This window comes from Malus domestica, chromosome 16 (assembly GCF_042453785.1).
Source record: "Malus domestica chromosome 16, GDT2T_hap1".
NCBI classification, from domain to species: domain Eukaryota; kingdom Viridiplantae; phylum Streptophyta; class Magnoliopsida; order Rosales; family Rosaceae; genus Malus; species Malus domestica.
The window spans coordinates 30,638,214-30,782,392 of NC_091676.1; the positions used below are offsets into that span (position 1 = coordinate 30,638,214).

The 144,179-nt window shown below is 40.2% G+C and overlaps 6 protein-coding genes across 16 annotated transcripts in view; 3 read left to right on the forward strand and 3 right to left on the reverse strand.

The window, feature by feature from the left end:
• The first annotated feature begins 4,273 nt into the window (after nucleotides 1-4,273).
• Nucleotides 4,274-6,208, forward strand: LOC103435476 (UDP-glucuronate 4-epimerase 1). The gene has a single exon (XM_008373875.4). The coding sequence runs from the start codon at nucleotides 4,695-4,697 to the stop codon at nucleotides 5,991-5,993; it is 1,299 nt and encodes a 432-aa protein (XP_008372097.1). The 5' UTR covers nucleotides 4,274-4,694; the 3' UTR covers nucleotides 5,994-6,208.
• Nucleotides 6,209-11,168: 4,960 nt separating this feature from the next.
• Nucleotides 11,169-11,501, reverse strand: LOC103435594 (protein MODIFIER OF SNC1 11-like). The gene has a single exon (XM_008373981.1). It carries the CDS (start codon nucleotides 11,499-11,501, stop codon nucleotides 11,169-11,171), a length of 333 nt encoding a protein of 110 aa, XP_008372203.1.
• Nucleotides 11,502-58,277: 46,776 nt separating this feature from the next.
• On the forward strand, nucleotides 58,278-77,874 carry LOC103435477 (uncharacterized). Of its 5 annotated transcripts, none has more exons than XR_011576867.1 (15): nucleotides 58,299-58,573; nucleotides 58,668-58,707; nucleotides 58,892-59,086; nucleotides 59,173-59,309; nucleotides 59,408-59,557; nucleotides 60,044-60,145; nucleotides 61,161-61,325; nucleotides 61,463-61,573; nucleotides 61,979-62,076; nucleotides 62,335-62,458; nucleotides 62,597-62,686; nucleotides 68,907-68,951; nucleotides 69,066-69,300; nucleotides 69,400-69,504; nucleotides 77,409-77,593. XR_011576867.1 is itself a non-coding variant. In XM_029095772.2 (15 exons), the coding sequence occupies exons 1-15, from the start codon at nucleotides 58,529-58,531 to the stop codon at nucleotides 77,436-77,438; spliced, it is 1,554 nt and encodes a 517-aa protein (XP_028951605.1). In that variant the 5' UTR covers nucleotides 58,299-58,528; the 3' UTR covers nucleotides 77,439-77,874. The 5 variants fall into 5 exon arrangements, 4 of the variants coding, with proteins under 4 accessions (XP_008372098.2, XP_028951605.1, XP_070671043.1 ...); XM_029095772.2 differs by having other exon boundaries at nucleotides 69,184-69,300; nucleotides 77,409-77,874; XM_008373876.4 differs by having other exon boundaries at nucleotides 58,278-58,573; nucleotides 69,184-69,504; nucleotides 77,409-77,874.
• Nucleotides 77,875-82,309: 4,435 nt separating this feature from the next.
• Nucleotides 82,310-83,266, reverse strand: LOC139193113 (uncharacterized). The gene is made up of 3 exons (XM_070816077.1): nucleotides 83,077-83,266; nucleotides 82,767-82,878; nucleotides 82,310-82,640 (listed from the first exon to the last, which is right to left on the reverse strand). Exons 1-3 carry the CDS (start codon nucleotides 83,264-83,266, stop codon nucleotides 82,310-82,312), a joined length of 633 nt encoding a protein of 210 aa, XP_070672178.1.
• An 18,892-nt stretch (nucleotides 83,267-102,158) lies between these two features.
• Nucleotides 102,159-112,935, forward strand: LOC103424052 (uncharacterized). 4 transcript variants are annotated; one of them, XM_029095588.2, is made up of 6 exons: nucleotides 102,159-102,229; nucleotides 102,425-102,735; nucleotides 102,984-103,166; nucleotides 111,611-111,737; nucleotides 111,845-111,958; nucleotides 112,500-112,935. In XM_029095588.2, exons 2-6 carry the CDS (start codon nucleotides 102,511-102,513, stop codon nucleotides 112,613-112,615), a joined length of 765 nt encoding a protein of 254 aa, XP_028951421.1. In that variant the 5' UTR covers nucleotides 102,159-102,229; nucleotides 102,425-102,510; the 3' UTR covers nucleotides 112,616-112,935. The 4 variants fall into 4 exon arrangements, with proteins under 4 accessions (XP_028951421.1, XP_028951422.1, XP_028951419.1 ...); XM_029095589.2 differs by having other exon boundaries at nucleotides 102,987-103,166; XM_029095586.2 differs by having other exon boundaries at nucleotides 102,165-102,229; nucleotides 102,509-102,735.
• A 27,188-nt stretch (nucleotides 112,936-140,123) lies between these two features.
• Nucleotides 140,124-144,179, reverse strand: part of LOC103453114 (uncharacterized) — a 5,653-nt gene continuing 1,597 nt past the window's right edge. For 2 of the 4 annotated variants that reach the window (XM_017337123.3, XM_008392659.4), the window contains exons 5-15: nucleotides 144,104-144,179; nucleotides 143,811-143,880; nucleotides 143,300-143,386; nucleotides 143,147-143,212; nucleotides 142,919-143,011; nucleotides 142,583-142,639; nucleotides 142,361-142,489; nucleotides 142,174-142,264; nucleotides 141,607-141,695; nucleotides 140,984-141,177; nucleotides 140,124-140,455 (exon numbers count right to left, since the gene is read on the reverse strand). The exon at nucleotides 144,104-144,179 is cut by the window's right edge and continues 47 nt beyond it. In XM_017337123.3, coding sequence (XP_017192612.1) covers nucleotides 140,350-140,455; nucleotides 140,984-141,177; nucleotides 141,607-141,695; nucleotides 142,174-142,264; nucleotides 142,361-142,489; nucleotides 142,583-142,639; nucleotides 142,919-143,011; nucleotides 143,147-143,212; nucleotides 143,300-143,386; nucleotides 143,811-143,880; nucleotides 144,104-144,179 — 1,058 coding nt within the window. In that variant the 3' untranslated portion in view covers nucleotides 140,124-140,349. The remainder of the gene's footprint in view (nucleotides 140,456-140,983; nucleotides 141,178-141,606; nucleotides 141,696-142,173; nucleotides 142,265-142,360; nucleotides 142,490-142,582; nucleotides 142,640-142,918; nucleotides 143,012-143,146; nucleotides 143,213-143,299; nucleotides 143,387-143,810; nucleotides 143,881-144,103) is intronic. The other 2 variants (XR_011576869.1, XR_011576868.1) reach the window with 1 other exon arrangement.

The window sequence follows — 144,179 nt, forward strand, 5'->3', positions numbered from 1 at the left end:
CTAACTACTATTACCTCTACTCTCTCAACTATTTTCTTTTATTCTTTATAAAAAAAAACCATTTAATTTATTTCAAAAATTAAATATTATTTTTTGGTGTTTGAGTAATATTCTAATAACACACCCAGATTTTCACTGTCACCAAACAACCAATGGTGTGGCGCCCATGTTCTACGAATTATCAATACAACCCACTTGATTTGATTGTTTCATTCACCAATGCCACTCTCATCTTTCCTCAAAGAAACCATTTTCCTCTATAGCTGGCCTTACTTAATTAGTGGGCCATTGTGTCCTTTTGTGATTTCAGTTGTAATACAACTTAAGTTAATAAGTTTGAGTATTCAATAACCACTGGGCCTTGAGGCCCAAAACTAACTCAAGGTCTAAAACGAATTTATTCATTTGATTAGTTAACATATTAATTAATCCTAGTTAATTCCGCTATATTCTTTAATCATTACCTTACAAGGTGTGTGATCCATTAGGTTCTTTTCAATGAGGCAGTAGACAAATCAATTGTGAATTGAAACTTACTTTCAATTCTCCCTTTAGTAATTATTAATCTTCAGGGTTTTAACAAACCATGAGTAACACCTAGCAATATGTCATGGCTACCCAAGCTAAGCAGAAGAGGTTGGAGAACCTATTCTGTTTGGGATTACAATGAAATACAGTCCTTCTTTATAGCAATACTCTTGAGCATATTATTTGGTTGATAGTTTATTCATGTCTACTATCCAATGTGATTTTCTTTTCTATATGATTACCTTGAATGTGATTTAGAACGTACTTCCTAAATCTTATTCATACTCTGGTCAGAGATTCTTAATTATATGATAGGGTATTTTCCCAAATAGTTTGAAGGTTAAAGATTCCTCGATGTACATTCACATGCCTACATGATTAGTCAACTTAAACCCAACAATGTCGTCGATAGCCTTGCATTGAAGTGCCTTTAACATAGTCAAAGATCAATGACCTAATCACAAGACAATTGAAATGCCTCAAGCCAAATGACTACTTTTCATTACCCTAACTAGTGAGTTCTCATATGACATGAGTATGACAACTCTTGGTTAATCGCGTTCAATATACTCACTATCTATTGAGCAAGTACATACTTGTTTTGATGCTGTTCACACTAATGACTCAAGATCAGTTACCCTATAGGAGAAGACATGGTACGTACTGATCTATCTGGACTCTCAATGCCCAATTGGCAGACTTATGATCAGGAACGTTTAGGATATGTGTATGAAATAGAAAGGTCTTATGAATCTTTGGATTACATTCTCTTAGTTACATATCCTTGAACTTATTGTTAAAACATATAACATTTAATTAGATGGCTTTTAACAATAGTCTTTGCCCTTAGATTAAACTAAATTAATATATGAAATATCCGTAAAGTATCATCTCATGATTGACTTTAGGCTACATGAACAGACTGGGTGTATAAGTCACGTTCTAGTACTACAATCATGTGTAGTTGGCGCTAAGCACTCACATAAGGATCCTCCTTTCCTAGTGCAATCTAGGGACTTGATGACACCTACCTTGAATCCAAAGTGAACGTAACGATGCATGTGAACATACACACAAAGCTGATCTTGGTCCAGACCGTACAAATAAATGAAACATCAACATGTCACAGTTTGTACTCCCAAAATAATAATAAAATAATAAAGTGTAAGCATTTATTTTTTAGAGCTTTAATGAAAAGGGCTTGGGCTAGCAAATATTCAACCAAAAACCATCTTAAAATGTTATTTAACCAAAAGGACTCAAAGTTTAATAAAAAACTATCCAAAACTATTGTCTACCTTTTTTGTGGCATTATCCTCCTCTTCCTTGTCATCGTCCTCATCCTCATCCTCTTATTTGCACCACGAACAATTTATAGTGTTAGTATTTTATTCCAATCAGATCCAATAAGGACCTACGGTCCTGGTGATGTACGTACATGCAAGCCATTTGTAAATAGGGAAAAAAAAGAAACCAAAACATAAAACGGTTTCTGGAAACAAAAAACATAACACTTTTTCTGGAAAAAAAAAATCAGATACAATGTTTGTTTTTTCTGTGCACAAACAAACACTGTATCTGGAAAGAAAATAACCAAAATCCAGAAACAGTGACTTAGATTCCATAAACTGTCTATGTTTTAACCTTTGATTATTTCTTTTCTTTCATGCATCAGTTGATTATATTTAAGAAACATGATATTTGCTTTGAATCCAAATACAATGAATTTCACTATTTCTTTTCTAGCTTATATTTAAGAAACAGTGTGTCTATTTCATTTGGATCCAAAAACAGTGACTTAGATTCTAGAAACAGTGTTACTTAAAATCCAAAAACAGTTTATTTTTACAGTCTAGAAACAGTGACCCGTCGTTATTATTGAATAACATTCAGATCTCAAATTTATTTTCTGGAGAAACAAATGATGAACTTCATTAACGAAGAAAAATTAAAAAACAATACCTCGAATACTTTATGAATAATAATGACGATCACGTTTCAACAAAATAATACAAAATATAAATTAAATAGCATGATGATCTATATTTTTGTTTCAAAGAAAAAGAAGAAGGTCTACAAAACAATGATGAACTCCATTAACGATGAAAATCTAGAACTCAACCTAAAAAAGTTAGGGATAAAATTAACAAATCATAATTTATTATAGTTAGACAATTTTTAGTTGGACTACTTTAATATAGGCCTTGTACTAATCATTAAACAAAACTTATAACATGATTTTTGATTAAAACTAAAACTTTTCAAACCATTTTCATTAATTTTTTTTTTTTTTTCCTAATTCAAAACATGGCAAGTCAAATAATCACAAGAAATTTATAAAACTATAACATATAATATTTGAAAGCAAAGACTCATTCACTGGTACGTCTCAGGATTGTGGCCTCCTTGCCTTACTTGCCTAGGAAAATCTGTCGGATAGTTTCTCCTATTTGAGAAAAAACTATACTAACCAATACTAAGGAAAATACCGAAAACTCCCTTTGTTTGCTCAACTCGGAAGTTAAAAGTGTTTTGAGAAGTGACTCGTGCACCGCCACGGACGGTAACGCACCGCCACTGCCACCACGCGTCGGTCGAAGCTGTCATGCAATGGCACGAGCTGACACGCCAGTCACTGGACAACCAATCCTTCAAATCATAGGCGGACCATATTATACTTGCATTCCCTTGTCTATATTTTTACGGTTGCCTATATCCCAACGTCCATGCTCATGTAGAATACCTACATAAAGACAAACTAGAAGTTAGATCTCCAATGGCAGCATGCAATCCAAATTAAATATAATCAAAACAAGTTGAAAGAAATTTCAACCCGAATCAGATTAATGTGATATTATCATTCCAGATCTTTTCTTTAACGTATAATTCAGATCTAAAAAATTAGCACACAAATGAGAAATTAGATAATACTAGACATTCAAAAACCACATTTCATACTCCAAAATTTTCATTGAAGGAAATACGTTTGGTACACCATGTGTTTTTATGTAAGTAGTGATAAATTATATTTTTTAAGTTAATAAATTTTTAACATATAATTCCTACAATTTGTATAGTAACAAATGATGTATCACCTCGTGTACCGAAAAATATCTGTTAACATGGGCTTGAAGTTCGGCTTTTAAAACATTTAGGTTTGGAAATTGGACTTGAAAATAGATACCCAATATCTTTAATGTAAGACTTTTTTAGAATGGTAATAAAAATTTCCCAACTATATTGATTTGCAGATCTACTTTAAAACCTCCATAATCAAAATTATGACTTGGAGTGCGTTTTAAAAGAGTAGAACAATGATATTAAACTGAAATTCAAGTATAATCAATGCCATGGAGGACGATGAGTAGAATATTAGTCCCGCACACCAATGTGAAGTTTGCCAAACAATGTTGGCATATTTACTTCTCCTAAATCACATTGCTTCATATCACAGCAAGTCATCACATCAAATACTTCAAATTGATTACAAATTCTAAAACAATTATTGATATGTTGGTGAGCATACCTACTCTAATTTCAAAAATACCCAAAAGAAACAGAAAAATAAAATTAAAGTAGTTCATAATTGCTTAATGCCATAACTAATCCACTCCTTCTAGTTGTTCTAGTTGTAGTTGGTTAATTAAGGAAACAAACAAACAAACAAACAACATCCTCCGAATCTTCTTTACATACTATAATTAGTCCATTTACTTGCGTTTAGGACGAAAATACCCTCTTTTTTTTTGTTTTTGTTTTCTATTTCTAAAACAAATATTAGATATTATTAAATTCGAATAAAAACTTTAACTTGCGAAGCCAAAGCATTAAACAACCCTATGAGCGCGTTCACGAATCACGCGTACATGCCCTGTCATGTGTCAATGTGGGTGACCACTGTATATAACCCTCCATCGCCATCCCACTAATAGCAGGTGCCGAGATTTTAATCACCCAGAAAACAAATCTGCACTTGCATCTTTCTTCTTCGATCCTCTCCTTTACCCCCTCTCTTTCTTTCCAAATCATTAAAAAACCCCCAATTTTTCTTAAATCCAATCCCACGGAAGAAATTATTTCATTTTTTTTGGATAAACAAAGAAAAAGAGAAATTAGAGAGGAACCCAGAAAATAAAAGGCGAGAAATTTTCTCAACAATCCAAGATATGTCGTCTTCATTGGAAGATGAGTTGTTCCCCTCGACGCCCGGCAAGTTCAAAATCGAGCGGAGCCACGCCATGAACCGCCAGTTCCACCGCTGCTTCGCCTCGACAAGCACCATGTTCTTGTGGGCCCTATTTCTCATCGCCTTGACCGCGTCGTATTTGAGTTTTCAGAGCTTCATTGACTCCAGCAGCCGCTACTTCTCCGCCTCCTGGGGTGGCATCCAGTGGGAGAAGCAGGTTCGCAACTCTGCCCAGATCCACCGCTCCGGCGGCATGTCCGTCCTCATCACCGGCGCCGCCGGATTCGTCGGGAGCCACGTCTCTCTAGCCCTCAAAAAGCGCGGAGACGGCGTCGTCGGAATTGACAACTTCAACAGCTACTACGACCCGTCGTTGAAGGAAGCTCGCAGGTCGCTCCTCAAGACCCACGACATTTTCATCGTCGAGGGCGACATAAACGACAACCGCCTCCTCGACAAGTTATTCGACACGGTGGCGTTCACCCACGTGATGCACTTGGCGGCTCAAGCCGGCGTCCGGTACGCCATGGAAAACCCTCATTCCTACGTCCACAGCAATATCGCCGGCCTCGTCACACTTCTTGAAGTCTGCAAATCGGCCAATCCTCAGCCGTCCATCGTTTGGGCCTCGTCCAGCTCTGTCTACGGCTTAAACGACAACGTTCCGTTCTCCGAATTGCACCGTACGGACCAGCCGGCCAGCCTCTATGCCGCCACCAAGAAAGCCGGTGAAGAAATTACCCACACTTACAACCATATTTACGGCCTGTCAATTACCGGTTTGAGATTTTTCACCGTGTACGGACCCTGGGGACGACCCGACATGGCCTATTTTTCTTTCACCCGCAACATCCTCCAAGGAAAGCCCATCACCATTTACCGGGGCAAGAACGGGATCGACTTGGCGAGGGATTTCACATATATTGACGACATCGTGAAGGGCTGTTTGGGGTCGCTGGATACATCCGGGAAGAGTACCGGGTCGGGTGGGAAGAAGCGGGGATTGGCGCCGTACCGGATCTTTAATTTGGGGAACACATCACCGGTGACAGTGCCGACACTTGTCAACATCTTGGAGAGGCATTTGAAGACGAAGGCAAAGAAAAAGGTGGTGGACATGCCTGGAAACGGCGACGTTCCGTTCACGCACGCGAATATAAGTTCGGCCGGAAGAGAACTCGGGTACAAGCCCACAACCAATTTGCAGAGCGGGTTGAACAAGTTTGTTAGATGGTACCTTTCTTATTACGGCTACAATCGTGGCAAGCCTGTAAATTAATATTTCCTCTTCCATTTTTTTACTTTTTTAATTTTCTAGGATTTTATTTCCCCAACCACAAAAGGAAAAACCTTGGAAAAAATATCGCAAGAAAATGGAAAGAAAACAAAAAACTGAGATGCATTTGTTTTTTACTTGGGAGAGCTAGGTTTCTCCTTGGTAACTCTTTCTTTTTTATTTTTGGTTTATATTTATTACATTTATTTTTTTGTTTATATTTATTACTTTTACTTTTTGTTTATATTTATTACTTTTATTTTTTGTTTGTTTTTGTAAAGAAGAAGTTGAGGCTTGGTTTGATTGACACAATGATATTGTACTTGTTAGGTTCCAATGGCAATACTTCTTCCCTTAAGAAATTCTTAAAGTGAGACCCTTGATGGACATTGTGCCATCTTATGTTTTTGGCATGATGTTGTACAATATTAACACGAGAATTATATCAAAAACATGAAGTGACGAAGATCTCATAAAAAAAAATTAAAAGTCTCCTTTGTATGATAGGATACAGATGAGAGACTGGGAGGGCAGAGGACAGCCATGAGTGACATACGATAAGATAGTGTTTGGTCCCATCTTAGTCCATGTTCAAGATCCAGCCGTTGGATACACAGTAGATCCAGCTGTAAGTGTTTGCGTAAGTGCTTTGGTGGTAGTGTTTTCCAAGCGTTTTAGTGTCCTTTTCATGTATAATTCATCTCCGAATGTATACTCTTCTCAGAATTAAGTTAATGATGATATGAGATTAGGCAACCGAAACTACACACAAGGACTCGGAATGGTAGGACTTGTAATGCAACTTACTTATTTTTCCCACTCAGAGCAATTAGAATGTGTTTCCCCAGTCCCGCTAGGATGTTCACAAACTAAAAAAAATAGGACTTCAACTAATAGAAGAAACGGCTATCATGATGATGATCATGTTGGTTAGGTGGTGGTTGTCAATCATTGGAACTAGGAGTGTAAACTCAAACAGGCATGTTAATATATGAAAATCCAGTTTATCACTTGATGAGTGCCACACTTGCTAAGGTGCAAATTAATTTTTTTTAAAGAGCTTTATACAACAAGTAGAAGGATTCAAGAGAAAGAAGTGGCTAGGGAATATCTAGAATTCATGAAAAATGATGTACTGAGACAACCATCACCAAAGAAGTTGGATTTAATGACACGGGACAAACCACTGCCCTCAAACCAAATCTGACTGAGAGTAACATTCCTAAAACTTTCAAAATATTGTTTGTCCTTGAGTTCTTGCCACAGCACACAGGTAGCCACCACCCTCAATTTCAATTTTGTTTTCTACTAACATGTTGCTTTTAATGATTTAGGCACCCGCTCTTGAGCTTAAACCATTAACAAATCATTTCAAGTATCACCTTCCCTTCAAAGATCAAATGTATGCCCTAGCTCCTCATGAGGATTAGTTGGAGGCATCGTCTATGATGACCCGTCCCTAATTCTCTATGTAATTTTCCCCCAATCGTGTAAATTGACATTTCTACCCTTGTTGGCAAAGTGACGTGGATGTATTATTCAGTGTCCAATACCATCTTCATTTCGGCCTCTATGGGTGCAACGAGACTCGACATCTCTAAGATACATGGAATAGAAGGACAAGCACTCATCCACCAAATATGCTTCATCAATAAAACCTTCAGGACGACCCTTATTACGAATATAGCGCTTCAATGTTTGCAAATGCCTACAATTATAAAACGAAACACAAATTATTATAATTATTAATTAAAGTTATGACTAGAATTGTAAAAAAATTATAAAAATTTGTTAATTACCATTTAATTGGATACATCCATCTATATTGAACATGGCCTACAAGAGCTGCTTCATCTACCAAGTGAACTGGAAAGTGCACCATTATATAAAAAAATGCATAAGGGAATATTGTTTCAAGTTGACATAATGTCAAGGCAATTCTTGAATTCAATTGCTTGAATCCTTCCTCAGACTCCTTCTTACTACACAACTGCTTGAAAATTGAACTCAACTTTAATAATACTGTTGATGCACAAAACCGGAAGGTCTTGGAACAACGTAAATCCGACCGTGAATCTGCAAGAAAGTAAAGAACACAAGATGTATCGTGGTTCACCCCAATGTTTGGGCTACGTCCACACTGATGTTGATATTGTTTCACTCTGAATGGTGAATATACAAAAAGGCTAGAGGCAGTGTGCTCTCTAGCCTATTTTCTGTGTGTGCTCTCTAGCCTATTTTCTGTGTGTGCCCTCTTTGAGATGTTTTCTCTCTTCCCATGGCCTAAACCTTCACCTCCCCTAATGAGGAGAGTGAGGAGTCCTTTTATACATATTTGCCCCTTCATTTATTACATAATAACATTTTAGTCCCCCGAGTATTTATACGAGATCTAAATACGGAGGCCCTAAATATGGTACAAACAGTAGTCCCCCAAGTCTTCAGTCAAGAGAGTCTTTTGGCTGGAGACTTGAAATTCAGTCCATGTGTGGGCCGAAGTAACTAGATGTCGTCTAGAACTGATACTCGATATAAGGCGGTGCTCAATGTGAAATGATGCTCAATTAGGAGTAGCACACGTTGCGAGGCTGCTCGGCTTGTGGCTTATGTTGCCTTGGTTAGCTCAGCTTGTGGCATTGAAGGTGAGGGAGTACCTTTTATAGAATAAGGGTTCGTTCCTCAATACGTAAATGATGGGCTAGAGTTGATGCTCGCGGCGAGGCGGTTGCTCAGCGGGTGGTGATGCTCTCTAATGATGGTGAAAGAGTCCTTTTTATAGAATAAGAGCTCCCTTCTCAATACATAAATGATGGGCTAAGAGTCTCTCTCTAATGACGGTGAGGGTGTCCATTTTATAAAATAATGGTTCACTCCTCAATAGATGAATAATGGGTTCTCTCTAATGAAAGTGAGGGAGTCCCTTTTATAGAATAAGGGTTCGCTCCTCAATACATAAATAATGGGCTAAGTCCCCCAAGTATTTTTCATGAGGCTCAGTTGTGGAAGCCCAATATATGGTACATAGTGTAGTCCCCCAAGTCTTCAGTCAATAGAGTTTATTGGCTGGAGACTTCAAATTCAATCCATGTATGGGTCGAAGTGGCGGTTGTTCGGAGGCGGTCTTTGTATACCATGCACTGAAGCTTTGTAGGTGAAGCTTTGAAAGTGAAGCTTTGAAGCTGGAGCTTTTGTAAATGAAGCTTTGAAGTCGGAGTTTTGTAAATGAAGCTTTCGAAGCTGGAGCTTTGTAAATGAAGCTTTCGAAGCTAGAGCTCTATAAATGAAGCTTTTGAAGCTAGAGCTATGTAAATGAAGCTTTCGAAGCTAAAGCTCTATAAATGAAGCTTTCGAAGCTAGAGTTCAGTAAATGAAGCTTTCGAAGCTAATTGACAGGAGTGATACTCATGAATGTTTATGTTGATTGACATGAGTGATGCTCATGGATATTGACATGATTGATGCTTATGAATGTTGACATGAGTGATGCTCATGAATGTTTATGTATGATTGACATGAGTGATGCTCATGTATGATGGTGATTATCATGAGTGATGCTCATGTATGATTTTTTGGATGGCGGGTTATACTTTTGATCACCTGGTTGGTGATAATAACGGCAGGCTGCTGAATAATTTTGGAGTACTGGACGTACTTTTGATCACCTAGTTGGTGATAATAGCGGCAGGCTGCCGAATAATTTTGGAGTACTGGACGTACTTTTGATCACCTGGTTGATGATAAGCAAGTGGGTGTCCGGTCAGACAAGAGATCACCATGAGCACGTGGCTCATCAGTCTATAAGTTGGTGGACTTCTTTAATCAGCAACAATGTTGATTAATGGATCTAGTTGCTCAATAATTCCTGACAATAAATGACAGTATAAGTACGACCGTATAATAAATAAATCAAATAGACAAAGTTTGTCAAGGCAAAATATTGTATTATGTGCCTTTTGTGAATAAATGATTTATTTTGTTGTGTGATAAATGACATGTTGCATAAATCAACAATATATTAGGTATTGCCTAAATGTGTGTGTATATATATATAATCATGAATAAATGATTTATTCAGTTGTTTGATAAATGACATGCTGCATAAATCAACAATATATTAAGTATTGCCTAAATGTGTGTGTGTATATATATAATCATGAATAAATGATTTATTCAGTTGTTTGATAAATGACATGCTGCATAAATCAACAATATATTAGGTATTGCCTAAATGTGTGTGTGTGTGTATATATATATATATATAATCATGAATAAATGATTTATTCAGTTGTTTAATAAATGACATGCTGCATAAATCAACAATATATTAGGTATTGCCTAAATGTGTGTGTGTATATATATATAATCATGAATAAATGATTTATTCAGTTGTTTGATAAATCACATGTTGTATAAATCAATAACGTGGTAGTAATCATGTGATATCAGAAATAATAATTATATTATTTAATCATAAGTCATCATGACATAAAAATAATAAAATTATTATTTTATAATTAGTTATCATGACACAAATAAAATAATAAGATATTAAATAAACAATGATATTGAGAAAACATAATGATGAGATATTAAAGGAGAGCATCTTATCTTTTGCAGAAGTTGGTGGGTTTTCAGTGGGATAGTGGATCACCGTTGTCCAGATCCATATTCAGCGAATCTGTTCACGACTTCCCATTCGTCATCTTATACATCACCAGTGGCTGCTTTTTTTTTTTTTTTTTTAAACTTCCTTTTTTTTATTCCCAGTTGGGAGAAGGAGTAGGTTAGAGTCAGCAGAGCCTGGGTCATGTTTTGGTCCTTCAATCTTGGCACAACCGTAGCCGTCTCCATACTCATCCTTCCTCAAACAAGACAAGCAGCTCAACTGCTATGCGTATTACCAGAAGCAAGATCGAGGGGGACTTAGCCCATTATTTATGAGGTGTTTGAAAACCTGAGAGACCTCGCCTTTCTTTTTTCTTCTTCCTGAGGATCAGTTTTAGCATCTAGTTTAGCATTAGGAGCAAACCGAGCAAGACGAGCCATCTTCTTTGCATCCTCATCACCCACCACAGTAGGGCCAGGAAGCCTAAACCTCTTTGCTCTAGCCTTCCTCTTCAAGTCCTCTATTTTTTTAGATGCTTCGGATTAGTGTGATGTAGTAACAGTACCAAACCTCTAAGCGCGAAAGTTGCGCTTCTCTTTTTCTGTGAGATGCACGGATATCCCAAACCGCTCGGCACAGCGCATATTTTTCTTAATGCCGGTAGCCAGAACAGCTGCGTAACCAGTGGTAGAGTCAGTCTTAGGGTCATCAGAGTCAACCTTAGACCTGTTTTCTTTGGAGTCAACCTCGGACGACAGAGGTGGATTGGAGGGAGTGTCAGTGGATGGATTATCCGATCGATCCGTAATTTTGGCGGTGGGTGGGGCTGAGGAGGATTCTAGGGTTTTCTTTGGAGCTTCTAAGGTGGTGATGGGGTCATTGAGCTTCTGTGTGTTGGTGGCCATCAGAGAATTGGAGGTCGGGGAATTGGAATCGAAGACTGCGTAAGAAGTGCAGCAAAGAAGGTTAGAGAGAGAGAGATGAGCCAGGGCTTGACGTTTCGGTTGAGGTGGCTTGGTGGTGTCTCCTATGCATCTGTAGATTCTGGTTTCTCTGAAATCCCTGGTTGCAGATTGAGTACGATCTCGGGTTGTGCAGATTCACGGGGGATATTGTGGTGAGGTTTCACAGTGGTGAGATGAAAAAATGAAAGAGAGCCGACATAGCTTTTCGTATCGATTCCCACAGACGGCGCCAAATGTTGATGCACAAAACTGGGAGGTATTGGAACAACGTAAATCCGACCATGAATCTGCAAGAAAGTAAAGAACACAAGATGTATCGTGGTTCACCCCAATGTTTGGGTTACGTCCACACTGATGTTGATATTGTTTCACTCTGATTGGTGAATATACAAGAAGTCTAGAGGCAGTGTGCTCTTTAGCCTATGTTCTGTGTTTGCCCTCTCTGAGATGTTTTCTCTCTTCTTATGGCCTAAACCTTCACCTGCCCTAATGAGGAGAGTGAGGAATCCTTTTATAGAATAAGCGCTCCTCACTTATTACATATTTGCCCTTTCATTTATTACATAATTACATTTGAGTCCCCCGAGTATTTATACGAGGTCTAAATACGGAGGCTCTAAATATGGTACAAACAAATACCATAGTAACAGCTTTAGGCAAAACTGGACGTATTGCAAGTAGGAGAAACTACTGCATTAAAACATGGCAATTGTGACTTTTCAACCCATGTATTTTTTGTTCATTCACATGTACACATCGCGACAAATTTGATGAATATCCATCGGGGACCCGAATAGTAGACAACACTTTGCAAAATGCAGTTTTTTTTCTTCTTTTTTCAACATGAACAATGCTGGATGTCGAAATGTTCTATTTCGTTCTCTACGTGGGTGTTGACTACGTCTTATGTTCAAGACTTCAACATCTGCAAGTGCAGTCAATCCATCTTTAGACTTTTCTATATCTAGTAATGTTCCCACCATTGTGTCACATATATTCTTCTCGATATGCATAATATCAAGATTGTGTCTAATCAACAGATGCCTTCAATAAGGTAGTTCATAAAAAATAGATTTCTTCTTCTACTAACTATTACTACTTCTACGGCTTGAAGTTCTTCTTCTTCGTTGCCCAACTGAAGCAACTTTGTTTGGCTTTCCAAAAGTAAATCTCAATGTTGAAAGTTCTTCAGGACATTGTAAACCAGTCAACTGCCTTGGTGCACTACGATGCTCTCGCCGACCATTAAAAGTAGTGATTTGCCTTCGAAACCTATGATTATCTGCAAGAAAGCATTGATGCCCAAAATAACAAATCTTACGACTCGCCGACAAGTATCATGTATGCAATGTGGACAGGCTTTATAGCCATGTGTACTCCATCCTGACAACATTCCATAAACCGGAAAATCACTTATGGTCCATAAGACGGCAGCCTTCATCATAAAATTTTGGTTGAAATACGCAACATAGGTGGGAGTGCCCACTTCCCACAACTCATTCAACTCGTCAATCAATGGATGCATGTACACATCAATCTCTTTACCAGGACTGCATGGTCCTGGTATTAACAGAGACAACAACAAATTCGGTTGCTTCATACACATTCAGGGTGGCAAATTGTAAACAGAAAGCACCACAGGCCATGTGCTATGATCATGCCTCATTTTTCCCAAAAGGATTAAATCCATCACTGGCAAGCCCTAGTCGGACATTTCGAATTTTTGACACAAACTCTGGATGTAAATTATCCAAATGCTTACATGTTAGAGAATCTGAAAGATGCCTCATAAACTCATCCTTAAGACATTTAGTTGCGTGCCACCTCATATGTTTAGCTGTATGTTTCGACATAAAAAAAAAACCTTTGCAATCACACTTTTAAAGGAAAATACCACATAACCTTAGTTACGATTTTTTTTCCTCGAGCTATCATTTGCGTTGGTAATTTTATATCTGATTTATCACAAACCGAGCACACATTTAGCTCCGAAAGTGTATTTCCAATAGATCATGCAATCATTAGGACATGTATCAATCTTCACATATGTCATACCCAAGTCATTTATAAGTTTTTTTTGCCTTATAACAAGAATCAGGCAAATAATCCCCTTCAGGCAACATTCTTTTAATTAACTCGAGTAAAGTGGTGAAGATCCCGTTTGGCATTCTCACTAAACACTTGATCTGATACTGTCTTAGAACCGCTTCCAATTTCTTAAACTCCTTACAACCTGGTCACAAATCTTGATCTACTTGTTTAAGCAACCTAAAAAAAGTCTCAACCTTTTCTGGCTGCACTTCCCCAATAGGGGGTTCAGTAGACGGCCTAACACCTTCTTCTGTTAATGGTTGGACAAATACATCATTAAGAAAATCATGCATACTAGTCACCTCATCTCTTGTTTCTTCTTCTCCAATTGCCACATTTTGCTCTCCAAGCTCACCAATATCGATTACAACGTCTTTTGCAAGGACATCTAAACTTATTGAGGCCGACACCATTTGTAACCGTTTGATCCAAAAACAAATTAATTCCTGCTGCATACGCTTCAAAATTTTGAGGCATTGTCAACCAACTCTTGTCCATGTTTTTCCACTTTACGAGGCAAAATATTACGTTGATACTATGATCCAAAAACAAATGATGGGCTAGAGTTGATGCTCGCAGCGAGGCGGTTGCTCAGCGGGTGGTGATGCTCTCTAATGATGGTGAGGGAATCCTTTTTTATAGAATAAGAGCTCCATTCTCAATACATAAATGATGGGCTAAGAGTCTCTCTCTAATGACGGTGAGGGTGTCCATTTTATAAAATAATGGTTCACTCCTCAATACATGAATAATGGGTTCTCTCTAATGAAAGTGAGGGAGTCCCTTTTATAGAATAAGGGTTCGCTCCTCAATACATAAATAATGGGCTAAGTCCCCCAAGTATTTTTCATGAGGCTCAGTTGTGGAAGCCTAATATATGGTACATAGTGTAGTCCCCCAAGTCTTCAGTCAATAGAGTTTATTGGCTGGAGACTTCAAATTCAATCCATGTATGGGTCGAAGTGGCGGTTGTTCGGAGGCAGTCTTTGTATACCATGCACTGAAGCTTTGTAGGTGAAGCTTTGAAAGTGAAGCTTTGAAGCTGGAGCTTTTGTAAATGAAGCTTTGAAGTCGGAGTTTTGTAAATGAAGCTTTCGAAGCTGGAGCTTTGTAAATGAAGCTTTCGAAGCTGGAGCTCTATAAATGAAGCTTTTGAAGCTAGAGCTATGTAAATGAAGCTTTCGAAGCTAAAGCTCTATAAATGAAGCTTTCGAAGCTAGAGTTCTGTAAATGAAGCTTTCGAAGCTAATTGACAGGAGTGATGCTCATGAATGTTTATGTTGATTGACATGAGTGATGCTCATGGATATTGACATGATTGATGCTTATGAATGTTGACATGAGTGATGCTCATGAATGTTTATGTATGATTGACATGAGTGATGCTCATGTATGATGGTGATTATCATGAGTGATGCTCATGTATGATTTTTTGGAGGGCGGGTTGTACTTTTGATCACCTGGTTGGTGATAATAACGGCAGGCTGCTAAATAATTTTGGAGTATTGTACGTACTTTTGATCACCTAGTTGGTGATAATAGTGGCAGGCTGCCGAATAATTTTGGAGTACTGGACGTACTTTTGATCATCTGGTTGGTGATAAGCAAGTGGGTGTCCGGTCAGACAAGAGATCACCATGAGCACGTGGCTCATCAGTCTATAAGTTGGTAGACTTCTTTAATCAGCAACAATGTTGATTAATGGATCTAGTTGCTCAATAATTCCTGAGTGAACGACACTATTTTACTAACTTAATACCCAACAAAGCACCTTTGACAACTCTCTCAGGCGCATCCAACCTGATTGAAGGATACGGAAAGACATGTATCATGTTGTCCAATGGTACAATCTTAACCTTTAAAGAGGCCTTCTATTCTCCACTTTCGAGAAGAACGTTGCTGAGTTTTAGAGATATTCGAGATAATTAATATCATATTGAAACCACTAAAGATAATGATTCTAAATTTCTTTGTATCACTTCTTACAAATATGGCCAGAAACGTATTCACGAGAAGTTGGAATGTCTCCCAAGTGGGTTATACATTACAACCATTCACGGCATAGAAGCCCATCATGTGGACGACCCTATGCCTGAGTTCTAGAGAACTTTGTTGCTTTGGCATGACCGTTTAGGACATCTTGGACGTGACATGATGCGTCATATCCTCAAATCATCACATGGGCATCAATTACCTCCCTGCATTGGATTCCCGCCATGTAAAGCGTGTTCTTTGGGGAAGTTGATTACAAAGATTATTCACGACCCTCTTAAGTTTCTTCACAAGATTCAAAGGGACATTTGTGGACCTATCTAACCAACCTATGGACTATTTAGATACTTTATGGTGTTGGTTGATGCATCGACATGATGGTCACATGTTTGCTTATTGTTCACACACAATGTTGCATTTGCTAAACTTCTAACACAAATTATTAAGCTAAGGGCTCACCACCCTAATTATCCAATCAAGTTGATTCGATTGGATAACGCTGGAGAGTTTGCGTCACAGACCTTTGACGATTATTGCATGTTAGCAAGGGTTGAAGTGGAACATTTATGTACCTCATGTTCACACCCAAAATGGCCTAGCAGAAGCTTTCATAAAGCACCTTCAATTGCTAGCTCAGACTTTGGTTTTGCAAACCAAAATGCCTATATCTAGCTAAGGCTATGCAATATTGCAACTAGCTATGTTGGTTTGCCTGAGTCCGACCGCTACCCAACCACATTCACCGTTATACTTGGTTACTGGATATGAGCCTAACATCTCGCATTTACAGGTGTTTGGGTGCTCCATTTATGTGCCAATAATGCCGCCACTACGTACCAAAATAGGTCCTGAGAGAAAAATAGGAATCTACGTCGGTTATGATTCGCCATCAATTGTTCGCTATTTAGAACCCTTGACAGGAGATCTCTTTACTGCATGTTTTGTCGATTGTCACTTTGATGAGATAATCTTCTCATCGTTAGGGGGAAATAAGCATGATAACGTTCCTGGAGAATGTCGCGAATTGTCATGGTATGCTCCCATTATGTCTCATTTAGATCATCGCACTGCTCAATCTGAAACTGAGGTACGTCGAATTATAGATCTTCAGAGCGTTGCTCAGAGCATGCCAGATGCTTTTACTAATCTAGAAAAGGTGACAAGATCACATATACCTATTGAAAACGCACCTGCAAGGATAGATGTACCCTGCGTGCATCACCATCCCGCCTAGGAAGGTCAGACCATCCCCGAATGAAGGGAGGTTGCACCTTCCACGTGGCCCGGTACATTGGCGGCTAGCCAATCATCTACTCTGACCCTAAAGCATGGTAAACCCCTTGGTTCAAAGGATTCATAACCTTGCAACAGGAAATCGGCACCAACTAGTTACCTTAGTTTGAATCCGACCATTGCTCACTCATCCATTCCAACATATGAAGTTATTATAGATTACGGTGATGTCTTAGACAAGATAAACCGACTTCCAGAGAATCATGAGATTTTGGTCCACTACGTAGTACTGGTTGAGGTTTGGAATTGGAATGAGATGATCATCGACGATGCATTTGCGTACTCAGTAGTTACTGACATCATGCTTAGTGATGATATTGAATTACGTTTCGTTGATGAATGCCGACGTAGAACAAATTGGTCAAATTGGAAATAAGCAATCCAGGTCGAACTCGATTCGCTTGCGAAACGTAAGGTGTTTGGGCCCGTAGCTCCTACTCCTCCACATATGAAGCCTGCTGGCTACAAGTGGGTTTTTCATGAAGAAGCGTAACGAGAAGAAAGAAATAGTGCAATACAAAGCACGCCTCGTAGCACAAGGCTTTTCTTGGCGCCCTGGGATTGATTATGACGAGACGTATTCCCCTGTAATGGACGTTATAATGTTCCGCTACCTTATCAGTTTGGTAGTTTTCGAAAAACTGAATATGCAGCTTATGGACGTGGTAACCACGTATCTCTATGGGGATTTAGATTCATGAATATATATGAGAGTTCCAGAAGGACTTCCATTGATTGGTTCAAATAGTTCTAGACCATGGAACACTCTCTCAATTAGGTAGAGGAGGTCACTCTATGGATTGAAACAATCCGGGCATATGTGGTATAACTGTCTGAGTGAATATTTGACAAGTCAGGATTATGTGAACAACGAATTATGCCCATGCGTGTTCATAAAGAAGTCACATTCCGAATTTGAAATCATTGCAGTTTATGTCGATGACATGAGCCTTATTGGAACTCCTGCAAAGCTTGAGGAAATTGCTTCGCACTTAAAATCAGAATTCGGGATGAAGATCTTGGGAAAACTCGATATTGTCTCGGCCTGGAGATCGAGCATTGTTCAGATGGAATTCTAGTACATCAATTGAACTACACCCAAAAGGTGTTGTGACATTTTTATGAGGATAAAGCGAAGCCTTTGAGTACACATATGGTTGTTTAGACTCTAGATGCTAAACGAGATCATTTCTGTCCAAAGGAGGATGAGGAAGAGATTTTGAAACCCGAAGTTCCATACCTAACTGCAATTGGGGCTTTATTGTACTTGAGTCAATGCACTAAACCCGACATCTCCTTCGTTGTTAATCTTTTAGTAAGATACAGCAATGTGCCCACATGCAGGCACTGAAATGGTGTTAAAGACCTCAAGGGTACAACAGATTTAGGCTTGTTCTATACCAGCGAATCTTTGAGTGTTGTCGCTCATTTCAGTTCTCAGATTGATTCTTGGTTACGTAGATGCTAGATATCTGTCTAACCCACATAGGGCACGTTCTTAAACGGGTTATCTCTTTACCGTTGGAGACACCGTTATATCTTGGAGGTCTACTAAGCAAACGCTAATTGCGACTTCTTCGAACCATGATGAGATTCTCGCCCTGCATGAAGCATCGCTTGAGTGCTTTTGGTTGAGAGCAGTCATAGAACATATTCAAAACATTAGTGGTCTTACTTCCATCATTGACCTTCCAACAATGATCTTTGAAGACAATGCAGCATGTATCGAGCAGTTAAAGAAGGGATACATCAAGGGGGACAACACCAAGCACATAACGCAGAAGTTCTTTTACTTTCATCAGTAACAACAACATCAGAACATTGAAGTCAAGCAAATATATTCCCAGGACAACCTGGCCGATCTCTTCACCAAGTCATTACCCAAGTCTACTTTTTAGAAGCTCGTCCAAGGAATCGGTTTGCATAAATTATCTGATTTGAATCGCTTGTAGTTCTCTTATTTAGAAGTTACGTCTAACTCAGGGGGAATATCTAGAAGCATATACTCACTTGATCTTAATGTACTATTTTTCCTACGATTATGAGCATTTTTCCCACTGGGTTTTTGCTACCTAACGAGGTTTTAACGAGGCACCCATCCTGGGATGATCATACTCCGTTGAGTTCATTACCTTTGTCTTGTTTGACGTTTGCTTTAGACATTATGCACACTTCTTAATTTTCTCCTTAGTCTATGGGTTTTCTCCATACTTTGGGTTTTACCATAGTGAGGTTTTGTGAGTTTTACTACTAATGCATACTTGCTTAAATTTGAGACTCGTGTTCACCTGTTGTGTCACCGACTTCATCAATTGTTCTATCTTATCTGCTGAAGATCTGATGCGATGCTTTGTTGAGTATTTACACACTCAAGGGGGAGTGTTGCAGTTATATTTAGAATATGAATATGGTTGTGTAAATCCTAGTAAATCTAGGAATATCTCTTATATTCCTATTAGGAGTTGTAATCCTAAAAGGGTAAGGTTTTTACCTATCCTACTACTATAAATAAAGGCACAATGAGACGATACAACACACACCTCACAATTAAATCTCTCTACTCCTTAGTATAGTTCAGGCCTACAACAACTAGAACCTCCATATCCCCAATTATTAGTCCAATATTATTATTTTAATTATTACTTTATTTAGCACTATAATTATGGCTATAAAGATAAGTGCATCCACTTCATATTACAATATCAAAATTAGTTTGCTACTTCCATTGGCAATGAATTAGTTTGTTTTGAGGACCCTCCTAATTTCATTCAAGACCTCCTCGTCTAAGATATGATGTAACTGCTATGAGTTTCAATAATATATTGATGTTTCTTGAAAAAAAAATTGTGATGAAATGCTTATTTGAAATATTTATAGAATCGAAATAAGATCAATATAAATTTCATATAAGGTATTTATAGAGTTAGTTTGAGATTGTTGCGGGTTTAAAAAAGTTGCTACCGCTATTTTTAGAACTATTTTTTTAGAGATACTATTTTTAGAACTAAGCACTGACTATTTTTGAAACTGAATTCAGGTACTACACTATTTATGAAAATGAACGTTGACACTATCATTATTTCTTAAACCGAATGCTGACTGTTTTTGAAATTGAACATGGATACTACACTATTTATGAATTTGAACACATGTACTACACTATTTATGAAATTGAACACTGGTAAAGTCACTATTTCTTAAACCGAACGCGGACTATTCCTAAAATTGAACATAAATACTACATTATTTATGAAACTAAACGCTAATACAATTACTATTTCTTAAACTAAATGCTAATACAATTACTATTTCTTAAACTGAACGCTGATTATTTCTAAAACTGAACATATGTACCACACTATTTCTAAAATTAACAAAGGCATGAACGGACACCTAGCTAGCGATTCGAACACAAGTTTCCACATACTCCCTAGATCGCTTAGGTAGACTCAATATATAATTAATTACTAATTATAGTAGCATCAGCAAAACCTTGTTTATAAGTTGTCATAGCATAGACTTAATTAAGCCAACAATGTGCGATTAAAAATCTTTATTTTAGTAATACAGAGATACTCTCTTTAGCTTCAAATTAAAAAAGTTAGTGGTTACCGCCCCAGACATTTTTTTCTTGCTTACTGGCCCTGATATGATATAATTATAATTAATTAATTAAGTAGCACAATTAAACAGTTGAGCAAGATACATCTAAGCCATAAATTATAAATCCAGATGACCTTGTTATGCAATCTACTACACAGTTGAACACGGGTGCTACAAATACAGCAAAAACAATCGAACATTCAACAGAACCCACAACCGTCAACTTTCTCACCTTCTTTTCACCCAAAAAGTTACGGGTCTCGATCGACTTGGTCTCATTATTGATGGAAGCATTGATGAGAAAATGCGCATACACGAAATGCATCTTGTAGCGGTACCCCTTGGTGACGCCGGTGATGAGATTTCCAACATGGGAGAGGGCGGTGCGGATGGAGGCCCTGGTTTTGTTGGAGCCGAACCAGGCCTCAACCTTCAGCTTCCGCTTTCCGGTTCTCCTCGTCGGTAACGAGCTGAACGTCCAAGTTCAAGTGCTTGAAATTACGGATGAGCTTCCCGTGACGACCTTCGACCTCAATGATCTTGGGGTGGACCTTCGACCTCAATGACCTTGATACTGTCGGGGATGTCTATGGTCTCAGAGGAGAGGGATGGTATTGGAAGTAGGGTTCAATGTTGGAAGAATAATGCAAGTAGGGTTCGTAGGGTTCAATGTTGGAAGAATAATGCAACCCTTTGTTTAAGTTTTTTGATGGATAACAGCTAGTGTTAGCTGGTTGTTATTCCTCCAGCTTTGTAAAAGCTAATTAATAGTTTAAGTTAGAGAGAGTGGGAGGACATAATGATGCTTGCTTAGCTGCCAGGAGGTTCCCACAATGATGCTGCCATTATCACAATGATGCTGTCAGAAGGCTCCTCTTCTTCCCACAATGATGCTGCCAGAAGGCTCCTCTGCTTCCCGTTTTCTTATATATGTTGGACCTTGTAGCTGATTATTTTCTATGAAATATACATTAAAATTCAATATGGTATCAGAGCAGGAAAAATAAACTGCTGCTGCATTCCTACCATCTCTGATATGGCAGAAGAAAATTCTTCTTCGTTTGAAGCTGAAAATTCCCAGATATTTTCCTCCTCAACCTTGTCTGAGGTGGATGTCAACCCAAATCAAAGATTAAGCTCGGTCTTGTTAAATGAGTTTAATTACTTGCCTTGGTCGAGAGCAGTGAGTCTTGCCCTACGTGGAAGGTCCAAGCTAGGGTTCATAAATGGAAGCATCGAAGCTCCTGTTGCGTCCTCACCAACATACGAATCCTGGCTTTGCAAAGATCAGCTAGTTATGTCATGGCTCCTAAATTCCATGGAACGTAAAATAGCTGAAATATTCAGTTATTCTGAATCATTATTCAAGCTATGGGAAACAGTCAAGGAAATGTATGGCAGTCAGAACAATGCTGCACGTGTGTTTCAATTGAAGAAGGACATTTCCAACCTACAACAAGAAGGAAAGCCATTTGTTCAACTTCTAGGCAGCATGAAGAGCATGTGGAATGAGTTGGAAATGTATTGGCCTCATATAACTGAAGCGTCCGTACTTCTGAAAAGGGCAGAAGAAGACAAGATATTCCAACTCTTGTCAAGCCTCGATTCTGGATACGAAGACCTGCGAAGCCACATACTCATGAACCCCGAACTACCTTCCTTCACCAGTGTATGTGCAACTATCCAACGTGAAGAAGTAAGAAGGAAAGTCATGAACATTGGCACAAAGACCAGTGTAACTGAAGCAAGGGCTTACCTAACCAACGAAAGAAAATACAAAGTGAAGAATCCACACTTAAAGTGCCAACACTGCAACTATACTGGTCACGTTAAGGAGACATGCTGGATCTTACATCCAGAATTAAAGCCGGAGTTCATGAAGGATAACAAGGGCTCACAAAGACAAAATCGTGCACCACACAAAGCCTACAAAGCATCTGCATCAACCTCACATGGGTTTGATACACTCAAGAGCTTCACAACAAATCCGGCTGCACTCATAAATGATTTTGCAGCATATCTTCAAAGCAAAAAAGAAGGGATTAAGAGTGATCACACGATTGGTTTTGAAGATGGAAACTCAACAGCTTTGCTAGGCAAGTTCAATGGTTTCTTAACAGATACACAACACATGCCCCGAGATGACATGCTAGGTATCATGACTGCTTTCAAAACTGCTCTTAAAATAAATATGATGCATGATTTTTGGATTGTTGATTCGGGTGCCACATATCATATAACCAATCATGTTTCCAAGTTTCACAAGTTTGAAAATTTTTCACAACCTTCTCAAGTCTCAACTGCAAATGGTGAGAGTTCTAAGGTTTTAGGCAAGGGAAATATCAACTTAATGTCGGACACAATTGAGTCAGTAGCCTTATATGTTCCTTCTTTTCCATTTTAACTTATATCTGTGGGAAAAATCACCAACACCTTAAATTGTTTAGCCATCTTCTCTTCTCACAATGTCATTTTTCAGGATTGTCTCACCAAGAGGACGATTGGTGAAGGGTTTTACCTAGATGGTCTCTATTACATATCAAAGAGCAGTCCCAGAGGATTTCAAACCAAGTCCAATCCATCCCAGGATAGTCAATTGTGGCATCAACGTTTAGCTCATCCTTCCCAACCTGTTTTGTCATCTTTGTTTCCAAACTTAGGAAATGATTTAATTCAGTGTGAAACATGTCATCTGTCTAAGGCCACTAGATTGCCTTTTCACTCATCCTCATCTAGGACTAGTAAAGTTTTCGAACTAGTTCACTCAGATGTATGGGGACCAACGTTTGAATCTTTTGATAGTTATAAGTATTATGTAATCTTTGTTGATGATTTCTCTAGAGCCACATGGTTGTACCTTTCAAAGTCTAAGAGTGAAGTGATAGAAGTTTTTAAAGATTTTCACAACCCTGTTAAGAACCATTTTTCCTCTCAAATTCAAACCTTAAGATCTGACAATGGCACCGAATATATGTCCCATATCATGTCACAATATTTGAGCAAGCATGGTATCATGCATCAAACAAGTTGTGTTGGCACACCTCAACAAAATGGTGTAGCCGAAAGGAAAAATCGTAACATACTGGAAAAAACGAGAGCATTAATGTTACAAATGAATGTACCAAAGAGATTTTGGTCCCAAGGAGTCATGGCCGCTGTGTACATCATCAATAGACTTCCTAGCCGAGTCTTGGAGTTTAAATCTCCCCTTGAAGTTATGAAAGGAAGAAAAATCGACCTTTCACATCTTAGAGTCTTTGGTTGTGTCTGTTTTGTTCATGTTCAGTCACACCATCGAGCATCTAAGTTGGATCCTAGAGCTCTCAAATGTGTTTTTCTTGGTTATTCATCAACTCAAAAAGGATATAAGTGCTATGATCCTCAACTGAGAAAAATAATTGTATCCAAAGATGTTCGATTCCATGAAGCTAACCCTTTTTTCAGCAAATCACATGAAGCCACAAGTCAGGGGGAGTGTATCTTAGACCTGCTTCCTCTACCAAGAATCAGCATTCCAGATGTTTTAAACAACAGAGTGTATAACCATGACAACACCGATGCATCTCCTACACCTCTCACTGAAGTCAACAATGAAGGCACTCATCCTGATGGTTCTGTGCATAATGATGACAACGGCAATCAAGGAAATCTTCAAAGTGTGGCTGATAACTTGAACGAGGATGAGACAACTCCCCCAGTACCTCGACGCAATCCTCGGTGAGATAGACAACCTCCCACAAGGTTTCAAGATTTTGTCACATATAAACCGAGGCATCCAATCTCCAATTGCATGTCGTATCAAAAGGTAACTCCATCTCATGCTGCCTTTCTTAACACCATTTCAAGTCATAGTGAGCCTCAAAACTGTCATGAGGCTAATAACCAAGTTGTGTGGAAAGAAGCAATGCGAGATGAACTCAAAGCACTAGACCAACACAAAACCTGGAGCATCATCAAACTTCCAAAAGGAAAAAGGGCAGTGGGCTGCAAATGGATCTATAAGATCAAGTTTAATTCTGATGGTTCAATTGAGAGGCATAAAGCCAGGCTGGTGGCTCGAGGATTCACTCAAACATTTGAGGTGGATTACAAAGAAACATTTGCTCCTGTTGCAAAAATGAACTCAGTTAGGGTTCTATTGTCTGTTGATGTCAATAAGGGTTGGTCCATGTACCAAATGGACGTGAAGAACGCCTTTCTACATGGTGATCTTGAAGAAAAGGTCTATATGAGATTGCCACCAGGACACCCTCAAAGCCAGGAACCTGATTTGGTGTGTAAATTGCATAAGTCGATTTATGGATTGAAGCAATCGCCTCGTGCTTGGTATGTAAAACTAAGTTCCGTTCTTCATAGTGTTGGTTTCAAAAGGAGTAATGCAGATTCATCATTATTTGTTCGCACGGGAGCTGTGAGCAAATTAGTTGTGTTGATATACGTGGATGACTTAATAATCACAGGTGATAATGATGCAGAAATCTCCACACTCAAACAATCACTTCAACAAAGATTTGCAGTTAAAGATCTCGGGGTGTTGAAGTATTTTCTTGGAATCGAAATGGCATCTTCACACAAGGGACTATTTCTTAATCAACGGAAATACGTCATGGATCTACTCAAGGAAACTAATATGAGTGAGGCTAAGCCTGCACTTACCCCTCTCGATAGCAAGCTCAAACTTGACTTGGGAGGCACGCCACTCTCGGATATCAGCTTCTATCAGAGGTTTGTCAGCAAGCTGATCTACCTAACAATCACCAGACCTGACATCTCATATGCAGTAAGTATTGCCAGTCAGTTCATGCACTCCCCCACCATCGAGCATCTAAACCTTGTAAAAAGGATCTTACGTTACTTAAAAGGGTCCGTTGGTCGTGGCATCCTCATGGCAAAGAATGACAACACTCAAATAATGGGGTACTGCGATGCAGATTGGGCAGGAAACGCCATCGATCGCAAGTCCACCACTGGTTACTGTACCTTTGTTGGTGGAAATTTGGTCACGTGGAAGAGCAAAAAACAAACTGTCATCGCAAGATCAAGTGCCGAAGCTGAATATCGTGCAATGGCCTCAACCGCGTGTGAGCTGATATGGCTAAAAGAACTTTTATGTGACTTAGGTGTGTTCACGGCTCAACCAATGACCTTATTGTGTGACAACCAGGCTGCCATGCACATAGCATCAAACCCCGTCTTTCACGAGAGGACGAAACATATTGAAGTCGATTGCCATTATGTCCGTGAACAAGTACAGTCGCAGGTGATCCAGACGCATTATGTAAAAAGCTCCGATCAACTGGCTGATATATTCACCAAACCTATGGCTTCTCATCAGTTTTAAAGGCTCCTCTCCAAGCTTGGATCCATCAATCTTTTGGATCCAGCTTGAGGGGGAGTATTGGAAGTAGGGTTCAATGTTGGAAGAATAATGCAAGTAGGGTTCGTAGGGTTCAATGTTGGAAGAATAATGCAACCATTTGTTTAAGTTTTTTTATGGATAACAGCTAGTGTTAGCTGGTTGTTATTCCTCCAGCTTTGTAAAAGCTAATTAATAGTTTAAGTTAGAGAGAGTGGGAGGACATAATGATGCTTGCTTAGCTGCCAGGAGGTTCCCACAATGATGCTGCCATTATCACAATGATGCTGTCAGAAGGCTCCTCTTCTTCCCGCAATGATGCTGCCAGAAGGCTCATCTCTTTCCCATTTTCTTATATATGTTGGACCTTGTAGCTGATTATTTTCTATGAAATATACATTAAAATTCAATAGATGGTCTTCATCTCCGCTACTCTGGTTGTCTCTCTCTGGGGCTCCGATTGGTGAGTGAGTGCGATTTGGGCGAGACCAGGGAAAATAGATGGAATTGCCCAGATGAAAAGATATAAGGATTCGAGATTATGGAGGTAGAGAATATCAGAGAGCTCCAGAAAGGAAGAGAATGTTAAACGGACACACACTTGCCGTCCAGGGCAAACTTTTTTTTTTGAACAAACCATATTTTATCTATACTTAAGATAGATGGGGTATATTAAGCCTCACAATAGGCTAGGAATAATGTGATTCAAATTCATTTTTAGCGAGAATCAAATTTAAAACTTCTCACTTATAAGTGAAGAGAAATGTATTACATCGTAAATGGGAGTTCTTAGGTTCGATCCTCGCCAAAGACGAATTTAAACTACATTATTGCTAGATTGTGAGGCTTAGTCTATTCCCCAACCCATGTAGAGAATATGTTTGTTTAAACAAAAAAAATCCTCTTCATCTCCCACAGTCCCACTTCAACTTCTAGGGTTGCTCATCGTATGGTCACGGAGGCCTCGTCGTCGTTGCCATCCGCCGCTGGCCGTCCCGTTTCCAATGCAGACCACGAATTGATCTCATATTCTTCTTCCTCTTCGTCGACTCTCGCTTCCTCCGCCATTGATTTTCTCTCGCTCTGCCACCGTCTTAAGGTAATCAAATATATGAACACGACTTAGTGGTTCTGTTTGGATGCGGGAATGGGTTTTGTATTGTTTGGTTTCGAAATTTAGAGTGAGTTTTTGGTGGTGTTGTTGGTTGTGAATTAGATGACGGAAAGAGCTGGATAGGTGAAGAGAGATGTGAAGGATCCAAAGTCGGTAGCTGACCATAAGTACCGGATGGGGGCTCAATGGCTCTCATTGCTTCCGATATCCCCGGTGTCGATCGAGACAAGTAAACTCTGTAAAACTCTTCCTGTTTTATTAATGGCATTTCTTAACATTTTTTGTTAATATTTTTTTTTACTTAATTTCAGCTGTATTAAAATCACCATTGTTCATGATATTGCTGAAGGTCAATATTACTCCAATAAACTCTATAAATTTTCATTTTAATGTTCAATAATGGAAATGAAAGGCTACTTGTACTACGGTTCGATGATATTTTCTACACACGTAAGTGACAGGTCTTAGATCCGAATCTCGTGGATGACGAATTCAATACCAAATTAGGTTACCCATTGTGTGGTGTAGACATCGAAATTTCGGTGAAATAAATGTTGATCAATAATTAAAATTTCAATGCTCACATGTCATATAAATTTTACACGTAGCGTGTGACTAAACGAAAAATTAAAATAAATCGGAAAAGTCATCAAATAAGAACACATGTCAACACCTGGCAGAAATGATTTATTTCATCTAAATATTATATTAAAATTAGGCCTTGAAAAATTATATAAATACAAGGCCATTTCATTCATTTTGAAAAAAAACGAATTCATAACCAATTCACCTCACACCAAAACCTTGAAGCTTTGAAACTCCAAAGCTCCCAAGCAAATCCCGAAGGATCAAGAAAGCTCTCTTTGTTCTTCGTCAACCCAACCTTCAAGATCAAGCCCCAACGGCCCTTTGAAGGAACTTCCACCAATTCAAGATCAAACCCCGACGGCCCTTGAAGAAAGCGTTCATCGTTCATCATTCGTTCATCCTAAGATCAAGCTCCAACGGCCCTTTGGATCAACAACATCAACAAATCTACATATCCAACCGTTCTTCAAGATAAAGCCCAAAAGCCTTGAAGATTCGTTCATCCATCAACCTTTAAGATCAAGCCCAAAGGCCCTTGAAGAAATTTCCCTCAACCTTCAAGATTAAGCCCCAACGGCCCTTGAAGAAAATTTTCAATCGTTCATCCAAGATCAAGCCTCGACGGCCCTTGGATTAATCGCACATTCACAAATCAACACCTTACGGAGATCGAATCAGAGGATCAAATTTGAGAGAGATTGTAACCCCAAAATCATTAATACAAATATTATTTTGTACACGTGTTATTGTCTCGTTTGTTTTAGGAATTTTCCGTGTTTACAAATTTGGCACGCCCAGTGAGACCATCTCTACCTCTCATCTCTTTCTACGTTCAAGGAATCCAAACATGCCTCAAAGTCAATGGCATCAAGCAAGGGACAAGCCGTTCTCGCAACCACCAAGGGAAGGATCCTGAGCACTTCTGCCGCGAACGGACAATCGATTGGCGCCACAACCGCTTCTCAACATGCCACTTCAAAGTTGGTGCTGCTAAAAGAGCAAGGGGAGCATCAAAGGTGCAAGTCTGTCATCAACCTGACCTCGCTGGGGGCACCAAAGTATGTTACTGAGGCACACAAGATGACATCCCAAAGCAGCCAACGACGTTCTTTGTCAGCATCCTGGATGTCTAAAGGAAAGTCACGTCTATTGGTTGCACAAGTCATAACCATCGGCGTTACCTCCATCGAAGAATAACTGGCTCAAATGAATGAAGCGATCGCAAGGCTAACACAGATTGTTGAAGAAAAAGACTTGCAAATCGCTGCACTCATCAGCCGACTGGAGCCACAGGACGACGAGAACCCCGACCCAGATGATGATCCATTAAAGAGAGGAGCTGGCGAAGAAGAGGAGCCTCCGGTAGAGAAGATCGATGTGAAGCCGGAGCCAGACCAAGCAGCGGCACTCATGGGATCTCTTTCTATCCAACAACTGCAGGAGATGATCACCAACACCATCAAGGCACAGTACGAAGGGAGCTCACATACCTCCTTGTTCTACTCGAAGCCCTACTCCAAGAAGATTGATGCCCTGAAGATGCCAAGGGGTTATCAACCACCAAAGTTCATGCAGTTTGATGGAAAAGGAAACCCAAAGCAGCATGTTGCACATTTCATCGAAACTTGCAACAACGCAGGGATGGAGGGAGACTACCTCGCCAAGCAGTTTGTGCACTCGCTGAAAGGAAACGTTTTTGAGTGGTACACGGACTTAGAGCCTGAGTCCATCAACAACTGGGAGCAATTGGAAAGAGAATTCCTTAATCGCTTCTACAGCACCCGTTGCATTGTAAGCATGCTGGAGCTGACAAGTACGAAGCAATGGAAAGATGAGCCAGTCGTGGACTACATCAACCGATGACGCACTCTAAGTCTTGACTGCAAAGACAGACTTTTGGAGACCTCCTTGATCGAGATGTGTGTTCAAGGCATGCAGTGGGGATTACACTACATCCTTCAAGGCATCAAACCACGGACCTTTGAGGAGTTAGCCACCCGCGCCCATGACATGGAGTTGAGCATCGCCCATCATAGGAAGAAAGAACCGATCACCGACTACAAGAACGACAAAGTTCTTGGGACAAAGGTGGAGAAGGTTACGTGGAAACCCACTAAGGAAGCAATGATGGTCAACACAGTTCCTGTCAAAATCTCTACACAAGGCAAGGCGATTCAAACCGAAGTTTTTCGTGATTAAGAGGTGCGTAGACGCACTTTGAAAGAGCTTGAAGAGAAGACTTATCCATTCCCCGACTCTAATGTGATTGCCATGTTGAAAGACTTGCTTGACAAAAGGGTGATCGACCTATCTGAGTGCAAACGGTCGAAAAAGATAAATCGTACTGACAGTCCAAGGTACTGTAAATTCCACCATTTCATCAGTCATCCAACGGAAAAGTGCTTCATACTGAAAGATTTTATCTTGAAGCTAGCACAACAAGGAAAAATCGAGCTTGACCTCGAAGACACGGTTGCGGCACACACTACTACTATCGTGTTTGGATCACTCGATCCTGTGCATCTCCGAAGCATGCATGACCATTCCTGTCAATGTTCAAGTCACACGGCACCTCCTACACAACCATCACCGGGGGCAAGCAACCAAGATGCATCAATCGGTGATAAGGAAGGGTGGACATCGGCGACCTACAAAAAAATGAGGAAGCTAAGACCACAAGCCACAAGGCCAAAAGAGGAGCCTAAACCCGCCCCTCGAACTTCAGTCTTCGACAGGCTGAATCATTCAAAACCTAGAATTTTGGCACTTGATCGCATCAGTGGTCGAGACTGAACTTCCGTCTTCAAAAGGCTTAAGACGCCAACACCGCAAAGATCTGTCTTTGAAAGGTTATCAAAACCCAAGAAACAAAGCGGCACAGCTAGATCTCCTCTGCAACGGTCAGCTTCGAACAGACTTGAAGAAACTAAGAAGCCTTCTAGAAACAGGAAAACAACGCCAAAGGAAGAAAAGCTTGACAGTCTAGAAGGAAAATACGATGTTCAAAGCTTGATTCCTTCAAGGATGAAACGCCAAGCAATTTTAGAGGTTGACACAAAAGGACCACTAAAGGTAAAGAGGCGCACCATCATCTACATCGGCCAATCTTCATGCCAACAAACCCAAGAGGACGGCACTGAAGAGGAGGCCCAAGAAGACAAAAAAGAAGAAATCCCGGAAGAAGACGTCACTTCCGGCTCTGTCAACTCAAAATCTTCACCTCAATCGCTGGGCGCATGCTCCAAAACCATGCTAGTCAAGCCGAGCGAAGTTGAAGGATGGACTCATGTCACTCCAAAGAAATTGCACAAGAAGCATATGTTTTCTCCACAAGTGCACCAATTGGAAAGGGGGCAAAGCAGCTTTCGCCAACCTCCAAAGCGATGTGAAAGTGTTGAAGATGAGGAAATTTCGACACAAAGATGGACCATGTGCGATCTCTTCTTCATCAAAAAATTATTCAGCTACTCGGTCAAGGCTCCTTGCTATAAAGATTGCGAGGAACGCCTCTCCAGGCAGCAACCATCTCTTCCATAAGTTCACAAATGGGAAAGGGGGCAAAACAGCTCATGTCAACCTCTAGAACAGTGTGAAAATGTTGGAGATAATGAAATTTTGACACGAAGATCATCCATCCCCATCATGATGTGTGACATCTTCCTAGAAGACTTCTTCAACTACTCAATCAAGGCTCCTTGCTATGAAGATTACGAGGAACGACTCTCCCGGATCGCTTGACGAACCAACAATGCTTCTTGTCCGCATGAGCATAAAAGGCGACAACCAAAAGCTCATTGCCTACATGAGCCTAAACTGTACATGGCACCAAAGCTCCTTGTTCGCACGAGCCTAAACTGCACAAACCAACGCTCCTGGCTTGCACGAGCATAAAAGGCGACACCAAAGCTCCTTGTTCGCACGAGCCTAAACTGCACGAACCAACGCTCCTGGTCCGCACGAGCATAAAAGGCGACACCAAAGCTCCTTATCCGCATGAGCATAAGAGGCGACAACCAAAAGCTCCTTGCCTGCACGAGTTGAAACTGCAAACGGCACCAAAACGCTCTTAGCCCGCAAGAGCATAAACTGTGTACGGCAAAATCATCATCAAAATCACTTTTAAATTACCGCTCATTTGAACTATGTTACGACTTGATCTCTTCTTTGAAGGGGTACGTAGGCAGCTTGAATATTCAAAATTTCGAGTTCAGTTACATCAAAATAAAAAAATAAATGTTTTATTAAAGAAAGTCAATTTTATTACAAAAGAAAAAAAAATCAATACATATGTTACTATGAATTTATAAAAAAAATAAAAAAAATAAAAAAAAAAGAATGAAAGAAGAAGAAAACAGGGCCCAAGCCTTTCTCCATTTCACAGCCGCCGGATCCCATGCCCAATAGGCCCATAAAGAGGCCCAAGTCTTCTCCCTCCTCACCACGCTGGTCATCACCTGTTCCATCGCACGCAGTCCCGGGTCTAGTTCGTCAGCATCATCCGCACGGATCATCACAATCTCAACGCCATGGATGAATCTGACGGCTACCCAAAAGAGTGCTACACCCAAGACGGCCGGAGAGTGAGGTCATCATCATCAACAACTATCGTGCACATCATGGCGCTGGATGCCGACTCTATCCACTCCTCCAACAACATCATCTGCAGCCTCTGGAAAATTTGAAAAAGTCAAAGGCATCAGCAGTGCAAACATAGAGCCTCTTCAGCTTGTTGTGAGAGTGCCTGACATCTGGTGTATAGTCTCCTGCCGAAGATGATCAGCCTGGGTCACAAAGCTCACGAGAGCTTCCAATCCCTCCATTGCTGAAGTAGCGGTGCTCCGAAGCTCTGCTCCATCTTCTGCCCATCGCCAAGCACCATGTGGGGAAGAAAGAGAAGGTGTTGGCCGACAATAAAAAAAAAATTATTATAAAGGATCATCATGCATCTCTGCCCATCTTCCACCACAGCGCCTGGCCTCCCTCGAGCTCGTCACTATGACCACCATGATAGCAAAGAACTTCAACGACCGCCGTCAAACGACTAGCCGGTCATGAAGCTCGAAGCACCATCTTCTCGGGCTCCTTGCTCCGCTCCCTGCAAATTCCTCTACCCATCACCCAAATTTATACAGAAAAAATATATAATAAAAAAAGGGGGATGGTGGAGCAAAGTGGTGCTAGCACCACGTGAAAAAAAAAAGAAAAAAAGAAAAGGAAGATAATGATGGAAGCTTGCTGGATGCACGACACAAGATGAAGAAAGAAAAGAGAAGTGGGGGGTGCATCCAACACCAAAAGTTAAAGAAAATAATATATATGTTTTAGGTGGTGCATCAGCACCAAAAGATAGCGAAGATTATAATTATATATGTATATATGTCTTGGGTGCACCCAGCATCGAAAAAAAAAAAACAGAAAGGAAGTGGTGGTGCATCTGGCACCATAAAAAATGGTGGAGCATCTGGCACCTTGAGAAACATATGAATATATATATATATATATATAATGCATTTTGTGAAATAAAGTCCATCTTTTATTTATTTCTCTAAAAATTACATAAATTTGCATTCCACATGCCAAAAAAAATATATATATTTACAAAAAAATGAGCAACAAACAGGAGGGAGTCTTCATTGCTCAGGTGGCGCCTCATCACTCGGCAGAACTCCAGGAAGAAGAGGCGCCGGAAGTTGACTGTTTGGAGCCTCAACACTTGGTAGAGCTCCGGAGGACGAAGGCAGTAGATGCCTTTGGAGTAAAGCCACAAACGTCCGATGGTCACTTTGAATCCGACCTTCAGATTCCTGCAGCTGGTTGAGCTTTGTTTTCATGCTTGTTGAGTAACTATTGGCAAGCATGTGCAACTCTTTGTTTTCATGCTTAAGCCCTCTAATCTCTTACTTAAGACTCGCCACCTCAGCCATCAGTGACTCGATTTGACGAGTTCGAACAAAAAGGCGTTGGCCCATATTTTATACAGAGCCCGCACACTAAACACTGAAAGCCAGAGAGTCCTGAACAGCCAGCTCATCAGACCGCTTAGAAAGGATCTTATTGTCCTTAGGGGTGAGAAGATTTCTAGCTACCACCGTAGCGGTTATGTCATTCTTCATCATAGAGTCCCCAACTGTAAGAGGACCGGTGGCGGATAAGAAGGACAGGCGTCATATGTTGTCTGGAGAAGACATATCAACATTTTCCCCAACATTCAAATCAAGACGATGATCAGATGGGCAAGCCATTTGCAAAAATGATGAAAGAATAAGAGGTCGTGTAAGTCGAATTATTAGAAAATACAAAATGAGGGAAATTCCTAACAGGTAGCAACTCTCTAAATGTGTTTTTGAACACGATTCATGCCTCTATAAAAAGAAGAGGCAATATGGCCTGTTCAGAAATCGAAGAGGCAATGTGGTCGTTTAGAAAGCAAAGAGGCACCTCTCCCCGAATTTCAAAAGCCGGGCCGTTTGTTCAGAAATCGAAGAGGCAACAAGGCCACCGGTTCAAAGATCGAAGATGCACCACTTTTCGAATTTAAAAAAGACTGGCTTTTCAGGATTTGTCGCCATCCTTCACAAGCAACCTCAACTTTGCGGAAATCACGTGCAATTTTTTCAAAGATTTCTGACAAAATTGAAAACGCGTGAATCTTACTGTTTCAATTACCCAACGGTTGCCGACAAGAGTAAAGGAATAGTGCCACTACTGGCTATTGGGAAATTCCTATATATGATGACCTTCATCCTCCATAGCAGGGCAGACCTGCAAAAAAATGCCCAACCCTTCCTCACTTCCAAGAGTGCACTCCCAGCAGAGCCTCTCGAAATACTCAAGTTTCTTCCTCTTCGAAAATACCCTTGCAAACAAATGACACCAAAGCAAAAGTATCTCATATCACCAGGGTAGAAAGCAAGAGTATCTCATATCATGCTTTCTCCCCATCCTTTCCTTTGTCCTTGTTCTTACCTGCAAAGACAAGGATAAAGAAAGCAATATGTCGAAACCTCAACTCAAACTCCGGGTAAGGAACCGACTACTTGGAACCTTTGCCTGGTTGCTTACCTGGCATTGCTCTCAAGTACTCGTCTTCAGCTGCTGATGTGCTTCCGAAGAAGATGCCACATTTGCCTGGAGAACAGATAAGGCAAGTGAAAATGATACCTTGAAGCAAGTGGAGACAACGTGCTGATTTCCTTCAAGAACAAGTCTCCCCTTCCCTGCACAATCAACCAACCCAGCAGAAGCAGTCTGAGTTGAATCCAAGAGCTCGATAAGCTTCAACAACATATTGATGGCACCATCACCAAAGAGCAAAGCCTCGTTGTGCAACGCTGTCAAAATTGCCACCACTTTTTCGAAAGCAAGAGTATTTCATATCATGCTTTCTCTATGTCCTTGTCTTTGTCCTTGTTCTTACCTGCTAGACAAGAAGAAGGAGAGTCATCAGTCAGAACTTGAAAGTCAAACTCCCAATCAGGAACCGACTGCCTGGAACTCTTCCCTGATTGCTTACCTAGCACTAATCTTAAAATACCCATTATCTCAACATCTTGTGCTTCCAGAGAAGATACCACATCTGCCCGAAGAACAGATAAGGCAAGGGAAAATGATACATTGAAGCATGTGGAGACAAGCATAACAAAGCACGTGCCGATTCATCCGCTACTTCTTAAAAATCAAAAGTATTTCATATCATCAGGGTTGCAATCACTCTGGGTAGTGGACTCGTTTTGACCCTCAAATTCTTGGGTCAACATGCTAGGCGTTGTGGGCTGCACGTGCCGATTCACCACCCTTGAATCAAATCCTTAAAGATCAAGTCACCAATTGGAAGAAGAGCCCATCAATCTTGAAGATCATACCGTTGACCAAACTGCTCAGGTGTGAATTAGAAAGATTGAACAAAGCAAAAAGTCGTCACCTTCACCTCGTGCTTGCTTGCCATGTGTTCGAGTCAACGTTCAAGAATCAAGCCTCAACGGCCCTTGAAGAAGCTTCCAGCCAAATTCAAGATCAAGCCTCGACGGCTCTTGAGGAAATCACAAGTCCGATTCAAGATTAAGTGTCTACCACCCTTGAATCAAATCCAGTTTAAGAATAAGCTGTGGAAAGTCAACAATCGGAGGAGCCAAAAGGTCCTCCAACCCAGTTCAAGAATGTTGTGGAAAGTCAACAATTGGAGGAAACCAGAAAATCCTCCAACCTAGTTCAAGAATAAGCCTGTGGAAAGTCAACAATTGGAGGAATCCAGAAAATCCTCCAACCCAGTTCAAGAACAAAGCTGTGGAAAGTCAACAAGCGCAACGAAATACGTGTCGATTCATCCATTACCAAAGCCAAGGATCATCTACCACATGAAGCTCCTTGTGGTCCAATTTCAACCTTCAAGATCAAGCCTTGACGGCCCTTGAAGAAATTTCAAACAAAGTTAAAGAACAAGTCTCAACGGCCCTTGATGAAATCTCCAGCCTAATTCAAGATCAAGCCTCAACGGCCCTTGAAGAAATCTCCGACCCAATTCAAGATCAAGCCTCAATGGCCCTTGAAGAAATCTCTAGCCCAATTCAAGATCAACCATCAACGGCCCTTGGATCAACATCTACATTAAGGGACTTCAAAACGCATCTTCTACACGTGACAAACACATATATACAGCGCCCTTTGAAGTGGGGGCATTTGTAGACATCGAAATTTCGTTGAAATAAATGTTGATCAATAATTAAAATTTCAACGCTCACGTGTCACATAAATTTTACACATAGCGTGTGACTAAACAAAAAATTAAAATAAATCGAAAAAGTCATTAAATAAGGACACGTGTTAACACCTGGCAGAAATGATTTATTTCATCTGAATATTATATTAAAATTAGGCCTTGAAAAATTCTATAAATACAAGGCCATTTCATTCATTTTGAAAAAAAACGAATTCATAACCAATTCACCTCACACCAAAACCTTGAAGCTTTGAAACTCCAAAGTACCCAAGCAAATCCTGAAGGATCAAGAAAGCTCTCTTCGTTCTTTATTAACCCAACCTTCAAGATCAAGCCCCAACGACCCTTTGAAGGAACTTCCACCAATTCAAGATCAAGCCCCCCGACGGCCCTTGAAGAAAGCGTTCATCGTTCATCATTCGTTCATCCTAAGATCAAGCCCCAACGGCCCTTTGGATCAACAACATCAACAAATCTACATATCCAACCGTTCTTCAAGATAAACCTAAAAGCCTTGAAGATCCATTCATCCATCAACCTTTAAGATCAAGCCCAAATGCCCTTAAAGAAACTTCCCTCAACCTTCAAGATTAAGCCGCAACGACCTTTGAAGAAAACTTTCAACCGTTCATCCCAGATCAAGCCTCGACGGCCCTTGGATCAATCGCACATTCACAAATCAACACCTTACGGAGATCGAATCAGAGGATCAAATTTGAGAGAGATTGTAACCCCAAAATCATTAATACAAATATTATTTTGTACACATGTTCTTGTCTCGTTTGTTTCAGGAATTTTTCGTGTTTTACATGTGGTTCAGCCAACTCTCTCCTTCTTTTAGTGTAAAACATATCATTGTACTAAAAATAAAATAATGGAAATAAAAATTGCAGAAATATTAAGCAAATAACTTTCTCCACACACAGTAAGCGTGTTTGAACTACACATAGATATATTTGGAAGATGTTTTATACTTGTGATTTATTGTTGCTGTTAAGGTTGTAAGTTTTTTAGTTCCTTGCAATTTCTTGGGTCAGATGGGATTCCAAAGGCGGAGAAGAGAAGAGAGCAAGAGGCGTTAGACCACATGTGCAGATTACTTGGTGGAGGTTCAATAAGTATCAAGCTAATTCTTTCCTGGATTGTGTTTTTTTTTTTTTTTTCCTTATACCTCAGATGGGTCATTACTTCTCTAATTTTGGTTGCTTTATATACTTTTCATATTTCAGCTAAAGAAGTAGGTGAATTGTGGATGGAGTACGAGGGAAATTCCTCGCCAGAAGCTAAAATTGTTAAAGACCTCGATAAGGTATGTAGTTTGTTGAAGATACGACGAGAGAAAATCGGTTAAGGTGGTTTGGACATGTGAAACGAAGACTTACAAACACTCCGGTTAGAAGATGTGATTACGAGACAAAGGCTCAGGGCCAAAGGGATAGAGGAAGACCTAGGAAGAATTGGGAAGAGACTAAAAAAATAATTTGGACTACTTGGAACGAGCATGCTTTTGAATTTGCGCAGATCAAGGAAAGGATTTAGAAGAGTTTTTTCTGTCAACTGCTGCTAAATACTTCTGCCTCTTGTACTTAGTTTCAACAGCATGCAAAGGGTTTTTCCTGTTCAATCGCTTTCCTTAAATGAAACTCATTTTTGTGCTCATATCACTAGATGAAGTGCCATATGCTGCCACATGCTGCATTTGTGTGATTGTGAAAAATTCGTGCTTCAAAGGAGTGTAAAGTCTTTGGAGTACGAGTTGAGCCTCCACCTAGAACTTAAGGCTGTATATTTTCTCGTGTGAGTGAGTGAGGCGGATGATCATTTTATTTCCTGTGATTCTTGAATTGCACGGAAGTTTTTTACTGATTTGGGAAAAGCATGGGCATTAGAGATACTGAGATAGGGGGTAGAGGAGCGAAAACCATGACTTTTTTTTTTTGTTGGTGTTTTTAGGGGGGGGGGGGAGGTCAAATGTTCATATAGGAGGATTCAAAGATGGACTACCTGGAATGTTTGAAGGAGGATTTAAGTACTGTTTCTTATAATGTCGTTCCATTACGTAATTATATGATGAGAAAAAAAATGAGCTTAAACTCTACTATGATTAATAATTATTAACTAATCAAACAACAATTCAACTAATCAACTTGAATAACCAAGATCACAACAATTCAATTAATCAATTCGAACAACGAATCAAACAACAATTCAATTAATCAATAATCCATTCATTTAACCACCAATCAGTAATCCTATTAAACAACAATTCAATTAACTAATTATGAATAATAATATACCAGTTAAGCAAAATTTTATATTAAATTATCAACTAGGGTTTTACCTTAAAATTACGGTGGTCGGTGGTGGGCTTGGTCGCTGACAATGGCATGAAGCCGTGGAGGACAACGACGGTGGGGCAGCGGTAGGCTGTACGCTGCAGTGGCTGGCTATTGCAGATTGCAGTGTTGCTTCTAATGGCAAAATGTTGTTTCTTTTGGCTGGGTTTGTTGTATATGGACTAAAACAACTCTCTTTAGTTAAATTTGTCTGAAGCCAGGATCAAAATGACGCCATTTTGGCTTGAATGCTTGAAAACAAAAGAGCAGATGCCCAGATGTGCACAACGCCGCATCAGAGGGGGAGAATGGAAAGGCGCCCCTACAAAGCACCACAAGCCGAGCAGAGGGGTGGATTTATGGGTTAATAAGGACATTTTTCGACTACCAGAGTCACAACTACACCTCCGTGTACCTTAGTGGCTTAGCCACTGTTTAAGGGTGGTGAAAATGACCAAAATGACCAAAATGCCTTAAGTGTGTAAGTCAAGTAGGAATTGGCTCACTGGACCTGATCTCCTGAGCTTGGGTGGTTGATGGGTCTTATCCCGTTGAGTTAATTAGTTGCGTCTCAAGTATGGGAAACCTAATCTGGTTTGGTTTGTTAGGAGATTGTTGGTTTAATAGGGATTGAGCTTATGCCTCAAGTAATCATGGTTCTAAGACAATTGGAGATCTTCTCCTACATTCTCTCTTGGTTTATAAAAGGATTGCCTTCCTTACAAAGACTCCTATAAATACACTTTTTTGGTTGTTGACAATCCCTTAGTGGGCTTTTGATGTGGATTGGAATGAAAATGACACAAAAGATTTAAATGCTTCACCTCTTAAGCTAGGCCACCCTTAAACTGGGCCACATCCACTGTGTTGCTCAGATCCTTATTGATTCAAGAATAAAATAACGTTTGCCTAATGCAATAATACTCTTTTTCTCCAATCGTCTGACCCCAATATACGAGGTCATCACCTCTTTATAGAGGCAATCACTGAACATCCGAGCATTGAGTTCCCCCACTTGGCATTGATGATGTTGGTTGATATTTGATATCTCCCATAAGTATTATTGAATTCTCATTGATTTTGATTCAAAACTTTTGAACTTTCCCACAAAATGCAACTCACACAATGCAACTTTGTATTTTCAAGGTCACGAGTCGGGTGAATAATGAACACACACACACACACACACATATAGTACTATTATATTAAATATAAGTTATATTATATATTATTTGGATCAGATTTGGGGACGGATATGGATCGAGACCTTTATAATCATATCCAAAACCATAACCAAATAATATTCACGGTTTTTCCTCTATATCCAAAATATACCCAAAGTCACTCTATTCAAGTGATTACTCACGATTATCGGATTTAATAGAATTATTATCCCTAGCCATATCAAAACCATATGAAGAATATGGACATCATGTGGAGACACTAACGCACTAAGCTATGTATCGACTTGATGTTTAAAAATATTTAGTTGGTGAGGACTTGGATAACAAACTATTATATTAACAACTATAATTGCAAAAGAATCAAAACGATATAGACCCTTCGGCACAATATCCATAACATAGAAATCTCACTTGTAAGTTGTAACATCCCATGCACCTAATATTCACAAACTTCTCAACACCCAATACTATGTGTAATTGTTGACCCTAAAAACTACCAAACCTATGTGGCGCGTAGGCCGAGTAACTAATAAGCTAACTATATCCTTCGATTGTGTGCGGGGTGTGCCAACTTGTCGGCCGAGCTCGACCGGGGAGTACAATATGTTGATGTGAGTTAGGTGTGCTGCTAACTTCTTAATCTTGCAATTACGACCAAGGAAGGAACACATCTCGACCTTCGGGTTCTAGAGCCTGAAGACAAGGCCGTTAGTTCTGCGAAGTTCACAAATCGCCAACATACGGCTCAATGTCGGTAATTATATTTGTGAGAGTATAAGTACGCCGAATCAGTATCAGACTATACAGACACAAATATTCCAAAAAGATAAATGTCTTGATGGTAAATATGGTTCGACTGTCGGAGTGCCGAACTTTAAAATGTACCTGTGAATATCCAATCATAAAGTAAAACTCGGCGTTCAATGTGCCAGGCCTAGTAACCTGTAACACCTCACTTCGCCAAGAAGGCTGATGAGATGACCTCTACCAACAAGGATTCTAAAATCCTTGTCGATCGAGGCTTGAATAAATAACCAGTCGACCTCGAAACAATGCTGTTTATCCAAACTGAAGGTGTTTCTCGGTTGGTTGATTCAACGACTCTAGTGCTATCTATCCATCCAAACTGAAGATGTCGTCGGTTGCTTACACAGTGTTGTTTATCCAAACTGAAGATGTGTTGGCAGGAAGAAAGGGGAAGAGGATAAAATCTCAAAGGTTGTTGAGAAGTTTTGCACAAGGCAATTTGTGTGTTGATTTAAAGGGGTTTTGGATGATGCACTCCCTTCTCTATTTATAGCAGCGAACCCCCTTCATGGCCGAACTAGAGATGTACTTGGATTAGAACTCCTTATCCTAATCTGATTAGTTTTCAGCCAATCCTAACTTCAATAGGACTTTGAACCAAGCTTTTTAACGAACCAGATTCATTCCCTAATTCTAAGTATCTTCATCTTTAAGATTCCTTGTTATACTAGGGTTCAGCAACTTCTTTTTTGTCTAAACCAATCCTTCTCGCGACAGGATTCAACCGACTTTGACTAGACAGCCCATGATGAAATTCTTGATGAATGTTATTGGGCCAAGAATGACTCTCATCTCAGCCCAAAATATTATTTTAGGCCCAATCATTGCCCCCTCGCTTTTGAGGTCTTCGACTCGTAAGTCCTAGCCGAACCTCGATTGTGAAGAAGCGATTTATTACCAAAGAAAAACCCTTAGCATATTCCTCCAAAGAACATTGCAAGCCTTGAACACTCCAACCACTCAAACGCATCTATTAAGCACGATCTTCCACTTCTATCAATTTTCTGAAAAAGCTGCACGACTTGACACGTGGCAGCTCCTCATTACAGCTGTCCATCTTCAATCATGCGTGCCCCACATTCGAGGTGTGGAGACTCTGAAACGTCTCTTCGTCATAAATTTCGTTGTTACACATAATCATGTAACCTTAATTCCAGTGTTTTCGGCCTCTTCACTTGGATTTCGAAAGATCTGCCATGATTATGAAATTCTTTCTAGTTAGATTTACCCCTTATCTTCTAAAACTTAAACCTTTGGTCTTCTCCCTTAATCACCTATAAATACTCTGCCCAGCTTCATATGAACTTTCACGTTTTCAAACTTCCAGAAATTCTTATTACTTGCTCTCAGCCCAAAAAAGAAACCAAACTTCAAAACCCAAAAAAACCTTTAACTTTCATCAATGGCCGCTAAAACCTTCATCAACAAGCTTGCTGATGAATGCAACAAATGCTGAGACTTCATGGATCAGAACACCATCAAAACCCTCTGATTCGACAGTGATTTGAGTGCTTCTCACTAGATTCTATGACCATTCTTCAAGGACGACGTCCCAAAATCCATCATCAAAATGTTGAAGGTCTACTGCCTAGAACCCCTATTTCAAGGGTATGATTGGTCAACATGGACCGAGAACTCTCGACCATTGAGATCAACATGGACCGAGAACTCTTAATGGCCGCCTTTAGCTTCTGGTGTTCAGCCAACAACATCATGGTTTTTCCTTTCGGCCCCATTGGTCCGATCGTGCTAGATATCACAGCCATGCTCGGCACCTCTCCTTCAAGTCTTCCAATTGATACAACTCTTTCTCAGTATTAATTCGACCTTGATTTGAAAACAGTCTTCGAGGAGTATGCCGTCAAAGTTTTGGCGAAAAGGGTCAGAGGGCGTCGAAAGAGGATGTGCATAAGTTCCACAAAAATTTCTTCAACTACAGCACATTAGTCAGCCACTTTGCTAGCTCAGAAGGGGAGGACCTAAAAAATAGAGAGCACAAAGCCTTCTTATTATACTGGTACAATAAATTAATTTTTTTTCCATGTTGAACAAGTGCCTAGCCGATAATATGCCCATGGCCGAAGCCTTGGCCCTTAACCCGGCCATCTTTGCCAAACTTACTCGGTGTTTGGCCAAGGCTTCTGTTGGGAAGATCGACCCGCACCAGAACGGCCCGCTTTAGGTCTTTCAACTCTGGCTGGATGTCTACTTCTGAACTCTGAGGCCGGAGATCCACTTCAACTCTTTTGAAGCGATGGGTCTTCAATTAGCTTCCCACTTCATCCCTGCTCTTTCACCCGAAGATATTTTCAAATACTTCTTTGGCCTTAAGGATATGTCAGACGACAAGTTTATAGTCTGCCACCGCCAGAAATATCCGTCTTCTATCAGGCTCCTTACATCGGTGTGGGAAGAAGCAGAAGAAGCTGACATTCAACAGTTCTAGAGGTCGTTTATCCTGGCTCGTGACCTTCCCTTTGGTTGCAATGCTTGACAAGCCAATTGGGAGGTTTACCATCCTCACTTCGTGGCCCGTCAATTGGGCTATCTCTAGGCTGCCCTATGCCGTTCCTTACTTCTCGCTCACTCTTGAGTCGAGAACTCCTCTCTGGCTCTTCGGAAAGAGAATGCGAGGAAGCCGAGAGAGAATTTCAAGAGCGGTGTACTAAATTCTGCCTTCAGCCGAATACTCCAGAAACCCATTGTACTAGCACATTCGTCGACTGGTGGGATGCATACCTCAAGGATTGCTTTGGTACTTTGGCCAAAGAAGTTTTAAAGAAACTTTTTAGCGATCGACCGAAGAAGACTCTGGCTCCAAAATCCAAAGAACGACTTAAGGTACATATCTTTTACTTCTCTTGTTTATCTATTCAATTCATATTCTGTTCTGACCCTGGTTTAGCTTTTCCAGGGGGTTGTGTAATAAAACGAGTCGATGTGATTGAGATGGTCGTGGCCAAAAAGAAACTTGCTCATCCCCCAAAGAAGGTTGTAACAATCGCGCCCCCCTTAGCTAAAAATATCACCACTCCAACTCTAGTAGCGATCACTGCTGCACCAACTGTATCAAGCAAACATCCTCGCCCGAAGGTCGATACGACTGACAACATTACTCGGCCCAAAAAACGCCTTAAGAAAAAGGCAAGGAAATGAGAGCGAGATATTCACGTCATTTCAAGTTAGACCACAAAAGCAACCACTCTTAGTATCCATCTCTCTTCTCCTATAGTCCAAGTCTCGACATAAGTACTGCAAAATCCTCCAACATGCCAGGCGACTGAGGTTTAACCCACCATGTAAGCCGTTGAAGTTGAACGAGTCATCACCCTAACAATTGAGGGTCTTGCAATTCCGGGGCCGGCCATTGTTCATGATGTCGGCCTAGCAACTGCTGCGTTGGAGAAGATGGCAACCATGGCCGAAAGAAACCCTCCTCCAAATTTAAAAAAGACTCCAATGATCGTCCTAGAAGAAGAGGTATGACAATTTCCTTTAGTAACGTCTCCTTTCATTTTAACTAGATCTCCCGATTAATGAACAATCCTCTTTTATAACCATGAAAACGAGAACGAAGTACCCTCACTGGTGAGGCGCTCTTGATAGGTTGAACTGCCAACTATCTGTCCTCACCCGTCTATCGAGGCGACTGGCCAGGTCAACCCTCATGCGGCCGAGGTAGGTCCAGGACATGAAACGGTGCCTCATGTCGAGCCAAAAGCGACGACAAAGACGCCGGTTCATCTCGAAGACCAAAATCTCGGCATTCCTCCTCAAGAGGTCACTTCGACCTTTGTAAGACTCGTCATCATTCTCTTTTCTTATTTATATTTCATGGCCACCCTAGTGGCCATAAAACGTAGATAACCTTCATAGGCCACATGAATTAAAAGGCTGCCATAAACATTGGGATCAGCCATTAAGCTCTATGTGTTCGAGCAACGATCTAGCAAATATGGCTGAAGTCTCTTCTCGGCGAGTCTAACACAACTTCCTTTTCTAAAATCCTTTTGATTTCTTTTTCTCTTGACAATTCTTTTATGTACAACCTTTATGGGAGGTCGAGCTCAATGACCTTCTTTCTAGCATTTTTAGGACGGCTAGGCTTTCTGCAACCGATGTCGAGTCCAGCGCCCTCGCCAAGCTGCAACAGCTTCTTTCTCTCTCGACCTCGTAAATCCTTCCATGCAAAGGTCTCGACTCTGTAGAAGAATGCATGAACGACCTTGCATCTAACGGCCTACTAACCAACAAGTATGTTGTTCATTTGTTATCTGTCCTGGAAAGAACTCGATAATATTTCACTATTTTCGAGAAGGCCCTTCAGGCAGAGGACGACCTTAAGGCTGCAATGGTTGCTCATGAAACTATCTGACCAAAGCTCGAGGCAATAAAGGCGAAGAAGGAAAGACTAGCCGACCTTGACCATTAAATCGCCGAACTTCAACGTCAAAGGTTAGCCATTCCTTCTAAGCTTGAGAAGGATTTCAAGTCGAATAAACCTCGACTGGCAAAGTATATGGCTGGCGCGAAGCAGATACAACAACTAAAGCTTAACAAAAGAACACGTCAGGCCGAGGTTACAATGGGCGAAGTGAAGTGGATAGAACTAAAGGCTGCTCTTGAAGCTTTTCTTTTTTCGACTCCTTAAGATTTTGTATGCCAGCTTGTAGCCTTGTCGACTTTTATTTGTAATTCTATGTGTATGCCCTTTGAAAATCAGTAAAATAAATTCTTTATTCATGCATCTCCCAAGTGACTGGATAATATTTCTTTAAAAGCTTCCTTTTGATCGGGAATTTATGAACTAAACCAGTTCGATCCTTGAGGTAATATGCCCCCTTGCTGAGAACTTTGTGGACAACGAATGGTCCTTCCCAATTTGACCATCATTTCCCAAATCTAGGATCTTTAATCCCTACTGACAACATAGTTTGCCATACTAATTCACCTTCATCAAACGTCTTTTGCCTAACCCGTTGATTATAAGCTCGTTCTGCAATCTTTTTCTACGCCACTAGTAAGTTATAGGTATCGAGCTGAGCTTCCTCCAGATCTTCCAAATCTTGTCTCATGACCGGACTATACTCGACACTGAACAAACTACTTTGTTCGATAACTCGTAACGAGTTTATGCTTAGCTCGACCAGTAGCATCGCGTTGTGTCTGTACGTTAGCGCATATAAGGTCGTCCCTGTTGCTGATCGGAGTAAAGTTCGATATGCCCATAATGCCTCATTTAACTTCAAATGCCACATGTCAGGCTTTACTTTTATCATTTTCTCAAGGATACTGATTAAAACTTTATTACTTGCTTTAGCCTGTATGTTTTCTTGTGGATAATACGGCGTAGACTAATTGAGCTGAATTTTCAAACTCATCGGGTATTCTTTAAACCTGTCAGCTGTAAAAATTGTGTTGTTGTCTATTATAATTGTTTCTGGTACGCCGAATCTCGTCACGATGTTTTCTTTTAGAAAATTACAAACTACTTTAGATGTTAACTCGGTGTACGATTTCTCTTTGACCCACTTGGTGAAGTAGTCAGTTGCTACGAGTATCCATGCATGCTTTGCTGCTCTGGAAGATTGCGTAATCTTGCTGATTACATTCATGGCCCATCCTCTAAATGGCCATGGCTTGGTAACTGAGTGAAGTAAGTCGGTCGGGACCCTCTGTATGGGTCAATGGATTTGACATTGTACACAACCTTATACGTATTCAATGCAATCTTTTAACATGCTTGGCCAAAAATAATTGTGTCGACAGAGCAACCATCGTGTTTTGCGTTCGGATTAATGAGCCCCGCATATTCCTTCGTGTAGTTCTGTAATAGCTTGATCAGCCTCTTCTAGACTAAGGCACAATAACAACATACAGTCTTCACCTTTTCGGTATAGTTCATTCTGATACATTATGTAATTCGTGGCATGTACCCTCATCTTACATTCATGTGTGTCATTAGAATTATCGAGATACTGCATAATTAATCTTCTCCAGCCATTTGGTAATGTCTCGACTACGCAGATATCTATAGGATCTTCTCGTTCCAACAATAAAGGTAGGGACATAACTCGTGTATAGATTATGTGGTCGTGTTGGAGAACTTGTTGATTAACCAAGGCTGGGTGTGGTCGTCGCACTACTGGTATGACTCGACCTAGTTCGCCCTCTAGGGGTTATGCTCCGGAGGCTATTTGAGCCAACTCGTCTGCGTCGATATTTTAAACTCGTGAGAAGTGCTTGAACGTAATGCCTATAAACGATTCGACTAAATAGTTGGCAACCATATGATAGAGTGTCAAAGTACAACTCATGCAACAAAAAGTCTCATTGAGTTGGTTAATCACAAGTTTCGAATCACCAAGGACGAATACGCGAGCTGCCCTCAAGTCGTGAAATACATTAAGGCCAATGATAAGGGCTTCATATTCGGCCTGATTATTTGTACAGTTGAAATCCAACTTGAGAGAAAAATACCATCAATAGTGATCAAGGGACTGAGATTGAGAGAAAAATACCATCAATAGTGATTAGGGGACTGGATGACGATTCCAACGCCGACCGAGGTCGAGGTACTAAAGCCTTCAAAATACATCATCCAATAATTATCACGTGTTTCCACCATGCCAAGTTCGACGTCGCTGCCTTCAAAACATTATAGGGAGGGATGTTAAGCTAAGAAATCAGCAAGCGTCTGTCCTTTGACAGCTTTTTAGGGCACGTATTGCAAACTAAATTCAGACAACACCATTGTCCATTTCCTAATTCAGCCTTTTCCTATCGCCCGAGTGAGCATATAGCGAATAACATCTGTTTAGGCGATGACCTGAGTAACAGAAGGGATCATGTAATGCCTGAGCTTAAATGCAGCGAAAAACAAAGCCAAATAAAGTTTTTGGAAGGCTGAATAGTTTATGTCAATAGAGTTGAGATTCCGACTAAGATAAAAAATGGCTTGCTCCTGCCCAGTGTCATTGTCTTATGTAAGAAAATAGCCAATGGATTTCTTGGCCACCGAGATATACAACTTAAGAGGTTTTCCACACTGAGGTGGCACGAGGACAGGTGGGGTTATGAGGGAGACCTTGATTTACGTGAAAGCATCCTGATACTTTTCGCGTCGTTCGAATTTGTTAGAATCCTTAAGTTTCAAAAGTATGGAGAAGGCCTTCATTTTCCCCATTGAGTTACAAATGAAATAGCGAAGGAAATTGATTTTGCCGAGTAAAGATTGTAATTGTTTCTTAGTTATCGGGGGTGGAACATCAATGATCGCTCAAGCTTTATTCTCATCCATCTTGATGCCACGATGATGTACAAGAAAACCCAAAAAGTTGCCTGCTGACACGTCAAATGTGCATTTGGCAGGGTTCATTTTAAGGTTATGTTGGTGCATTCGAATGATAACTTGTCGAAGATCATCTAAATTTGTTCGGCGGTGCTTCGATTTGACCACAACATCATCGATATATACTTCAACTATTGTGAAATCAAGTCATGAAAATAGTATTCATAGCGCGTTGATATGTGGCACTGGCGTTCTTAAGTCCGAAAAGCATGACGACCCATTTGTCCCGAGTACCCTGGGGCAATGAAAAGCAGTTTTTTGGTTTGCTGCAATGAAAATATGGTTGTAATAAACATGGTCATCCATGATAAATAACATATCGTGGTTTGCTGCAACGTCGATTAACAAGTCTAAAATTAGCATTGTATATTTATCTTTAGGGGTTGCCAAGTTCAAATTACGAAAATCAATACAAATACGTAGAGCACCATTTTTCTTTAAAATTGGGACAATATTCACCAACCATTCGACGTATCAAGCTGTCCGAATAAACCCAGCTTTTAAAAGTCAAACGAGTTCATCTTTTATGCTAAGTTAAACTTAGGTCGAGAAACATAGGGGGGCTGGCGGAAAGGTTTACAACCAACCTTGATGCGTAATTCGTGCTCGACGAGTATTCGATCCAAGCCAGGCATCTCATGGTAACTCCAAGCAAAACAATCTTTAAATTCTTCAAGTAATTTACAAAGCTCAGTTTTCATAAGTTGGGGCAACAAAGAACTAATAAATAACAGTCGAGGGTTATCAGCCATTCCAACATTTATTTCATCCAATGGATCTTTGACTTGGAACCGCCTGTCTTCGAGCTCGGTTGGGGCAACTTGGACTTTATCAGGTGACAAGACTGGACCGTATTCTCCTTCAGCAAGGAACTCAACTAAGTTCATGCCAAAATTCGGTTGCTTGGAAATAATATACCAATGGGCCAGCATGTGTTCCATGATAAACGAAACTGTGGCCCGGTGTCTATCCTGTTTAGTATCAGACATCAGGATCATTAATTATGTTGGCCAACCCAAGTCTCACCGAATCCTGGTGAATAATCTAGGTGCCGACCTTGATGGTTTTCTGAACTAAAATCCAAGTTAGTCGTCTTTCTTTATTAAAACCTTGCAGGGTGATATAGCCGACGTGATCATTGTAATAACGAGCCTAAATCATATTAGCTTTGAATGGCTGATTGTCGGTTGAATGACTACGACAGATTTACCATCCCAGAAGAAGAGGACTTGATATAATGATGAAGGGATACAGCTAGTCTGGTGGATCCAATCACGACCGAGCAATGCATTATACTCGGTCTTTGAATCGACTATAAAAAAAAGCAATCATGTGATTTCGACCTGCGATATTCATCTTTAAAGGAAGCACTCCCTTAGTCTAAGATTTGTCATTGACAAAGCTACTTATGGTTACCCCTGATAGAATGAGTTCGTCGTTGGAGCGACGTAGTGTTTTCATGATAAAAACAGGCATGATGTTGACCGTTGCTCCACAATCGACAAAAATCTTGAAAATTGGGTATCCTTCAATCTGAGCTGTGACATATAATGGCTTAAATGATGAAGAACGAATAAACAGTTCGGCGAAAGCTTGTTTAAGTTTATCCTCCTTGCTTACTTGCTCAATCTCTTCGGTAGCCACAAAATTGACTTGCATGGCCTCATCGGTAGTCACGTCACCGTCCAGGAAATTTGGTTGGGTAGTGGTTGGCCGGAATTCTGTGGGTGAGACATGGACCATGTTAATTTCCATGTTGTTGAGGACCAAATGGCCCATCGGGTCATGATCTTCGTCCTTTGGATCTTCAGGCGAGATATCTTGTTCATGAACATTACCCGTTTGGTCATCTTCGGCTACCGTGAGAATACGTTCATGCGGCATGTCCGTGGGAGCTGTTTCATTTTGAATGTCGATCTCTGGCTCGTTCGGCATTAGGACTTGGTCTTGCATTTGTAAAGCCTTGCGAGTCAGTTCCTGATATGCGATGCGGGCGTCTCTTATGTCTAGATATGCATCTAAACGTGCCACATGCTCTTTTTCATCGGCCATAAGGACGAAAAGGGAAACGGCTGAGAAAACTTCAAAATGGTACCGCAAATATTGGAGGTCTTCGAGAGAGAAAGGGAAATCGGCAGCATCAATATCAGTATGTGGGTTTACCTCAAAGTAGAAAACTCAAGCCTCGCATATATGTTGGAACCTAGCCTTTATTCCTATATCTGTGGTCTTTTGGATGATCTACTCAGCATCGGGGGAGGTTAACACCAGATCAAGAGCCTATTAGTATGTTTTTGGCAGGCCGTACAAGTCATTAGTCGAATGCTTCTTGTGAAACTCCCCCATGTATTCCAGAGCTTCACCAAGAAATGGCTAGTGGAGATTCCATCAGACTTTAATTAAAGGCTCTTGCAGGGTAATAGAGGGAGTTTGGTTTCGGCTTCCTTTCAGAAGTGCTCGAAGCACTCTTTCATCTCCCCAGGCCAAAGAATGAGTTTGATTCGCTTCTTAGATTCTTCAATTGTGGTTTCAAAATCATGATCGATCACTTTATTTCCTTGAAACAGCTCGGCTATGATTGTCGGAGGTTGTCGGTCATCTTTATTACCCATAATTTCTTTCAGCTGCCATTTGGTAGCCGAAGTGGCCTAGGCCGCTCGTCGGTGAGCCATACAGTCTATTCTCTGGCGACGGTGTTTTTGCGACTTGGACAACGTGGTATATACATCGATAGAGGAGCTATAACTATACCAATGATGGTCGCGTGGCTTAGATGGCTTGAAAGTTCGCTACTTCGCGGGTGAACTCGAGCTACCAGAGTTGTGTGCATAATAATCTTCATTGTAAAATGGTGCGTCTAAATCAAGTCGTTGTCTAACCAAAGGTGGCCTGCTATTATGTGTTTGAGGGCTGAGCCTATTGAAAACTTTCTAGCATTAGCCTGCATTTAGCACCTTTTCAAATGTTGCCACAGCTGCAAACGCTAGTTGAGGTGCTTCAACCCATAGTGGTTATTCTTTTGGCTTAGTTATGATGACGTTTGATTTACACTGGCTACATAAAACCAACCGCCTGTCAATTTCCTCTGTGCTGGAGTCTGACATTGACTCGGCATAAGCTAGGTTTAAAAAGTATCTGGATGGCTCGTTCAATGATAAATCGACTTTCAATCGAGGCTGAGAATTTTGCTTAGGAACGTACTGCGTTGGGATGAACTCGGTTTTTCCCTTTCTCTTGTCCTTGGGTAGGTAAGCATCTACCATGCTCACCATCACCGTAAGGAAAGGATCGACGTCAATGATCATTTGAGATTTCTCATGAAACGTGAGTTTGCCATTATCGATCCAGCTTTGGATGGCGCCGCGAAATACGACACAATTGTTTGTCGTATGCTTGTTTGAGTTGTGGTATTTGCAATACTTCTTTCCCTTCAAATATTCGGCCTTGGGGATATTATGCCCTGGCTGAAGCTTAACGATTTTCGTGAGTAACAATTGGTCGAAGATGGCATCAGCCTTTGCGATGTCAAAAGTATTAACCTTTGACGTTTTGACAGCGACCTCCGCAAAAGCCGAGTGTGTTTTTACATCTTTGGAGTTGGCGTGAGCCAACGCTTTGCATATGTATGGTTTGTCAATGACTATCTCGGCCGTATCTATACTAGCATATTAGGATTCCTTGCCTTCTGCCGATGCATAACTTACCGTTGGGTTCTTGTAAATCATCCCTTAGGTTAGGGACTGTTGATCTTCTTTTCTCGGAGCAAGTAATCATATTGCTCGACATGTTAAGCCAATTCATACATATCTCGGAAGTTTGCCCCCGAGAATTTCTTTTTGTACTCCATATCCAAACCATTTAGGTCAAGCCTAACAAACTCAACTTCAGGGAGGGGTACTTGGCACCAGTTTCTTGCCGACTTAATCTCGTAAGATAGTTCATTGGTGACTCATTGGATGATTAAACCATCCTGGCCAAAGAAGAAACTGACATTTCCATCCTTAGCCGATAGAATTGCTCATGAAATTTCTCGACTAATTCATCCTAGCTTTGGATGGAGTTGGGTGGAAAGTTGATGTACCATGCGAATGCTGAGCCGGTCAACGAGAAATTAAACAGTTGTAGTTTATGAAAGTCATTGTTGACATCTCCATATTGAGCGGTGAATCGAGCCACGTGTTCTAATAAGGATAAGGATGATTCTCTAGCGAAAAGGCTAAAGTCTGGAATCTTGAATCCCTTAGGAGACTCGAACCTTTCTACAAATGCTAGATATGGGTGAATGAATTTTGGGAACTTCGGCCCATTTTTTAAGGCCAAATCAATCATTCTCTAGACTTTGACCATGTCAACATAAACCGCTTCTACTCTTTGGTCAATTATGTGTGATCCGTTGCTTGATCCACTACTTTTCTTTAAGTCAATCATTTTGAGCCGAGCAAATCATGTCTCAACGTGTACCATTGGCAGGGGATTATTCTTTAGAAGAAGCTGCCTGGCTCGATCGACGGGTCCAACGTCATGGACTTTATTAACAAGAACCTCGAGCAATTTGTTGTGCATGGCGCTATTATCACGCATCGCTTCAAGTATGATTTTTACCTCTCGGCTGAACATTTGCTTAAACTACCAGAATTTCTTTTCAATCGTCATAAGAGAAAATATCTAGATGGTGGATCGGAGGCTTCATCATCGTCCTCATCACAATCCTCCACTAGCCCTTCAACAAAAATGCCTTTTGTCATTTTGGTGGGGATTTCTGCATCACGAGTCTGACCACCGACATTAATTTCCTTTTCTCTGCGTGTTGTACCTATGACTTCAGGTGTTATGGGAGCAGGAGGATTTTGTGCCTGTGACAAGCCATCATGTCTTGGGCTTTGGATTGTAGGTGGAAGATTAGTCATTGACTTACCCATGACTGTTTTCTTTTTACTGACCATGTTTCAATGGTTATGAACTTCGTAGTTTTAGCATTGGGTCCTAATGGGCATGCCAAAATGTTGACCCTAAAAACTACAAAGCCTACATGGTGCACAAGCCGAGTAACTAATAAGCTAACTATGTCATTCGATTGTGTGCGGGGCATGCCAACTAGTCAGCCGAGCTCGGTCGGGGAGTAAAATATGTTGATGTGTATTAAGCACGCTGCTGACTTCTTAATTTTACGATTATGGCCGAGGAAAGAACACATCTCGGCCTTCGAGTTCTAGAGCCTGAAGACAAGGCTACTAGTTCTGCGAAGTTCACAAATCGTCGGCGCTAGGCTCAGTCTCTGTAATTATATTCGTGAGAGTATAAGTACACTGAACCGGTATCAGACTATACGAACACAAATACTCGAAAAAGATAAATGTGGTTCGGCCGTCGGAGTGCCGAACTCTAAAATGTACCTATGAATATCCAATCATAAAGCAAAACTCGACGTTCAATGTGCCGAGCCTAGTAACCTGTAACACCTCACTTCGTCGAGAAAGCTGATAAGATAACCTCTCCCAACAATGACTAGAAAATCCTTGTCGACCGAGACTTAGATAAATAACCAATCGACCTCGAAGCAGTGTTATCTATCCAAACTAAAGGTGCTCCTCGGTCTGCTGATTCCATGGCTCCAGTGCTGTCTATCCAAACTGAAGATGTCGCTGGTTGCCTTCATAGTGCTGTTTATCTAAACTGAAGATGTGTTGGTGGGAAGAAAAGGGAAAATGATAAAATCTCAAAGGTTGTTGAGAAGCTTTGCGTATGGCAATTTGTGTATTGATTTGAAAGGGTTTTGAATGATACACTCCCTTCTCTATTTATAGCAGCAAACCCCTCTCATGGCCAAAATAGAGATGTACTCGGATTAGAACTCTTCATCTCAATCTGATCAGTTTTCGGCCAATCCTAACTCCAATAGGACTTTAAACCAAGCTCTTTAACGAACCAAATTCATTCCCTAATTCTAAGCATCTTCAACTTTAAGACTCCTTGTTGTACTAGGGTTCAGATACCTTTCCTTTATCTAAACCAATCATTCTCACAACAGGATTCGGTTGACCTTGACTGGACAACCCATGATGAAATTCTAGATTAATGTTACTGGATCGAGAATGACTTTCAGCTCGGCCCAAAATATTATTTTGAGCCCAAACAGTAATACATTTCAATATTTTTAATTGGCAAATCCCGCGCCCAATCGAGATTCTTTAGGGTCTTTTTTTTCAACCTAATGTGTAAAGAGTAATTCGCCAACGCATGTAAATTTCATCTTTATTAAAAAGATGATACAAATAATAGTACAAATAAATGATAAGAGTAACATTTTTGATGTGTTAATGGGTTCCTCCCTGTTAGTAAAATTAGTGTAGAATATCATTTATAGTAAAACAAAAGAGTACATTTTTACTCACCGTCACTACCCTCAAGGGACAGTACTACTCAACACCCTACTTATTATCTTTAAATAGTTTAAATTTTAAAATTTGTGTCTTTGTTTTTTTAGTACATCGATATTTTTACACTAGGGGAAGGGGGAGTTCGGCTAAGCCATACAATAGGTAGCCTAATTTGGTATAAAATTCGCCATCCAGAGATTCGAACATAAGACATCTCACTTCTAAGCTAAGAGGAATACTACCAAACCGTAGTACTGAGACCATCTCCAACCCTTTAGGTTAAGAAAATTTAGGTTTTAACTCAAAAACATTTTATTTGCTCTAACCCTTATAAGTTAAAATTTTCGCCCCAAATTATTAAAGAATAAATTTAGACTAATTTGTTTTGCTTAAAAGTAACTTTTTTTAAAAGACAAAATTATGTAGATTATCTGACACACCCCGACCCGGAAAGTCCACTTGGACTCCAAATCGGGTTGTGCTAGCCGACACCAAGAGGGTGACGAAGCCATAAAGTATAGTGATGTGGGAGAGAAAAAAAATGTGAATAAATTTAAATCTAAAAGTGCCTAAATACGAGAGTGCGTTGTGAGCGGAAATCAATCCATTTCACACGTGATGTCAGAGCATAAGTGAAGTACAATAGTATGGATTGAGAATCATACCATCGAACGTAATGTCCATTACCAAGATTTGCCACGAATCCTCTTCGATAAGAAATCTCAGCTAAAAAAAAACCTGGAGGGTGGAAACAAAGCAAGGTTGAGTGGCTCTGGAAATAAAATTTTAATAAAAACCTTCTAAATCGTTATAACCCATCGATGTAACACCTGTATAGTTTCCAAAAAAATCATACCACGTATCAATGTAAAATCAAAAGTATATCAATAGTAAATCCATAAATATACCACAACACAACATCTCATGAGCAATATAAATAAACATATGCTCAATAAATCAATGCTAGCACATAAGTCGGAGTCACCTATAGTGACCTGTATGACTCATCCATATCTCATCAATCAATGTTAGCACATGAGTCGGAGTCACCTATAATGACCTGTACGACTCATCCATATCTCATCAATCAATGCTAGCACATAAGTCGGAGTCACCTATAGTGATTTGTACGACTCATCCATATCTTATCAATCAATGCTAGCACAACATGTACAACTCATCCATATCTCATCAATCAATGTTAGCACATAAGTCGGAGTCACCTATAGTAACCTGTATGACTCATCCATATCTCATCAATCAATGCTAGCACATGAGTCGGAGTCACCTACAGTGACCTGTACGACTCATAGGCAACTTGTACGACAATGTCGAAGTTGCCTATATAGCTCATCTACCAATTTCTGCACACGAGTCAGAACCACTTAATGTGGTCTGTACGACAGGCTGGCACCTACCTTGGATCTAGAGTGAGTGTGTGGTGCGGGAGGTGAACGATTACGTGAAGGCTAGGCCTTATCCTCGGGCGGAGCACAAACACCGAGGTGCAGGATAATGAGCATTAAATGCATAAAAACATAACCATACACTATAAAATCACTATCATCAACATGTACTCACCTAAAGCTTACCTGGGCATCCGCAGCATCCTTTGGCATAACCACTTTAACGTCCCAACATTCTTAATCAGAACTAAACCAATGATAGACCAAAATAAAATCATGGTTAACTCTACACTGTTAACCATCATAACTTCTTTCCTTAAAGAAATCCAGTACCATGTTAAATTTGGATTGTTTTATGGATGCATCTAACTGTCTTGTTAGACTGCCTACGTACCCTCAAACGGGATCAAGCCATTCGTAGTTCAACTTAGTACTTCAAAGCATTCACAGTAATTATATGCTGATAATATGCATATAGATATACCATAAAGCAATCTAAAACTCAACCATACCATAGTATTTTAACATGGCATGAAATGCATAGAACAATTTAAAAGCATTTGTGGAATTATCAGTCATATCTATATATGATAAAAGGAAAAGACCCACTCACCTGAGGTCCACGCTATGACTCCCTAGCATGAAAATCGAGACATCACAAACCATCGTCGCCTATAACAATTATCAAATCACATCTCAAAGTTCTTATCGATAAAACACGTAACTTACATAAAACATATCCCCAAGGACGTTCTAGAATGATTTGGGACACAATGACCAAAAGTCAATCGTCGGCCAAAGATCGACGGTAGAGTCCACAACCTTACGTAACTCGATCCAGAAGATCCGCATGTCAGATTTCTGATCCGTAAGTTTCTAATATCCTCAAATATTATGTACTATAATGTATTAAAATTTAATGATGATCCCACGGTCGGATCGTCGGTTGCTGTAATAATCAAGTGGCGGACCTTAATGGAACTAAGTTCAAACGATGGAATTTCGTCAATCTGACTTCACAAGTGGAACCAAGGTATTCAAATTTATCCTAGGAAGGTCAAGGGACCCCTCGGCCTATACGCTGCCGAAGGTGGCGGTTGGCCGCCTCGACTTGTTGGAAAATTCAACTATTTCTAAAAATTACCAAAATTCACAAAAATGAAGATCTCAAATAGAGGAACAACTTTCATCCCTGCCACGAAGTCCAAAAGTGGACGGAAGATAGTCAATTTTGCCCATAAAGCCAGCGGGTGCCTAAAGCTTCTCGGCGTCAATTCGTCGTCTACGGTGGTCCAACAGGGTCAAGGTTGGTTGGGATTTTCTCCTAGGATGATGGGTTACAAAGCCCAACTGGTGGCATCGGCCATTGCTTTGCCTATTTGCCGGAAATTTGAAAATGGTGGCCTGAGCACCGAGAGAACCGTTGACTTTCGTGGTCTCAAACCACCTCATACAGTGGTTAATCAAGGTGGTTCTTGGTTGGGTTTTGTAGAGGGGAATGAAAGCTTCAAGATGGTGGTGGTGGCGTCGAAAGACTCCATCGGAGTTGGCTAGAATCGGCCTTGGAAAATAGGAGGTTGAACTGAATTGGTGTGCACGAGTTGAAAGGGAAGGGGATGAGGTTCTTCTCTCTCCTTCTTGATTGGCTGATCCCTCTCTCTAATTTCTGATTGGTTCTCCTTCAAACATATTTAATTGGTCACTTAAACAAAATAGCTGATTAGTCCCCTTATTCTTGCTTAAAATCTGATTGGTTTCTTTCCCACAAGGTGGGAGTTCAATTTATTTATAGCTAAACTTTAAATAACTAATTTCAAACTTTCATAACTATATCGTTATAATCCGGACTCGCAAATGGCTTTCGCCTATGCGTTCGTGACAATGATTACTACGAAAATACTCCAAAAGAATGACTCATACATCTCTCTAAACAATGGCCAACGAAAGTCAAAATCCTTGCCTCTATGACATTTTCGTCAATTCATGCTTTTAAAATTTATAAAACATAAAATTTGGAACGGGTTGTCACACTATCCTAATTTAATTTTATGAACATTTTAATCTAAAAATATTTAGATTCCGACAAATATTGAAAAATTACTGACCGACACCATAAAACTCATGAAACACTATGAAAAAATATGAAACACCTAAAGAATTTTTTTTAATTATTTTAGTTGTTTGATTTAAATTTTGACCATTAGATACTTTTTTTTACCGTTGAATTTCATTAAATTAGATCTTAACGGTTGGATGCAATGAATTTATAAATATAAAACTTAAAAAAAAATATACATATATGGTGGGTCAGCCCTACTAACTCAAGAAGAATCCCGGGCTAAATTTGGCCTATAAATGAGTTTTGAGTTTTAACTCACATTTGCCCTAAAGATTGAAGCAAATTAGGGTAAATTTAGAAACTAAAATTTGACTTTTAATCTAAGGATTGGAGTAGGTACGAGTGGCTTGTGTCTATTAATATTTCAAGAACAAAATCAAATTTGTAAAAAATAAAAAGTAACACAGAAAAGGGTGGTAACGTTTGTACCAGAAAGTCAATGTTAAAATGGCGGCTACTGACTGGCAATCCTCGTTTTTCGCATGCCTGTTGTAATTTCATCTCCTTCATTACAATCTCAGCATCCTCCTCGCCCTTCAATTCGATTCCGTTTTACCCTACAAATTACAGTTCAAAGAGAAAACCCTAACCTCCGAATGCTGCTGCAGAGCTAAAACCCCTCTCTTCCCTTCCCATGGCCTGCCTTCGTAGGCTGCTTCCTCTCTGCTCTTCCATCAACGTATATATATATATATATATCTCTCTCTCTCTCTGTGCACATATTTTCGTACTGATAACTTCCAATCTTATTTGTTGTTTATGTTTTGTTGCAGAGGACGAGCTTCCCATCTTCTGGTTCTGGAGCTCTGCAAGGTTCTCTCTCGTCCTCTCTGATATATATATATATTATATTTATACATGCAACAATGCTTATCTGATATTTTTACAGAATATCAATTGCATTGAAGTGCCTCAAAATTAAAATGTTTGTTGGAAATGTATATTGATCTTTACGGCTGTTGAAATTAATTTTTTGTTTCAATTCACTTGAATATAGGTTTTCGAAGCTATGGAGCAATTGCTTCCGAGAAAACTCTGTTGAAATTTGGAGATGGAGAGACTCGACCTGAAGCTGATACTTCAGTTCTTAATGATGAGATAGCACAGATTCGACGTGAATTTGATGCTGCGAAGCAGAGTTTCCTCAAGATTCCAGCCGCACTTAAAGCAATGCCTAAAATGAATCCGAAAGGTTTGACGGTGCACTCTTGTTACTCGGTTGAAGCTTCATTACTCATGTCAATTGTAATATTGATTAATGTCATGTGTTGAAATTAGGGATATATGTAAATAAAAACCTGAGATTGGACAATATTCAAGTTTATGGATTTGACTATGATTACACGCTGGTACATTATTCTGCCAATTTACAGAGCTTGATATATGATCTGGCAAAGGAGCATATGGTAAATGAGGTTAGTTTACTCCCATTGAGCAATGTCGATATAATATCATGGGGCTATGGTTTACACGTAAACTCTGTAATTAGATATGATTGTTTGTGATTTGTCAGTTTCGGTACCCTGAGGTTTGCATGGCATTTAAGTATGATTCGACTTTTCCCATTAGAGGATTGTATTATGATAAGCTAAAAGGGTGCCTATTGAAGCTGGATTTTTTTGGGTCAATTGAGCCAGATGGATGCTACTATGGTCGTCGTAAGGTACTTAAGAACTAAATATATGAACTTATATGTTCTGATTATGGTCTATTGCTTTCTAGAACTGAAAGTTTTTTTATGGAGGTATTTTCTTCATACTTGTGCCTGCCCTAGGTTATGAGCTACATTTTCGTTGGCTCCCACATATGGAAAAGGAAAAAGAACTCAGATATGAGAATTTTAATGATATTAACAGACAACAGTGGCTTTCACAATAAATCTGAATGAGTATCCAATGCTTAAGGCAAAGTACTTTTCTTCTGTCCAAATAGTACAATCTACTTCGTTGTCATGTTATATGAATCATGAATGATTGGACACTGGTTATGTTTATGTATATAGTACAAATTAGAGTTTAGGCTTTTGTCCTTGTGAAAATTTGGCAAAATTATTATTTCATTGCTCCATGAACTTATATAGACTAATAGATTTCGATACTCATAATCTGTTTTTAGATTTTTTTATTCTCTTTTTGGAAATGAAATTCAGCTTAGCAGGAGGGAAATTGAAGAAATATATGGCACACGACGTATTGGTCGTGATCAGGCCCGGGGACTTGTTGGGTTGATGGATTTCTTTTGCTTTAGCGAGGTTAGTTATGCAATTTTTTTAATAAGATTCATGCATGTATGGGCTGATATTAACATTCGTCCACTGAAACATTTTTACAAATAGACATCTCCTATATGCATCTTCTGAAAGAAAAAAAATTTGGGGATTTGGCAAGTTTTGTGGGTAAACTGTATTAATATTAGTAATTTCTTTGGCCCATATAGGCAGACATTTGGTAAGACAGGTGAAAGGAGTTGAGTTAGGACAGGGAACTTATCACTTTATTCTTCTTTTCGGTTTGAACACAGATTTTAGAAGTACAAATTTAGTGGACAAGCTGTCAGTCCCCATAAGGCGTGCAGAATCCTGAACCAAACCTGCCGATAAAACTGAAATATATTCATAACAGTTGAGTTAATCACAAAGAAAAATTAAGATACCACCATATTTCAATCTGCATGATAGAAAGAATGACATATCCCGAAATGCTTACAGAATTGAAGCCCACAATGATGGCCTATTGCATTCTGTCCTACATACCTCCAGTTCCTACCTCCCCATAATCTTGAAAATTTGTTCATTCCTTTCCATCTATAACACCCAGGCAATGGCGTCACACAACACTTCCAAAATAGTTTTCTCTTTTACCCCTCCAAATGCAAAATACTTTTTCCACATGCATGTTATGCTCAATTCAGATATTTCCAGCAATACATTAGTTTCCAAAGCTGTGAAGAAATAAGTGGTCTATACTCTCATCTTCCTTTTTACAGATATTCCTTGTTTTGAAAACCGAGTCACGTTCTCCCAGTCGCTTGGTGTCTAAGGATTCATGCTTACCCACCCTTGGATTTGATATCAAGAGTTGAGACTGAAACACTAATCTATTCTCCACCCTTAATATCAAATCCAAGTTTGAGTGACCATCCATTCTTTGGTCACTAGTGACCAAGAGAAAATTCCTATTTGGAAACTATCATTCTTTTTAGCGGTTATCTGAATAATTTGTTTTCCTTCTAACCCATCGATGTTTGTTTCAATTGTTACTATGCAGGCATGCCTCATTTCAGATATCGTGCAATATTTTGTTGATGCTAAGCTGGAATTTGATGCTTGCTACATCTATCAAGATGTAAATCGTGCAATTCAGCATGTTCATCGCAGTGGCTTGGTTCATAGAGGAATTCTTTCTGACCCCCATAGATATCTAGTAAAAAATGTAAGCCATGCCACATTTTATGAGTATATTGTGGAAAGATGAGGTGTTCAACTCATGCTAATATTTCTGGCTGCATATATGAGGGTAAAACCACTGTAGCATCTCTAAGTTTCTAGTTTGATCTTACTATTTCTTAGGGACAACTGTTACACTTTCTCAAGATGCTCAGGGAGAAGGGAAAGAAACTATTCTTGCTGACTAACTCTCCATATTACTTTGTGGATGGAGGAATGACCTTTATGTTGGAGGTTAGTCAACTAACTCAAAATTCTACCACTACCACTTGTAGCATCTTACCCTGTGATGAGTAATTACTAATTTATGATCTTGTACATATGCAGCCTTTCTATTTATTGAGGCGAATTTTGGAATGAACCGGATATGTGTAGATATTCCCTCTCATCATTGAACTATTATGAGATTGGGGATGTATTTATGTGTATCCAGTTAATTTGAAAATCTGTGTATGATGTTTATGAATAAAAATTAGATTTAGTGGTTGGTTCTGTAAAACGGGTGCTAACTAAGAGAGCTTGTGTGTGTGCATGCATGTGTCATGTGTGTCTGTCTAGGTTAGCTTGATCTTTTGGTTATCTGTAAGTTTGTGAGCTATCGATATTAAGTTTACTGAGTTGATTGTGACATGTTCTTAGGATTCTAAGGAATACAGAGACTCCTGGAGGGAACTTTTTGATGTTGTGATTGCTAAAGCCAATAAGCCAGATTTCTACACATCTGAGCATCCATTCCGGTTTGTATCTTCAACACTTTGTCTATCCCCATTTTATAAAGTTTAGCTTCAAAGACGTGGGATTCCTGTACCGTATGTTGTGCACCATGGAAATGCTAAATCTGTACCAAATACTTTCTTCACCCACTTTTGTTGTGATTTTATTTTCTTTGGTGTCCTTTTTACCGGAGTTTTAATATCTTAGTTACCCTAGAAAGAGCTAAGCTATCATCTTTTGTTGTTTTATCTTGCACCTTGTTTTCTGGAACTTCAATGCAGTTTCTATGACACGGAGAAGGATAATTTAGCTTTCAAGAAGGTGGATGAATTTCTTCCTAATAAAATATATTACCATGGATGCCTTAAATCCTTCCTTCATATTACCAAGTGGAAGGGACCAGAGGTACTTCTATTCATGTATTTTTTTTCAAAGTTATTGCTTATAACTCATGATTTTGCATGTCATTATCTATTAGTATATCATGATAGATAACGTTCCAGTTTATTCTTCAAAAATTTAAACTAACGCCCCCTTTGATAGGTGATGTACTTTGGAGACCACCTATTTAGCGACCTTAGGGGGCCTGCAAAAGCTGGCTGGCGCACTGCTGCTATAATTCATGAGCTAGAAGTATGTCTTTTCGTTCTGTATATTCCAGGATACTTTTCTTATTTAAAAAGGTCCTCTATGGTTTCTTATTCTCTCTGGTGTGCTTAATAGCTGATACAAGGAACAATGCTTTAGAACTAATTTCGTTTACTTGTTACACTAGTGGATTGAAAAGATAACAAGAAAAACTAAGAAAACTTTACAGGTTCAAAAATTTCGAAATAGTGGCTCTAAATTGCTACAGAGTAAATGATAGGTTAGGTGAGATGAATATAAATACTTTTTGAATTTTATTGGCTCATAACTGCTCAGGTTATCACTTATAGCTATATCCATAAATCAGACTTCCTTTTTGTTCCTGTAGAAGGAGAAACTTGATTATTTTCAGTTGAGCAGCTGGCCAACCTTTTCTCTCCACCCCTTCCCTACCCAATAATAAGAAAAATAAACAATGAACAGTTTTTCTATGGAACTTAATACTAGCCTCTATAAAAATCCGCCCTCGATGGAGCTTCAGAAATCGAAGAGGCGCCTGCTCAGAAATCGAAAAGGCGTTTGCTTTCTCAAAAGCTGGGCTGCTCAGAGACCACAAGGGCCGATCTCAGGAATCGAAGAGGCGTTTGCTTTCTCAAAAGCTGGGCTGCTCAAAGACCACGAAGGTCGATCGCAGAAATCGAAGAGGCGCTTACTTTCTCAAAAGCTGGGCTGCTCAGAGACCACGAGGGCCGATCTCAGAAATCGAAGAGGCACCTGCTTTTTCAGCCTTGTCAGCACCTGTCACATGCACACTCAACTTTGCGGAAATTACGGGCATTCTGTCGAAGATTTCTAGTGAAGTAGAAAGCACGTGAATGTTACTGTTTAATCATTCACTTTCCACATGCAACATCAGCTCACGGGTACCACATATAACTTTGCCAAAAATCTCTGACAAAGTTTAGACACGTGAAGCTTGCAGCTCCCATTATATCGCTATGACCAAGAAGGGTAAAAGAATAGCAAAGAAACAGCACTAACAAAGTTTAGACACATAAATTTTGAAGGTCTAGCTACCATATTATTACCCACAAGGGTAAAGGAACAGGACCATTGCTGGATAATTGGAAAGTCCCTGTGGGTCAACCTCTGTGCTCCGTGGCAAGGTAGACTAGCAAACAGGCCTAACCTTTACTCACATTCGAGAAAACACTCCCAACAAGATTGCTTGCTTCAAGATCGAAGAGGCACTGTCCTCCGAATCTCGAGAGCCAGACTCCCAACATGATTACTTTCTCAAAAAGCGACGAGACACCGCTCTGAATCTCGAGAGCCAGACTCCTAACAGGATTGCTTTCTCAAAAATAGAAGGGGCACCGTTCTCCGAATCTCAAGAGACAGATCCCCGACAGGATTGCTTGTTCGAAAACCGAAGAGGCACCGCTTTCTCAACTTCGAGAGCCCTTTAGATAAAGCTTGTCTGTAATCCTCACACCGCTTTCTCAACTTCGAGAGCCAGATCTCCTTGGATAAAGCTTGTCTGTAATCTTTACACGTAACATCATCTTTCCAGATACCACAGACCACTTTTTCAAAGTGCTCTGACAGAGTTAAAACACGTGAAGCTGGCAGCTCCCACTACCGTGCTATGACCAAGCAGGGTAAAAGAATAGTATTACTCCTTGTTAGTGAGACTCCTATATATGTCGACCTCCATCCTCAACGGACAGGCAGACCTGCAAAAATGCTCAACCCTTCCTCATATCTGAGAGGGCACTCCCAACGAAGCCTCTCGAAATACTCAGCTTTCTTTCCTCCCGAGAATACCTCTGCAAACAAGCTACACTAGAGCAAGAATATCTCATATCATCAGGGTTAAAAGCAAGAGTATCCCATATCATGCTTTTTCCCTGTCTTTTCCTTTGGCCTTGTTCTTACCTGCAAGACAAGGAGAAAGAGAGCAATCAGTCAGCACTTGGAATCAAGCTTCCAGTCCGGAACTGACTGCCTGGAACCCCATTGATCTCGAGCACTCATCTTCAACATCTTATGCTTCCCGAGAAGATACCACATCTGCCTGAGGAACAAATAGGGCAAGTGAGAAGGATACAAGGAAGCATGTGGAGACAAGCGCAACAGAACACGTGCCAATACATCCACTACTTTGTCAACAGCAAAAGTATCCCATATCAGCAGGGTCGAACGTACTCTAGATTTGATGGACTTGTTTTGATCCTCAAATTCTTCAGTCGGCCTTATACTCTGGCGGAAACAAAAAAACCCTCCAGCCCAGTTCAAGAATAAGCCTGTGGAAAGTTACTTCTTCAAAAGCAAAAGTATCTCATATCACCTTTTCTCCTTTTCTTCTCTTTATCCTTCATGGTACCTGCAAGATAAGGAGAAGGATAACAATCAGCCGGAACTCGAAATCAAACTTCTGATCTGGGACTGATTGCTTGGAGCTCTGATTGCTTACCTTGTCTGTCACCTCTTTCAGCAGATCCCCTAGCTCGGCGACTTGGGGGACTCCTACTACATGGTTTGTATCGCGCTTGACCAAGCCTGAAACTACAAGTAAGCGTCAAGTGAAATTGATACATTACCTTGTGCATCTCCACCAGTTAAAGATACCACCCCTGGAGGGAGGAAGAGTACTTCCAAAGAAGATGCCACATCTACCTATGAGACAGATAAGGCAAGTGAAGACGATACCACACTTCGGTACTTAAAAGTTTCGTGATTACGAGATCATTCTTCCACAATATTTCCTAATGTCATTTGTACTAAATCATTCACTTGTACTCACTAAAGGAGAGCTTGAACCTATATACTGTGTAAACCCTTCACAATTAATGAGAACTCCTTTACTCCGTGGACGTAGCCAATCTGGGTGAACCACGTACATCTTGTGTTTGCTTCCTGTCTCTATCCATTTACATACTTATCCACACTAATGACCGGAGCAATCTAGCGAAGATCACAAACTTAATATTTAAGATGATATTCTTTGGTGTATGCTTTTTGCAAACGATATAGTGTTGATAGATGATACGCAGGAAGGGGTAAACGCGAAGCTTAACCTTTGGAGAGAAGTGTTGGAATCTAAAGGTCATCGCCTAAGCCGATCAAAGACAGAATATATGGAGTGCAAGTTCAGTGCAAACGGAGGCCAAAATGAGTTAGGGGTGAGGATCGGAGATCAGGAAATACCAAAGAGCGACCGTTTTCGCTACTTAGGATCTATCTTGCAAAAGAACGGAGAATTTGATGGAGATCTCACCCATAGAATACAAGCTGGATGGATGAAGTGGAAGAGTGCATCCGGCGTGTTGTGTGACCGTCGTAGGCCACTGAAGCTCAAGGGAAAATTTTATAGGACGGCAATAAGGCCGGCAATGCTGTATGGCATAGAATGTTGGGCGGTGAAGCATCAACACGTAGGTGTAGTGGAGATGAGGATGTTTCGTTGGATGTGTGGGCACACGAGAAAGGATAAGATTAGGAATGAGGATATCCGAGGTAAAGTAGGAGTAGCCGAAATTGAAGGAAAGAGGAGAGAAAATCGGTTACGGTGATTTGGACATGTGCAAAGAAGGCCTACTGACGCTCCGGTTCGAAGATGTGACCACGGGACAGAGGTTCAAGGCCGAAGGGGTAGAGGAAGACCTAGGAAAACTTTGGAAGAGACCCTAAGAAAAGACTTAGAGTACTTGGATCTAACGGTAGACATGACACAAAACCGAGCGCAATGGCGTTCTAGGATTCATATAGCCGACCCCACTTAGTGGGAAAAGGCTTTGTTGTTATTGTTGTTGTTGTAGAGGGTAATATGTATAAACCCCATCAGAGGGTATAAAAAAAAACAAAAAGGGCAAAGCCCAAAATAAATGGGCTGGCATATTGTGGAGAGCGAATGTCCATAAGCCCAAAATAGCACCAACCAGGTCATCAAAAGTACGCCCAGTACTCCCCAATTATTCGGCAACCCGCCGCTATTACCACCAACCAGGTGACCAAAAGTACGCCCAGTACTCCACAATTATTCGGCAACCCGCCGCTATTACCACCAACCAGGTGACCAAAAGTACGCCCAGTACTCCAAAATTATTCGGCAACCGGCCGCTATTGCCACCAACCAAGTGACGAGATGTACAACCCGTACTCTAATTTGGCAACTAGTCATTCATGCCACCAACCAGGTGATCAAAAGTACGCATAGTATTCCAAATTATACATGAGCATTACTCATGTCATTCATACATAAACATTCATGAGCATCACTCATGACAATCATACATAGACATTCATAACCATTATTCATGTCAACATAGCATCACTCATGTCAACATTCATGAGCATCACTCATGTCAATCAACATAAACATTCATGAGCATCACTCATGACAATCAGCTTCAAAAGCTTCATTTACAGAGCTCTAACTTCAAAGCTTCACTTGCAAAGCTTCACCTACAAAGCTTCAGTGCAGGGTATACAAATACCACCTCCGAACAACCGCCACTTCGGCCCATACATGGATTCAATTTGAAGTCTCCAGCCAACAGACTCTATTGACCGAAGACTTGGGGAACTACATTATGTACCATATATTGGGCCTCAACTGGGCCTCATGAAAAATACTTGGGGATTTAGCCCATTATTTATGTATTAAGGACCGAGCCCTTATTCTATAAAAAGGACTCCCTCACTTTCATTAAAGAGCACCCATTATTTATGTACTGAGGAGCGAGCCCTTATTTTATAAAAGGGCCCCCCTCATCACCATTAGAGAGCATCGCCGCCAGTTGAGCAACCGCCTCACCGCGAGCATCACTCCTAGCCCATCATTTATGTATTGAGGAGCGACCCCTTATTCTATAAAAGGGACTCCTTCATCACCATTAGAGAGCATCGCCGCCTACTGAGCAACCGCCTTGCTGCGAGCATCAACTCTAGCCCATTACTTATGTATTGAGGAGCGAGCCCTTATTCTATAAAAGGGACTCCCTTACCACCATTAGAGAGCATCAACTCTAGCCCATCATTCATGTATTGAGGAGCGAGCCCTTATTCTATCTATAAAAGGGACTCCCTCACCTTCAAACACCGCAAGCCGAGCCAACCAAGGCAACATAAGCCACGAGCCGAGCAGCCTCGCAACGTGTGCTACTTCTAGTTGAGCGTCATTTCAGATTAAGCACTGCCTCATATCGAACATCAGTTCAAGACAGCATCTAGCTACTTCGGCCCACACATGGACTGAATTTCAAGTCTCCAGCTAAAAGACTCTCTTGACTGAAGACTTGGGGGACTACTGTTTATACCATATTTAGGGCCTCGTATTTAGACCTCGTATAAATACTCGGAGGACTTAAATGTAATTATATAATAAAGGAAAGGGCAAATATGTAATTAGGGGAGGAGCCCTTATTCTATAAAAGGGCCTCCTCACCCTCACAAACCCTAAGTCTCTCCTCTCTAGAGCAAAGCTCTCACACTCTCTCCCTCACAAATACTCTCATATAAATATAATCAGTGTGGACGTAACCCAAACCTTGGGGTGAACCACGATACATCTTGTGTTATTTACATTTCTTGCATATTCATGGTCGGATTTATGTTGTTCCAAGACCTCCGGTTTTGTGCATCAACAAGGGTCATTTGGATGGAAAGAAACAAGCTTATTTTTTAGGACTACGAAGTCAGTAGAAGGGAGAATCTTTGGGATAAAGTTCGGTTATGGTCATCTCTGTGGGCATCGGTTACTACATAATTTAGAGATTTGCCTTTTTCAGAAATTTAATAGCCGGCCCCACTTAGTGGGAAAAGACTTTGTTGTTGTTGTTTGTCTGTTTCAGAAATTTGACGTAATTAGAATGCTGCTATTAGTTAGTTTTGTGTTGTTTTCAGAGTTTCCAAGTGTCATGGTGATGTTGCTAATTATCCTGTTTTGTTTGTGCTTTTGCGGACTTCTTGTCCGCTCTTGTATTTTTATTGTTTCTTTGCAATGAAAATTTGTTTCTTCTTCAAAATCAGACCTGATTGTTCATAGACTTCGGTTCAATTAAAAGGGACAATTTTTATACTTATGGGTGTTGTTTCTTAATTACTTGATTCAAACTTTACATCTAATTTAGTCAATGTTTCATGTATCCATGTCAATGGGCAAAAAGGATCATGCGAATTCCTTTGTTTTTGGACATTTCAATTTGAAAGTCTGAACCATTTTGTGGATTGTTTTTCCATTGATATGTTCTGTTTTTTGCAGGATGAAATACTTATTCAAAACAAGGATACTTACCGCTTGGAACAGGTATTTTCTGATGATCTTTCTCATTTTGTTTATTTTTTTTTGTTTTTCGTTGGTGTTGCTATTTTTATTTCTTGATGTTTGTACACCCAACTACTTTGGATTGACAACACGCAGTGCTCACATATGGTGATCAAATGTACATTACCTTATCCTCTAAGCTCATAAGAAGGGTTCCGTCTATTCAAAGTTGTCAGGTAATTTTCATGCTTCTGAAACTTCTTTCTGGGCACAGGCAAAATTTCATATAGTACAAGAATTGCTTGGTAGATTGCACGCTACTGTTGCTTTTACTCAGAAGAGGGAAGCTTACACGTCACTGTTGGAGGAGTTAAATGAATGGAGGCAGGAGGCAAGTCACAAGATGAAAAGAATGTTTAATAGGTCCTTTGGGGCCACATTTCTTACGGATAAAGGTCAGGAATCTGCTTTTGCCTATCACATTCATCAGTATGCAGATGTCTATACCAGTAAGCCAGAGAATTTTTTGCTCTATCCACCTGAAGCATGGCTCCATGTGCCCTTCGATATTAAGATTATGCCACATCATGTGAAGGTATGCCGGACACTAAATTTTCAAATAATACTGGATTAAAAAATGTAAACTGTAGTATCTGTTAAAAAACCACACTCCTCGGTGAGATGCCTCCAGAGATTAACTGAGTAGATAGAGTTTCAGAAAACTTCCCATTCATTTCTGTTGTAGCACAATCAGCCACTATAGTTTTTTCAAATTTTGATATAATAGAAAAGAAAGATGGGTCAGACCCAGAAATTCCATATTATGCTGGATTGATATATATCATAGATGCGATAAAATTTGAATCACTGTACAAGTATTTTTACGGCAAATGCTTGTTCAACTTTCATATTTTATAACCCACCATTTGCTCATGTTACCACTCTATTTGTGGTCTCCTTTTTCAAGTTTCAAACCAAATTTTGTAGAAAATCAATTCTTAGTAATGTGCTTGCCTACTGCTGGGAGCTCATCTGGACTTTGTCGGTGTATATCAAATACGTTCTCACATTAAACACCTAAACTTAATATAACAGCAGGGGGGTGGTGGGAGATTAACGTAATATGGCTAATTTCTCAACATATAAAACACATCTTTTCTTTGTAGATTTTGATATTCTTCTCTTCATTTCAATACAACAACAACAACAACAAAGCCTTTTCCCACTAAGTGGGGTCGGCTATATGAATCCTAGAACGCCATTGCGCTCGGTTTTGTGTCATGTCCTCCGTTAGATCCAAGTACTCTAAGCCTTTTCTTAGAGTCTCTTCCAAAGTTTTCCTAGGTCTTCCTCTACCTCTTCGGCCCTGAACCTCTGTCCCGTAGTCACATCTTCGAACCGGAGCGTCAGTCGGCCTTCTTTGCACATGTCCAAATCACCGGAACCGATTTTCTCTCATCTTTCCTTCAATTTCGGCTACTCCTACTTTACCTCGGATATCCTCATTCTCAATCTTATCCTTTCTCGTGTGCCCACACATCCCACGAAGCATACTCATCTCTGCTACACCCATTTTGTGTACGTGTTGATGTTTCACCGCCCAACATTCTGTGCCATACAACATCGCTGGCCTTATTGCCGTCTTATAAAATTTTCCCTTGAGCTTCAGTGGCCTACGACGGTCACATAACATGCTGGATGCACTCTTACACTTCATCCATCCAGCTCGTATTCTATGGTTGAGATCTCCATCTAATTCTCTGTTCTCTTGTAAGATAGATCCTAGGTAGCGAAAACGGTCGTTTTTTGTGATCTTCGCTAAATTGCTCCGGTCATTAGTGTGGATAAGTATATAAATGGATAGAGATAGGAAAGCAAACACAAGATGTACGTGGTTCACCCAGATTGGCTACGTCCACGGAATAGAAGAGTTCTCATTAATTGTGAAGGGTTTACACAAGTACATAGGTTCAAGCTCTCCTTTAGTGAGTACAAGTGAATGATTTAGTGCAAATGACATTAGAGTACAAATGACATTAGGAAATATTGTGGGAGAATGATCTCGTAATCACGAAACTTCTAAGTATCGGAGTGTGGTATCATCTTGACTTGCCTTATCTGTCTCATAGGTAGATGTGGCAGCTTCTCTGGAAGTACTCTTCCTCCATCCAGGGGTGGTATCTTTAACTGGTGGAGATGCACAAGGTAATGTATCAATTTCACTTGAAGCTTACTTGTAGTTTCAGGCTTGGTCAAGCGCGATACAAACCATGTAGTAGGAGTCCCCCAAGTCGCCGAGCTAGGGGATTTGCTGAAAGAGGTGACAGACAAGGTAAGCAATCAGAGCTCCGGCTGATTGTTCACCTTCTCCCCATCTTGCAGCAGCATGAAGGATAAAGAGAAGAAAAATGAGAAGAGATGATATGGGATACTTTTGCTTTTGAAGAAGTAACTTTCCACAGGCTTATTCTTGAACTGAGCTGGAGGGTTTTCTGGTTTCCTCCAGAGTATAAGGCCGACTGAAGAATTTGAGGGTCAAAACAAGTCCATCAAATCTAGAGTACGTTCGACCCTGCTGATATGGGATACTTTTGCTTTTGACAGAGTAATGGATGGATCGGCACGTGTGCTGTTACGCTTGTCTCCACATGCTTCCTTGTATCCTTCGCACTTGCCCTATCTGTTCCTCAAGCAGATGCGGTATCTTCCCTGGCAACATAAGATGTTGAAGATGAGTACTCGAGAGCAATGCCAGGTAAGTAATCAGGTAAGGGGTTCCAGGCTGTCAGTTCCTGGCTGGGAGCTTGATTTCAAGTGCTGACTGATTGCTCTCTTTCTCCTTGTCTTGCAGGTAAAAACAAGGCCAAAGGAAAAGACAGAGAAAAAGCATGATATGGGATACTCTTGCTTTTAACCCTGATGATATGAGATATTCTTGCTCTAGTATAGCTTGTTTGCAGAGGTATTATCGGGGGGAAAGAAAGCTGAATATTTCGAAAGGCTTCGTTGGGAGTGCCCTCTCAGATATGAGGAAGGGTTGAGCATTTTTGCAGGTCTGCCTGTCCGTTGGGGATGGAGGTCGACATATATAGGAGTCTCCCTAACAACAAGTAGTAATGCTATTCCTTTACCCTGCTTGGTCATAGCACGGTAGTGGGAGCTGCCAGCTTCACATGTTTTAACTCTGTCAGAGCACTTTGAAAAAGTGGTATGTGGTATCTGGCTCTCGAGATTCGGAGAACGATGCTTCTTCGATTTTTGAGAAAGCAATCATGGTGGGGGTCTGGCTCTCGAGATTCGGGGAGCAGTGTCTCTTCGATTTTTGAGAAAGTAATCATGTTGGGAGTCTGGCTCTCGAGATTCGGAAGGCGGTGCCTCTTCGATTTTGGAGTAAGCAATCTTGTTGGGAGTGTTTTCTCGGATGTGAGTAAAGGTTGGGCATGTTTGCTAGTCTACCTTGCCACGAAGCACGGAGGTTGACACACAGGGACTTTCCAATTATCCAGCAGTGGTACTGTTCCTTTACCCTTGTGCGTAATAATATGATAGCTAGACCTTCAAAATTTATGTGTCTAAACTTTGTTAGTGCTGTTTCTTTGCTATTCTTTTACCTTTCTTGGTCAGAGCGATGTAGTGGGAGCTGCAAGCTTCACGTGCTCAACTTTGGCAGAGACTTTGACAAAGTTATCTGTGGTACCCATGAGCTATTGTTGCGTGTGGGAAGTGGGTGATTGAACAGTAAGATTCATGTGCTTTGTACTTCACCAGAAGTCTTCGACAGAATGCCCATAATTTCCGCAAAGCTGAGTGTGCGTGTGACAGGTGCTGACAAGGCTAGAAAAGAAGGTGCCTCTTCGATTTCTGAGATCGGCCCTCGTGGTCTCTGAGCAGCCCAGCTTTTGAGAAAGCGAGCGCCTCTTCAATTGATTCGGAGAACGATGCCTCTTCGATTTTTGAGAAAGCAATCATGCTGGGGTCTGGCTCTCGAGATTCGGGGAGCAGTGTCTCTTCGATTTTTGAGAAAGTAATCATGTTGGGAGTCTGGCTCTCGAGATTCGGAGGGCGGTGCCTCTTCGATTTTGGAGCAAGCAATCTTGTTGGGAGTGTTTTCTCGAATGTGAGTAAAGGTTGGGCATGTTTGCTAGTCTACCTTGCCACGAAGCACAGAGGTTGACACACAGGGACTTCAATTATCCAGCAATGGTACTGTTCCTTTACCCTCTCTTCGATTTTTGAGAAAGTAGTCATGTTGGGAGTCTGGCTCTCGAGATTCGGAGGACGGTGCCTCTTCGATTTTGGAGCAAGCAATCTTATTGGGAATGTTTTCTCGAATGTGAGTAAAGGTTGGGCATGTTTGCTAGTCTACCTTGCCACGAGGCACAGAGGTTGACACACAGGGACTTTCCAATTATCCAACAGTGGTACTGTTCCTTTACCCTTGTGGGTAATAATATGGTAGCTAGACCTTCAAAATTTATGGGTCTAAACTTTGTTAGTGCTGTTTCTTTGCTATTCTTTTACCCTTCTTGGTCAGAGCGATGTAGTGGGAGCTGCAAGCTTCACGTGCTCAACTTTGGCAGAGAACTTTGGCAAAGTTATCTGTGGTACCCATGAGCTATTGCTGCGTGTGGGAAGTGGGTGATTGGACAGTAAGATTCATGTGTTTTCTACTTCCCCAGAAGTCTTCGACAGAATACCCATAATTTCCGCAAAGCTGAGTGTGCGTGTGACAGGTGCTGACAAGGCTGGAAAAGTAGGTGCCTCTTCGATTTCTGAGATCGGCCCTCGTGGTCTCTGACGAGCCCAGCATTTGAGGAAGCGAGCGCCTCTTCGATTTCTGAGATCGACCTTCGTGGTCTTTGAGCAGCCCAACTTTTGAGAAAGCAAACACCTCTTCGATTTATGAGATCAACCCTCGTGGTCTCTAAGCAGCCCAGCTTTTGAGAAAGCAAACGCCTCTTCGATTTCTGAGCAGGCGCCTCTTCGATGTCTGAAGCTCCGTCGAGTGCAGCTTTTTTATAGGGGCTGGCATTAAGTTCCAAAGTACACTTGAATCTCCACCAGTAGAAGCTCCATTCTTGCACTTCTAAGATCTTGATTTGTCCGACCTCTTCTCTCTTCAATACCTTTGAAAATGTCTGGCCCCTCCGACCGTCGTTTTGACTTGAACCTTGTTGAGGAGGCAGCCCCGCCTTCTCCAGACAACATATGGCGCCCATCCTTCGTCTCCTCTACTGGTCCTCTTACCGTTGGGGATTCCGTGATGAAGAATGATATGACCGCTGCGGTGGTGGCCAGGAACCTTCTCACTCCCAAAGATAACAGACTACTTTACAAACGGTCTGATGAGTTAGCTGTTAAGGATTCACTGGCTCTCAGTGTTCAGTGTGCAGGTTCTGTGTCTAATATGGCCCAACGCCTATTTGCTCGAACCCGCCAAGTTGAATCATTGGCGGCCGAAGTGATGAGTCTCAAACAGGAGATTAGAGGGCTCAAGCATGAGAATAAACAGTTGCACCGGCTCGCACATGACTATGCTACAAACATGAAGAGGAAGCTTGACCAGATGAAGGAAACTGATGGTCAGGTTTTACTTGATCATCAGAGATTTGTGGGTTTGTTCCAAAGGCATTTATTGCCTTCGTCTTCTGGGGCTGTACCGCATAATGAAGCTCCAAATGATCAACCTCTGATGCCTCCTCCTTCTAGGGTTTTGTCCAGTACTGAGGCTCCGAATGATCCCTCTCCGATGCCTTCTCTTTCTGGGGCTCTACCGACTGCTGAGACTTCTCCTAAGTAACCTTTGTGAAGGCTCCATCTTGTTTGTTTATTTTGACTCATGTATATGTACATATTTGTAGCTTATCGGGGATATCAATAAATAAGTTTTCCTTCATTTCAACGTATTGTGTTAAATACACCAAAGCCTTCTTCGCTAAGTTCTTTGAATTTTCTTTTGTTGAAGCTTGTATGTTGAAGCTTTCTGAGTGGAGCATGTAGGTTGGGGTAGTGTTCCCTGAATTTTTCGAGTGAGGAAAACTTCTCGGTTGGAGACTTGGAAAATCCAAGTCACTGAGTGGGATCGGCTATATGAATCTTAGAACGCCATTGTGCTCGGTCCTGTGTCATGTCCTTCGTTAAATCCAAGTACTCTAAGTCTTTTCTTAGAGTCTCTTCCAAAGTTTTCCTAGGTCTTCCTCTACCCCTTCGGCCCTGAGCCTCTGTCCCATAGTCGCATCTTCTAATCGAAGCGTCAGTAGGCCTTCTTTGCACATGTCCAAACCACCGTAACCGATTTTCTCTCATCTTTCCTTCAATTTCGGCTACTCCTACTTTACCCCGGATATCCTCATTCCTAATCTTATCCTTTCTCGTGTGCCCACACATCCAACGAAGCATCCTCATCTCCACTACACCCATTTTGTGTACGTGTTGATGCTTCACCGCCCAACATTCTGTGCCATACAACATCGCCGGCCTTATTGCAGTCCTATAAAATTTTCCCTTGAGCTTCAGTGGCATACAGCGGTCACACAACACGCCAGATGCACTCTTCCACTTCATCCATCCAGCTTGTATTCTATGGTTGAGATCTCCATCTAATTCTCCGTTCTTTTGCAAGATAGATCCTAGGTAACGAAAACGGTCGCTCTTTGGTATTTCTTGATCTCCGATCCTCACCCCTAACTCGTTTTGGCCTCCATCTGCACTGAACTTGCACTCCATATATTTTGTCTTTGATCGGCTTAGGCGAAGACCTTTAGATTCCAACACTTCTCTCCAAAGGTTAAGCTTTGCATTTACCCCTTCCTGAGTTTCATCTATCAACACTATATCGTCTGCGAAAAGCATACACCAAGGAATATCATCTTGAATATGTCCTGTTAACTCATCCATTACCAACGCAAAAAGGTAAGGACTTAAGGATGAGCCTTGATGTAATCCTACAGTTATGGGAAAGCTTTCGGTTTGTCCTTCATGAGTTCTTACGGCAGTCTTTGCTCCTTCATACATATCCTTTATAGCTTGGATGTATGCTACTCGTACTCCTTTCTTCTCTAAGATCCTCCAAAGAATGTCTCTTGGGACCCTATCATACGCTTTTTCCAAATCTATAAAGACCATGTGTAAATCCTTTTTCCCATCTCTATATCTTTCCATCAATCTTCGTAAGAGATAGATTGCCTCCATGGTTGAGCGCCCTGGCATGAACCCGAATTGGTTGTCCGAAACCCGTGTCTCTTGCCTCAATCTATGCTCAATGACTCTCCCATAGCTTCATTGTATGACTCATTAACTTAATACCCCTATAGTTCATGCAATTTTGTACGTCGCCCTTATTCTTGTAGATAGGCACCAAAGTGCTCGTTCGCCACTCATTTGGCATCTTCTTCGTTTTCAAAATCCTATTGAAAAGGTCAGTGAGCCATGTTATACCTGTCTCTCCCAAAACTTTCCACACTTCGATTGGTATATCGTCTGGGCCTATTGCTTTTCTATGCTTCATCTTCTTCAAAGCTACAACCACTTCTTCCTTCCGGATTCGACGATAAAAAGAGTAGTTTCCACACTCTTCTGAGTTACTCAACTCCCCTAAAGAAGCACTCCTTTCATGTCCTTCATTGAAAAGATTATGAAAATAACCTCTCCATCTGTCTTTAACCGCGTTCTCTGTAGCAAGAACCTTTCCATCCTCATCCTTGATGCACCTCACTTGGTTTAGGTCCCTTGTCTTCTTTTCCCTTGCTCTAGCTAGTTTATAGATATCCAACTCTCCTTCTTTGGTATCTAGTCGTTTATACATATCGTCGTAAGCCGCTAACTTAGCTTCTCTGACCGCTTTCTTCGCCTCTTGCTTCGCTTTTCTATACCTTTCACCATTTTCATCGGTCCTCTCCTTGTATAAGGCTTTACAACATTCCTTCTTAGCCTTCACCTTTGTTTGTACCTCCTCATTCCACCACCAAGATTCCTTTTGGTGTGGGGCAAAGCCCTTGGACTCTCCTAATACCTCTTTTGCTACTTTTCGGATACAACTAGCCATGGAATCCCACATTTGGCTAGCTTCCCCCTCTCTATCCCACACACATTGGGTGATTACCTTCTCTTTGAAAATGGCTTGTTTTTCTTCTTTTAGATTCCACCATCTAGTCCTTGGGCACTTCCAAGTCTTGTTCTTTTGTCTCCCTCTTTTGATATGTACATCCATCACCAACAAGCGATGTTGATTAACCACGCTCTCTCCTGGTATAACTTTGCAATCCTTACAAGTTATACGATCCCCTTTCCTCATTAGAAGAAAATCTATTTGTGTTTTTGACGACCCACTCTTCATTTCAATAAGATTGGATATTTTGGATATCTTTTGTTGATTCCTTGAGCCAATCCTTTCTTCATATGTAGAGGCTAGATTTCACCATTGAGACTAACTATTAGATTTGAACTCTTGAGATATCTGTGCTCTGTTTTCTGAAAGTTGTGATAATATTCTCCTTTCAGGTTCCATCAAGCTTGTTCAAAAATGAATGAATATGATCCCTTGGCAGCATCAAGGATGGGTTATCATGCAGATTCGTGTTCTTTGTAAGCGTATCAAGCTGCAGGTTCTTTCATTCTTTGAATTGCATACTGAACCCACAAAATTAGTCACTGGAAGACGGGAAAAAAAGAAAAAACCACGGAAATTTTAACTGAATGGAAACTATAGCCTGATTTAACTTGAAGGGCAAATGTTCTCATCAGAGAAATTCTTCATTGGTGAATAACATTAACTGAAGAAATTTGTTTTAACTTTAGATACAAGATTTATAGACCATGTATAGTTGGTTATTATACACGATGAAGATGATTCCTTTCTAACAACAATTTAGGAGGCATTATAATTTGCAGTGTTGTATTTTATTTCATCAAACGCATATTAAGCCTGGTAACTGCATGAGCTACAAGATTATTTAACTTTTGTTAATCAGAAGTGTTCTAGGATTCATATAGCCGACCTCACTTAGATTTGGTGGTGGTGGTGGTGGTGTTGTTAATCAGAAGCGTTATTTTTCATTTTGGGGTTATCCTAATCAGTTATATTTGTCAAATCTGGCCTAGCGGGGAAAGTTTCCACGCAGTTTCTCCTGGCATGAAATTGAAGGGCCCTGATGCTTGACATTCCTTTCATCAGCGGACCACAAGTTTCTGTCCCCACTCCAATTTGGATCCCACATACACTTATATGTGCTCTCTGTCCAAATGATGGGTTGCGTTGCGTGCCCCATATTACAACGCAGCCAATCTTTTGGTGCGTGTTCCCTTTCCAAACATAACAATGTCACTTTGACATTTTGTCTTCTTTTTCTTCATTTTTCAAGTCACAGATTTCGAACTAAACTCAAACAAACGAATGATAAGTTCTATATTTGACTATTATAATGCTGACTCGCTTTGATTTACCCGTAAAAACCAATCACCATCCCGATTTCATGACTTCCTTGATTCCAATTCATCGTATTGCCGCATGATATGATTGTAATGAGTGATTAGCTTAATCACTTAATGTGGGATTAATCAGGACCTAATAGGTGATTAGTTAAGGTTGTTAGGAATTGCTAGCGGGCAGAAAATGTATACTCGAGTTTTATAAGTGCTCTTACAGTTGGTGGGAATGCAACACGCATTTTAGTAAAAAAATAATATTCCGGAATTGGGAGCTCAGCTCCATCTTCTTCTTCCTTCCTCTCATCCGTCATCTATGATCTTGCTTAGGCGTGGGTTCAAAAAATCGAAAACAAACAAAAAGGAGACTGAACACCAAATCGAAACCGAAAAACAAAACAAAAAACTGAATCGAAAAAGGAAAAACCGAACCAAACCAAACTTTATTGATTCGGTTTCGATTTTAGAGGTTTGGAAACCGAATCAAACCAAATCCCTTTACACCTTATGAATTTATGCCCATGATGTTTCTTTGTGAAACTTTGTTACCAAGTTTGAAATTAAGCTTAAGGCCCTTTCAAGGAACATACTTGGTTCAATTATGAAGGATATTCCATTGGTTATAGAAGAAAGTTTTGGATAACTTTGGAACTTTGAAGAGTTTCTTTATTTGTTTGTTTTTAGAATGGATACGGTCATTTTCTTTGTAATTAAGATTGTTGATAAAATAAAATTGTATATATACAATTACCTTCCCAATTTCTCCATTATTTTACTATTAGTCTACCAATCCAAACTTAAAAAAAAAAAAAAAAAACTGAACAAAAGACCAAGAGAAAATTGAACCGAACCGAATAAAATCGAACCCACCTTGATCTTGCTGCTACTTAAGGTTGAATTAGGAATTGGATCTTGGATTCATTGGTATCATCCTTTGATTCCTGATTTCCCTTCATGTATGCCTCGCCACACAACCACGACTCGTTTCACAGGCATGGACGGTCATCTTGCTACACTCGAATCTTCCATGGAAATGGTTCCTCAGTTTCGGCGTGAGCTCAATTTTAAGGGGGGATGGAGTTCCTCGTCGGAGTTGGTTCCTCCAACGGATGATCCAAATCCACATAATACTGGTCATCAGCATCCTAAGACTCTGAAATGGCTACAATCAAGATCTAGGTTGCGAGATCTGTGATCCTGGAGTTCAACCAAATCGTCTTCAATGGCAGCACAAATTGGATTTCCCTCATTTCTTTGATGGTGATGAGCCTGTGGCATGGATATATAAAGCGGGGCAGTACTTTTCATATTATGACACACAAGATTACCAGAAGGTGCTCACGGTTTCTTTTCATTTGGAGCATGAAGCCTTGCAGTGGTTTCGATAGAGTGATTGTTTGCAGAGCTCGCCTAGTTGGGAGGAATTCACCAAAGCTTTCTGTCAGGAATTTGGGCTTTTTATGTTTGAAGATAGCACTAAGGCTTTGTTCAAACTACGCCCACCGTGCACAGTAAATTAATCATGGAATTTCACAAGCCAATAGATCTTCTGATGTTGGACCAATTTTACTTAAGAGTTGTTTTTTGGTAGGTTTGAAGCATGATTTGAAGTATGATGTGAATTTATTGAAATCCTCTACCGTCCATGATGCTATAGCTATAGCTATGCAAATAGATGCTAAGCTTAGAGCAAGTTCACCGGACGCTTCATTGCCCGGCACCCTGTTCAAAAATCAGCCTAGCACCTTATCAATCTGCTCCAACCCGCAAAACAGCCTGGCACCCAGCCCAAGCCAGGCAGCAAACCAGCCCATTTCAAATAGACCCAGAGGCCGGCCTATTTGGCTGGCGCGTGCAGCACACTTATGACTGGGCGTGAGTAGGAGACAAGGGTGCAAGTGACGGGGCCCGCTTGTGTTCATCCGGATTAGAGCTACGTGGTCCTCCTTAGTGCCGTTGGATTTCCAACGGCTAATTTTTGTAAACCATTGGATTTCCAATGGTAAAAATTTTTAAATTTGACTTTTAAAATGCATCGTCCGATCACAGATCAACGGTCCACGTTTTTTCATAAAAAATTAAAATAAAAATAATAAAAAAAGGCCCAACGGTCAGAAATATGACCGTTGGCCACGTGGCAACTCCTTGGCTCTTGGATTTGAATATTTTCAAATCCAACGGTCCAGATTAATTAACTATATTAAAATTTATTAAAAATTATGAAAAAATACAGAAAAATTATTAAAAAATACATAAAATTTATCAAAAAAAAAATTATTTTTTTCTATAAATACCTAACCCTCATCTTCTACCTTACACCACATTTCAATATTTTCTACACTTTCTATACTATCTACATTTCAATATTTTCTACACTTTAAGAGAGAAAATGTCTTCGTGGAAGCTCATCGAAGATGTTACATTGTGTGAATGTTGGGTTCACACTACCATGACCCAATTACAGGTAATGAGATGGATAAGCGAGAAATGTGGAGTAAAATTACGAAAGCGTTTTGCGATGTACATGGAAAAGACGCCAAAACTAGTCAAGGTCTTCAAGGTCATTGGAAAAAACTCAACGCATCCTTTACTTGTTGGAAAAACGCCATCTCTCATGCTTCTGGTAACTTGCGTAGTGGGGCAAGTTTAGCGGATCAGGTGACAATATTTTTATTTATTTATATGCATTCCACCCACATCAATAATTTATTTAATTTCGTATGTAATTTTTATGTTATTTCTTATGTAATTTTTATATGCATTCCACCCGCATCAAAATTTTAATTTATTTAATTATGTAATTTTAATTTAATTTCTTATGTCATTTTTATGTAATTTATATGCATTCCACCTGCATCAAGATTTTAATTTATTTATTTGTGTTACACCCGCATTTTTTAACACTATCTTATCCCACATTTTTATAGACACTACAAGCTCAAGCATTCTACAATTCAAAGAACCAGAACAAATCATTCAACAAATGGAAATGTTGGGAAATTGTCAAAGATTGCCCTAAATACAAAATTGTGGCAACCGGTCCAGAAGTTGTCATGCATGGCATGGGTCTACATAGTTCGCCAAAACCAAACATAGCCGAACAAGAAGCCGAGACATTTGACAAGGAAGGGACGCCTGAACAAGTGTCCGAGACCCAACCGACTCGTTAGTCCCTCAGGCCTCAAGGTAAAAGGGAATCAAAGAAAAAAGGTAGTTCTTCCAAAAATGACTACACTAAATATATGGAGGAACTTGCTCGCCAAGGTGAACTGAACATGGCACGGGAAAAGGCTAGAGATGAGGAAAAAGTTGATGCTATAGCAGCAATAATAGCGGCTACTGAGGCTTGTGATGCGGCGGCTGAGAGACAAAGAGAAATAATTAATCGAGAGAACAAGCTGGTTAGACAAGCACTTCATCGAGAAAATGAAATGCTTAGAGAAGAAAGGATGGCTCAAGCAGATCGTGACACTATGAGCAAGTCTCTAGTAAGACTATCTTCGAATTCAAAATATTTTTGGACATCGGAAAAAAGAGATGTTGTGCGAAAGAGGCGTGCAAGAGATGCAGAAACAAGTCAAGGGGGTTCTAGCTACACAAATCATTGCAACCAAGATCCTAACACCACATATCCTAGCTCCAGAGACTTTGTATAATTTTTATGTAATTTCTTATTTTTTTAGAATTTTATTTAATTTCTTATGTAATTTTTGTTTTTTTGTTTTTTTTTCTTTTGAACTTTATTTAATTTCTTATGTAATTTTTATGTTATTTCTTATTTATTTTTAAAAATTTATTTATTTTTATTTTATTTATTATGCAATTTTAATGTAATTATTTATTTATTTTTTACTTTATTTAAACACATGAAATAAGATTACATAAACTCACCAAATAAACTTAAAAACAAAACACACTACATAGAATTACGTAAACTTAAAAAAAATACACTTTATTCTTCAACCACAAGCCTCATTTTAATTATCTTCGCCTTCATGCAATCCCAACTGGTGCTCAATCAAGTCATTATGGCAAGTTACGTGCCAATATGGCTCTTGCACATCAGTGTACTGCTGAACGATCAATTCATTGTAACGTCCATTGTGTTTCAACGGCTCGTGTTGCACGTGATCTTCGGTCCGGTCATGAGCATAGTAGATACGTGTTCTTGAGTTGTTCATCGGATCCAGCTCATATTCATCGACGGCATCATAATCATACTCATCTTCAACAATCATGTTGTGGAGAATAATACACATCATCATGATGGATCGAAGAGCCTCGACATCAAACATTCTAGCTGCAGCCCTGACAAACGCCCAACGAGCTTGCAGGATACCAAAACAACGCTCGACATCTTTCCTACACCCTTCTTGACATTTTGCGAAGTGTTTTTCCTTTTCAGTCTATGGATGTGGCATTGTTTTGACAAACGTTGACCACCTTGGGTAAATGCCATCTGCAAGGTAGTATGATCGTTCGTATTGGGTACCGTTAACCCAATATGTGCATCTCGGCGATTTTCCTTGCAGCAGTTCGTCGAACACTGGGGATTAGGCAAGGACATTTAAGTCATTCTGAACTCCTGGAACACCAAAAAAAGCATGTCAAATCCATGTATCAAATGAAGCCACCGCTTCCAAAATGATGTTTTTGGCTCATTTTCTATCACCATAAGCTCATTGCCACGCACTTGGACATTTTTTCCAAGTCCAGTGCATGCAGTCGATGCTTCCAATCATACCAAGGAAGCCTCGCATCTCACCCTTCCTCAGAAGCCTTAGCATGTCCCTTGGCATGAGTGTCCGGAGGTACTCATTGGTGTAGAGGGCTTTAATTGCAGAGCAAAACTGCATCAGGGACTCTAGAACAGTTGTTCTTCCCATCCTCGCGATCTCATCCACTGGATCTGCAGATGCTCCATATGCAAGCATTCGCAAGGCAGCTGTAATTTTTTGCTCGGGAATAAGACCTAGAACATGAAAAGCATCCTCTTTTTGCACAAAGTATGGATCATGGTTGCAAATAGCACTTGTTTGTACCATACTTGACCAATCCCTAAACTATTGAGCACCGGTCAACGTTATACCGTTAAGGACCCAGAAGAGTTTCCTTCCAACCAGGAGGCCAATCACAATGTGACACGTGTCGACATTAGAAGCCAATCACAACGCGACACGTGTCAACATCAGAAGCCAATCACAACACGACACGTGTCAATGTCAGAACAAAGTTAGAAATTCTTCTATAAAAGGAGATCATTCTCCCACAATATTGCCTAATGTCATTTGTACTAAATCATTCACTTATACTCACTAAAAGAGAGCTTGAACCTATGTACTTGTGTAAACCCTTCACAATTAATGAGAACTCCTCTACTCCATGGACGTAGCCAATCTGGGTGAACCACGTACATCTTGTGTTTGCTTCCCTGTCCCTATCCATTTACATACTTATCCACACTAGTGACCGGAGCAATCTAGCGAAGGTCACAAACTTAACACTTTTGTTGTACCAAAGTCCTCACTGATTTTGTGCATCAACATTTGGCACCGTTTGTGGGAACGACACTTATTCCCACTCTCTTCAGCTTTGCCAAGCTGGTTTCCATAATTCGTACACTCTCTTTTGACCAGGCATCCCTCTCCAACATGGGGAGCGAAGGAAGCCACAGCACACAGAATGACACCCCTCTTGCACCTAGTGCGAAGCAACGAAAGAAGGAAGGAAAGAGGGTTGTTCTTCAAGCTAAAGTCAATGAGCTAGAAGCTCAGAACAACAAGATAGCAATGAAGAATGAGGTCCTCCAGCAGCAGTATGAGAAGCTCTTTGAGACGTTCCACGAAACTAGGCGTACTCAAACACGCGAGCTCGTTGCCCCTGTGGACATCAACCATCATCTGGGTGCCCCCCAACACGGAGGGTCACCTCCCTTCGACATGGGTATCCCTAATGAGGAGCAAGCTAATCATCAAAACATTGATCAACATGAGACTTCTCTCAACCCAGATGCTTCGACCCGAAGTAGGAGAAGTAGAGGAAGACACCTCCTTGCAGAAGGGTTGGAAGGATCGAAAGTCGTTTATCGTGACTGCCGAGGCTTCCTAAAACAACGTTGAGAGAATCCCCTCCACATATGCTCGAAGATCAACGACCCAAGGGTTTTTGAAAGACTCGGTCCCATCCCACGACCCAGGCCAGCTGCCAATCTAAGGAAGGAACGACAGGTCCTAGAGGAACATGAAGGTACAGGGGACTCTGAGGTATTCCGACGGACTCGCCCTAGAAGTCAGTACGGCGAGTTCAAGGAAACACCACACGCCCTTGCTCAAACTTTCCTACTTCCAAGAGGCGATAAGACTTACGAAAGAAAATTCCAGTGGTACATGACTCCACTCAGGACTCCCTTGTCGTACAGCTCCTTGAGGAAGTAAACAAGTTGAAGGCCGAACGTCAGGTCGAGATACCTGACTGGAACCAACCTAGGCTTGGCCCTCTCACAAGGAGGATCATCGACACCCCCTTCAAGCAACAAAACAAAAGCTTGGTTTACAACTCTATACTAAAAGGAATGACCCAATTGAACACCTTAACCTCTTTGAGTCCACCATGGCATATCAAATGCACACCGACGAAGAGCGATGTCTTCTCTTCCCCTCCACCCTCTCTGGCCGAGCTCTAAATTGGTATTGTCGTCTTCCACCTGAGACAGTAGACTCATTTGAGGAACTGAGGAAACTGTTTGTCTCTTAACACATCTTCCAAACCGATCGCTTGCATTCTACAAATGACTTGTACAATATTCGTTAGAAGCTGGACAAGTCACTACAAGAGTATGCCGGTCGTTTCAGCCATGAGTATTCTCGCTACGCTGAGGCAGATGACAAGACCGCCCTCAAGGCCTTCACGGCAGGCCTATGTGATTGTTTCTTCAAGTACATGATCAATGCCAACACTTGGAAAACTTACTCTGAGGTGATGGCACACGCTTACAACCACACCTTCGCCGAAGCAATAACATACCAAGGGAACCCCCATATGGTTAACCCCTATCAACAAGTGGGAAGTGGAAGTCAAGTTCTACCAAGTGAGGAGATCTTGGCCATTCAGATACCCATTGCATCATCTCCTGCCTCATTTAGCTACTCACTAAGTCACCAAACGTATCTGTCTCTTGGTAAGAGGAAGGATTTTTACTCTCAGCAAGCCCATTACAACAAGAAGGATAAAAATTCGTATCAAGACAATCAGGGGTGAACGTACCATCGACTATTATGACTATGGGGCCAAGCCTTACTATTTCAAAGTGGAGGACTACGTACTGAAGGAAATGCTATTATAAGAAGGCATACACATTACAAATGTTTTGACGCTCAACTGCTTGAGATCTTTTGTCACACAAGCCATGCGGCAAATATTTAAAGAAAAGGGAATTCAGACAACTTCTTCTGAGTCTTTTGCATTCCTAGCACTGGAACACTTGGTCTACACTGACCTACCCTTATACTCCAACTCAGAGCTTCAACATGCGTACATTGACACAAAGTATGTGATACTAAGTGTTACAACCAACATGGTTCACAAATCAAAAGCATGGATCCCTTCATGCATAGCAAAACATTCATAAGCATCACTCATATCAATCAACATAAGCATCATACATTCCAACACATTCATACATAAACATCATACATTCCAACACATCCATACATAAGCCAACTGTGCTTCGAAAGGGTTCAACATACTTTGTGTCATTCGACACTTGCTACAATGTGCCTCGACACCTTGCCCTTATTCTCACCAACCAGGTGATGAAATGTGAAGAATGAACTCATCTTCATACCACCAACCAGGTGATGAAATGTACAACCCGTACTCTAATATCATTTGGCAGCTTGCCACTCATGCCACCAACCAGGTGATGAAATGTACAACCCGTACTTTAATATCATTTGACAACTTGCCACTCATGCCACCAACCAAGTGAAGAAGGAACTCATCTTCGTGCCACCAACCAGGTGATGAAATATGATGAAAAGTGATGAAGGAACTCACCTTTGTACCACCAACCAAGTGATGAAAGCAACTTACCATTCATTCCACCTACCAGAAGACGAGTGGTACAGCTTGTACATGTGAACTCCTAGCATTCACAAATAATAAAAAACCCTCAAGCTTGACAACTCAACTAGGGGAGCACTTATGCCCAACAAGAGTTATAGTCACCAACAAAGTCTTATTGCAAGCCAACAACAACTTCAGTGCATGGCATACGAAGATCAAGCTATTCAGCCCTCTTGCATCTGCTTCAGACATTTCTCATCTGTAACAATGCAAACACTACAACTCATAGAAAGCTTCACACACTCTTAATCAAGACAGTGTCAGTGTAAAGCAAAACCAATTTATGGTGCCAACAAGAGCTTCATCAAAGGAGTTCAACCACAACTCGTACAAAAGCTTCACACACTCTTGATCCAGACAGTGTGAAGCAAAACCAATTTATGGTGCCAACAAGAGCTTCATCAATGGAGGGCAACCACAATTCTCAAAAGTTTCACACTCTTGATCAAGACAGTGTGAAGCAAAACCAATTTATGGTGCCAACAAGAGCTTCATCAATGGAGGGCAACCACAATTCTCAAAAGCTTCACACATTCTTGATCAAGACAGTGTGAAGCAAAACCAATTTATGGTGCCAACAAGAGCTTCATCAAAGGAGTTCAACCACAATTCTCAAAAGCTTCACACACTCTTGATCAAGACAGTGTGAAGCAAAACCAATTTATGGTGCCAACAAAAGCTTCATCAATGAAGGGCAACTACAACTCGTAGAAAGTTTCACACATTCTTGATCAAGACTGTTCGAAGCAAATTCAAGTTATATGGTTCATCCAAACATTCGACTGCTACAAGGTGTGGCTTGCATCACAATCTCTTGCTCAACAATGTGGAAGCAAAATTTGTATATGTTGTCTCTCCCACATTTTCAAATTTCTAATTTTCCCTAAAAAAAAAAGAAAAGGAAATTGGGAAATTCAACAAAGCTTCATAAATGGAGGACAACTACAAATTCTTAAAAGCTTCACATTATCTTGATCAAGATAGTGTGAAGCAAAATCAATTCATGGTACCCTACAAAGCTTCAACTCCAAAGCTTCACATACAAAGCTTCAACACAAAAGTTTCACCAACAAAAGCTTCATCAATGGAGGACAACTACGAATTCTCAAAAGCTTCACACTATCTTGATCAAGATAGTGTGAAGCAAAATCAATTCATGGTACCCAACAAAAGCTTCAACTCTAAAGCTTCACCTACAAAGCTTCAACTCTAAAGTTTCACCTACAAAGCTTCAACACAAAAGTTTCACCAACAAAAGCTTCATCAAGAGGACAACTACAAATTCTCAAAAGCTTCACACCATCTTGATCAAGATAGTGTGAAGCACAATCAATTCATGGTACCCAACAAAAGCTTCAACTCCAAAGGTTCACCTACAAAGCTTCAACTCCAAAGTTTCACCTATAAAAGCTTCAACACAAAAGTTTTACCACAAAAGCTTCACCTACAATAGCTTGACCCACAAAAGCTTGACTCCCAAAAGCTTGACCCACAAAAGCTTGACCCACAAAAGCTTCACCCATAAAACCCACAAAAGCTTGACCCACAAAAACTTCACCCACAAAACCCACAAAAGCTTGACCCACAAAAGCTTCACCTACAAAAGCTTCACCCACAAAAGCTTGACCCACAAAAGCTTGACCTACAAAAGCTTGACCCACAAAAGCTTGACCCACAAAAGCTTCACCTACAAAAGCTTCACACTCTTGATCAAGATAGTGTGAAGCAAAATCAATTCATGGTACCCAACAAAGCTTCAATACCAAAGTTGCAACTACAAAGCTTAAAAAATATATATATATATATATATTTTTTTTTTCAAAAATTCGAAAATTCGAAAATTCAGAAAATCGAAAATTCGAAAATTCAAAAATTCAAAAATTCAAAAAAAAAAAAATTGCCTAGGCCTCCTCTTCTTTGGGCCTAACAACTTTCATAACAAATATATATGGAGGAGGAGTTTTGGGCTACCACTTAGAAAGGAAAATGGTGAAGTTTTGTTACTTTAGAAGCTTGGCTCCTAGCAAGACACCTCATTCGTCAACTCCCTCGACCGGAGACTTGGGGGACTCTTACCAAATGCTAATGCACCTTGATACTCGGAAGTCTCACGACCACTCAGTGACTTGGATTTTTCAAGTCTTTAACCGAGAAGTTTTCCTCACTCGGGAAATTAAGGGAACACTACCTTAACCTACATGCTTCACTCATAAAGCTTCAACATACAAGCTTCAACAAAAGAAAAAATTCAAAGAACTTAGTGAAGAAGATTTTGGTGTATTTAACACAATACGTTGAAATGAAGCAAAGCTTATTTATTGATATCTCTAAGAAGTTACAAATATGATTCGGTGCCTCTTCACAAATATGTACTTATCACTTCAGCGGCCAATGATTCAACTTGGTGGATTTGAGCAAATAGGCGTTGGGCCATATTAGACACAGAACCTGCACACTGAACACTGAAACCCAGGAAATTCTTATCAGCCAACTCATCAGACCGTTTGGAAAGTAGTTTGTTATCTTTGGGAGTGAGAAGGTTTCTGGCCACCACCGCAGCGATCATATCATTCTTCATCACAGAGTCTCCAACGGTAAGAGGACCAATAGGGGATAAGAAGGATGAGTGCCATATGTTGTCTTGAGGAGACATAGCTGCCTCTTCACCAAAGTTCAAGTCAAAACGACGGTCGGATGGGCCAGACATTTTCAGAAATGATGAAGGAGAAATGAGGTCCAATAAATCTCTGAAGTACAAAAATAAAGGGAAAATTCCTACAAGCAATAACTCTCTGAATGTACTTCTTGCACATAATTAGTGCCCTTATAAAAGAAAGGGCAACATGGCCGTTGGTTCAAAAATCGATTACTTGCTTAAAAATCGAAGAGACACTGCCCTCTGAATCTCGAAAGCCCGACTCCCAACAGGATTACTTTCTAAAAAACCGAAGAGGCACTGTTCTCCGAATCTCGAGAGCCAGACTCCCAACATGATTACTTTCTCAAAAATCGAAGAAACACCGCTATCCAAATCTCAAGAGCCAGACTCCCAACATGATTGCTTTCTAAAAAATTGAAGAGGTATCATTTTCTGAATCTCGAGAGCCAGATCCCGGACATGATTACTTGTTCGAAAATTGAAGAGGCACCGCTCTCTGAACTTCGAGAGCCAGATTTCCTTGGATAAAGCTTATCTGCAATCTTCACACGCAACATCAGCTTTCCAGATACCATAGACCACTTTTTCAAAGTGCTTTGACAAAGTTAAAACACGTGAAACTTGCAGCTCCCACTACATTGCTATGACCAAGAAGGGTAAAGGAATAGCATTACTACTTGTTGTTAGGGAGACTCCTATATATGTTGACCTCCATCCTCCATGGATAGGCAGACCTGCAAAAATGCTCAACCCTTCCTCATATCTGAGAGGGCACTCCTAACGAAGCTTCTCGAAATACTTAACTTTCTTCCCCCCTCAATAATATATATGCAAACCAGCCACACCAGAGCAAGAGTATCTCATATCATCAGGGTCAAAAGCAAAAGTATCTCATATCATGCTTTTTCCCTGTCTTTTCCTTTACCCTTATTCTTACCTGCAAGACAAGGAGAAAGAGAGCAATCAGTCAGCACCTAGAATTAAGCTTCCAGTCAGAAACTGACTGCCTGGAACCCTTTGCCTGATTACTTACCTGGCATTGCTCTCGAGTACTCATCTTTAACATCTTATGCTTCCAGAGAAGATACCACATCTGCCTGAGGAATAGATAGGGCAAGTGAGAATAATACAAGGAAGCATGTGGAGACAAGCGTAACAGAACACGTGCCGATTCATCCACTACTTTGTCAACAGCAAAAGTATTCCATATCATCAGGGTCGAACGTACTCTAGATTTGATGGACTTGTTTTGACCCTCAAATTCTTGAGTCGGCCTTATACTCTGGAGGAAACCAGAAAACCCTCCAGCCCAGTTCAAGAATAAGTCTGTGGAAAGTTACTTCTTTAAAAGAAAAAGTATCTCATATCATCTATTCTCCTTTTTCTTCTTTTTATCCTTCATGCTGCCTGCAAGATAGGGAGAATGAGAACAATCAGCCGGAACTCGAAATCAAACTTCTGATCTGGGACTGATTGCTTGGAGCTCTGATTGCTTACCTTGTTTGTCACCTCTTTCGGCAGATCTCCTAGCTCGGCGACTTGGGGGACTCCTACTACATGGTTTGTATCGCGCTTGACCAAGCCTGAAACTACAAGTAAGCTTCAAGTGAAATTGATACATTACCTTGTGCATCTCCACCGGTTAAAGATACCACCCCTGGATGGAGGAAGAGTACTTCCAAAGAAGATGCCACATCTACCTATGAGACAAATAAGGCAAGTGAAGACAATACCACACTTCGGTACTTAGAAGTTTCGTGATTACTTAGCGGCTTGGATCTTGCAAGTCCCCAACCGAAGAGCTTCCCTCACTCAGGAACTTAAGGGAGCACTGTTTGTATCATACTTAACCAATCCTGAAACTATTGAGCATCGGTCAACGTTACACTTTCAAGGACCTAGAAGAGTTTCCCTCCAACTAGGAGGCCAATCACAATGCGACACGTGTCGACATCAGAAGCCAATCACAGCGCGACACGTGTCAACATCAGAAGCCAATTATAACACGACACGTGTCAATGTCAGAACAAAGCTAGAAACTCTTCTATAAAAGGAGATCATTCTCCCACAATATTGCCTAATGTCATTTGTACTAAATCATTCACTTGTACTCACTAAAGGAGAGCTTGAACCTATGTACTTGTGTAAACCCTTTACAATTAATGAGAACTCCTATACTCCATGGACGTAGCCAATCTTGGTGAACCATGTACATCTTGTGTTTGCTTCCCTGTCCCTATCCATTTACATATTTATCCACACTAGTGACCGGAGCAATCTAGCGAAGGTCACAAACTTAACACTTTTTGTTGTACCAAAGTCCTCACTGATTTTGTGCATTAACAGCACTCATGATTTTGTCGAATAAATTTCGTTGCATTCTAAAACGACGTCTAAAAACATGATCAGGGAATATGCTGTTGGGAATAAAATAATCTTCCAAGAGATTTTTACCTCATCTTTCCCTTTTTCTGTTGAGGTTTGCAGCACGTTTGGGTTTGGCTATCTGACCCATGGCTTCCATAACACAGCGGGAATATGAGGCCTTCTGCCTTCTATGGTGATCATCCTCATCCCCCTCCATGAAGAAAGCCTTATCTCCACCTCCACCTTCCTTGAGATTGGCCAATTCTGCCTGTTGTGCCAACAACCTTTTCTGTTGCTCTTGCAACTGTTTATACACTCTTCTTGAAGAAGACATTGTAATAAGAACTCAAGATTTGAAAACGATGAACAAGGATTCTAAGCTAAAAAGAAGGATTGAGCTTGGTGTGAGGATGGATGTAGGGATGTAGGGTTTATATGGACAAAAAAAAAAAAGAAAGGATGAGGTTCTGGACAATGCCACATGGCACTACGTGATTGGTTGAAAATCTTATCGAAATCTTGGCTAAATTATTGTAAACCAGAAGGACACGTGGTGAGTCAGGATTGGTCGAAAATCTTATCGGAAATCTATCCACAAAATAGTACGTTCGGATAATGACACGTGACATGACGTGATTGGTTGAAAATCTTATCAAAATCTTGGCTAAATTATTGTAAAACGGAAGTGACACATGGCGTGTCGGGATTGGTTGAAAATCTTAGCGGAAATCTATTCACAAAATAGTACGTTCGGATAATGACACGTGGCGTGACGAGATTGGTTAAAAATCCTATCTGAAATTAAAACTATTTTATTTTTTTATTCTTTTAGAAAAAATTTAAAAATATTTTAAATGGGCTAGGTGCCAGCGCATTTTGTAAGGGTGGAGATCGTTTGTGCCAGCGCATTTTTTCACTGGGTGCTAACGCATTTTTTTAAGGATGGAGATGCATTGGCCTATTACTGTTCATTGGAGTATATTACTATTCACTGGAGTGGATAAATGGGTTAGGTGCTGGCACAAAGTCCTTAGGAGTGGATTTGCTCTTAGAGAGCCCAAATTTGGTACGTCTAGGTTAAGTCAGAATGCTCAACTTGCCCCAACTTTTCAAACCAATTTCCAAAACACCAAAATAAAAACTACTCTACTTGTGAAGAAGTTGTATCCTAATGAAGTGTAAAGAGAGAGAGAGAGAGAGAGAGAGAGAGAGAGAGAGAGGTGAGTGTTGGTTTTATGAGGAAAAATGGGTCAGAGGACATAAGTGCCACTGTAAACAGTTGTTAATGATGGAAGTGGTAGAGGTGGATGATGATATCTTTGTGGATGAAGATGAAATGATTCCTCAATTGCACAATATGGAGTTAAGTGAATGTGCTTTTTATGGAACTATGGCCAATCAATCCATGCATACTATGAAGGTTGAGGGGCTTGTTAAGAACCATTATGTGAGAATCCTACTAGACTTAGGAAGTGCTCACAACTTCATTGATTTAGGCTATGGAATATAATTGCCGTTATCAGAATATGTTATGCGAAATATATAAGCACACAAATTAAACCCTCTTTTTGACAATTGTAGTATAGATGTAAGTAGGGTATCGTTCTAGGCCGGGGATTAGGAGGGATTGCTAATCTATTCTAAATTAATTTAAAAATATTAAATAAGACTCAAGGACACAAAACTAGGCTAAAAACTCTAATAACTCGAAACACACTTAAAATGACTCAAAATAATGAAAACAATCAAATTAAACACTAGGAACTGAAATGGACGGAAATTAAATTAAAAGACTAACAATAAAGAAAACTAACTAAATAATATAATTTAATAATGGATGGGTGTTTGGTTTTGACGAGAAGTAAATTAAACTTAATTAAATTACAGAATTGACAAAAACATAAAATTAAGGTAAAATGATAAATGACAGACTAGCTAGAGGGTTTTTCTCTACACATGACACATATGCAACCTAAATTGATTTTCAGTTGTTCTTTCAATAAATTGTAAATCTCAACGCCCCAAATTAACCGTGAACAGCACTTTTTTAATCTTCAAGTTTTCCTTAAGTTATTGAATTGGACGGGAAAACGCATACAACAATTCAAAACATTCTTCAAAAGTCCCCTACGTGAAAAGCACAATAGAGATACAATCAAAGATCATTAGACTTTGTGAAAACTATAAGCATTGACGAGGCATTCGTAACTATGAAAAGCATGATACTCTTGCCAAGAATTCACTTAACACGATTGTAGATAACAACCTTCACTACTTGTGAATATAAGTTCATAACGATTAGGTGAAATTCACTTATATTCTAGCATCAAATTCATGCATGTAAATTAAGTATGCATCCTTAATCGACATACAAAAATAAGTTATCAATCAAACAGTTAAGCAAATTAAATCACAACTCAGAAATCACAACTGAAGGTAATCAATTCATATTACAAATATATTCATGGCTTTGAATTAACCTCTAGCCAAAATAAATTTAATTACACATTATTAAAAACAGAAATAAAAGAGAAGTTTGGAAAAATTAAACCGAAAGAGGATCTGCTGCGTTCGTGCCCATGCTTGCCCTCTCCCTCGCTGACTTGCTTTCTGTTTATCACCTGGACTGCACTGCCTCACTTCTCTCACTACCGCTGCCCAATGGCAGCCCTCGTGTTCTCTGTCCGTGCTCACAGCTGCCAAATGGCAGCTGTTCCTCTTCAGCCTTATTTCCTCGCCTCTCACTCCCGCGTCTTTTCTGCGCCTCCTGCGCTCTCTGCGAGCTTCTCTCCTTCCTGCGTCTCTGCGAGCTGCCCAAAGGGCAGCCCCTTTCTCCCGCTCCCAGACCCCCCTGTTTCTCTACTCCCGCTTATCTTTTATCTCATTCCTTTTATTCTCGCGCTGACACCCCAGCTTTCTTTCCTCTCTCACACGCTGCCAAGGCAACTTTTTCCAATCTGTCCCCGCGTGCTCTTGCTTTCCCTTCTGGCGCACTCTGACCTCTCCACTGCCTTGGATTCTTTTCACCGTTTCTTTATTATTTTTTTTATTTCCTTTTTCTTAGTTGCCCCAGCAGCTCCTAATCCTTTTTGATGTCCCCCCCGCGTCTGCCTCCTAGCTGTCTCTCAGCCTTCCACTTCCTTGGATCCCTTTTGTTGTCTAGTTGGAAAGCCACGCTTGCTTATGATCATAATAGCTAAGAAGCATCTGATGGGCAATTGCACTTCTAAACAGCTTACTACGAGTATTGACTCCCGAAATGCATTCCACAATTCATAGGCAGGTCACGTCTTTAGGAACTCTGCAAGCAAGAGAATTTGCTTGAAGTTGGCGATCAGAAAATAGACAAATAATGACTTCAATTAACTCTTCGACTTCAATTATAATCGCAATGAATAAACTAAATTAATTGACCTACAAAAAATCATAATGTTCGAAGTAACTATTTTGTTTATTATTTAAAACTCATTTGTGCTATTTTTATTTTCTTTGCATAACAGATCCTATAAACACAAAAATAACGTAAATAGCTCAAAAATATAAGGAACTAACTAAGAAAAGACGAGTGAATTCGAAGTAAAAATATATATAAATATGATCCGATCAAATACCCCCACACTTAACTTTTGCTAGTCCTCGAGCAAAACAAAGAAAACATGAAAAAGTAATAACATGAAAAACATTAGCTTCCCTCTATGTGACCCTCATAGAATTTCATTCAGGAAAACAAATCATCAAGAACCATAGCTAGCATCAAGGAACTAATCCAAGTTCATCTTCCTTATTCAAATATTAGCAGTAATCTTTGAATCATCCTTGAAGTGTAGTGTGTGAGATAGCCATGCTAATGCAATTTCAAGTTTTTATTTTTAAAATCATCATATGCAAACTAGCGAACTTCTCACGGGATATGCACTCAATCACATATGTGTTTAGTTTTAGTGTGTTTCGCTCAAAGAAACAAATGTGAAATTTCTACCATAAGCTTGCATAAAGATCACTTCTCCATAGTCATAATTGCAAAACTTAAATCAAGAGAACTTTTATTGGATATAATGAGGCTTAGGGATAGGGTTATTGAAACGATAGAATAGGAAAACACAAGTTCCAAGCTACATTGCAAGCAATTCTTTTCTTTAGATTTATAAGAACTCAAGCTCTCCAACAATTCTTCTAATACCTCCAATCACACCCTTAAACTGAAACTTTAAAAACTTTTTATTTTCTTCGTATACAATCTTTCTTTTTTTTTTCTTTTTTTTTTTTTTTTATTTTTTATTTTTTATTTTTAATACAAACATGAAATACCCCCACACTTATTCTTTTGCCAAACACCTTCAAAGTACTTCACAAACATTTCTCATAAGACAATCTCGCATTGCTCGCTTGGAAAGGGTAAGGAAAAATGTTTCAGGTATAAGGGTAGACATATCTGGTGATAAGAAATAAAAGGCTCAACATACACGGCTCAAATTGGCAATCTAATGATATCATTTTTATTTGGGAAACATGGTTATTTGGGCCATAGTGGTAAACCTAATGCCTCTATCATTTCCAAGTTCATGCAATCAATGACAAACATTTTGAAAGATCGTTATGCAAGTTCTAGAGATGTATCTCACATAAGTTCATCACACATGAAAGAATAGGAGTGTATGAAAAATGCACACACTTTCAATCGGCTCAAAAACTCACATAGGATGTATATGGTCACTAAATTCACATATGAAGCTTTAAGTCATACTTTAGTTTCACATTAACAAGGCTATGTGCATTTGGTTTTTCAAAGATGATCAAACATGTACAAAACTAACAAGAGAATTAGGAATTTCACAAAACACATGTTAACTAAGTTCTTGATGATCATGGTTCAAATTTGATCCAATTATATCATTGGGACGGGAAACTAACAAAAATCTAATTCATAACAATAAGGGAAACAAGACAATATTTTTGGATTTTTAAATTTTCCGATTTTTTTTTTAAATTTTTTTTTTTTTAAAAGAAAACAAAACTAATTAAGAAAACAAAAAGCAACAACATGGAAACAAATGAAACTCGTTCGTAGTTGAAGGTACAAAAAAAAAAAATTTCAATTTGGTCATTTTTATACTCTTTACCCCCAAACTTAAACTGGACATTGTCCCCAATGTCAGAAAACACTATAATGCAACAAAAAAATAAATAAATAAATAATAAGAAACAAAATAAAGCAATTGGACTGAAAACTTCCCTAGTTTGCAGTAAAACCAAGCGATGACCCCCCAAGCTAAAATTCTGCAATCAACTTCAAGGGTGGAAATAACCAAAAATTCCTGCAAAGAAAAGAAATAATTCAGTTAAGTAACGCAAGAAAATGTAAAAAAAATTGCAAACGAAAAATTGAAAATCACGATAAAAGACAATAAATAGAACTAATAAGTGATCATTGATCGTGCTTGTTGACTTTCCACAGCTTTCCTCTTGAACGGGGTGACACTTAGCTTTTTACTTGCAAGTGATGATTTGATGATATTGTACGGCGAAGCTTTGCTCTTTGGGAATGTTGCAGTTCCTTATTCGTTCTCCAAGCAGATGTGGCAGCTTCTCTAGTTCTTCAGCTCGGACTTCTTCCGCTGGGATGATTGTACGAGTTGCATTCTTCTCTGCTTGTTTCTTTTGTACGTTATCTCCACATGCTGCTGGTATCATTTTCGCTTGCCTTATCTGTTCTTCAGGTAGATGTGGCAGCTTCTTTGGAAGTACATCAGCAGTGGAAGACGAGTACTCGAGAGCAATTTCTCCATGTCCTGCAGGTTAGAACAAAGACAAGGAAAAGAACATGGAGAATGCATGATATGAGATACTCTTGCTTTCAACCATTATGATATGAAATACTTTTGCTCTGGATGGGTTGTTTGCAGGGGTATCCCAGGGAATGAGGAATACAGAGTGACTCGAGAGGGTTCTTTGGGAATGCATTCTCGGAGATGAAGAAGTGCTGAGAGGGTGTGCCTTTGCTGTGGAAGGCGAAGGTAAATACTTATAGGACTTTTCTTCACAACCGGAACTATTCTCTCACTCATTGTCGGCAGCCGGTGGATGGATGAATAGTACAAATTACGTGCTTTCTGACAAAGCTGCCCGTAATTTCCGCAAAGCAGATTCCTCATTGATATCTGGAATCGGCGCTTCGAGCTCTGAGCATCGTCGATTGTAGAGGTAGCATGTGACACGTGCGGATAAATCTGGAAAAGAAGATTTGCCCGTGGGTTGAAGCCCAGCTTTTGAGAAAGCTAGCGTGTCTTTGACTGTTGAATTTCCCTCTTCGATTTCTGAATTGGTGCTTCGACAAACTGCCCGAGAATTTCGCAAAGCAATTTGCGTGTGACAAGTGACGACACGTCAGGACAAATTGATCTTTTGAAATCCGGGGTTCGGCTCGTGGTTTCTGAGCAAGCCCAGCCTTTAACAAATGAAACGCCTCTTTTGAGAAAAGAATCCGGCTTTTGAGAAAGGAGCCCCGACTCTTCGATTTGCGAGAGGACGCTTCTCTGAGGAGCGCCTCTTTGATTTCTTCCTTTTTATAGAGACGTTAAGCTTGTTCCACAACACACTTGAGCTCCCTCCTGTAAACACTCCCTTCTTGCACTTGTTTAATCTTGATCATTCCGACTCTCTTCTTTCTTCACCACCTCTGAAAAATGTCTGGCCCTTCCGATCGTCGTTTTGACTTGAACATTGGTGAAGAGGCAGCTCCGCCTTCACCAGACAATATATGGCGCCCATCCTTCATATCCCCTACCGGTCCTCTTACCGTGGGGGATTCGGTGATGAAAAATGACATGACTGCTGCGGTGGTGGCCCGGAACCTTGTCACCCCCAGAGATAACAGACTGCTCGCTAGGCGGTCTGATGAATTGGCGGTTAAGGAGTCTCTGGCTCTTAGCGTGCAGTGTGCGGGTTCTGTGTCCAACATGGCCCAACGCCTATTTGCTCGAACCCGTCACGTTGAATCGTTGGTGGCTGAAATACAGAGTCTCAAAGAGGAGATTAGAGGACTCAAGCATGAAAATAAACAATTGCACAAGCTTGCACACAATTATGCCACAAACATGAAGAGGAAAATTGACCAGTTGCAAGACACTGATGGTCAAATTTTACTTGATCATCGGAGGTTTGTGGGTTTGTTCCAACCGCATCTTCCTTCGTCTTCTGGAGCGGCACCGCGTAGTGAAGCTCCAACTGATCAACCTCTGCCGCCTCCTCCTTCTGTGGCCCCGCCGACTGCTGAAGCCCCGCCTACTACTGAAGCACCACCCGACCAATGAATACTATTAGTTTACATCATTGTAAAATATTTGTACTTTTTTATCTTTTTTATTTTTTATTTTTTTATATATGTAAATTAATGTAAAGAGACTTTGGTTAACCTTCCCCCACACTTAAACTAAATAACACAAACTCACAGAAATCAACCAAATAACACAACTAATTAAACAAAACAAAATGAAAGCAGTAAAGATAAGGGTGGAAGAATGCAAAGCTGATTGGGTTAGTGATTCCAAAGTCTCCCTTCGTTGAATGCTTGGGTTGCCTCCCAAGAAGCGCTTGATTTAACGTCTTTAGCCGGACGCATCTTTCCTTTAAATTTCCCTCGGCTCCATTTGAACCTAAAATCAAAGAAAGAAAAATAAATCAAATATCAAAAGTAAAATACACAAACACCAATATAAACATAAACAAAAACAAAAATAAAAGGATTAGCAAAGTTACTAATCCTCGGCAACGGCGCCAAAATTTTATGCGAAATATATAAGCACACAAATTAAACCCTCTTTTTGACAATTGTAGTATAGATGTAAGTAGGGTATCGTTCTAGGCCGGGGATTAGGAGGGATTGCTAATCTATTCTAAATTAATTTAAAAATATTAAATAAGACTCAAGGACACAAAACTAGGCTAAAAACTCTAATAACTCGAAACACACTTAAAATGACTCAAAATAATGAAAACAATCAAATTAAACACTAGGAACTGAAATGGATGGAAATTAAATTAAAAGACTAACAATAAAGAAAACTAACTAAATAATATAATTTAATAATGGATGGGTGTTTGGTTTTGACGAGAAGTAAATTAAACTTAATTAAATTACAGAATTGACAAAAACATAAAATTAAGGTAAAATGATAAATGACAGACTAGCTAGAGGGTTTTTCTCTACACATGACACATATGCAACCTAAATTGATTTTCAGTTGTTCTTTCAATAAATTGTAAATCTCAACGCCCCAAATTAACCGTGAACAGCACTTTTTTAATCTTCAAGTTTTCCTTAAGTTATTGAATTGGACGGGAAAACGCATACAACAATTCAAAACATTCTTCAAAAGTCCCCTACGTGAAAAGCACAATAGAGATACAATCAAAGATCATTAGACTTTGTGAAAACTATAAGCATTGACGAGGCATTCGTAACTATGAAAAGCATGATACTCTTGCCAAGAATTCACTTAACACGATTGTGGATAACAACCTTCACTACTTGTGAATATAAGTTCATAACGATTAGGTGAAATTCACTTATATTCTAGCATCAAATTCATGCATGTAAATTAAGTATGCATCCTTAATCGACATACAAAAATAAGTTATCAATCAAACAGTTAAGCAAATTAAATCACAACTCAGAAATCACAACTGAAGGTAATCAATTCATATTACAAATATATTCATGGCTTTGAATTAACCTCTAGCCAAAATAAATTTAATTACACATTATTAAAAACAGAAATAAAAGAGAAGTTTGGAAAAATTAAACCGAAAGAGGATCTGCTGCGTTCGTGCCCATGCTTGCCCTCTCCCTCGCTGACTTGCTTTCTGTTTATCACCTGGACTGCACTGCCTCACTTCTCTCACTACCGCTGCCCAATGGCAGCCCTCGTGTTCTCTGTCCGTGCTCACAGCTGCCAAATGGCAGCTGTTCCTCTTCAGCCTTATTTCCTCGCCTCTCACTCCCGCGTCTTTTCTGCGCCTCCTGCGCTCTCTGCGAGCTTCTCTCCTTCCTGCGTCTCTGCGAGCTGCCCAAAGGGCAGCCCCTTTCTCCCGCTCCCAGACCCCCCTGTTTCTCTACTCCCGCTTATCTTTTATCTCATTCCTTTTATTCTCGCGCTGACACCCCAGCTTTCTTTCCTCTCTCACACGCTGCCAAGGCAGCTTTTTCCAATCTGTCCCCGCATGCTCTTGCTTTCCCTTCTGGCGCACTATGACCTCTCCACTGCCTTGGATTCTTTTCACCGTTTCTTTATTATTTTTTTTATTTCCTTTTTCTTAGTTGCCCCAGCAGCTCCCAATCCTTTTTGATGTCCCCCCCCCGCGTCTGCCTCCTAGCTGTCTCTCAGCCTTCCACTTCCTTGGATCCCTTTTGTTGTCTAGTTGGAAAGCCACGCTTGCTTATGATCATAACAGCTAAGAAGCATCTGATGGGCAATTGCACTTCTAAACAGCTTACTACGAGTATTGACTCCCGAAATGCATTCCACAATTCATAGGCAGGTCACGTCTTTAGGAACTCTGCAAGCAAGAGAATTTGCTTGAAGTTGGCGATCAGAAAATAGACAAATAATGACTTCAATTAACTCTTCGACTTCAATTATAATCGCAATGAATAAACTAAATTAATTGACCTACAAAAAATCATAATGTTCGAAGTAACTATTTTGTTTATTATTTAAAACTCATTTGTGCTATTTTTATTTTCTTTGCATAACAGATCCTATAAACACAAAAATAACGTAAATAGCTCAAAAATATAAGGAACTAACTAAGAAAAGACGAGTGAATTCGAAGTAAAAATATATATAAATATGATCCGATCAATATGATCACGAAGTTAGAGAATATTCCTCACCTTGATAGACTATTCTATCATCTTCTTCCTTTTTCCAGTCGTTAACGATGTTGTCTGCTTTGCCGAAACTTCATCGAATTCTAGGTTTTTTGTTGGAATTCTTCACAGAGCTATAAGTGAGTCATTTCTCAACCAAATTTCATGATGCTAATGTCAAAATTAAGCTTGGATGAGAGCAACAAGATTATATATATTGGAAGTCCAAAAAGTGGCCGGAGAGGGCCTGAAACTAGCTGAAAAAGCTCAGCTCAAAATCGAAGTTTCAAATCTTTGTACTCCAATGTATATCTGTGCACAGATTGCTTGAACCTTGCTCTAAGGATGATGGTGAATTGATTGGCGACTCAAATTCGCCCAACTTGATGGGGATTGACCGGAAAAGTTGTCGGAAACACGCCAATATATTTCTTAGTGTAGATATATCTAAGCACACATTTGCATTTGGTAAGAATCAAACTTAACATCTCTCACCTACAAGTGAAAATGAATATCATTAGACCATAATCCTAAGTGGCCCGAGGCTTCTCTTTAGATTAATTCCTTGATTTTGGTAAAAAAAAAAAATCCAAAAAATTAATATCATTCTAATCATATTGATTGAAAAATAAATTAAAATAAAAAGAAAAAACCATTCTTTTTAGGTTACAAAATTGGGTAATTTTGCACCAAAAGTGCATAACGAACCGGGTTGATGGACGTTGATATCGGTACGCTAGCAGTATATTCCAGAAACACGCAGCACAAGTGAAGTGTTCTCATTTTATCACTACCTTCCTTCCTCGCTCGCTCGCTCGCTCGCTGCTCTTCAAAACCCTAATCTCACGCGAGATCTCACGGACCTCTCGCCATCCATGGGTACGCAACTCTAAACCCTAATCCCCTAATCTGATCATCTGTTTGTAGAAATCTCGCTTTCTTAATTTCTCGAATTTTCGTCTCCTTTCTCTCTAATTTTTAATTTTTGGAGATCGTTTTTGTTCCGCGATTAAGCTCCGGTAGATCCAGGCGATTATTTGGCCATTTTATCTGAATTTTTTGCTTGTATTCTAGTTCATATATATAATTTCAATTTCTAGAAGAAAACGCAATCGCCGGCGACACTGTCAAAATCCCTAAAACCTTCTTCACCGACAGAGATGCTGATAAAGGAAGAAGAAGGAGAGAATGAATGCCATAGCGATATGAATCCTCCAAATCCCTCCTCCTCCTCTTCCACCGCCACCAACAGAGATGCCTCCGATGGCTTTGAAACTGCCAGCGACGGCGAACTCAACGACGACGAAATCCCTCAACAACTCCATCTCCAAGACGAACAACAAAAAACTCCCTCTCAGAACGACGACTACGTTGAATCGAAGCAGGTAACTCTCAGTCGAAGCGACTGTTCATCTTCTTCTGGTAAATTCTATTGGTAATAGATAGGGTTGTAGATGATTCAATTACTTATTGATCCTTGAAGAGGTCAATTTTGTTCTGAAATCTGAAAATCCAATTAGTGATTCTCTTTTAGTTATATGTATATCTGATCGGGGAATTGATTTTCTTGGCTACGACTCCTATGTTTGTGTTGAAATATATTTTTTTCGATTTGTTGCTTTTGCATCGGAAGCAGAAAGCGTTTGAAGAAGCAAGTGATGTGAAAATTGAAGGAAATAGACTATTTGGCAGTGGGCAATACCAGGAGGCACTAACACAGTATGAGCTTGCTTTACACCTTGCACCTGATATGCCAGCGTCTGTCGAATTACGTTCCATTTGTCATTTAAACAGTGCAGTATGCTTCTCGAAATTGGTATGTTATGTGGGTTCACATCTTTGGAAACTCTTCTGGACTCTGATTCCCCTTTGATTCTCACATGTTAGACAACCTATGATTCCAAATTTCAAAATAGGCTTAAATGTCAACATGGTCCCTGTGTTTTACTCTATCGGCCAATTTAGTCCCTATGTTTTCAATTTGACCAAATTGGTCCCTATGTTTATATCCGTTAGCTAATTCAAGACAATCCGTTAAAATATTGTTAAAATTGACATGTGCTTGGCACATGAGAGGACAAAAACGTAATTTTATTGGACACCCACAAAACTTGGTCACAAGTACATAAATAGAGAAAGTCATTCATTTAAATTTTAATTATGAGATTATTGTTGACTTCTTGTTCGATTTCAGTATAAATGAGACTACATTTGTTCCAATTAAATCTGCACATAAACTTGATCACAAATATATTCCTATATGCACAAACGAAAACAAAAAGCAACTTCAAAGTGAACTCTAGCAAGATCACGAAGAAAACTAATTCCATGCTTTTGTAAACGTAAAAAATAAAACCCATGATTTAATTCCAAACAGTATAAAAAGAAGTTGCTTTGAACTCCACCAAAAACAAGTACTACATGGTCTTTCTTGTACATAGATACCCTACTGCCAAAGAAAAACTAAAACAACTCAAACTACAATCAAATATTCTTTTTCTTTGAACTTGTAGTTGCGTTCGTTGTATAAACAGCTTTGCTAGGTGGTTTCCATGAATACGAAGTTCCAGACGTACTTGAAATTGTAGTTTGTATACTTAGACTGGATATGCTAGGCATGTACATACTGTTGAAAAACCCGTACACTAGACCTTGTTCTTTAATGTAACCAACGACAATAGACTAAATTAGCAAATATTAGAAAACTTAGAAACACACAAGTATTATACTGGTTCGGCAGAACTTTTGCCTACGTCCAGTTGTGATTTCTCTAAGTAGAGAAATTACGGCTCCTTTGATTAATAATAGAGATTACAGAACTTTTGCAAACCCTAGAACTAATCTCAAAACTCTTGGCTGTCTGGCTGTTTTCTTTCTATGTAAAAAACAGCATTGCTGCACCCTATTTATAGACATAGGGTTGGCTTACATGTCCCAAGGCTGATTGAATTCCTATTTCTAAGTGGACTAGGAAATTACACTATCCAAATCCTAATAGACTTCTAGAAATCCAAACCTAAATTGAATAAGGAAACTGAAATTCTTTCCTAATCCCTCTAGGACAAGAATCGGTATACCTCTAGGTTTCCTAAAACAATCCTAAACCAACTAGGACATATTTGACAAGCCAAAATCCTAACAATCTCCACCTTGGTGAGTCAAACCAAGTCTTGATCGTTGCACCCCAGAGTATCTTTGAACCTTCTTGAAGCAGCTCTGGAAATCTTCAAGAGTCTTCACCTTGGCAATCTTTTTCTTGCCTCATTGCACCTCAAGTGAGGAGGTGCTCCACTTTAATCAATCAACGAGATTGATCAAGTTCAAGCAATGCTTGAACTTCTTGGCCGACACTATCTTTGTAAGGAAATCTATGGCATTGTCATCCGTATGAACCTTTTCAATCCAAATTTCCCTAGACTCCACCCAACCTCTGATTCTATGATACCTTGCTTCAATGTGCTTTGATCTTCTAGAAAAAACCTTATTCTTTGCCAAGTGAATGGCATTTTGACTATCACACTTCAGCTTTACACAATCTTGAGTGATTCCCATTTGACTTACCAAGCAACTAAGCCAATTCGCTTCCTTTCCAACTTTGGCCAATGCAATATACGACAAAGCTGTAATTGGTTGCAGTAGTGCCCTCCAACTGATTGGTCCTCCTGCGCATGTAAACACATAACCAGAAGTTGACCTTCTCTTGTCCAAGTCCCCTGCATAATCGGCATCCACATATCCTAACACCCCTGCATTTTCCTTTTGCCTCTCAAACATAATCCTTTGTCGCCAAGAACCCTTCAAATAACGCAAAATCCACTTTACTGCATCCCAATGTTGCTTTCCTGGATTTGCCATATATTTGGAAACGACACTGATTGCTTGAGCTATGTTGGGACGTGTGCATACCATTGCATACATGAGGCAGCCCACTGCATTAGCATAAGGCACATTCTTCATTACTTGTTGCTCTTCATCGGACGTAGGACACTGTTGCCCACTTAACCTGAAGTGAGCTGCTAAGGGAGTCGAAACAACCTTTGCTTTTTGCATGTTGAATTTCTCAAGAACCTTCTGAATATACTTGGCTTGTGATATCCCGATCCTTCCAGCGGTCCTATCTTTTTCAAGTCTTGAATTCTAGACTTATCTTGACAAGCAATTAGCATGTCATCCACATATAGCAATAGCAATATGATCATCCCATCTTGGAACACATGATAATACACTCAACAGTCATATAAACATCTTCTAAAATTGATTTTCAGCATGAATGAATCAAACCTCTTGTACCACTATTTTGGAGACAGTTTCAGGCCATACAGGGACTTCCTTAGCTGACATAATAGGTTCTCTTTCCCATATTCAACAAACCCTTCTAGTTGAACCATGAAAATCATCTCCTCTAGATCTCCATGAAGAAACGTTGTCTTCACATCCATTTGCTCAATCTCCATGTCATGTTGAGCTGCCATAGCTAAGAGTAATCTGATAGAAGTATGCTTGACTACAGGTGAAAAGATCTCATCATAATCCACCCCTTAGCCACGAGCCTTGCTTTGAATCTCACAGCATCTTGTTCCTGTAGTCCTTCATTTTTCCTAAATACCCACTTGCATCCAACTAGCTTTCTGTCTTTGGGCTTAGGAACCAACTCCCAAACAGAGTTCTTGTAAAGAAACTCAATTTCTTCTATCATAGCACTTATCCAACCATCTCGCTCATCACTAGCTATAGCTTCTCGATAAGTAGTCGGATCTCCTTGACTAATGTTAAGAGCATAATTAACTTCATCTTGGTCAAACCCAAATCTGTTAGGTTTCTTCTTGTTCCGCTTAGGTTTGTCTAGTGCTATGCATCTTTGGAATGCAGGTGGATTGTTGGTTGGAGTTCGAACCCTTTGGGATGTCTGGCGGATTGGAGTGCCTTCAATCTACCCTGTTTCTTGCTCCACCTGATTCCTAACTGGTGAACGATGCTGATGCTCTTCTTCTTCCTCAAAACCATCAGATTCGGCCTCTTCCTCGATTTGCTCCATCTGAGCTTCTTTTTCATCTGAACAGATTAATGGAATCTTTGTTGCTTCAATTTCAGCATCGTCTGTCTTCTCCCTACTGCTCTCGACTTTATTAAGAGGCATGGTTGTCTCATCAAAGACAACATCTCGACTGACAACCTTTTTCCTGTTGTTGAAATCCCAAAGCTTGAAACCCTTAACTCCTTTCTCAAAACCTAAGAATATGCAATGTGTAGACTTCAGTTTGAGCTTGGACCTTTCATCACTTGGAATATGTGCATAAGCACTACAGCCGAACACCCTGAGCTTGGAATAGTCCACCGACTTCTCAGACCATACCTCTTTTGCATTCTTTAAAATCGAGAACTGTAGATGTTGACCTGTTAATCAAATAACTTGCATGATTAACAGCCTCTGGCCAAAAACTATCAGGCAATCCTGCATGAAATCGCATGCTCCTCTCTCTCCATGAGAGTTTGGTTCATCCTCTCAGCAGCTCCATTTTGTTGGGGATTCTTCTTTACTGTGAAGTGCCTTATGATGCCTTCCTTCTTGCAATAATCGGTAAACTCATTACTTGTATATTCACCTCCATTATCACTTCTCAAGTACTTGATCTTTGTTCCAGTTTGATTCTCGGTTTCTATTTTCCATTCCTTGAACTTTGCAAAAACCTCGGATTTCTGCTTCATGAAATAAACCCAAACCTTCCTAGAAAAATCATCCATGAAATTAACAAAATACGTGGCTCCACCATTTGATTTAGTTGGTGTAGAGCCCCAAACATCTGAGTGAATATAGCTGAGTTGCTCCTTGCTTCTGTTATCCGCACTGCTAGTTGCAAATGATACTTTTCTTTGCTTTCCGAGAACACGGTATTCACAGAAGTCCAGTTTGCAAGATGACACGCCTTCCAATAGGCCTTGCTTGTGTAATTCTTGCAACCCTTTCTGGTTTATGTGCCCGAGCCTATGATGCCAGAGTTCAGTCTTACCTTCTACACTTTGATTTACAGAAACAGTTGCTCCCCCGACTATAGTGGTCCCAATTAACTTATACAACTTATTGCGTAGTAGGTCACCTCGCATTACCACTAGCGATCCTTTGGTTACCCTGAGTCTTCCTTTTTTAGATTTGTACTCATAACCAGCCTCATCTAAAGTACCCAAGGAAATCAAATTCTTTCTTAGTCTAGGGACATACTTGACGTTCCCCAAAGCTCGTATCATCCCATCGAACGTTCTGATTCGAACAGTGCCGATTCCTCTTACAGGGCACGAAGAATCGTCTCCCATTAAGACATCCCCGCTGCTGACTTCTTTGTAAGTATTGAACCATTCTCTTACTGCACACATGAAAAGTGCCTCCGGTATCCAAAATCCAATTGGTGAAAGCCTTGGAACCCGATGTTACTGAAAGAAGCTCCCTGTCACTCTCATGCTCGGTGATTGCACTAGCTGAACCTGAGCTTCCTTCCATCTTGGCTTTCTTCTCTTTCCAAATCTTGCAGTTCCTCTTCCAATGATCGGCTAAACCACATTCGAAGCAACCTTCCTTATTTTCCTTCTTCTTCTTGGATTTTGACCTACCTTTATTGCCGATTTTCTCTTCCTTTGTCTTTTCCCGCCCCCTCTCCTTGCCTTTGGCGTAAAGGCCTTGAGAGCTTTTAGTTATATCATCCAGTTTAGCATATGACTGAACAGCTTGAATTACGTCTTCAAGCTTCAGGGACTCTTTTCCAAACATTAGAGTTGTTCGAAAGTGCTTGAAAGACGAAGGTATAAACGTTAGCAAGATGATAGCCATATCATCATCTTTGTAAGTTTCTTTGACCTTCTGAAGATTAGCTATGCAATTCTGGAACCTGCATACATGATCTTCAATATCACCTCCTTCTTCTAGTCGAAGCCCGAATAGTTCATCCTTTAGAAAAAGTTTATTGGACTCGGTTTTGCCCATATAAACATTCTCCAACTTTTCCCATGCTTCCTGGGCAGTCATCTTTTCGGTGATGTGTGACCGAACTGATCTTGTGAGATGGATCTTGATGGAACTCTTGGCCTTCTTGAGAACCTTAGTCCATGTTGCCTCTGTCATGTTTTCCGGCTTCTCACCATCGAGTGCATCATCCAAATCCTGCTATATTAGTACGTTCTTCATCATCATCCTTTGCCAGTCTGTGAAGTCATCCTTGCCGTCAAAGGGCTTTAATGCAGGTCCTTGATCCGCATTCATCTTCCCTTTTGACATCGTAGAACACCTTGATCCTAGCTCTTGATACCAATTGTTGAAAAACCCGCACACTAGACCTTATTCTTTAATGTAACCAACGGCAATAGACTAAACTAGCAAATATTAGAAAACTTAGAAACACAAGTATTATACTGGTTCGGCAGAGCTTTTGCCTACGTCGAATTGTGATTTCTCTAGGTAGAGAAATCACCACTCATTCGATTAATAATAGAGTTTACAAAACTTTTACAAACCCTAGAACTAATCTCAAAACTCTTGGCTGTCTGGTTGTTTTCTTTCTCTCTGTAAAAACAGCCTTGCCGCACCCTATTTATAGACATAGGGTTGGCTTACATGTCCCAAGGCTGATTGAAATCTATTTCTAAGTGGACTAGGAAATTACACTATCCAAATCCAAATAGACTTCTAGAAATCCAAACCTAAATTGAATAAGGAAACTGAAATTCTTTCCTAATCCCTCTAGGACAAGAATCGGTATACCTCTAGGTTTCCTAAAACAATCCTAAACCAACTAGGACATATTTGACGAGCCAAAATCCTAACACATACTAGAGATTGGGGCTGTTTGCGGCATTGGAAGCCTAGCTTGCAAAGAAGTTGGGGTTGCACTTGGCCTTGTCACATTTGGTATAATGAAAGTGCTTTCTCTAGGCCTAGACATATTAGAGCATAGGACTGTTTGTGGCATTGGAGGCCAGTTTGCTTGTGAAGAAGTTCTGGTTCCAATTGGTCTTGTCTCTATTTGACATGTAATTGGTGTCCTTGACACATTTGGTGTAGTGAAAGTGCCCCCTCTAGGGCCTTTGGTGATGGTTGGTTGAACAAAATTTTGAGGTGGATGAAAATGCAAATGTAAGTATTAAACAGTTGTATTTGATAATATATGTGTAGGTTGGTAGATATGTTAAGAAAATGAAGCAAGGAATGTAATAGGATAACTTACATTGGCAGGATTGAAGTATTTAGGTTGGGAAGTTTGTAGGGAGGTCTGTTGAGACTTCATATCCCAAGTCTCTATATATCTCTGACTGAAGCGTTGTATTCTTAATCTTAGGATCATCTTTAATCCTACCTATATATCTTTCAGAAAGAAAAGTTGAAGTTATGTTTTTGTTCTTTTGAACATGAATGACCAGGAGTGTAGCTCTTGATTTGAAAAGTATTTTCACCCTGCATCACAGAAGCAAACAACCTCCAACTGCAACCTTGCTTGCACTTAGTAGACAACCTGATCCTATCATTCTTCCCTATCTTACATTCATATGACCCTAGGACTTCATATTTTTGTATAGCCTGCTTTAACACCTTTTTACTTGGAAATTTCATCCCAACATCGAATTGTGGGTTTTCCATATCAGTGTCAACATTAAACTCTTTGCATCTACGACCATGTCCTTCTTCATCAGAGTTCAGTGGTGAATGTAATTCATCTGAGTTATACTGCTTCTCATCCATGTTCAAATCCTTAACCTGTATATCCGCTTCCCAATTGTTTTTTTGTTTCTTAGTGCATCCAGTGAAACTCTCTGGTGTATCTGCATTGTCATTGAAATTGTCATCTTCAAGCATTGCATCATTATCTTCATCATATAAGGAACTATCTGTATCAGAATCATCAGTGTCACCATCATTATCGCTTTCCTCATAAAGGGAATTCTCTGTATCAGATTATTGCTCACCATCACCATCATATTCACACTCCTCGGTTTGTGTCGGTACATCATAATAATATTGAGTCTGGCCATGATACAAAGCAATTCTCTCTTCTTGAAATAAGAATTCATTGCTAACACCATTTCGGCAATACCTGTTTTCATCAACCTGACTAAACAATTCCGTAGGGAATTCATTGAATGATTCTTCATAATTTATTTGAGCTTGTGATAATGGTGGTTGGGTTAAATCCTCAATAACTTGAGGAAAATCTGCACACATAAAACAAAATATGCATTATTATTTAAGAAAGGCATATGCCGATTACAGAATGCTATGGTTATTATAAAAAAAAACATCTAAATTCAAAGGAGCTAACTTTGGTAGTCATGGTTTCATACGACAAGTTGCAACCAATAAAAACCAAGTAAAGTGATATCCTTATTTTCCTACCCAGTCTACCAAGCCATCTCAATTGATTGTGAAAGCACACAACAAATCCAACAAATCAAACCCTAGACCCCAACAGTATTGAAAGCTGAAGACGATTGTTACCTTGATTGTTTGGTTCAATTCATCTACTTGTCATCTTCTCTGGAGTAGTGACCAAAATCTCAATCGACAACCCCACAAATTTTGACCTAATGGATGAACCCTAAATCGCATAGTATTCAAGTGGGTGAAACGAAGCGTCAATTCTTAAAGATATGCATTGCATCTGTTTAGTGGGTCTACAATAAAATTACGTTTTTGTCCTCTCACGTGCCTAGCACGTCAATTTTAACAGTTCTTTAACGGATTGTCTTGAATTGACTAACGGATATAAAAACAAGGACCAATTTGGCCGAATTGAAAACACAAGGATTAAATTGGCCGATAAAGTAAAACACAGGGACCATGTTGACATTTAAGCCTTCTAAATATGTAGCAAGATGTATTTGGTATACATGGATGAAATTAGTTAAGGCTCTTAATATTCGTAATAACTGATCAAAGTTTATAAGTGATGCTTTAAGGTTCTTAATATTCGAACTTAAGATTTATTGTGAAAGACAACGAATAATTCAAGTTTATATTAGATGGCATTGTTTATCAAAATTTCTGATCAAAGTTTTCCTGATATTTTTAAGCCGTGGTTGGAATTCAGTGCGAGTGCTATTTGTTCGAATAAGCCGTTTTCACTTTCCTCACAAAAAACCAAAAGGCTGTTTTCACTTTGTCTTTCCATTATCTTCCCTTTTCTTATTATGTGTTTTGAAAAGGCGTCGTATTCTTTTCATTAGAATTGTACACACATGATACTTTATGGTGCATAATTATTACACTTCTAATCTTCACAGGAAAAGTACGAGGACGCAATCAAGGAATGCACAAAAGCGCTTGAACTCAATCCTTCATATATGAAAGCTCTGCTTAGAAGAGCAGAAACTCATGAAAAGCTCGAGCATTTTGAAGAGGCTATTGTTGGTAAGTTCGAATTTATTACCAAAATTTAACCACTAGAAACAACTTGTCTTCTCATTAGGTGGATTAATACTAATTTGTGTTGCTCAATTCTTGTTTATACACTACAGATATGAAAAGTGTCTTAGAACTTGATCCTTCGAATGACCAAGCCAAAATGGCCATTCGCCGTTTGGGGCCGCTAGCTGAAGAAAAGAGAGAAAAGATGAAAGAGGAAATGATAGGTGAGTTTCTCTCTGTTTTTTGGTATATAAGTGGTTGGTGGGTTGATTTAATTATTTCCTTGTGCATATTGTTAACCGCTTCATGTTTCGTGGTTTTAATTTCTCGTTCTTGCCAACTCAATCAAATTATTCCCAAAAGCTATCTGTACCATGATTATATAATTTTCCAGTCAAGTACGGAAAAGAATCCCAATCCATCCCATAGACAGACCATTCTGCAAGCCTTCACATTAAACATGACTTATTCTTTATCTTGAGAAACAAAGACCAAAGGATAGGGAAGTTGGACTGTATTACAGGGAAATAAGCAATGTGGTTTGCGAAGTCAAATAATTACATGCTGAATGGTGAAAGTAACTATTTTGTCTGATTTTGTGAAACAGTGGAAAAACTAAGTGTGGAAAGAAGGAAGTACTAATATGCATCATACTAATCAATTCTTTAATGACATATGATCTTTGCTTATGACTCGCTAGCTTTTCATCGAAACTTGTCTTGTAAGAAGGAAGACTGAGGGTTTAAAACTGTTGTGTGTGAGCAGGGAAGCTGAAAGAAATGGGCAACTCGCTTTTGGGCCGTTTTGGAATGAGCGTCGACAACTTTAAATCTGTCAAAGATCCAAACACTGGCGCGTATTCTCTTTCATTCCAACGCTAGCACGGTTGTGTCCATATCCTATAACAATGTGGGAGGAATGGGTGGGTAGGCAGGATGGTTATTTACAAGTAAATGCTGAGCCGAGACAATCATTTGTGGCTAGTGGTGATTGCGTTCGTGAATTTTAAGCCCGTATGGTTTCTATACATTTATTACCATGTAAATGAGACTTGGAATGCGATTCGTTTCAAACAATGTGGGTTCTGGGTTGATAGTGATTGATATATAAATCCTACAATCGTAATTGGGATACTAGTTGTCTGGTATGTTTTGCTGTAATTTTAAACTCAGAATTGCAAAGGTGATTCCCGGTTGCTCCAGTACTACCCTCTTTTCTTCTTTGTATGGTTTTGTCCTTGGCGGTGAACAATAGTTACCTGTGGTGATAGTTGCATCGCCGGATGCCGAGTTGGTTCCAGAGTCATGCACATCGGCGAGCAGGAGCGTTTCACACTTGTAACATGTTTCTCCGTGGGCGCGCACAACACACGCATGCTGAAAAATTACCAAAGAATGAACTTTGGTAACTGCCGGTGCCTGCTGCCATTCCCGTCCCATCCACGAGGATATGCATATAGTTCTCCAGTCCCCGGAGAATAAACTCCGACGCAGAACTTTATTTGAAGAAGAAAGTTCAGCAAAATTTGTTTCAAATTAAAGAAAAAGAAAATACATGATGATCTTTTGAACTTTTTATGTGGTTATCTTGAGGAACAAGAAACACCTTTATTAGACAGCACAAACTCGTTCTTGTATAAAGAATTCAAACACTTGGATTCAACAGTGATTGAAATGAAAGAAGCCACTGTCATACAAACCCAACGCATATTATAGCAGAGGGTTTGATTGCCTGCCAGAGAACGGCGATGGTCGGAGAGAGTGGCAGGATGTGGACTCGAAAATTGTAAGGATACAAACCAACGCGTGAATCATATTTGCACCACATACATACATGGAGGTGGCATCCACCTCTTAAAATTTACTCCCTCCACTTTGTTCTTTTTCTTATTGAATTTTTTATATCACACCCTTTTCTGTTTTTCGTCATTTCACAAAACTTGGCTCCAAAATTACACTAACATTTTCGGAAAATTCAGATTGTTAATTTAAACGTATACACCCCTTAAGGTCTTTTCGTATTTTCATATAACTTCCTTTTGTTTTACAAAGCTTTCACGTAACTCTGTACACAACACAAAAAATATAATCAATTTCAAGGGATTTCACGGTAATTAACTTTGATTTTGTCAAATAGAGAAGGTTTTTCAAAAATAATATGAAACTTCAGAGCTGTCAGTGTAATTTTTGAAAGCTCATGAATTTTTAAGGAAATACAAAAAACATCAGGGGGTGTTAAGTGTAAATAACTCTTTCATATTTTATACTTTTTTGGGGAGCTGTTAATATTTGCATTCTGAAATAATCGTTTACAAAAAATTTCGTCAATTTCATCAATTTTTTATTTATTTTTTTAAATTTAAGTGCCATTTCCACATCGTCTCTGTGAGACACTTGGCTCCACAAAATTGTAGAGAAATTCGTACACTAAAATAGTTCATGGCTAATTCAGAACTTGTTGCTTATATTTAAAATCTTTCTTATTATAAAACATTATGTAAAAAGAATATTTTCAAAACATCAATAAAAATGAAGGTAGTTTAGCCATTGTGAATTATGGTCGTTGCTGAATAGATTAATTACATGTCATAATTATCTTTACATAATGTTTTATAATATCAATGATTACGATCATAAACAGGAAGTTCCTAAATCCGTCACAAACCTTTTTGTGTAAGAATTTATCGCCAATACAGGTGCCCATCTTGATGCCTACATCATGCAATGAACCCATTCACCTAACCACCCTAGAAGAAGGATATATATTCAATTTTTGGGAGTTGAAGGGTCATTTAAAAGTACTTTTAAAATGACCAAAAATGTTTTTGATGAAATTATTTTTATAACTAATTCTTAGTAAAAATGCAAGTGAATCATGAAAAAACACTTGAAGTGCTTTGTTTATACCATATTTAGGGCCTCGTATATTTGGGCCTTGGGCCTTGTATTTGGGCCTCACACTAAAGCCCATACTTTGTAAAAGAGGAGGAGCCCCTTATTCTATAAAAGGGGACTCCTCCCCTCATTCTAAGGGAGGGAGAGAGCCAGCTTAAGAAGGCTAAGAGAAGCTCTCATTACATTCAGGAGAGACCTCACACCACCGAGGCTCTCCTCTCCCTTCTCTTCTCTCTCTGGGGGACTTCCCCTCAAACTCTTGTATCCATACAATTACAGAGAAACAGAATCAACTACAGTGTGGACGTAGCCCAAACATTGGGGTGAACCACGATAAAATCCTTGTGTTCTTTGTGTTCTTCGTGTTCTTGAGCGTTTGTGCAGATTCACGGTCGGATTTACGTTGTTCCAAGACCGCCCCGGTTTTGTGCATCAACATTTGGCGCCGTCTGTGGGAATCGATACAAAAAACTATGTCGGTTCTCTTTCATTTTTTCATCTCACCACCACCGTGAGACCTCATCACTGTCCACCATGAATCTGCAAAATATGCAAAACCCCAACCAAAACTCTCTCGATCTCTTTCTCGCTTCTGATCTCTTTCACATCTTCAAACAAAACACCATCACTCCTTTATCTCTGGAAAACACATAGAAACTAAACAAAAAACCCATTTCAAATCTCCAAACTCCATAACCGACTTACTACTCCCATACGTCCATCATACATTTACGCAACTACCCTCATCTGGAAAGACTGGCTGAAGCTCAAGGCAATGGTCTCCCGCCTATTGTACTTGAGTTGCTGGGCCTGCTGGCGGTGAATCTGGTAGGCGTTGGCGAGCACCTCCAACGGCAGTGCACGTAGTATGGAAGTTTAGGCAGTAAGAGTGATGATCATGGCGTTGTCGGTGATCTTGTGGGCGATGTACTCGAAACCCTCGGGCATGCGTGATCACTCCGTGGTTCTGAGGCACGATGAACAGTACACCGTCGACGATGACACAGAGGACCAGATCGAGTGCACGGGGAGGCACGGCAAGTCGTGCAGCGGAGTGATGCTCTGCTGCTGCTCCTGCACGCTAGTAAGCTCCGCCTGTGGAGCTCCCCCGTCTCTGCGCATGCAATCAAGAGGAAGAAGTACAGGGTGATAGGGAAGGTGAAGGAACACCACAAAAAGAAGGCCAAGGACGCCAAGAAGCTCAGCTTTAAAAACAAGAAGGTTGAGAAAAGACCCGAGTATTCTTAATGACTGGCCCATCAAGGAGCAGGAGCTTAAGGCTCTCGAAGCCTCCAACCCGACCCGGTTTCAAATTAAGAGCACCGAGCCTCATCGTCCCATCGCCGCCGTACATCTCCACCGACGAATCTCGTGCCAGACCTCCTCCGTCATTGCTTCGCCTTCGTCCGTCGGCAACGTAACAGAAAAATCAGAACTGAAGGATTTCTTGCACATAAGTGATTTTGACAAAGCCACCATTTTGAAGATGTTAGATCGAGCTGCAGAGGTCAAGGCACATCTCAAATCAGGAGACAGGTCATTTCAACCATTTAAGGGGAAGACAATGGCTATGATCTTTGCAAAGCCTTCCATGAGAACACGTGTTTCATTCGAGACTGGGTTTTTCTTGTTAGGTGGTCATGCCATATACTTGGGTCCAAATGATATCCAAATGGGTAAGCAGGAGGAAACGCGAGATGTCACACGTGGTTAAACAAAGAACCTGATCGGCTCATCCCTTCCCAGCAGTGCCAACACAGCATCACCATCATGGCCAACCTGCAGATTCAAAGGTGCACATGCATGACAGCTATAAGAGACAGAAAGAGAGGAAAGTCAAAAGCAGAAAGTCAAAAGCAGAAAGCAAAAGCTTTTGCAAAGGAAAAGAGAAGATAAGAGTATTTTCTTATTATCAAATATATTCCTTGTCTGCCATATTGATCAGGGTTAAGAAACAGAAACCAAAGCAAAAGGAATAACAAGAAAGTGGAACGGGTTTGGTGGGAAATATCCCACACCCCATTGTCGGCCAAGGAAAGAAAAAGAAAAGAAAAAAAGAAAGAAAAGAAAAAAGAAGAAAGAAAGAAAGAAAAGAAAAAGCAATGTCAGGAGAAAGCAAAATAAAAAATAAGATGGAGTGGGAGGCCACGTTCTTTATTTACATTTTTTACAGCTGGAGTACACCAGTTTGTGTTCAAACAGCAGAAACCAGGCCGAAAGAGAAAGGCAGTGGCGGACAAAGCAAAAGGAAAAGAGAAAGAAAAGGGAAAGTAAAAGCAAAAGCAAGTCAGTGTGTCTAGAAGTGGAGAGATCAAAGAGGGAACAGAAAAGAAAAAAGATCATGTCGTTGGGAGAATATTTCAGAAAGCAGAAAAGAGGAAAGCAAAAAGGATGCACATGGAGACACTGCCAAAACAAGGAATAAATACCTCACCCGAATGATGTAATTTATTTTTATTATCTTTCGGAGACATCTGTATAAACCCCATCAGAGGGTAATATATATAAACCCCATCAGAGGGTCAAAAAAAAAAAAAAAAAAAAAAAAAAAGGAAAAGCCCAAAACAAATGGGCTGACATGTTGTGGAGGGCAAAGGCCCATAGGCCTGAAATAGCACCAACCAGATGATCAAAAGTACGCCTAGTACTCCAAATTATACATGAACATTACTCATGTCATTCATACATACACATTCATGAGCATCACTCATGACAATCATACATAAACATTCATGACCATCATTCATGTCAACATCCATGAGCATCACTCATGTCAATCAACATAAACATCCATGAGCATCATTCATGTCAAATCAGCTTCAAAGACTTCATTTACAGAGCTCTAGCTTCAAAAGCTTCATTGACAAGAGCTCTAGCTTCAAAGACTTCATTTACAGAGCTCTAGCTTCAAAAGCTTCATTTACAAAAGCTCTAGCTTTAAAAGCTTCATTTACAGAGCTCTAGCTACAAAGCTTCACTTGCAAAGCTTCACCTACAAAGCTTCACATACAAAGCTTCAGTGCAAGGTATACAAATACTGCCTCCGAACAACCGCCACTTCGGCCCATACATGGATTCACTTTAAAGTCTCCAGCCAACCGACTCTATTGACCGAAGACTTGGGGGACTACATTATGTACCATATATTGGGCCTCAATTGGGCCTCATGAAAAATATTTGGGGGACTTAGCCCATTATTTATGTATTAAGGAACGAGCCCTTATTCTATAAAAGGGACTCCCTCACCTTCAAACGCCACAAGCCAAGCCAACCAAGGCAACATAAGCTACAAGCAAAGCGGCCTCACAACATGTGCTGCTTCTAGTTGAGCATCATTTCAGATTGGGCACCGCCTCATATCGAGCATCAGTTCTAGACGACATTTAGTTACTTCGGCCCACACATGGACTGAATTTCAAGTCTCCAGCCAAAAGACTCTCTTGACTGAAGACTTGGGGGACTACTGTTTATACCATATTTAGGGCCTCGTATATTTGGGCCTTGGGCCTTGTATTTGGGCCTCACACTAAAGCCCATACTTTGTAAAAGAGGAGGAGCCCCTTATTCTATAAAAGGGGACTCCTCCCCTCATTCTAAGGGAGGGAGAGAGCCAGCTTAAGAAGGCTAAGAGAAGCTCTCATTACATTCAGGAGAGACCTCACACCACCGAGGCTCTCCTCTCCCTTCTCTTCTCTCTCTGGGGGACTTCCCCTCAAACTCTTGTATCCATACAATTACAGAGAAACAGAATCAACTACAGTGTGGACGTAGCCCAAACATTGGGGTGAACCACGATAAAATCCTTGTGTTCTTTGTGTTCTTCGTGTTCTTGAGCGTTTGTGCAGATTCACGGTCGGATTTACGTTGTTCCAAGACCGCCCCGGTTTTGTGCATCAACATGCTTCATGCAAGAAGCACATAATTGGTGCTCTCTGCAAGAAGTACATAACTTGTGCTCTTTGCATGAAGCACTTCAAGTGCTTTTGAAACCAAAAATATTTTTTTCACAAAAAATATTTTCACTCATTTTAAAACATTTTCAAATGAACCCAAAAACAGCGTGCAGAGCAAATGGGCGAAAAAACAAATGCCCTTGGCAAGAGATTAATAGAGGATTAGATCTTTATGACCATTCATGTAGGAAAAGGTTCAGTGCTGTGATTTTTCAAGAGTGCTGCTAGACTCACCATGATGTCTTATTTTTCACTTATATTATAATCTCACTACCATAAGAAGTTAAAAAATTGAAATACTACTTTCCCACCCACTATATATATCTAAATTCTTTTTTAATTTTTCAGAAGAATAAATTTTAGAGTGCTGACAAGCCTAGCCTAGCCTCCAATCACCTATTTTTATTCCGGCTAGAATTCTAGAATCCAGTCACTTCTTAGATTTCCATTTGATTGCAACTCTCCTTCCTTCCCTCTCTCCAAACCTCCAATGCAACCCCCTTCCAAATCCCACGGCCAAGCCTCATGCCGCATTCTCAAAATTGTGTCCTCATGCCCCATTTATAAATTGGCGACAACCCAGTCCTGCCTATTCAAGCCCAATTCCTTCTTTTGGTCCATTTAATTTTTCAAAATTTTAAATAATTATTTAATTAATTAAATTTTTGAACAACTATTACATATGATTACACTAGCGTAATTAAAAATGAAGAAAATAATTATTTGAAGGAATTGAGATGGTTGCAAAGAGCTGGTGAGGAAGAGAATCTTGGTTTTATTTATTTATTTATTTATTTTATTTTATTATATATGTATATATCCTTAATGTCCTTTTACAAGAGGGTAAAATTTGTATCAAATTTTTTTTATTAAAAGATGGGTGAAAAAAAATAAGAGAGTGGGGTGGGGGTTTATCAACAATCTTTTTTTTTTTTTTAAATATATTTCAGTGTTCAACTAAAAAACTTATGATTCATCCTCTATAAATTATAGAGTAAATTATAGTTATGATCCCTTAACTTTAACTCAATTGGAGTAATGATCCCTCAACTAAAAATTCATTACTATTGGTCCCTTAACTTATCAAAACGTGCAGCTATGGTCTCTCAATTAAAAATCCATTACCATTGGTCCCTCAATTTTAATTCAACTGGAGAAATTGTCCCTTAACTTTAACCTAATTATAGCAATGGTCATTCCAACATAATTCGTTTTGACAAAATTTTTGACGTAGTTGACGAAAAGTACCATAATTACACACTTTGATGAGTTGAGGGACCCTAATTGTATAAATGGTCATTCCAACATAACTTATTTTGACAAAATTTTGATGAAATTAATGAAAAGGACTATAGCTACACATTTTGATAAGTTGAGGGACCAATGGTAATTGATTTTTAGTTGAGGGACTATTGCTCCTATTTGATTAAAGTTGAGGGATCATTGCTACAATTTACTCAATTATAGAGAGAACCATTGAATGGATAAATGATTTCAAATTTAGTAATTTTAACGTGCAGAATAAGGAGAAATGAAGAGGTTAAAGGAGAAGATCCAAATAAAGTCTCAGCATTCTTTACCATTTTAACCTTAAATAGTTTTGTAAAATATAAATTGTTGAAATCCAACGACTAAGTTAAATAGCGCATACAATCAAAGATTTGGCTACACACCATCTCGACGGTCAAATGGTAATTGTATTAAATACAAATACTTCACATGAATTATGTTGAAAATATGCCATAAAACCAATAATATGATGATACTTTACGGACATTTCACATGTTAAACTAATCTAGTTTAATATAAGAGCAAAGATTACTGTTTAATGCCGTCTCATATAAACGTTATATGCTTGAACAATAAGTCCAAGGAATATGTAATTGAGAGAATGTGATCCAAAGAAGTTAGATTCATGAGACCATTCTTTTTTGTATACATATCCTAAAAGTTCATGATCATAAGATTGCCAAGGCATTGACAGTCCGTTAAGATTAGTACGTGCTATGTCTTTTCTTAAAGAGAGTGACTGGTCTCGAGTCAGTAGTTTGACTGACAGCAAGACAAGTATGTAGGTGCTCAATAGAGAATGAGTCCATTGAACGTGATCAACAAGGAGTTCTCATACTCATGTCACATGAACTCAAGGTTGGGATAATGCAAAGTAGTCATTTGACTTGAGGCATCATTGTTGTCTTATGGTTAGGTCCTTAATCTTTGACTATGTCAAAGGCACTCCATCAGAGAGTGTCTCAGACATAGTTGGGGTTAAGCCACTTAACTATAGAGGCAGGTGAATGCACAACAAGGGATCTATAACATTCAAACAGTTGAGTGAGAATACTCTATGATATGATTAAAAATCTCTGGCCAGAGTATAAATGACATTTAAAAAGTCGTTTCAAATCACTTTCTAGGTAATCATACAAGTAAGAAAATCACATTGGATATACATGAATAAACTATCAAACGAAACAATGTGATCAAGAGTATTGTATTAGAGAAAGACCGTATTGCATTGTAACCCTAAACTGAATAGGTTCTCCAACCTCTTCTAATTATCTCGGGTAGCCATGATATATTGTTAGGTGTCACTCATGGCTTGTGTAAGCCCTAAAGGTGTATAATCACTAAAGGGAGAATTGAAAGTAAGTTTTGTTTGTACCATACTTGACCAATCCCGAAACTACTGAGCACCAGTCAACGTTATACCGTCAAGGACCCAGAAGAGTTTCAACCAGGAGGCCAATCATAGCGCGACACGTGTCGACATCAGAAGCCAATCATAGCGAGACACGTGTCAACATCAGAAGCCAATCACAACACGACACGTGTCAATGTCAGAATGAAACTAGAAACTCTCTTATATAAATAGAGATCATTCTCTCACAATATTTCCTAATGTCATTTGTACTAAATCATTCACTTATACTCACTAAAGGAGAGCTTGAACCTATGTACTTGTGTAAACCCTTCACAATTAATGAGAACTCCTCTACTCCGTGGACGTAGCCAATCTGGGTAAACCACGTACATTTTATGTTTGCTTCCCTATCTCTATCCATTTACATACTTATCCATACTAGTGACTGGAGCAATCTAGCGAAGGTCACAAACTTAACACTTTCTGTTGTACCAAAGTCCTCACTGATTTTGTGCATCAACATTTGGCGTCGTTTGTGGGAACGACACTTATTCCCACTCTCTTCAGCTTTGTCAAGCTGGTTTCCACCATTCGTACACTCTCTTTTGACCAGGCATCTCTCTCCAACATGGGGAGCGAAGGAAGCCATAACACACAAAATGACACCCCTCTTGCACCTAGTGCGAAGCAACGAAAGAAGGAAGGAAAGAGGGTTGCTCTTCAAGCTAAAGTCGATGAGCTAGAATCTCAAAACAACAAGATAGCAATGAAGAATGAGGTCCTCTAGGAACAGTATGATAAGCTCTTTGAGATGCTCCATGAAACTAGGCGTACTCAAACACGCGAACTCGTTACCCCTGTGGACATCAACCATCATCTGGATGCCTCCCAACAAGGAGGCTCACCTTCCTTCGACATAGGTATACCTAATGAGGAGCGAGCTAATAATCAAAACATTGATCAACATGAGACTTCTCTCAACCCAGCTGCTTCGACCCGAAGCAGGAGAAGTGGAGGAAAACACCTTCTTGCAGAAGGGTTGGAAGGATCGAAAGACGTTTATATTGACTGCCGAGACTTCCTAAAGCAATGTCGAGAGAATCTCCTCCACATATGCTCTAAGATCAATGACCCAAAGGTTTCTGAAAGACTCGGTCCCCTCCCACGACCCAGGCCAGCTGCCAATCTAGGGAAGGAACGACATGTCCTAGAGGAACATGAAGGTACAGGGGACTCTGAGGTATTTCGACAGACTCGCCCTAGAAGTTAGTACGGCGAGTCCAAGGAAAAATCACACGCCCTTGCTCAAACTTTCCTACTTCCAAGAGGCGATGGAGACTTACGAAAGAAAATCCCAGTGGTACATGACTCCACTCAAGACCCCCTTGTCCTACAGCTCATTGAGGAAGCAAACAAATTGAAGGCCAAACGTCAGGCCGAGATACCTGACTGGAACCAACCCAGGCCTGGCCTTCTCACAAGGAGGATCCTCGACACCCTCCTTCAAGCAAAGACAAAACAAAAGCTTGGTTTACAACTCTATACTGGAAGGGAGGACCCAATTGAACACCTTAACCTCTTTGAGTCCACCATGGCATATCAGATGCACAACGACGAAAAGCGATGTCTTCTCTTCCCCTCCACTCTTTCTGGCGGAGCTTTAAACTGGTATTGCTATCTTCCACCTGAGACAGTAGACTCATTTGAAGAACTGAGGAAACTGTTTGTCTCTTAACACATCTTCCAGACCGATCGCTTGCATTCTGCAGATGACTTGTACACTATTCGCCGGACGAGTCACTACGAGAGTATGCTGATCGTTTCAGCCATGAGTATTCTCCCTGCGCTGAGGCAGATGACAACACCGTCCTCAAGGCCTTCACAGCAAGCCTATGTGATTGTTTCTTCAAGTACATGATCAATGCCAACACTTGGAAGACTTACTCTGAGGTGATGGCACATGCTTACAACCATGCCTTCGCCGAGGCAAGGACATATCAAGGAAAACCCCCCACAACCACCCCTTATCAGCAAGTAGAGAGTGGAAGCCAGATCCAACCAAATGAGAAGACCCCGACCTTCCAAACGGAAGCGGTGCCTCCCCCTGCCCTACTTAATACTTTGCCAAGTCAACAGACATATCAATCTCAGGCAAAAGGAAATATTTCCATCCTCACCAGTCTCATTTTAGTAAAAGGAGTAAGGGACACTACCGCGATAACCAATGGTATCGCCATGATAATCCCTGACCCTAGGCAGTCAACACAATGGGTCAAGCACGTGTCAGGACAGCCCCTACCTCGAGGTATGAGGCATACACACCTTTGAACGCCACATGCGTGGCCATTTACCCCAGCATAGCACACTTGATACCGAAGCCAAAGCCGAGGCACCCGGATTACAAGCCCACGAAGAACACGGGTACGTTTTGTTGCTACCACGAGCATAACGGCCATGACGGCAAGAAGTGTATCACCATTCGTGATCATATTGAAGCTTTGGCACGTGAAGGAAAAATTGATCAATTCCTCCTTCACCCTCCAAGGGGTAACCATAACCAACGCCAGGTAAATGTGATATATTCCATAAGTGGTGGCACACCCATATCCAAATCTTCCAACAGGGCCATGAAAAATAGTGAACGAGCTTTAAGGTCTGGCCACCAAGTGTTTCACATGGAAGACATCAGGGGAGGTAAGTATCAAAAGCCTAACTGGGATCCAATATGTTTCTACCCTGAGGAAGAAAGAGGTATCATCTACCCTCACAACAACCCACTGATCGTGGAAGCTCACATAGCCAACTTTGAAGTACGACGAATCCTGGTAAACACGGGGGCTTCGGTTAATATCATGTTTGCTGAAGCTTTCAGGGCACTTAATGTAGCTGAACACTTGCTCGACCGCTAGATTTCCCCTCTGATAAGCTTCTCCGGTGATATTGTGCAACCTTTGGGGAGCATACACTTACCTTTCACCATTGGTACATGCCCTTACACAGCTACCATTACCACTAACTTCCTGGTGGTTGATTGCCCAACGGCATACAATGTCATGTTGGGACGCACATGCATCAATGATCTCAAGGCCATGGTATCCACACATATGTTGTTGATGAAATTTCCAACCCCCTATGGCAATGGTTACATCAGAGGAGATCAACTTAGTGCACGATCATGTTACAACACTTCGGTCAAGCAACATCACCTGCCTGTGCCCAAGGAAACCCTTTCTATATATGACCAAGTCATAAAGACCAGCCCAGACGAAGCCAACTTGGATTTTCACAGAGGCAACAGTCAACCAGACGATCCTCGAGATGACCCTTTCACCCAGCAAGCACAACCCGTTAAAGAGTTGGAGAATGTCTCTATCTCAAAAGATTATCCGGATCGCATGGTGAAGATTGGTACCACCTTGTCACCACCCATTCGGTTGGCATTGATCTCTTTTTTGCAAGAGAACACTAAGGTCTTCGCCTGGTCATATGAGGACATGCTAGGCATTTCTCCCGATATAATCTGTCATCACTTAAGTATTGACCCCAAGACCAAGCCAGTAAAACAGAAGCGAAGATCTTATGACGCTGAACGGTACGAGGTAATGAAGGCAGAAGTTGAAAAACTCAAAGGCATAGGCTTTGTTTGCGAAGTCAATTATCCAACGTGGGTAGCAAATGTTGTCCTTGTTAAGAAGAATCCGACCAAGGAAAGTCTCTTGCTTCAAAAGGTCTTGTGGAGAATGTGTGTCAATTACACCGACCTAAACAAAGGATGCCCGAAAGATAGCTTTCCTCTTCCTCTCATAGACAGACTTATAGACTCTACGGCAAGGTGTGAACTCCTGAGCTTCATGGATGCTTACTCAGGATACAACCAAATCCTCATGAACCCTCCAGACCAAGAACACACAGCCTTCACTACTGACAGTGGACTATATTGCTATAAAGTCATGCCCTTCGGCCTAAAGAATGCAGGAGCGACTTATCAGAGACTGGTCAATTCAATGTTCGCCGAACAGATTGGGAAGAGCATGGAAGTTTACGTTGATGATATGCTAGTCAAGAGCAAACATGCTGACCAACACATCACCAACCTATCTGAAACTTTCACCATTCTGAAGAGGTATCGAATGAGGTTGAACCCCAACAAATGTGCTTTCGGCGTAGGCTCTGGCAAATTCTTAGGCTTCATGATAAGCTAACGAGGCATTGAGGCTAATCCCGAGAAGATCAAAGCAATCCTCGACATGAAGGAACCGGTAACTTCAAAAAACATCCAGAGCCTTACTGGCAAGGTGGCAGCCTTAACTAGGTTCATCTCTAAGGCCACCGACAGATGTGCTCCTTTCTTCAAAGCACTTAAGGGAAGTAAGAAGTACATTACATGGACTGATGAATGTGCTGAGGCATTCAAGAACCTCAAAGACTACATGAGTAAAGCCCCTTTGCTCTCCAAACTTGAGGTTGGTGACACACTCATTATCTATTTGTCGGTATCAGCTTCAATAATAAGTTCTGTTCTTATTCGAAATGATGGTAATGTTGAACGGCCTGTCTACTACGCTAGCAAGGCCTTACAAGATGCAGAGACACGATACTTCAACATTGAGAAATTGGCTTTAGCATTGGTCATGTCTGCTTGAAAACTTCGCCCTTACTTCCAAGCACACTCCATCATCGTGCTTACCAATCATCCTCTTCGACAGATACTTCAAAGTCCTTACACTTCCGGGCGAATGATCAAATGGGCGATATCATTGGGTGAGTTTGACATCTCCTACCAACCAAAGCCAGCTGAGAAGGGCCAAGCAATGGCAGACTTCATCGCTGACTTCACATATCCTGTTGACATTGTTTCTACGCCTAAAGAAGTGGTTTCATTACCCTCAGAATCTTAGAAAATAAAACCAACAGCCCTAGCATTGAGTCTATATGTTGATGGCTCGTCCAACCAAAAGGGTTCTGGAGCAAGACTAGTCCTTACGACCCCTGACAAAGTGGCGATGGAGTATGCTCTTCGTTTCAAATTCAAGGCGTCGAACAATGAGGCCGAATATGAAGCCTTCCTAGCAGGCTTACGTTTAGCCAAACACCTTGGGGTTAAACGAATTGATATCTTCAGTGACTCCCAATTGGTGGTTAACCAGGTCACCAACAACTTTGACGCTAAGGATATCTCCATGGCTGCATATCTAGCACAAACACAATTATTGCTTAAGCACGTCCACTACCAGATCACCCAAATTCCCCGAGCGGAAAACAGTCATGCAGATGCTTTGGCTCGCCTCGCCTCAATGGTGGAAGACAAGATTGGGAGAAAAATTCAGGTCGAATTGTTGGCATCACCAAGCACCATGGCTGCGGAAGTGTGCAACTTACAACAGGGGGATAGTTGGATTACCCCGATTTATAGATTCCTTGCTCATGGCACCCTTCCAAATGACAAAGTCCAAGCTAAGCAGATTCGATACAAGGCTACCCATTACTTGATCATTAATGATCAACTTTACAAGCGGGGTTTTAACCTACCATACCTAAGATGCCTTACGCCCGCAGAGGCTCAAAACTGTCCTTCGGGAAATACATGAGTGAGTCTGCAGAGATCATGCTAGATCTCGATCCCTAGCACACAAGGCTTTTCGCCAAGGATATTACTAGCCAACACTCCACCAAGATGCCATCAGAATATCCCGCTCATGTGATAAGTGTCAATGAGTACGCAACTATTCCTCACTCCCCTCCCGAGCCGCTCACTCCTATGATCAGCCCTTGGCGAAGGGGACTTGATTTGATCGGCTCAATGCCTGCAGGGAAGGGCAAGATTCGCTATGCAATCGTTGCAGTTGACTACTTCACAAAGTGGGCTGAAGTAGAACCCTTGGCAACCATTACTGAGGGAAAAATAGAAGACTTCGTATGGAAGAACATCCTTTGCAGATTTGGCATTCCCAATGCTATAGTCACTGACAACGGGTGACAGTTCGACAACAATAAGTTCAGGAGTTCAGCTCTAAGTTCAACATCAACTTATGTTTTGCCTCCCCAGCTCATCCCCAGTCTAATGGACAAGTTGAAGCCATCAACAAAATAATCAAGTGAACTTTGAAAACCAGCATGGACAAGGCTAAAGGTTGTTGGCTAGAATTTGTACCCCAAGTTCTTTGGTCATACCGCACTTCGTATCGGACATCAACAGGAGAAACCCCATTCTCACTTGCCTTTGGTACAGAGGCAGTTGTCCCAGTTGAGCTTGAGCAAGCAACGTTCTGAGTCCAGAACTACGTGCAAAGCGAAAATGACAAACAACTTACCCTCAACTTAGATCTAATCGAGGAACACAGAAACCAGGCTCACTTGAGAAATGTCGCCTGCAAGCAGCGCATCTCCAACTACTATAACTCCAGGGTCAAACCTCGTTCTTTCAAAGTGGGAGACTGGGTATTGAAGAAAAGATTACTCTGCGACAGAGTCCCGAGTGAAGGAACACTTAGTCTAAACTGGGATGGACCGTTTGAAGTTGTTGGCATCAGTCACCCTGGCTCCTACAAGCTTAGAAGCTCCGATGGCAAAACCCTTGGCCATCCATGGAACGCTGATCATTTGAAGTACTATTACAAGTAAACTCACATTGTACAAGTGTTAAGCTTCAGCCGTTCGGCATCCTATGTAACGAAGACTATTTGGCATGAATTCAATAAAGAGGTGATTTAGACAACTTGATCCTAATCCTCTTACATTCCTAGCAATGAAACACTCGGGTTCAAAGCTTCAACATGAATGCTTCCAACATGAAACAAAGCCTAAGTATATGTTAACAAGATTATACAAATAAACGAACAGCTTCACCGTATATTCGTTCAATCATACATTCCAACACATTCATACATAAGCCAACTGTGCTTTGAAAGGGTTCAACATATTTTGTGTCATTCGACACTTGCTACAATGTGCCTAGACACCTTGCCCTTATTCTCACCAACCAGGTGATGAAATGTGAAGAATGAACTCATCTTCATGCCACTAACCAGGTGATGAAATGTACAACCCGTACTCTCCTTCATGCCACCAACCAGGTGATGAAATGTACAACCCGAACGCTAATATCATTTGACAACTTGCCACTCATGCCACCAACCAGGTGAAGAAGGAACTCATCTTCATGCCACTAACCAGGTGATGAAATGTACAACTCGTACTCTCCTTCATGCCACCAACCAGGTGATGAAATGTACAACTCGTACTCTAATATCATTTGGCAACTTGCCATTCATGCCACCAACCAGGTGATGAAATGTACAACCTGTACTCTCCTTCATGCCATCAACCAGGTGATGAAATGTACAACCCATACTCTAATATCATTTGGCAACTTGCCACTCATGCCACCAACCAGGTGAAGAAGGAACTCATCTTCATGCCACCAACCAGGTGATGAAATGTACAACCTGTACTCTCATTCATGCCACCAACCAGGTGATGAAATGTACAACCCGTATTATAATATCATTTGGCAACTTACCATTCATGCCACCAACCAGGGGAAGAAGGAACTCACCATCATACCACCAACTAAGTGTTGAAAGCAACTCACCATTCATTCCAGCTACCAGAAGACGAGTGGTACAACTTGTACATGTGAACTCCTAGCATTCACAAATAATCAAAAACCCTTAAGCTTGACAACTCAACTAGGGGAGCACTTATGCCCAACAAGAGTTATAGTCACCAACAAAGCCTTATTGCAAGCCAACAACAACTTCAGTGCATGGCGTATGAAGATCAAGCTATTCAGCCCTCTTGCATCTGCTTCAAACATTTCCCCACTGTAACAATGCAAACACTACAACTCGTAAAAAGCTTCACACACTCTTGATCAAGACAGTGTGAAGCAAAATCAATTTATGGTGCGAACAAGAGCTTCATCAATGGAGGGCAACCACAATTCTCAAAAGCTTCACACACTCTTGATCAAGACAGTGTGAAGCAAAACCAATTTATGGTGCCAACAAGAGCTTCATCAAAGGAGGGCAACCACAATTCTCAAAAGTTTGACACACTCTTGATCAAGACAGTGTGAAGCAAAATCAATTTATGGTGCCAACAAGAGCTTCATCAATGGAGGGCAACCATAATTCTTAAAAGCTTCACACACTCTTGATCAAGACAGTGTGAAGCAAAACCAATTTATGGTGCCAACAAGAGCTTCATCAATGGAGGGCAACCACAATTCTCAAAAGCTTCACACACTTTTGATCAAGACAGTATGAAGCAAAACCAATTTATGATGCCAACAAGAGCTTCATCAAAGGAGTTCAACCATAATTCTCAAAAGCTTCACACACTCTTGATCAAGACAGTGTGAAGCAAAACCAATTTATGGTGCCAACAAAAGCTTCATCAATGGAAGGCAACTACAATTTTCAGACTTTCGAAGCAAATTCAATTTATATGGTTCATCCAAACCTTCGACTACTACAAGGTGTGGCTTGCATCACAATCTCTTGCTCAACAGTGTGGAAGCAAAATTTGTATATGTTGTCTCTCTCACATTTTCAAATTTCTAGTTTCCCCAAAAAAAAAAAAAAGGAAATTCAACAAAGCTTCATCAATGGAGGACAACTACATATTCTCAAAAGCATCACACTATCTTGATCAAGATAGTGTGAAGCAAAATCAATTCATGGTACCCAACAAAAGCTTCAACTCCAAAGCTTCACCTACAAAAGTTTCATCAATGGAGGACAACAACAAATTCTCAAAAGCTTCACACTATCTTGATCAAGATAGTGTGAAGAAAAATCAATTCCTGGTACCCAACAAAAGCTTCACCAACAAAAGCTTCAACTCCAAAGCTTCACCTACAAAGCTTCAACTCCAAAGCTTCACCTACAAAGCTTCAACTCCAAAGCTTCACCAACAAAACCTTCATCAATGGAGGACAACAACAAATTCTCAAAAGCTTCACACTATCTTGATCAAGATAGTGTGAAGCAAAATCAATTCATGGTACCCAACAAAAGCTTCACCAACAAAAGCTTCAACTCCAAAGCTTCACCTACAAAGCTTCACCTACAAAGCTTCAACTCCAAAGCTTCACCTACAAAGCTTCAACTCAAAAACTTCACCAACAAAAGCTTCAACTCCAAAGCTTCACCTACAAAGCTTCAACTCCAAAGCTTCACTAACAAAAGCTTCATCAATAGACGACAACAACAAATTCTCAAGAGCTTCACACTATCTTGATCAAGATAGTGTGAAGCAAAATCAATTCATGATACCCAACAAAAGCTTGACCCACAAAAACTTCACCTACAAAAGCTTGACCCATAAAAGCTTGACCTACAAAAGCTTCACACTATCTTGATCAAGATAGTGTGAAGCAAAATCAATTCATGGTGCCCAACAAAGCTTGACCTACAAAAGCTTCACCCACAAAAGCTTCACCCATAAAAGCTTTACCCATAAAAGCTTGACCCACAAAAGCTTGACCTACAAAAGCTTGACCCACAAAAGCTTCACTTACAAAAGCTTGACCCACAAAAGCTTGACCCATAAAAGCTTGACCTACAAAAGCTTGACCTACAAAAGCTTCACACTATCTTGATCAAGATAGTGTGAAGCAAAATCAATTCATGGTGCCCAAAAAAGCTTGACCTACAAAAGCTTCACCCACAAAAGCTTCACCCACAAATGCTTGACCCATAAAAGCTTGACCTACAAAAGCTTGACCCACAAAAGCTTGACCCACAAAAGCTGCACCTACAAAACTTCAACATAAAAGCTTCACACTATCTTGATCAAGATAGTGTGAAGCAAAATCAATTCATGGTACCCAACAAAAGCTTCACCAACAAAAGCTTCAACTCCAAAGCTTCACCTACAAAGCTTCAACTCCAAAGCTTCACCTACAAAGCTTCAACTCCAAAGCTTCACCTACAAAGCTTCAACTCCAAAACTTCACCAACAAAAGCTTCAACTCCAAAGCTTCACCTACAAAGCTTCAACTCCAAAGCTTCACCAACAAAAGCTTCATCAATGGAGGAAAAAAAACAAATTCTCAAGAGCTTCACACTATCTTGATCAAGATAGTGTGAAGCAAAATCAATTTGTTGATGCACAAAACCGGATGGTCTTGGAACAACGTAAATCCGACCGTGAATCTGCAAGAAATGTAAATGACACAAGATGTATCGTGGTTCACCCCAATGTTTGGGCTACGTCCACACTGTAGTTGATTCTGTTTCTCTGTAATTGTATGGATACAAGTGTTTGGGGGAAGTCCCCCGGAGGAGAAAGAAGAGAAGGGAGAGGAGAGCCTCGGTGGTGTGAGGTCTCTCCTGAATGTAATGATAGCTTCTCTTAGCCTTCTTAGGCTTGGTTCTTTTTGCCCCCCCCTTAGAATGAGGGGAGGAGTCCCCTTTTATAGAATAAGGGGCTCCTCCTCTTTTACAAAGTATGGGCTTTAGTGTGAGGCCCAAATACAAGGCCCAAGGCCCAAATATACGAGGCCCAATATATGGTACCAACAGGAGTCCCCCAAGTCTTCAGTCAAAGGAGTCTTTTGGCTGGAGACTTCAAATCCAATCCATGTACGGGCCGAAGTGGCTAGATGTCTTGAACCAGTATCAACCCAAGGTAATGCTCAACATAAAGCAATACTCGGCTAGAGGTATCACACGTTACGAGACTGCTCGGCTGGAGGCGATACTCGTTACGAGGCTGCTCGGCTAGAGGCTATGCTCGCGGCGAGGCGGCTCGGCTCGTGGTATTCCTCATTGCAAGTATCTACTTTATGTCGACATGCACTCAGTATGAGTTGATTCTCGACATGACTCGGGTCTGCTTGTCGGGTTCGCATATTGGGTCTATGTGTCGGATCCGCGGATCGGGTCCGCAAGTCGGGTCTTTGAATTGGGGCCATACGTAGGGGCATCAAGTTGGGACTATCTGTAGGGTCATCGAGTTGGGTCCGAGCACATAGGTGTCCCAATAAGCGAATGTCCGAGCAAGTGGGTGTCCGGTCAGACAAGAGATCACCATGAGCACGTGGCTCATCAGTCTATAAGTTGGTAGACTTCGTTAATCAGCAACAACGTTAATCAGTGGACCTAGTTGCTCAATAATTCCTGACAATAAATGACAGTATAAGTACGACCGTATAATGAATAAATCAAATTGACAAAGTTTGTCAAGGCAAAATATTGTACTATGTTCTTCTATAAATAAATAATTTATTCAGTCGTGTGGTAAATGATTTGTATCATATATCAACAATATAACAGGTATTGCCTAAATGTGTGTGTATATATATATAATCATGAATAAATGATTTATTTAGTTCTTTGATAAATCACATGACAATGATATTGAGAAAACATAATTATATTTCTTTCATGGCCGACAATATCAAAGTGAAAAGTAGAGACTTCATAATAAAAGTGTTCTTATCTTGAGTTTTACCGTGGCTTTTTTCTGTTAGACAGATGGATAATGGGTATATATTATACCCTGTAATATTAAATAATAATATTTGTAATAGCTTTTCAGAAAATGGGATGCATGATGAAAGTTTGGCCATTGTGTAATCAAATGCTGAGAAAAAGTGGATTTCGAAAGATGTGTTGCTGAGTCACTACTAACTAATGCTTTTGGTGCCATAATATATGGTTTGTTGCTTTCTCCAACATATAATGTAACGTTCCCTTTGTTTTTTGTGTTAAAATAATAAAATAATTATAATAAAATTTATCTTTTTAGACGGAGTGGGCAGCACTTATAGAACAATTGAGGCAGACAAAACAAAGTAAAGCTGGCACCATTTATAGAATAATTAAGAAATAACATAAAGAAATATAAAGTTTCTGACAACCACTTATCTTTTCGTGGGTGTGGTTTGTGGCATGAAATGCTCTTCCATGATGATACATCTCCTTCAAACCGATAGTCCAGTGATCCCATTCTATGCCACTCAGCTACTAGAATTGCACTTTTAGCTGTTCAGCTTGTTTACTGTCGACGGGAACCGGCGGGTACAGCCTCATGCTCTCGCACAGTGCCATGTGGGTGTACACCATCTCCTTCACCTCGTCGTGACCTCCCCCCGCCGCTAACTCAGACGACGATGTGTCGTTGATCTCCTTCAAGATCTCTTGTTCTACATGTGGGTTCTGCGAAAGCAGCCAGAAGAACCAGGTGAGAGCAGCCGAAGTGGTGTCCCGGCCCACGAGGGTAAAGCTGATGATGATGTCGGTGACAAACTTTTTGTCGGAGTGATGCACTGGATATATGGTGATGCCCCAATCATTCTTAGCATGGTGGAGATCGGTGTGGCATATCCCACAGTACAAGATCTTTATGGTCGCATCGTTGATCCCATTTTCTCTTCGTTTGAAGACGAAAGGAGTGGGATGGTAGAAGCAGTAGCTAGTCGATTGGGTTTTGCAGATTCACGGCGGGGGGTGAAAAAAATGAAAGAGAACCGACACAACTTTTCGTATCGTTTCCCACAGACGGCGCCAAATGTTGATGCACAAAACCGGATGGTCTTGGAACAACGTAAATCCGACCGTGAATCTGCAAGAAATGTAAATGACACAAGATGTATCGTGGTTCACCCCAATGTTTGGGCTACGTCCACACTGTAGTTGATTCTGTTTCTCTGTAATTGTATGGATACAAGTGTTTGGGGGAAGTCCCCCGGAGGAGAAAGAAGAGAAGGGAGAGGAGAGCCTCGGTGGTGTGAGGTCTCTCCTGAATGTAATGATAGCTTCTCTTAGCCTTCTTAGGCTTGGTTCTTTTTGCCCCCCCTTAGAATGAGGGGAGGAGTCCCCTTTTATAGAATAAGGGGCTCCTCCTCTTTTACAAAGTATGGGCTTTAGTGTGAGGCCCAAATACAAGGCCCAAGGCCCAAATATACGAGGCCCAATATATGGTACCAACACAATTCATGGTACCTAACAAAAGCTTGACCCACAAAAACTTCACCTACAAAAGCTTGACCCATAAAAGCTTGACCCATAAAAGCTTGACCTACAAAAGCTTCACACTATCTTGATCAAGATAGTGTGAAGCAAAATCAATTCATGGTGCCCAACAAAGCTTGACCTACAAAAGCTTCACCCACAAAAGCTTCAACTCCAAAGCTTCACCTACAAAGCTTCAACTCCAAAGATTCACCTACAAAGCTTCAACTCCAAAACGTCACCAACAAAAGCTTCAACTCCAAAGCTTCACCTACAAAGCTTCAACTCCAAAGCTTCACCAACAAAAGCTTCATCAATGGAGGACAAAAACAAATTCTCAAGAGCTTCACACTATCTTGATCAAGATAGTGTGAAGCAAAATCAATTCATGGTACCCAACAAAAGCTTGACCCACAAAAACTTCACCTACAAAAGCTTGACCCATAAAAGCTTGACCTACAAAAGCTTCACACTATCTTGATCAAGATAGTGTGAAGCAAAATCAATTCATGGTGCCCAACAAAGCTTGACCTACAAAAGCTTCACCCACAAAAGCTTCACCACAAATGCTTGACCCATAAAAGCTTGACCCACAAAAGCTTGACCTACAAAAGCTTGACCCACAAAAGCTTCACCTACAAAAGCTTGACCCACAAAAGCTGCACCTACAAAACTTCAACATAAAAGCTTCACACTATCTTGATCAAGATAGTGTGAAGCAAAATCAATTCATGGTGCCCAACAAAGCTTCAACCTCAAAGCTTCACTTACAAAGCTTCAACACCAAAGCTTCACATACAAAGCTTCAACATTAAAGCTTCACCTACAAAGCTTTAAAATATATATATATATATATATATAATTTTTTTTTTCGGAAATTCGAAAATTCAAAAATTCGGAAATTCAAAATTTCAAAAATTCGGAAATTCAAAAATTCAAAAATTCAAAAAAAAAAAAAAATGCCTAGGCCTCTTCTTCTTTGGGCCTAACCACTTTCATAACAAATATATATGAAGAAGGAGTTTTGGACTACCACTTAGAAAGGAAATGCCTCATTCGTCAACTCTCTCGACCGGAGACTTGGGGGACTCCTACCATATGCTACTGCACCTTGATACTCGCAAGTCTCACGACCACTCAGTGACTTGGATTTTTCAAGTCTCTAAATGAGAAGTTTTCCTCACTCGGGAAATTAAGGGAGCACTACCTCAACCTACATGCTTTACTCACAAAGCTTTAACATACAAGCTTTAACAAAAGGAAAAATTTAAAGAACTTAGTGAAGAAGGCCTTGGTGTATTTAACACAATACGTTGAAATGAAGCAAAGCTTGTTTATTGATATCTCCGATAAGTTACAAATATGTACATATACATGAATCAAAATAAACAAACAAGAGGGAGCCTTCACGAAGGTTGCTAAGGAGAAGTCTCAGCAGTCGGCAGAGCCCCAAATCGAGGAGGCACCATAGGGTGATTATTCAAAGCCTCAGTACTAGGCAGAACCCCAGAAGGAGGAGGCACCGAAGGTTGATCATTTGGAGCTTCATTACGGGGTACAGCCCCAGAAGACGAAGGCAATAAATACCTTTGGAACAAACCCACAAACCTCTGATGATCAAGTAAAATCTGACCATCAGATTTCTGCAGCTGGTCGAGCTTCCTCTTCATGTTTGTAGCATAGTCATGTGCAAGCCTGTGCAGCTGTTTATTCTCATGCTTGAGCCCTCTGATATCCTATTTGAGACTTATCACTTCAGCTGCCAATGATTCAACTTGGCGGGTTCGAGCAAATAGGCGTTGGGCTATATGAGACACAGAACCTGCACACTGAACACTGAGAGCCAAAGAATCCTTAACAGCTAACTCATCAGACCATTTGGAAAGTAGTCTGTTATCTTTGGGAGTGAGAAGGTTCCTGGCCACCACCGCAGCAGTCATATCATTCTTCATCACAGAGTCCCCAACGGTAAGAGGACCAGTAGAGGATAAGAAGGATGGGCGCCATATGTTGTCTTGAGAAGGCATGGCTGCCTCTTCACCAAAGTTCAAATCAAAACGACGGTCGGATGGGCCAGACATTTTCAGAAATGATGAAGGAGAAATGAGGTGCAATAAATCTCTGAAGTAAGGGGAAAATTCCTACAAGCAATAACTCTCTGAATGTACTCCTTGCACATAATTGGTGCCCTTATAAAAGAAAGGGCAATAGGGCCGTTGGTTCAAAAATCGAAGAGGCACCACTCTCCGGATTCCGAAGAGACACCACTATTCGGACTTCGAAGAGGCACCACTTTCCACATGCAACATCAGCTCCTCGGGTACCACAGATAACTTTGCCAAAGATCTCTAACAAAGTTTAGACACATAAATTTTGAAGGTCCAGCTACCCTACTATTACCCACAAGGGTAAAGGAATAGCACCACTGCTTGATAACTAGAAAGTCCCAATGTGTGTCAACCTCCGTGCTCCGTGGCAAGGCAGACTGGCAAAAATGCCCAACCTTTACTCACATTCGAGAAAACACTCCCAACAGGATTACTTCCTAAAAAATCGAAGAGAGACTGCTCTCCGAATCTCAGGAGTCAGACTCCCAACAAGATTGCTTTCTCAAAAATCGAAGAGGCACCGTTCTCTGAATCTCGAGAGCCAGATCCCCGACAGGATTGCTTGTTCGAAAATCGAAGAGGCACTGCTCTCCGAACTTCGAGCCAGATTTCCTTGGATAAAGCTTGTCTGCAATCTTCACACGCAACATCAGCTTTCTAGATACCACATACCACTTTTTCAAAGCGCTTTGACAAAGTTAAAACATGTGAAGCTTGCAGCTCCCACTACATTGCTATGACCAAGAAGGGTAAATGAATAGCATTATTACTTGCTCAAAAATCGAAGAGGCACCGCCCTCCGAATTTCGAGAGCCAGACTCCTAGCAGCATTATTACTTTCTCAAAAGTTAAAGAGGCACCGCTTTCCGAATCTCAAGAGCCAGACTCCCAACAGGATTGCTTTCTAAAAAATCGAAGAGGCACCGCTCTCCGAATCTCGAGAACCAGATCCCCGACAGGATTACGTGTTCGAAAACCGAAGAGGCATCGCTCTCTGAACTTTGAGAGCCAAATTTCCTTGGATAAAGCTTGTCTGCAATCTTCACATGCAACATCAGCTTTCCAGATACCACATACCACTTTTTCAAAGTGCTCTGACAAAGTTAAAACACGTGAAGCTTGCAGCTCCCACTACATTACTACGACCAAGAAGGGTAAAGGAATAACACTACTACTTGTTGTTAGGGAAACTCCTATATATGTCGACCTCCATCCTCTACGGCTAGGAAAACCTGCAAATAAAAAAAAATGCTCAACTTTTCTTCACATCCGAGAGGGCACTCTCAGCAGAGTCTCTCAAAATACTCAGCTTCTTTTCCTCACGATAATACCTCTGCAAACAAGCCACACCAGAGCAAAAGTATCTCATATCATCAGGGTTAAAAGCAAGAGTATCCCATATCATGCTTTTTCCCTATCTTTTCCTTTGGCCTTGTTCTTACCTGCAAGACAAGGAGAAAGAGAGCAATCAGTCAGCACTTGGAATCAAGCTTCTAGTCAGGAACTGATTGCCTGGAACCCCTTGCCTGATTACTTACCTGGCATTGCTCTCGAGTACTCATTTTCAACATCTTATGCTTCTAGAGAAGATACCACATCTGCCTGAGGAACATATAAGGCAAGTGAGAAGGATACAAGGAAGCATATGGAGACAAGCGTAACAGAACACGTGCCGATACATCCACTACTTTGTCAACAGCAAAAGTATCCCATATCATCAAGGTCGAACGTACTTTAGATTTGATGGACTTGTTTTGACCCTCAAATTCTTGAGTCGGCCTTATACTCTGGAGGGAACCAGAAAACCCTCCAGCCCAGTTCAAGAATAAGCCTGTGGAAAGTTACTTCTTCAAAAGCAAAAGTATCTCATATCATCTTTTCTCCATTTGCTTCTCCTTATCCTTGGTGTTATTTACGACACAAGGAGAAGGAGAACAATCAACCGGAAGCCGAAGTCGAACCTCCGATCCCGGTTGCTTGCTTGTAAGTCTGATTGCTTACCTTGTCTGTTACCTCATTCGGCAAATCTCCTAGCTCGGCGACTTGGGGGACTCCTACTATAGGGTTTGTATTTCACTTGACCAATCCCGAAACTACAAGTAAGCTTCAAGTGAAATTGATACATTACCTTGTGCATTTTAATCGGTTAATGATACCACCCCTGGATGGAGGAAAAGTACTTCCAGAGAAGATGTTACATCTACATATGAGACAGATAAGGCAAGTGAAAATGATACCACACTTCGGTACTTAGAAGTTTCGTGATTACTCAATGGCTTGGATCTTGCAAGTCCCCAACCGAGGAGCTTCCCTTACTCGGGAACTTAGGGGAGCACTGTTTGTACCATACTTGACCAATCCCGAAACTACTGACCACCAGTCAACGTTATACTGTCAAGGACCCAGAAGAGTTTCCCTCCAACCAGAAGGCCAACCACAGCGCGACACGTGTCGACATCAGAAGCCAATCATAGCGCGACATGTGTCAACATCAGAAGCCAATCACAACACGACACGTGTCAATGTCAGAATGAAACTAGAAACTCTATTCTATAAATAGAGATCATTCTCTCACAATATTTCCTAATGTCATTTGTACTAAATCATTCACTTGTACTCACTAAAGGAGAGCTTGAACCTATGTACTTGTGTAAACCCTTCACAATTAATGAAAACTCCTCTACTTCGTGGACGTAGCTAATCTGGGTGAACCACGTACATCTTGTGTTTGCTTCCCTATCTCTATCCATTTACATACTTATCCATACTAGTGACCGGAGCAATCTAGTGAAGGTCACAAACTTAACACTTTCTGTTGTACCAAAGTCCTCACTGATTTTGTGCATCAACAAGTTTCAATTCACAATCGATTAGTAAAAGTTCTAATCGCCCACAACCTCACTAAAAGGAACCTAATAGATCGCACACCGTGTAAGATAATGATTGAATGATATAACGAAGATGAGTAAGGACAATTAAATAGTTTAATTGTATATGGTAAGAATTAATTAAAAGTTAATTAATCAAGAATGAAAGGCTCGTTTTTAGGCCTTAAGTTAGTTTTGGATTTTGGGACTCAAAAGGGTTTTGGTCCACAAGGCACATAAGGTTTAAGTTGTGTGACAACTAAAACAAAGTGGGCAATTAACCCACCAACAATAGGGAGGCCGGCCGTGCTCAGAGAGGGAGTGATTTTGGACTTATTACAAGTTTTGTCACTCTAATGAAGGTAGGTATAAAAATAACTTTATAGCCTTTTTTACATGAGGGTTTTCTTTGAGGAAATATGAGAGAACACAAGCTCTTTCTCTCTAGAGAGGCCAGACACCATGGGAGAACATTGCTAACATTTTGTTCTTCCATGGTCACTCATCTTCTTCCTCAACCATCATTGGTGTCAGAACTTAGAGGTCTCCAATTTTAGGGACTTTTGGAGAACCCATTTCTCCATCCATATTCAAAAAGTCATGGAGTCAAGAAGCAAAGTTCCTCCATCCACGTCCATGGAGCCAAGTAGCAAGGAGACAGAGAAAAGAAGGCCCTCACATGGGTGAATCTCCCTTGCTAAGCAAAGAGATGCTAAAGGTATAAAAATTTCTCAACTTCCTTCTCCTAAGATTTGAGTTGAATCTTGGTTTACCATAACTACTAGACTTTGAATTTCATAGTTTAAGTTTTTGTTTTAAAGTACATCTAAACATGCTTCTGCCATTTAATCGCTATTATGTTGCTTAATGAACTTAATTTTTTACACATTTTCCTTCGAATTATATATGACGCTCATATGGTGATTGTATTAAATACATGTAAATATTGTAGCCAGTCCCATAAATCACAAGGAAGTTATCAAGCCTCAAAATTTCAGAGCATTATCATAACATTTATGTTACAATGGTGAATCTAATACGACTATGAGAGTACATTTGTTCAACTGAAAAAAGAAAAAAAATAACATTCATGTTACAACATTCATGTTACAATGCTGATTCTGGACGTGCAACCACACAATTATACAACACCGGTTTACTGGAGTAAGCTGGATCTGTTTACGTCATCATGCTTGCACGACCTTATTAAGATTCACACCTTCCTCTGAGTTCTTCTCAGCCAATGTTTCAGCATGGTGCTCCAAGTATTCTTTGCTATTCATCTCTGTTAATCTGCACTCGTCAGCGGTTTCAGTCAGTACTAGCAACGTTGCAATAAATAGAGATAGAGAACAACCAGATTGACAACTTTCATACAACCAAACTACGACGTCTCAATATAGACCTGTTCTTATCGATCCCGAAACCTTAAGCCACTTGTTTTTAGTTACAGTTATTTGGATTTAGGGTAGTAATCGGTTAGAATAGGACAGAAGCATGACGCAAAGATTCTAAACGAGATATTTTGGCTCCAGTTGTAAAAGGTTAGAATAAACAATGCATGCCGAGAAGAGGTGAAGGAAAGATTAACCCAAAATGAGATCTTTTGATGACCAAAATTTTTTAAACACAACATTTTCAATCCAAACCTTGCAAATTTCTTCCAATCAAAGCATGCATATTTGCGAGAAAACTGTGAGAGTTGTCATGTAGTACTAGAAACGACACGTCAATGTGCAATAATAGACAAATGAGGCAGGTACAATGATAGAATTCACGTTACAAACTAATTGCTATTATTTATTCTGCAGAGGAACATACCTACTAATGGTGCGGTCTTTAGCAAAACCCAATTCATTATCCACGCACAGTCCGGCATCATCATTTTTCCTTGACCTCGAAGAGGTTCTAGGTGCTATTTGTAGGGCATCAGAGATTGTCACTACCTTTTCAAAGAGTTCAAAGGGAGTTCCCTCAGCTGTACACAAAAGCCTGGCCTTGTTCTCGTACATCACCTGTGACCACATTAGTGAATAGAATAATTTAACACAGCTTATCTAATTTGGAATACTAAGACCCATGAGAGTGGAGAAAGCAATGGTGATTAAGCTATAACCCAAATGCAGTTGCAACAGTATCCTGTGAAGGATAACCAAAGACATGAACAAATCTTATTCCCAAATATCTTGGTTCCAGAGGTATTATTTCCAAAAGTTGTAACTAATATGGCCAACCTAATTATGAAGAAACAGAGCCACTTGATACTACGGTCTAGTGGTATTCCTCTTCACTTGTAATGAGAGGTTTTAGGTTCGATTCTCGCCAAAGGCAAGTCTAAACCACATTATTGCTAGCCCATTGTGAGGTTAAGCACACCACCCTCCCCATTAGTGTAGATAACATCGTTTGTTAAAAAAAAAATTATGAAGAAACATAGAACATACATCAACTAGAGTGACAAACCGGTATGCAGCTGTTCTATTGTGGAGCCCAAAAACTGGGACACCCTCCAATGCCAAGGTATGGTAGTTCTCTGTAAAAAGGAAAATGAAGAACCTTTAAGAGAAGTTATTTTTGATTCTTGAAATACGAAATTCCCATATTAGGGTGTTTGGAAGCTCCTACTACTAAAAAAGAGCCAATGGTTTTAAGGTAATATGAATTTGTGCATCCAGGTAAAAATAAAATTTATAAAGGTTCACGAACATCTATATCTATCATTCATAGTCGGATAAAAGGGAAATGATTTTTAAAACCGCGCAAATATTAGCCAAGAAAAAGGTATGAGGTTTTAATAAACGTAAAATGAAAAACAGGGAAGTACGTTCCATTGCTCAACATCCAGATTTATGTTTTGCAGTTCCTATTCTTAAGTGTAGGAGTGCAGGAGGACAGAATACTAATTTGCATCCATACCACGACTCAACACAATGATGTCATATATCACTAACTAAAAATAAATTTAACATCCTAATTTGCATGAATTATCGACTCTGCTAGGTTTTACTTACTGCACAATCCAAAATAGTCTGCAGCTCCCAATGGTCTGTTACACAGTTCCTCAAAAGGAAAATACGCACATCCATTAGCACCTAGTGGAACCTGATATGAATTAAAGAACATATTGTCAGATCCAAAAACACATGACCATATAATATTCTCAGCATATGCCTCACCAAAAGGCAATCGAGAGATTACCTTTAACGTCCTTCCCATTACTACTTCAGCTTCTTGTGGAACAGCTTCATGTTCCCCAATCAATTGTTGAAAACTTTGCTTGAGAAATCCCGACAAATCTTTGCCAACAAAGTAGAAACCCTGCTCTGCCTGTAGTTAAGGTGCAATCATGAGATTAGATATTTATAAACATTAGGTAATATCACCTGAACATGTGGAATCTTAGTGGACTTGATATCTCACCGAAGTCAGTTTCCGGTAGTCTACTGCAGAACCAATTTCATGAACTACACATCTTTCCTACAGCCAAAATACCCCGCTGTTATGAAGTACAAACTAATTAACAGACTAGGAAAACATGATATAATGTTATGCACATGAGTACTGGTGCCAGATGTAAAACTTCAAAAAATGCATACATAAAACAAATTGTCTAGCACCAAATAAAACCCAGTTAAAGGTTTGGTAACTCCACAAGTGCCTTGGCAACATTTTATCGTTTTGTGGCAAACATATACTAAAATCACTGGTTTGAACCAATCTAATTACAAGCAGATGAGATCACATCCAGATACATACCTTCAAAGTCGCAATGAACGGAAGAAAAAGATCCCTCTGCAGTCCACCTTCATACAGCTTATCTGGAGCACGATTGGAGGTGGAAACAAGGATCTAAACTTGCCTCGCACAAAAAGTAAAATAAAAAACACAAATAAAAATCGAAACAAAGAAAATAGTATGAATCTGCATGATTCAGTGTACAAAAGGCCATGAGCACAAGAGAGTAAATGAAAGTAAACTACTTACAATACCATTATTGAATAGATGTCTAAACAGGCGATTTAATATTAATGCATCAGCAACATCAGTCACCTACGTAAGACCACAGGACAATCAGTACAACAAAGGAACATAGTAAGATATGATTTTGAATCATATTTTCAAATACTAGTGCTCCACCATGAATTCATCCAGACACAACAAGATTGCCTCGTCCGATATCTCTCCTGCAACAACTTCAAGTGGATCTTCTACACCCTGGTGCTTCTGAGAAAATATATATCATCCATGTTAACCTTAACCGGGTAGTTGTATAAGACCTAGTACCAAAGAAACCAATGTCTAGAATGAAATGAACATTTGGTTCAAATATATGCGAATATTAACTGACTGAAAAAATGAGTTCCTAATCCTCAAGTATGAAAACCTGTTGTACTGTAAATGCACAGCTCTTATTTTGAAATAAAATCTCTCTTTTCAAAAATACTGTAAGAACAACCTGTTCGGATATCATCCATCCAGGGGCGGTGTACAAATTACTGAATGTTCTACTGTACTTCATGATACATTTTTCGCAACGGGAGCTAAACAATTAACCCTAAAAATTTTACCAAATACAGCCTACATTTGCATAAGAAGATATTTCTCAGATATGACAAAGGAAGTCCTTTTATCAAAAATTTCATCTTACTCGCAACGTTTTATGTACATTCAGCATGAAGTCATGAAAATGAATCCTCTTTTTCCTCCAGCTGCATTGTCTGAGAAACAAAAATAAAATTATTAGGAGATAAAGACGACAATATGTGATGGACGGAAAGTTGGAGAAGTTAACATTCAAGAACAGAAATAAATAAATTTTGACAAGCACCAAGATCCATTGTATTTACAAGGACTTTTCCTCAACGATTATGAACAATAGCGTCGCAATATCTAGAAAATTAAACAATAACATAACAAAAAAGAACATTCATTTAAACTTACAGCTGATCAAAAAACAAGTCCATCAACATGGTTTTACCAGTACCCACTCCTCCATACAGATAAAGACCTTTGACAG

What these genes read in the sequence shown, in the direction of transcription:
- LOC103435476 (XM_008373875.4), top strand. Translation starts at nt 4,695, where the DNA reads ATGTCGTCTTCATTGGAAGATGAGTTGTTCCCCTCGACGCCCGGCAAG.
- LOC103435594 (XM_008373981.1), bottom strand. Translation starts at nt 11,501, where the DNA reads ATGGCCACCAACACACAGAAGCTCAATGACCCCATCACCACCTTAGAA.
- LOC103435477 (XM_008373876.4), top strand. Translation starts at nt 58,529, where the DNA reads ATGGCCTGCCTTCGTAGGCTGCTTCCTCTCTGCTCTTCCATCAAC. An exon ending in TGGTTCTGGAGCTCTGCAAG is followed by an intron (nt 58,708 to 58,891) that starts GTTCTCTCTCGT and finishes ACTTGAATATAG; the next exon opens with GTTTTCGAAGCTATGGAGCA. An exon ending in ATTTCTTTTGCTTTAGCGAG is followed by an intron (nt 60,146 to 61,160) that starts GTTAGTTATGCA and finishes GTTACTATGCAG; the next exon opens with GCATGCCTCATTTCAGATAT.
- LOC139193113 (XM_070816077.1), bottom strand. Translation starts at nt 83,266, where the DNA reads ATGCTTGCATATGGAGCATCTGCAGATCCAGTGGATGAGATCGCGAGG. An exon ending in TGAGATGCGAGGCTTCCTTG is followed by an intron (nt 82,879 to 83,076) that starts GTATGATTGGAA and finishes CCTAATCCCCAG; the next exon opens with TGTTCGACGAACTGCTGCAA. An exon ending in ATTTACCCAAGGTGGTCAAC is followed by an intron (nt 82,641 to 82,766) that starts GTTTGTCAAAAC and finishes GGCGTTTGTCAG; the next exon opens with GGCTGCAGCTAGAATGTTTG.
- LOC103424052 (XM_029095586.2), top strand. An exon ending in CAGTATGCTTCTCGAAATTG is followed by an intron (nt 103,167 to 111,610) that starts GTATGTTATGTG and finishes TAATCTTCACAG; the next exon opens with GAAAAGTACGAGGACGCAAT. An exon ending in TTTTGAAGAGGCTATTGTTG is followed by an intron (nt 111,738 to 111,844) that starts GTAAGTTCGAAT and finishes TATACACTACAG; the next exon opens with ATATGAAAAGTGTCTTAGAA.